We start from the raw sequence: 122,239 nt of genomic DNA, 5'->3' as shown, positions 1-122,239 counted from the left end.
ATAGATTCTCGTAGGTTTACGTCAGATTTCTATAGAGATGAATCATTTTTATTGAATTTATACCCAAATGTGCCGATGTAATCATTATGAGCGCTGGATACTCTGATGTACTGTGTTTTCAATTCATACTGGCAGCCTGAGGGCGCCGTGTGCACATGCAGTCCATTTATGGAACACATGAAGAAGAGCGATAATCATGTGACATCCCAGGAAGTCACTGACACAAACAAAGCTTCTAGAGATCGCTGTAACATGTAGATAAAGATGTTTTGGAGACAATAAACATAATTGCAACAGTATATGATTTATCTGTGTTCTTCGAGCCAGGTATTTTCATAATAATAAATTATATTATAATGTAATGCTAATCGATGTAGACTTTATCATTGTGCAGAATACTATAAAATAATATATTTTCTGTCTGATTTTTTTATCTGAAACCAAATCAGATCACAGAAGGTTATTTAAAACACTCGACTTGCGTTATAAAGTAAGTTTGGAGCAAAAAACATGGTTTTAATCTCATAAATTCTCATGTATTGATGGTGTGCTAAGCTAACATGCTAGCTAGCCCTCAGATGCACCTGCCACCTTGCTGTTATTTTACAGGCTGAATCCAGCTTCTTATTCGCAGCTTCTTATTGACGCTATCCGTTCCACCTTAAATGACGCGAACTTCCGCATGTGGTGGCTTCTTATTGACCCTCAATTTAGGGACCGTGCGTTTTTTCTCTTTTTCGCGTTTTTAAAGGAATTGTGTTACTTTTGTGTCTATATTCAGAATAAAAGAATTAAATGCATGAAAAAATGTTTAAATGCAAATAACACTGATATATCAGCGAAAATGGACTGTAAAAATATAAAGGCACATAAATATAATTAGGCTACATTATTCTTTAATTATTGTACATGTCATCAGCTCAATTTAGGGACCATGTGGTTTTTCACTTATTCACACTTATTAGAGACCCTGTTTGTATTGTTTATATTTTCAGAAAAGAATAATAAACTATTTTGAAAGGTAAATAACAAATAATAATAACACATAAATGACTGTAAAAATATATTTAGGCCTACATTATTCTTTAATTATTGCAAATAATATCATTTGAATGTATTCAATACATGTATTTTTTTTTAAATTATTATTACAAATTAGAATTTCACAAGGTAACCAGAGATAATGCTCCAGCTTGGATCCAGCCTCTTATGAATACTTCAGATGACCCAGCACCTTTGAATAGATGACACCTCCCCTGCAAGGACTCCACAACATCAAACGGATGATTATACAAAAATGATAATTTTATCATTGCTTTAAACTGCACACATAAGATAATTTTGCTTAAATACATGTATGATATTTGTAAATACTAATTTTTGCTATCTTATAACTGTACTTTCTGATATCTCATAAAATCCTATAGAAGTTTTGTATCATAGAAACCGTCCTGGTTGCGTATGCAACCCACCGTTCCCTGAAGGAGGGAACGGAGGACGTAGTCGACGGTCGACTGAATTGGGATATGGCTAGAGAGCCTGTCTTCTTCGAGTACTATTGAACGAGCCAATGTAATTGGCGTGCGTGATTCGCATCACACACTCCGCCCCCGCGGCGCGGGTATAAATACGGAAGTGGATGCACGCACTAGTTGCTTTTCGCTGAGGAGCCGAGAGTAACCCTGGGTCAGCGGTGGTCCAGCGGTAGTGGCAAGGGGACTACGTCCTCCGTTCCCTCCTTCAGGGAACGGTGGGTTGCATACGCAACCAGGACGTTCCCTTTCAGTCGAGAACGTCAGACGTAGTCGACGGTCGACTGAATTGGGATCACCCATTGAACACGCCACTAACGCTGCCACCTTCCAGTGCCTAAACCAAAGCCTCCTGATGCCCCCGCAAACTTAAGGCGGGGAAGGACAGGGCTTAGGCCAGGGAAGTCACTGCTGTTCCTACAGGACCACTGGGAAAGCGTTCCCCGTACGTTGAAGGAAGGGATGCTGCGGAAGCCACATCCAACCCAGAGGGAGGTAATGTGGAGAATACACATATGAACTGGGCGGAAACCGGGCAGTCTAACATATGGAATGTCACTGGGGTGGCTCCAGCCTAAGACGGGGGGAGACACACCGGACAGTGACGGCAGAGAGACTCTGCCGAGGGAAGACACGGGCTCACCGCAGGGAGCCGTATCGTGGAAGAATACACATATGGGGTCACCGAAGGGACCGCAACATATGGACCCAGCCTAACACAGGTTCCACACTGCTTACGAGTGGTAGGCCTAACACCAGACGTTCCGCACGTCCGACGTCGGAGGGGTGTGGAGGAACTCAACAGGGTTCAATTTTAAGGGAACTCAACTGGAGTAGAAAGGCGCACGTATCCAGTCCATAGGAGGGGAATGGCGCAGCAAGCCGACACTTGAACCGGGCTCACGGTGAAACTGGCTTCATGAGAAGGGAGCCCACGTGAGGCAGCGGTTCAACTAGGTGTCGTCCAGCCCCCAACTCTAAAATCTGTTTTAGCAAAGCATATCGTCAACGCCCAGGCGGAGCACTTTACACTCATCATAGAGGAGCTCAACACCTAAGTGGACATGTTGCATCTCGGATCTTTGCCGAAATGAAGGCAAGCACTAAGTGCAACTTTGCATGGAAACAGCCTTCCCTCTCTGCTGAATTCCAACAGATATTTGAAGAGCTGGTCTGAGGTCTATGACTTGCATTCTGTACACGTCCAAGCGAACGGACAGAGAAGCCAGGGCTGGATCTGCCTCCTCCAGGGCAGCGCTTGCAGGCTCACCACCTGCTCCTATTACGGGAGAGGTAGGAACCTTGGGCACAATCCGAGCCGGGGTCTCAGCTTGTGAGAGTTAGCCGGCCCAGACTCCAGGCACAATACGTTGACCGAAAGCGAGCAAGTCCCTACCCTCTAGTAGAGACCACGCGAGCAGGAGAACTGATATAACAGAATTTTTAACTCACTGCCTGCAGTGGCTCAGGGGCGGTCTCTGCAGTGCAGTCGCACCAGGGACAAGGCCCAAGAGGATAAAGAGGGACACAAGGATTTACAAGACCTTGCTCCTCAGGAATCTGACGATCAGAACGTGCTTCTGCATACTTCTGCAACACGATGAGCGTCGTTTAAACACCGAGGCAACATCATTTTGAGGGTGAAGGAAAACAGCCTACTGAAACCCATCTTGCAGGAAAGAGAGCACTGAAGTGATCGAAAGCTTTCAGGATCTCCTCTGGAGAGAAGACGCACTCAACGACTAGGTTCCACTTCTAAAGGCGTAAGCACGCTACCCAATTCTAGGGGGTGCTCGCAGAAGTGATGGTAACTATCACATGTTCTTGTGATAGCCACCTGAACCTCCGCGTTCAGATGTAAGACCGCCCGGAATTTCCGGGGGAAGAACGCGTGTGCCATCGTGCCCCGTCCCCGAAAGAGTTTTCAGGGGAAGTCAGGAAGGCTGTTGAAGGGAACCAGGTCTAGTTGGGCCAATAAGGGGCAACTATGAAGACCTGTTCCTCTCCTGACTTGGCACGTAGGTGCAAGCGACGGGCGCAAAAGACAGGAGCATTGCTCAACACAACATGTGAAGATCACTGGGCTTCAGGAGCATTTTCTGCTCAGCACTTGGGTGTGACAAGTTCACTGAGCTTCAGGAGCATTCCTGCTCAACACCTGAGTGTGTTAAACTCACCGAGCTTCAGGAGCATTTCTGCTCAACACTTGAGTGCGAAGATCTTCACTGAGCGACAGGAGCATTTCTGCTCAGCACTTGAGTGTGACAAGTTCACTGAGCTTCAGGAGCATTACTGCTCAACACCTGAGTGTGATAAACTCACTGAGCTGCAGGAGCATTTCTGCTCAACACTTGAGTGCGAAGAACTTCACTGAGCACCAGGAGCATTTCTGCTCAGCACTGCGTGTGACGAATTCACTTAGCTACCTGTGATGAACTCACAGAGCTACAGGAGCATTGCTGCTCAACACCTGAGTGCGATGAACCTCACTGAGTTTCAGGAGCAATTCTGCTCAACATGAAGAGTGATGATTTCACTGACTTGAGCAGGCGCAAGGCGACCATGAGTTGCAGTCACTTTTAGAAGGCTCACTGGGGTTAAACGCATTTCTGCGGGCCCCTGGGGCAGCTGAGACCCAGTGTTTGTCCAAGGGTAGTCCGCTCGGTTTACCCAAACACTGGCGGAAAAATAAAACCGGGGGGGCAACTGAGCGGCCCCGGAATGGTCATGACCCAGCCGGACCCAGGGGATGGAGTCTCCACTTGCCCTGGCTATAACTGTCGTGAGGCTCGATGGCGGCACGATTGAGTAAGCGGGAGGAGTGGAACAAGGCGCCCTCAGAAGCGTCTGACTCCCAGGAGGAGGTGACGGGTTAGTTTGTGACATGCAGGGGAAGCTTGCGCAACGGTCGCAATGTCTAACAACTCGAGGCACGAATGCCCGTGTAGTCGGGGGTCGCCCAGGCCCCCGTTAAAACACGCCCTTTGTACATGGCCCCTCTGTTGAAGAGGGTTTGGCAGCAGACCGGGATGAACTATAGTCACACAGGGTGAGCTGCTCTGCCACGGTCACCTCGGGACTCGATCGTGAAGCTAGCGCTGAAGCGGTCACATATGGAGGAAGCCAAAGGCTGCGACTACCATATACCCCAGGAGCCTCTGAAAGTTCTTTCAGTGGGACCCTTTCTCACTTCAACACCAGCTGAACACATTCTCATTGGAGAGACATGTTGGACCGAGTACCTCTCCAAAACTAAAAAAGAGATACTCAGCCCGTGGGCGAGATTACTCTCTTCCAGTTGACCTGAAGACCCAACGGGCTCTGGAGCACTCGAGGGGAAGGACACTGTACTGATACTCCACCCTTAGACGCAACACACAGGATGGCCTGCGGTGCGGGAGGTAGAGATCTGAAGCACATGTCTTTCAGGTCAAAGCTGCAGACCAATCTTGGGCCAAGATGGTCACGACCCACCACCTAGTAGCACGAAGAACGAGTTTACAACTGGCCTTCGTACCGGCTGGAGGAGCGGCTATATCAAATCCTTCGCCAGCAGGATAAGATAAGCACGCACAAGTCAGGAGCACTGCTCAACACTCGGTGTGATGAATATCACTGAATTTTCAGGAGCACGTTTGCTCAACACCTAATGTGATGACTATCACTGACTTGAGCGGGGTAGCCGAGCCTGAGGTGGGGCAGCCAAGTAGAGAGAGTGGTGTTAGTGTGCTGTGCAACACTTACCTGTCTCCACAAGCGGCAGGGGGCGCGTGAGAAGGCGGATGACCGGGTCCTCGAACGCACCAAGCTGCCTGCTGGCGACCAAGGGGGAGCTGAGGGGTGTAAGGCTATACAGGGTCACACCCGCCAGACTGGCCCTCTTGGGACCCAGGAACAGATGAAATTGCTCTCTCTTTGAAGTGTGGGTACCGCTTGCTCCGCTTTTTTTTTTTTTTTTTTTTAGGGAGCCAGCGGCGGAACAGACACACACACAAACAAAAGGCTCCACCCGGCCCTCACCCGGGGGGAGGGAGTGATCGTGCCACTCCAAGAGCATCTCCTCCATTCCTGGGCGGCCCGCTCCGGAATGCTTTCGCTGTCGCTTGCCACCTGGCTTGGCAGCGCCTGGAGCGGACTGGGCGTCTCTACTGCGGCCGGCTCCATGCTAAGGCCTGGGTCGAGGCTGCTGCGGCGGGCCAGCAGGAGCGGCAGCCGGGGAACGCCCACGGCGACGAGCAGGCGGAGGAGCTGCCACCGGCGGCGGGTGGAGGCAGCAGCTGGCCACCGGGGCAGGATGTGCCGGATGACCTCCGTCTGCGCTTGAGCGGCAGAGAACTGTTGGATGCAGTTCTCCACCGCGTTGCCGACCAGCCCAACCTGGGAAATTGGGGAGACCAGGAACCGAACCTTGTCCGCATCCGCCATACCAACCAGGCTGAGCCAACGAAGGCGCTACTGGACCACGAAGGTGGACATCGCCAGACCGATCACGCACGCTACGACACCCGCACCCCGGAGGGTGAGGTCGGATGCAGTGCGGTGCTCACTTATGAGCGCACGGTCTGGATTACCCTCGTGCATGCCATGGGTGCCCTAGCCTGCAGCAACGCCATGGCATGCAAGAGGAAGCGGCTTGTCCACAGGCTTTGTAAGCCCTGCCCGTCGGAACGGACAAAACCTCACAGGCCCTAGGGGGGAGACGAGGATCCCCCCAAAAGGCAGCGGCCGCCGGACACAGGTGCACCTGTGTCGACAGACCGCTCCAATGGAGGGACACCTCGCAACCCTTCACCGTTCCTCCATCAAGGGTACTGAGGGGGAAAAGCTATTCAGGCAGTTTCTGGCAGAGAAAGATGCTGTTCACCACCTGATAAGCTCTCCATGCATTTCGGGAAAGAAAGGCACTGGGGCGGCGAGCTGAGAACCAGCGCGGCCCGCCCCAAGATACCAAACTCCAGATTCCAACCGAGACTGAACGGGACACGGTGGAGGTTCCACTCGAGCCCGGCAGCCTCGGCGGCCCGTTTCAGCATAGCTGATAATTCTGGATCCGGCTCGGGCAACATTGAACTCCCGGAGGGAGACAATGCAGCCGAGTCATCATCTCTAGAAGTCAGCTCACCCTCCGATGCTGCAATCGGCGTCCTGTCCTCCAGGGGAGCCCCGAGTGAAATCGCTGGCCCACCCATTACAGATGGACCAGCAGACAACACAGGAGGCTCCTGTGGTTGCAGTGGAAGGGAGGAGTGAGGAGCCCACAGGGAATGGTTACCGGGCGGGACATCCAACACTATCCTCCGGTCACCCATCCCACACAGCACCCGAGGGTGGGGCATGGTAATGGGGACTCGCTCTCCGCGAACGAAGGCGAGTCTCGCCCTCAACACCGCGACAGTCATGTTCCCACAGTGAAAACATGAGCTGTCCACAAAAGCTGTCTCAGCGTGCTGTAAGCCCAAACACGTGACACAACAGTTGTGACCATCAGAGAGAGACAGGGAACGACCGCACCCAGAAACGCACGGGCGGAATGCCATCTTGAAAAAGACGCAAACGCACCCGTGTTGCTCTTTCAGAAAATAGGACCGTCACCAGTGCCGGAGCACACAGGGGAATGACCGCGGCAACACTGAACAGAGAACTGAAACAGTGAAGCACTCACTTTTCCGCCCTCTAACCAGCCATCAACACACACAAACATTTAGAAATTTGTTGCTGTCAAAACAGCAGTTGAGAGCTCAAAGCTCGCGATCACCGCTGCACTCGCGCTGTAGAACACCAGCACTGGGAGAGTCTTCCTGAAGAACACCGACACACTCACTCGTTGTAGACAACAGCACTCTCAGAGACATCAAACGATCGGCTCCGAAGCGAAAGGCAACTAGTGCGTGCATCCACTTCCGTATTTATACCCGCGCCGCGGGGGCGGAGTGTGTGATGCGAATCACGCACGCCAATTACATTGGCTCGTTCAATAGTACTCGAAGAAGACAGGCTCTCTAGCGATATCCCAATTCAGTCGACCGTCGACTACGTCTGATAGCGTCAATAAACAGCTGCGAATAAGAAGCTGGATTCAGCCTCGATGCTTAATGAAATGTTTCTTTTTTTCAATAAGGGCATTTGATACAGTTTCAAATGTGAAGTGAGAACTTTGAAAAAAGAAATGAGGGATTGAAACAGTGTGAATAGCCAGTCGTTAGTTATTATAATGAAGACAAAAGAAAAACATATTTAGAGCCGTAACCAGGCTGGAGAGGTGTGAATGTGTGCAGGGGAGACTGACACTGAATGGGTCTCGTTTGCACCACAAAATAATAGAGACAAAAGACTGAATAGATGCTAGAAGATGACAATAAACATCAGTTTGCATTTTAGAGTCTAATCAAAATAAAGTCATATTACATGATTTTTAAAAACATTAGACTTTTAGTTTTAGACTTATCATCTTCAGATTTTAAATATAACATGGTCAGACATGTGGCTTTAGCAGCAGTGCATTCATAGATTGATACAATGCCTACTTCAATATTATTTTTATGAAGATATTTCATAAAAATGAATGTCTATAGCTTTACAAAACTTTGAAGCTATTTATTTAAACAAAATTCATTATTTCAATAATTAATTCTAAATTTACAATAAACTGCCAAGTGCCAGCATTCAAATGAGACCATATTTGTGTTTTTAGTACAAAGGGTTCATGAACTGTATCTGTTTTAGTTTGGGTATGCCATTTCTGGGGATTTTTGAGAGGTGTTTTAAATCAGCCAGTGGGATAATTATAAATTAACCGATTGGCTACTTCCACTTCCACACGCCGGCCCGGTGAACCTCTCGCCATGGACATGCCAGCTAGCAGGGAATGTTCTCAGAACTTTGGCTGACATTATCGTCGATAGGTCAGACTTTAAATGAGTGCACCCTCCAAGATTACTGATATAAAGACATGTATTCATTTAAACAATGTAATCATTTAATTTAACAATTTACGCCAGACACCGGTCAAGGCGGTCCGCTGTCTTCATCTTCTGCAGTTCGCATGCGTACTGAAGGTCTGAGCGCGAGAAGTTGAGCGCTAGTTCTGACCGGGCCTGGAGATGCAGGAGACTGCTCAGAGAACGACTGTAGAAGTCAACGGACTCATCGACTGAGGAGAAATCAGCAAAGGAGAGATTCTGGAGCTCTATGGTCAAGGCTAATGTTTTCAGGCTCCCTGAAGCACATTTATCTTTGTGTGAGAACAGGGGAGTGACAGCTCCATTGAGATGGTGTTGTGGTCAGACACACACAGATCATACACCAGAAAGTTGCAAATGGAGTAAGAAATGACCAGGTCCGGAGTGTGTGGGAACATCTACATGTCGCTGGAGGTTTAGACAGTCCAATCGTTGCAGAAACTCAGTCTACACGAACATTAAAATCTCCAGTATTAAAGTGTTGGCAGAGGTAGTGCACGGTATTGTAAGAAGATTAGATTCATATCACACCACTGGTTCAGTTCATGATGTTCATAATATAGGATGGACCCTGAGCTATCACAAAGCTCTGTCTTATTTTCTGAGAAGAATATGTAAACGCAGTCATCCGGATTGTTCTTAGAATGGTCAGTAACCACTAAACCTAACCACTCGGGACCGGCCATTTGGTGTTTCCATATCAATTTATTTTCTTTGACCAGGTGTGCCTTTTTTTGTTGCACAGAACTGTTGTTAATGTCTGTCATGTTTTCTAATAAATTTTTTTTTACTTTGTTCAGATTTGTAATTTATACTGCACTGTAAAACTCAACAAGTTAAGCTAACTAATTTCTTTTGAGGACACCGATTACCTCAATTCAATTAAGTTTATAAAAAAGAATAGTTATGAGTGAACTTATTTTAATATCCAGTTACTGCTAGCTCACAATATCACACACAAAGTCAAATCCTATAAGTTATACTAACTCATTACATTTGAGGACACTGATTACCTTAATTTAATTTTAGAAACTGAAAGAAGATATACATTGCTGTCATGAAATTAAGTGCTTAATTAAGTGAATAATTAAGTGATGATTGAACATTAGTGATGAACACCTGCTGTTAACAAGCAGAATCAGTGTGTAACAATCGGCCTAATCGGAAGAGTTATAAGAGTAAAATTGTGGTCAGATTAAACTGAGTGAGGTTGAGAGTGCTTTAAAAAGATGACAAACAACAGAAATAGAATCCAATAAATTAAGTGTATTAACAATATTCACAAGGAACTTAAAACACAATAAGACTGGAAAACTTAGGCTGTTAAAAGCGTGGAGTCCGTTTGTACCCTACCATAGATATATACACTAGATCACATGTGTCAAACCGTATCCGGCCCGCCCTGTCATTTTATGTGGCCCGCGCAAGCTCAAAAGGCATATGATTTTCTTAAAATAAAGTATGCTTACAGCGTACATTGACCAAAAACTACATCTCCCACAATGCATGTCGATTTTGTAACCCGTGAAATGACGACATCGTGCTGCTAGATAGCAGTGTTTCCATATCGGCGCTTAACGGTGGAGTTGAGAAAGCTATAAATAACCAAAATTTTAAATTTATAAACTAAAATGGCCAAAAAGAGAAATATTGATGCAGAGGGGAGGCAATTTAAAGAATGATGGGAAAGTGAATATGTCACAGGCCTGGGGAGTATTGGTGCAAAGCCAGCCAACCAACTCCCCCGAACTACCACACCCCCTTGAAGAGCTACCGCACGGGACAGAAGAGGCCAGACAACAAGAGATACAATTGGAACTTTTAGTTATTAAAGGAATGTCTCTTTTAAAATCAAGCGGTCTCTTCTTGTGTCTCCAGCACACGTTGGCTCTGTATTTCTTATCCACAGGACTGAATTACACCAGAAGATTCCAATAGGAGATGAACTCAATTCCGCAGCTCTGATGTGCCTCAGCACAGACGAAGATGTCAACATTAACTCTGTATTGTGTACTCACAGGGCTGGATGACAGCAGGAGATATACTCAGTTCAGCAGCTCTGATGTGTTTCAGCACAGACGGGGAAACAGACGAAGATGTCAACATTAACTCTGTATTGTGTACTCACAGGGCTGGATGACAGCAGGAGATGTACTCAGTTCAGCAGCTCTGATGTGCTTCAGCACAGACGGAGGAACAGACGAAGATGTCAACATTAACTCTGTATTGTGTACTCACAGGGCTGGATGACAGCAGGAGATATACTCAGTTTTTGTATGTTTGTATGTTTTACATGTTTGTACTTCAAGGAGAAAAAACGGTATGTCTTCTGTGTGGCGAGGCAGTGTCGGTGAGGTGATGAAGGAATACAATTTACGTCGGCATTTTAACACCAAACATGAAGCGAAGTATGCTAACTCTCGTCTCCAAAAAAAAAATCTAATTGTTCAAGAATTGAAAGGCAGACTGCAATGGCAGCAAAATATGTTCACAAAAGCTACAGCAAAAAATGATGCAGCCATGAAAGCTAGCTTTATTGTGGCTGAAGAAATACCCCGCGCTTCCAAGTGTTTTTCAGAGGGAGCATTTTTGAAGAGGAGTATGCTAAAGGTATGTGAGCAGGTGTGCCCCGACCAGATACAGAATTTTAAAAATGTCAGTGTGTCGAGAAACTCCATCGCAGACCGAGTTAAGGAACTGGCAGGCAATCTGACAACACAGCTGGCCGAAGAGACACGCAGTTACCAGACTTTTTCATTAGCTGTTGATTAAAGTACAGACAATACGGATACAGCGCAACTATCCATTTTTATAAGAGGCGTGAAAGCAGACTTCACTATCAGTGAGGAGCTCTTGGATGTAGTTGCAATGCATGGGACGACGAAGGGGAAGGACATTTTTGATGCGGTGGAGAATTCCGTAAGTAAAACTAAATTACCTTGGGAAAAGTAGGTGGGGCTAACTACCGATGGTTCCAGCTGTTTTTAGAGGAGGTGGGCTCGGAGCATGGAGATGTGCCGTACCATACAGAAGTAAGGTGGCTGAGTAGTAGTGCGGTCCTCAAACGATTTTTTGAGCTGAGAGACGAAATTGCGCTTTTCATGCAAAGTAAAGGAAAACCCTTGCATGAACTGTCTGATCCAAACTGGCTGTGTGACTTTGTTATGTTGTGTGACCTAGCGGAGCATCTCGCCCAACTGAATCAGAGGCTGCAGGGACGCAAACAAGTCATCACGCAGATGTCCGACATGATCACAGCTTTCCAGCGTAAACTGCACATGTGGAAGTCCCAACTGGAACAGGATAATCTTGCCCACTTTCCTGTCTGTCAGAGCATCTCCGCCTCAGTCTCTGGTGCTTTTTCATGCGCTTGGTTGGCTACCAAAGTGAACCGGTTAATTAATTAATTTGATCGGCGCTTCTCTGACTTTAAAAACACAGCACCCAGACTTTGCCATCTTTGCCAATCCTTTCGCCGCTGACGTCGACAGTGCGCCCCATCTCCTTCAGATGGAGTTAATAGAACTTCAAAGCAATAGTGGCCTGAGAGCAAAGTTCCAGGATGCTGCAATCGAGGACTTTCACCACCTACTGCCCCCTGCTTTGATGCCACAGCTCCGGCTTCATGCTGCCCGCGTTCTGTCCATGTTTGGGAGCACCTACCTGAGCGAACAGATGTTTTCAATAATGAATCTAAACAAGACCAAGCACCTATCACGCATCAACAATAACAACCTCCACGCTGTTTTACGGATTGCTACAGCACAAGACCTAAAGCCAGACATTGACGGACTGACCAGAGGAAAACGGTGTAAAAAACATCCAGCCAGAAAACAAATAGGTAAGCATTTTTTATAAACCTGAATTGCAAATATAAAAAAGAATATTTCAACCGAATAAGTACAGTGTAATATGTGTGAAATGTAATGGTTGAGCTTGCATTTTGTTTTGTGTTTGTTATTTTCAGAACATGAAATGGATGAGGATGGTGTGGAATATGGTGTAGGTAAGCTACTAGGGTGAGAAAGGATCTTTGGTGTGTTGAGGTCAAGCAGAATCACCTCATCAACTTCACTCAGAACTTGACCAATACAGTTGTGAACTGAGACAACCCTTATTGCCATTTTGAGTTAATTACACATACTACTTTGTGTATGAAGCAATGTATTCAGTGTGTTTACAGGTGTATGCTCCATGCAGCAAAATGTTTACTGTAATCAAAACCATATCTCATTAGTTGGATTGGATATGCCCTCTGCAAGGCTGTCTGTAGCCTTTTGTTTTTGTAAAATGCCACATCTGTCACACACGTTCTTAGCCTCTCACACTTAGGCCACATCCACACAAAGCCAGAGCTTTCCCTATCCGATGTTTTTTTTTTCCTCGTTCTAAAAAAAAATTCCTTAAACACGGCGGCATCTCAAGAAATATCTGCGTATACGAAACCACTGAAACCGAGTCAAACCGATGTAGAATACATGCCAGACCAGTACGAGGCTCTGTAATTCTGACACTAAAAACAGAGAAGAAGACTTGCGCATAAACCTTGCGCGCTGTAGCGTATACAATAATATTAGGAACAGTAGCTTCTTTTTTTTCTTTCTTTTTAACCAAGAACTTTATTGAACAATATGAAAATCCATAAATGGCCTGGTACAAAATAGGAATGAGTCACGATATTCGATTAGTTAGCAGACGCATAAAGCTTGCCACAAAGAACCGGCAAATAGCCTAATCATTATGAATGTGTCAAATATAACAAGGAGATATTTTAATTGTTTATTAATAAACTAGTGTTTTCTGTGACGATGCTGACTCGCCACCTTCGCAGTAGGTGAAGGTGCTTATAGAGATAAATACGCACTTCATACGGATTATAAGAGAGTTGTCTGTTTCTTTTCGTTTTGAATTGTTTTGTTTAAAAGTAGACATTTCAAGCTTAGATATATTTCTGAGTTTCTGTTAATTTATGAGACAAGCTCCAGTTCACGTGCGATGCAAGTTATATCGCGTCGTCGCCTGATTATAGGCTATTGTCTGCTATATTTGCTTCTTATTTATTAAATCCAGGCAATTGGTTGATGAAACATTGATTAAAATTAAGATACAATTTATACAAAATGAAATTCACTTTAAAGAAAGGCTTTATACAAAACAAAACTTAATGAAGTGGTCAAAATGATGTGTCTCGATATTGCGCATCTTATGATTAGGCTACTCACGCTGTTCACTTTTCATATTATCAACATATATGAAATGGAAAAAATAACATATTATTTAATATTTAAACATAAATATGAAACTAACTTTTCTTTAATGGCTACAACATGTAGGCCTACAGTACAGAGAAATGTAATGTCGGAGCGAACGCCGTGTTACCGGTGAGCATGAGGAGGGGCAGAGGTGCGTTTTTTGAATAATAATCAAATAATTCCCAGCGATCGTCGAATATTATTTTTGCTTGAAATGCCCATCCCTACAAAATACGAAATGTCTTAATCAGACAAAATACAAGCATCATAGCATAAGAAAGAAATATAAATAAATAAAGAAGTAAAATAAAGAAATAAAATAAAAATACATTAATGTAGGCCTAAATAATAAATAAAGAAATAAAATAGGCTCAGTAGCGTCTGAAGCATGAGCTCAAGCAAGTAGTCGCAGTTGTTGTTGATGTTAGGCTACTGATTTAGCGTGTCTGATTAGTCGACATGTGGGGTGATGACATCATTGTTTCACAAAATATACGGATTGGCCGTACACATGAAGACGCAAGGGCGTCGTTTTCAGATTTATCCACCCTGGGACCCGGTTTCAAAAAATAGCGGTTTCAGTCTCCCAAAACGCCGGATCCGTCTGGACGAAACGCCGATCCGATAAAAAATGTGTACGTATACAGCTAAACGCGTCTCCTTGTGGACAGGGCCTTACTGTATGTGTTGGACCATAGTTCTGCCCCTCTCAACTGTGACAAAGTTTTGAACAAAGTTAATTTAAAAACTTGTGTTTAATGATATTTGTCTTTGTTATTCACTTGAAAAGTTTGATCTTTTCTTAACCTGATAAATTAAAGGGATTTATGTTATAATAACACAGAGTAATGTGCTTACATATATTTTACATTTATGTGATAAATTTGCTGTATTTGTACACTTGAATAAACAATTATAAAATCAAATAATTTTATAATAATAATTTGTTACATTTATATAGCGCTTTTCTAGGTACTCAAAGCGCTTTACATTGAAGGGGGAATCACCTCAACCACCACTAATGTGCAGCATCCAATTGGATGACAAATGCAGAGAGAGTTATTTAACAATATGTTAAGAAGTAGCTACATTTACACAGTTTTATAGTTACAACTGGCCCTTTGAGGCCAACCATAATGCTGATGTGGCCCAGGGTAAAAATGAGTTTGACACCCCTGCACTAGATGTTGCCTTGGCTACAGCAGTTCATTGGAACGAATGCATCAACAGAGCCGCCATCATGGAGCCCCTCCTCTTTAATGCATCAGCGTCAATGTAGGAAAAGGTCTAACGGAAATAAAATCAACATTAATCGTCATGAATGCGATTTTCTATTTTTTTGGTTCGTTCCAATGGTCAGACATGTATTTATTATTGAGTCCAGAGAAATTTTAAGGTTTTGATATTAAGATAATCTACTTCTTCTAGAAGTAATTAATCTTCTACTTCAAAATATAATGCATAGCCCAGTATGTGGAGTGTAACGTGGATCGTGACGTGTCCTGTGACGTTGAGCGCATTTGCGCGGACCCAGGCTGCGCTTGCGCAAGGGTCTTCTCCTGTGTTAGGTTGTGTAAATGCTGGTCGCCATTAAAGGCTTGATTAAACCAGTCTCTCGTGTCAGCGACTCTTTGTACCTTATATACACTGGCGTGGTGGCAGCTTTACCGTACTCTCTCCCCAAACACCCTGGTGAGTTCATGTGAGATCAGTTCACACTATCGACGCGCAAAAACGAGCCGCGTTGTCGATAATCTTTGCTGGTGTAACGCGAGACTTAAGCCATGGCGAATACACACAAAGCACCGAAACAATGGTGCCTCACAAAAGTTGAGACTGTAAATTCATTTGAAAACTGGCGTCAGAACCTCGTCTACACTTTATCTCTGGACACAGAGTTCGCCCCATTTCTAGTTGACGGCGCGCGCTGGGAAAGAAGACGAGGGTTTCACCATTCAGAGGTTTTACCGATGATGACGCAGATGTTCCCGCGGCGCAACGGCGCACGCAACAACAAAAGGTCAGCATGCTTGAGCATATGCTGGGTCAGATCGCTAACTATTGCCCAGTTATTTCCCGAAATACTGTTGTTAAGAGCTCTACATGCATTGATAACATATGGCAGACAATCAGGCTACATTATGGATTCCAGTCGACTGGCGCACATTTTATTGATTTTTCTGCTATTAAACTAGAGTCTAATGAAGGACCAGAGGATTTGTACCAGAGATTAATGGCTTTTGTTGAGGATAATCTACTACGCAGAGACTCTGGCATTACCCACGGAGGTGAACCCATCACGGAGGATGAGGAGCTCTCCCCCACGATAGAAAACTTTGTTGTTCTCACTTGGCTTCGTCTTATACACAGCGAGTTGCCAAAGCTTGTAAAGCAGAGGTATGGCACAGAGTTACGTTCACACACTCTGGAATCCATTAAACCAGAGATATCTCAAGTCCTGTGTTCATTACTAGACGAGCTGCAATCATCAGAGGATGCTAGAGCTATGCGCTTGGCTGTGTCTAACCCCCCAAGACAGAAGCTGGCTTCACTGGGTCGACTAAAGAAATCCTGCCTACTTTGTAAAGAGCTCGCAGACCAGACAATCACTTTCTCAGTAAGTGCCCCTTTCTGCCCCCTCCTGACAGAGCTTTCATTGCTAAGGCGCGGCAAGTTGCTGGCTCACTGAGTCACTCTGACGGCGAGTCTGAGGACGACAACGAGGACAGTGCGTCCAACCTCAAGGCAGTACAGCGCGTTCATATCATGCAGTCACCATGCATCGAAGCCTTCCGCGGCCACATCCCCTTTAGGCTGACCATTGACAGTGTTGCGACAGGAAACATGATAAGGGCAGCATGTGCCAACAGACTGGGCCTTAAAGTCTCCAGTAGTACACAGTCAACTCGTCAGGCTGATGACTCTTCACCATTGAAGGTAGTGGGAGAGACACGCACACACTTTCAGAGAGATGGTCACAAGCGCTTTTTCGACGGACTTGTGGTAGAAAACCTGGATTCTGATATTCTCGCTGGCATCCCCTTTATGGAATGTAATGACATCTCCATCCGCCCTGCTCGACATCAGGTCTGTGTGGGGTCCGACACATACGAGTCTGGTACCAGTCAAACTTACGGAGACAGACATGCCATTCGCCGAACTCACGTACTTCGCGCCACCTCATCACATACTGTATGGCTGGGGGATTTTGTTGAGCTTGAGCTTCTAGCAGAACTAACAAACATTAGCGACAAGCTTGCTGTTGAGCCGCATGAGGGCCGTGCGCACTGGTTTGCTCCATCGTTGGTCGTAGGGGTATCCGGTAAAATCAGGATTCCCAATTTGACTGACGTACCGCAGGGGATTAAGAAACATGACCATGTATGCCGTGTTCGCATGACCTACGTACCGGAGTCCCTAACCGAACAGGCCCCAATGGTAACTCCTCAGGCCCCTGTTCGCAAGTCCAGTTCGCCCAGTTTAGCACTATTCTCTGACCTTATCTCATTAGACCCAAATGGTATTATGACGGCAGACATCAGAGATAAATTTCAGGTGATTCATAGGGAATGTGATGAGGTCTTCAGTCCGCAGTTTGGGGGCTATAATGGTGCTGCTGGCCCGTTCCGGGCGAGGGTAAACATGGGACCTGTCCAACCACCGCAACGGAAGGGAAGAGTTACGCAGTACTCCAGGGGCCAGTTACAGGATGTCATGGTTCTGTCACTTCTGCTTTTGTTATTAGTTCTGTGCGGTGACAGAGCTATCACATTTCCTATCGGTCTTGTGTTTATGTTAGTCTAGTTTCATGTGAGCACATGGCTCTTGACTATTCCTGTGCCATGTGCTTTCTGTCTAATTGTTAGCTCCTCCCTTCTCGTTATCTGCTTAGTATTAACATTCCTCACCTGTTGTCTCGTTACCCTCCTGTGTGTGTTTCCTTTATAGCTTCCTTTGTGTTTTCAGTCCAGTGCTGGTTCGTTTGTCTAAGTTCCTGTTTCTTGTTCCTTGTGTTTTTGCCTTGTCAGATTGCTCAGTGGAGGTATATTATCGCCACTGACCTCACCAAGGCTTTCTACCAAATACCACTGTCCAAAGACTCTATGAAGTACTGCGGGGTCGTCACGCCATTTAAAGGAGTCCGGGTGTATGCCAGATGTGCCATGGGCATGCCTGGTTCAGAAACTGCGTTAGAAGAATTGACCTGTCGGGTACTTGGCGATCTGCTTCAACAGGGACAGGTGGCTAAGTTTGCTGATGACCTGTATTGTGGCGCTGACACTCTTGAAGGCCTTCTTGCAGTGTGGAAAGAGGTTACATGTGATCTAAACACGTGATCTACACACATAATCTACACACGTGATCTACACACATAATCTACACACGTGATCTACACACATAATCTACACACGTGATCTACACACATGATCTACACACATGATCTACACACATAATCTACACACATGATCTACCCACGAGATCTATACACGAGATCTACACACGTGATCTACACACATAATCTACACACATGATCTACACACATAATCAACACACGGGATCTACACACATAATCTACACATGTGCTCTACACACAATCTACACACGTGATCTACACACATAATCTACACACATGATCTACACACGTGATCTACACACATAATCTACACGTGATCTACACACATAATCTAAACACATGATCTACACACGTGATCTACACACATAATCTACACACGTGATCTACACGCATAATCTACACACATAATCTAGACACATGATCTACACACATGATCTACACATAATCTACACACATAATCTACACACGTGATCTACACGCATAATATACACACGTGATCTACACGCATAATCTACACACGTGATCTATACACATAATCTACACACATGATCTACACAAATGATCTACACATAATCTACACACATAATCTACACACGTGATCTACACGCATAATCTACACGCATAATCTACACACGTGATCTACACACATAATCTACACACATAATCTACACACGTGATCTACACACATAATCTACACACGTGATCTACACGCATAATCTACACACATGATCTACACACATAATCTATACACATAATCACCACACGTGATCTACACGCATAATCTACACACGTGATCTACACACATAATCTACACACATGATCTACACACTTGATCTACACATTATCTGCACGCATAATCTACACACATGATCTACACACATAATCTACACACTTGATCTACACATAATCTACACACGTGATCTACACACGTGATCTACACACATAATCTACACACATAGATTATGTGAAATAATCAGTAAAATCTCGCTATTAGTGAACAAAAACAATTTCTAAAGCTAGGTCTTCTAAACATTAGATCGCTCACACCTAAGGCGGTTATTGTAAATGAAATGGTCACAGATAATAATTTCGATGTTCTGTGCCTTACTGAAACCTGGTTTAAACCAAATGATTATTTCGGTCTAAATGAGTCTACTCCGCCAGGATACTGCTATAAGCATGAGCCCCGTCTGATCGGTCGTGGCGGCGGTGTTGCAACAAACTACAGAGATATCCTTAATGTTACCCAGAAAACTCGTCATAGGTTTAATTCGTTTGAAGTACTTGTGCTAAATGTTACGCTCTTAGATGTAAGAAAGAAATCCCTATTATCTCTAGCATTGGCTGCCGTATATAGACCTCCAGGGCCTTACGCCAATTTCCTAAAATAGTTTGCTGACTTTCTATCAGATCTTTTGGTCAACGTCGATAAAGCATTAATTGTTGGAGATTTTAACATACACGTAGATAATTTAAATGATGCGTTTGGGGCTGCGTTTACAGATTTATTAAAACCCTTCAGGGTCAAGCAAAACGTCACCGGACCAACTCATCGTCTTAATCATACACTCGATTTAATTATATCATATGGGACCGATCCAACCGATATAGATATCATTCCACAAAGTGATGATGTCACTGACCACTACATGGTAACTTGCATATTACGTACTGCTGTAATGTGTCATGCTGTGCCACGTTATCGACCAGGTAGAACAATTCGTCCATCCACCATAGATCATTTCTCAAATAGCTTATCTGATCTGACTCAGCTGCTGCCTGAACCCAAACAAACAGATGAACTAGACGAACTAACTAGCACTATGAGCTCCATTCTCTCTAGAACATTGGATATTGTTGCACCCATTAGATTAAAAAAGGTCAGAGAAAAAAGTATAGCATCATGGTACAATAATACAACGTATGTTTTAAAGAGAGAACCCAGTAATTTAGAGCGTAAATGGAAAAAAACTAATTTAGAGGTCTTTAGAATCTCGTGGAAAGACAGTATGTCACGTTATAAAAAGGCCCTTAAAACGGCCAGGGCTCAGCACCTCAGCAAATTAATAGAAAACAACCGAAATAATCCAAGGTTTTTATTTAATACCGTGGCTAGACTAACAAATAAACAGATGTCGTCTGAACAAAATACCTCGTTACAGTTTAGTAGTAATGATTTCATGAAGTTCTTCACCGAGAAAATTGAAAGCATCAGAATCAAAATCGTAAACGTTCAATCTTTGCTCGCGCCTAATTCAGCCGCAATTATCACCCCGCAAGAACAATTACAATGCTTTACAACCATAGAACTAAAAGATTTAAATAAACTTATCACTTCATCTAAAACAACAACATGTTTATTAGATCCTATACCAACTGAACTACTGAAAGAAGTGTTACCTATAGTGGAAGAGCCTATTCTCAATATTATTAACTCATCTTTATCTTTAGGTCATGTTCCAAGAACGTTCAAGCTGGCAGTTATAAAACCTCTTATTAAGAAACCACAATTAGATCCAAATAACCTAGCAAATTACAGACCCATTTCGAATCTTCCATTTATGTCAAAAATATTAGAAAAAGTTGTGTCCGCTCAACTCGGCTCTTTCTTGCAAGAAAACGACATCTATGAAAAGTTTTAGTCTGGATTTAGGCCACATCATAGCACTGAAACTGCGCTTGTAAGAATCACAAATTATTTACTTTTAGCTTCGGACCAAGGCTGTATCTCAGTACTAGTTTTACTTGATCTTAGTGCTGCGTTCGATACTATAGATCACACAATACTCTTAGATCGACTACAAAATTACACTGGTGTTCAAGGACAAGCATTAAGCTGGTTCAGGTCATACTTATCTGACCGCTAACATTTCGTCTACTTAAATGGAGAAAAATCGATCATAACTTCGGCAAACTATGGAGTGCCGCAGGGATCTGTGTTAGGCCCTTTATTATTCTCAATATATATGCTGCCACTTGGTAATATTCTAAGGAAACATGGAATTAGTTTCCATTGTTATGCTGATGACACTCAAATATATATTTCATCACGGCCAGATGAATACGCTAAATTATCCAAATTGACAGATTGTGTTAAAGATATAAAAGATTGGATGACGCGTAATTTTCTTTTATTAAATCCAGATAAGACAGAGGTAATACTTATCGGTTCTAAAAACCGTCCACAAAACCTTTCACAGCACGACTTTAACATATTAGGATGCCCTGTTACTTTATCCGCTACAGTAAAAGACCTGGGTGTTACATTAGACTGCAACCTGTCTTTTGAAAAGCATATTTCATATGTTACAAAAACAGCCTTTTTCCACCTTAGAAACATTGCTAAGCTACGTAATATGCTATCAGTCTCTGATGCAGAAAAGTTAGTTCATGCATTCATGACCTCGAGACTAGATTACTGTAATGCTTTATTAGCTGGTTGTCCTGCATCTTCAATAAACAAGCTACAGTTAGTGCAAAATGCAGCCGCTAGAGTTCTTACTAGATCAAGAAAATATGATCATATAACACCGATTTTATCATCACTTCATTGGTTACCTATAAAGTTCCGTATTAAATACAAGGTATTGCTTTTGACTTATAAAGCTCTAAATGGTTTAGCTCCAGTCTATTTAACGGATCTTCTATCGCCTTACAATCCATCGCGCTCTTTAAGATCACTAAATTCGAGGCTTCTGGTCATTCCTAGGATATCCAGATCCACCAAAGGAGGCAGAGCATTTTCACATTTAGCTCCGAAGCTCTGGAATAGCCTTCCTGATATTGTTCGTTGCTCAGACTCGCTCTCCCAGTTTAAAACTAGACTGAAGACGCATCTATTTAGCCAGGCATTCATATAAATGTTTTATCTTACAGTTACTGTAAATTCGGCCTCTAGTTCATAAACGCCAGAGGAGAACTGGCCCCCGACTGAGCCTGGGTTCTCCCAAGGTTTTTTTTCTCCATTGGGTCATCTGATGGAGTTTTAGGACACCATTAGGTCACTGGATGGAGTTTTTCGGTTCCTTGCCACTGTTGGCTTTGGCTTGCTCAGTTGGGGATATTCAAATTAATTAACCAATCATACCATTGATCAGCTCTACCAAACTTGGATGTCTTTTTTCCAGTAATAAACAAACATTGTTAAGTTGTTTTGATTGATACTGTGAAGCAGCTTTGATACAATCTGTATTGTGAAAAGCGCTATATAAATATATTTGACTTGACTTGACACATGATCTACACGCATAATCTACACACGTGATCCAGACACATAATCTACACACGTGATCTACACACGTAATCTACACACATAATCTACACACGTGATCTACACACATAATCTACACACGTGATCTACACACATAATCTACATATGTGATCTACACTCATAATCTACACATGTGATCTACACACATGATCTACACACGTGATCTACACACATAATCTACACACGTGATCTACACACATAATCTACACACGTGATCTACACACGTGATCTACACACATAATCTACACACATAATCTACACACGTGATCTACACACATAATCTACACACATAATCTACACACGTGATCTACACACATAATCTACACACGTGCTCTACACGCATAATCTACACACGTGATCTACACGCATAATCTACACACATAATCTATACACGTGATCTACACATAATCTACAAGCATAATCTACACACATATTCTACACACGTGATCTACACGCATAATCTACACACGTGATCTACATACATTATCTACACACATAATCTACACACGTGATCTACATACATAATCTACACACGTGATCTACACGCATAATCTACACACATAATCAACACGTGATCTACACACATAATCTACACACGTGATCTACACAAGTGATTTACACGTGATCTACACACATAATCTACACACATGATCTACACACGTGATCTACACGTGATCTACACACATGATCTACACACGTGATCTACACACATAATCTACACACATGATCTACACTCGTGATCTACACACGTGATCTACACATATCCACAGAAGTCTGGGTATAAAATGGGTGTATATTTTTGCTCCGTTTATGTAAAATGAACTATTATATATGTGAGCTGTATGTTGCATTATAAACTTATTTTAAACAGAGCAAATACATAATAATTTGTATAAAGCATTAAACAGCTTTATCTGTATGTAAAAAGAACACATTTGTTTAGAGCAGTTTCCTTCTGTCTTTAAACACTCTTACACCTCATTATTGATTTCATTATCGATGTCCAGTGGACTTGCCTTATTCATTTTCACTAGATTGTGTTTTCTAGCAAAATCTGCAGTGTAAAACGAAACACAACACTGCATTCATAAATTATGATTCAGAAGATGTTTTTTTTGCATCTTGAAGAGGTCTAACTGCTTACACTTTACATACAAGTTATTTACACCACTCACATCAAGGAAAGTCTTCAGCACTCAGGCTGAAACTCCTAAAGGCTCCTAAACTGGAACAGCTTTCCTGATAATGTTCAGTGCCCGGTTGCATAAAGCACCTTAAGTGTAATTTTCCCTTAAGTTCGCCCTTATGTTTCCCTTAAACCTAAGGGTACAGAAAAAAAACCTTAAGTGTTGCTTAAGGGTTTCTTTAAGTGAAACGTCATAAACACTTAGAATTTCCCTTAAATGCTGTCTTTTCACTTAAGTAATCCCTTAAAAAGTGTTAACTGTTGCATAAAACCCCTTAACGGTCATTTCCCTAAGTATAACTTAAGGTTTGGAAATCGTAACCTTAAGAGTAACTCGGTCAAAAATAAGACGACATGGCTGAATTTATGTAATTTTTCATCTGTCAGCAGAGTGGTTCACCGAGTTGTGGGGGCTCTTTCCCGTCATTTAAACGCAACGGTCAAGCTGTTGGTCAGTTTTGTAATCGTTAGGTCTTAACACTGTACAGCAATAAAGCGAACTCTTCACCACGGTGCGGTGCAAACAATCTTAAAAGCGTAGTCTGGCTTAAAGGGATACTCCCCTTTTTTTTGGAAATAGGCTCATTTTACAACTCCCCCAGAGTTAAACTGTTGAGTTTTACCGTTTTTGAATCCATTCAGCCGATCTCCGGTTCTGGCGGTACCACTTTTAGCATAGCTTAGCATACACCATTGAAGTGGACAAGACCATTAGCATTTCTCAAAAAAAAAAATGACCAAAGAGTTTCGATATTTTTCCTATTTAAAACTTGACTCTTCTGTAGTTACATCGTGCACTAAGACCGACGGAAAATGTAAAGTTGCGATTTTCTAGGCTGATATGGCTGGGAACTATACTCTCATTCCTGCGTAATAATCAAGAAACTTTACTGCCGTACCATGAGTGCAGCTGGCGTAATGATATGACGCAGCACCTGAAAAAAAGGCTACCTTCCGTCAACATAACCAACGTGACAACCGGGAGGGACCACAGGGAGCGTTCCTTGTAGCATGGAGACATTTGTGACAGATGATTCAGAGGACATATACTACAAGGAACGCTCCCTGCGCAAGCAGGTTGTCACGTTGGTTATGAAGAGTAGACCCAACACCTTTGAAGAGATGACCCAACACCTGTGAAGAGATGACCCAACACCTGTGAAAAGACAGACCTAACACCTGTGAAGAGATGACCCAACACCTGTGAAAAGACAGACCTAACACCTGTGAAGAGACAGACCCAACACCTGTGAAAAGATGACCCAACACCTGTGAAGAGATGACCCAACACCTGTGAAGAGATGACCCAACACCTGTGAAAAGACAGACTTAACACCTGTGAAGAGACGGCCTAACACCTGTGAAGAGACAGACCCAACATTGTGAAGAGATGACCAAACACCTGTGAAAAGACAGACCTAACACCTGTGAAGAGACAGACCCAACACCTGTGAAAAGATGACCCAACACCTGTGAAGAGATGACCCAACACCTGTGAAGAGATGACCCAACACCTGTGAAAAGACAGACTTAACACCTGTGAAGAGACAGACCCAACACCTGTGAAAAGATGACCCAACACCTGTGAAGAGACAACCCAACACATGTGAAGAGATGACCCAACACCTGTGAAAAGATGACCCAACACCTGTGAAGAGACAGACCCAACACCTGTGAAGAGATGACCCAACACCTGTGAAGACATGACCCAACACCTGTGAAAAGACAGACTTAACACCTGTGAAGAGACAGACCCAACACCTGTGAAAAGATGACCCAACACCTGTGAAGAGACAACCCAACACATGTGAAGAGATGACCCAACACCTGTGAAAAGATGACCCAACACCTGTGAAGAGACAACCCAACACATGTGAAGAGATGACCCAACACCTGTGAAAAGATGACCCAACACCTGTGAAGAGACAGACCCAACACCTGTGAAGAGATGACCCAACACCTGTGAAGAGATGACCCAACACCTGTGAAAAGACAGACTTAACACCTGTGAAGAGACAGACCCAACACCTGTGAAAAGATGACCCAACACCTGTGAAGAGACAACCCAACACATGTGAAGAGATGACCCAACACCTGTGAAAAGATGACCCAACACCTGTGAAGAGACAACCCAACACATGTGAAGAGATGACGCAACACCTGTGAAGAGATGACCCTACACCCAACACCTGTGAAGAGATGACTGCTCCTGCTACGACTAGATAAAGTAACACCAAGTAACTTTTCCTCTGCGGTCGCCCTACTGGTTGGAAGTGGAATTGTCCATTAGCGCTGTCGTAAATAATTTAGCCTACCGCAACCTAATGTCAGCACACGCACACGCACGCGCACGCTCGCTGTTGATCTCCAGCACCGGCTTTGGAATCAACAATGGCCACAGGCAAGGTAGAGTATGATCATAGACTGTAAAAAAATATGGACAAAGCGTCTGTGTAGTAAGTGTAGTAAGTTTAAACAAGTGTAGTATTGTTTAAAATGAATCTTGGAATTGACAAGTTTTAACAGAATAAAAAGAACCGACATTTCTGTGATAATTGTACCATTATCATGTGGTGTAAAATACACCTCAAACACAATAAAATATCATAAAAGTAGTAAATTCTTGTCCTGTAAGCTAAATCTTCAGGAGAATCTGTACCAATACTAAAACCTGTTAAGGCCCAGTGCCGGGCCAGTTACGGGTCATTACTCGGCTGAGACTCGGGCCAGTTATGGCCCATGTGTGGTCCTACTTTTAAAGGGGAACTATGCAGTTTTTTTTTAGCTTAACTGAACAGCTTCGGAGTTATTCGAATGGTTATATGACTTTTTTCAGGTTGAATGGTGGCCGTCTTTTTATTGCCCATTGTCACACGCCTGATTTGGGCCAGATAATCAATGGACGGATCTGGGCCACACGCCTCCCACCAATATTCGGGCCTCGTGTGTTTTGCCGTGATCGTGCTGTGCCATCATTGCCACACATGGCCCAGCTCTGGCTGACAGGAGCCCAGCCTGAGGACACATTCGGGCCAAGACTGCTTGCTATGTGGGATGTGGAGCGTTCTCACCAACGCCTCTGATCATCAAACAACTGAATCTTCTTTATGGGATTTTGTGTTTTTTCCAGGCATCTTTACAGTTGTAGACTAGATATACAGTATAAGTGCAGCTTCTCTGTTGTGTTTAAAATGTGATTTGAGATGTAGACTACAACTACTTCTGCTAAGTTATTATACGATTATTTATAAGAAGATTATGTTCTAATGTCCAGTTTAAAAAAAAAATGTAATCTTGGTGTTGTGAACGTTAGGGGAAAATTCCATTGTATCATTCTTCAAATATGGGAATGTTCCTTATGAATGTTCTCTGAACATTCCGAAACAAGTTGCAACATTTAAACTGTTAGACAAACATCCAAACTAAAACATTACAGTTTAAAATGCTCCATGAACAATATATAAATAATGTTTTTATGCTAATGTTTTGAGAACAATGTTAAAGACCAGATAACATTGAACAAACGTTTTATGAACGTTACTGGAAGAAGGTTTGTTCATGACTTTGAGAGTTTGCCAGATCGTTCTCCTTCAGCTGATGTCTGCATGCGTATTCCTGCAGGAATTATTAATGCTAGTCGAGTGTTTCAGTGTTTCAGTGTTTTCTGCTGGCCGCAGTGATTCAGACCTTGGAGATCATATTCGGACGGATAAGCACAAGAGGCGGGAAGTAGCTTCAGTTCTGCTGTTCCAGCGAAAACAGCGTAAACAAATGTTGCTTGCTCGCGCACTGACAGTGTTCACCTGAGGGGTCCTAAAGAAGTCAAGAAAAATGTGTTGTTGAAAAAACAATATATGGCCCCTCTTATGGTTCTACATAGCAGCAACATTTGATCATTTGACAAAGCTGTACAGCACTCAGTGTTTCCCAAATGCTAACAAGTCTGAACCACTTTTAGTGCTATATTAATACAGGTATTAGTACATGATTATGCATGATGTACCCTTAAAGTGTTACTGAAAATATATATTGATGGGACTAATAGAAAGGTTAGACGATGGACATATGGACGAAGAGACCCAAACAAGCAGGAAAAACTCATAGGCTATTTCTGGTGGGAGAAACTGCTGCTAGGAAAACCACCATCAACTACTTACTGGGAGTGAAGTTTTAGGATGAAGAGTTTTATCAAATCACAAACGGAGTAAACATAGATGAAACCAAATCCCAGACATTTAAAATTTATCTCATAACAGTGTTAAGCAGCAGTCTACTACTCACATCTACTGTTGTTCTGTGAATTTTAATGTAATTTCACTGAAATTTCAAAAATGTGACCACACCTTTACTCCACTGCAATATAAACATGCAATCAATATAAATAAAATATTCACAAGGGACAATTGAGGTGCTTAAGTCAGAAAAGCGAAAAAGTGTCATTATCATCTAAAAGAAGTTGTACAAAACAATAGTTGTACGAAATGTAGGGGTGTAACGATTCACTCGTTTTCTCGATGCATCGATTACAAATCCTGACGATGCATATGCATCGATCTTGAAACATGTATTTTGAATCGTGAATTTTTATTTCGGTCAATAATCGATTTAAAATGCTAAGAATCGAATAATTTGCGATTCTATAGCGATTCAGTGCTTAACAATATGTAAACATTAAATGACTACATGCGTGAATTAATGGAGGCGTTACTTGTGCGACGTCATTTGGCGTCCTCCCAGCTCTCCTTCACAGATACTTGCTGCACTCTTTACCATCTTTCACTGGATTTCGCTCGCGCTCGGTCCCATATAGCTCTCATCTACAGATGTTTGAGCAGTCCATGCTTGAGCTCTCCTCAGGACAGCCACTGATGTTCACATGAGCAGATGACAGCTCTCTATCGAGAAAGCAAGTCTTGAGTCAAACCGCTCAAGCCATTGATAAAGCTGCCATGTCATTGCGCAGGCACTGCTAAGAAACAACGTGTTTGTTGCGTGGAAACGTCGCCGTTATTTTCTTTAAGATAAGATACTGAAGTTTTACGGAAATGGGTCATACCCGTCCTCAGCAGCTGAAGTAAAACCCCACTTATTCAAGGTGCGCATTTATTACATGGAAAGAGCAGACGCAAATAGACCTGAAATATGATGGTGAATCATGAATGAAATTTAACTTTATGTCATTAAACTGAATGTATGAAGGAAACTGCTGAAATAACTACAATATTAATTACACTGAAATAAGAGCGCTTGGTTTATCCATCAATCAGATGCGCATTAAAGTTACATTCGTAATCGTTACTAGCCTATAGCAAAAGTAGACACCCGGCGCGTTTTCTCTCAGAATCATAGGAAAATGTTCAGTAGCCTATAAAGAGAACGTCTCAGGTTACTATTGTAACCATAGTTCCCTGAGAACAGGGAACGAGACGATGCGTCCATCGACGCCATGGGAACGCCCCCAGCGTGACTGCGTCTGAAGCATCTATGTCAACTAGTCCAATGGAAAGAATGAGCGTCACGGGCGGGTGACGTCATGACCAGGATATGATAAAAGCACATCCGGTGCAAACCGGCATTAGCTTCGAAAATTGCCGAAGCAAGCCGATCACAGGGATGCAGGAAGTATGGCAGGGTGACGCATCGTCTCGTTCCCTGTTCTCAGGGAACTATGGTTACAATAGTAACCTGAGACGTTCCCTTACGAAGGGAACTCAACGATGCGTCCATCGACGCCATGGGAACGAGAATACCCAAAGCGCCAGAATTCCAAGTACCTGAGTGTCAGTCTGTTGTAACTAAGCACTAAGCACCTGAGAACCTGGGGCAGCATCCAGGTCCAAGCTGTAAAACCTCATGAATGTGAGCGGTGAGGACCAGCCCGCCGCATCACAAACGTCTTGGAGAGAACTCCAGATAATACGCTTAGAAGCCATACTAACAGATATTGCATCCCCTGCCTGAGACAGAAGGTCTCTCTTGATCGGGACCTCCAAGGGAGGTCCGTCGAGGAGAAAAATTAGGTCCGCAAACCAAATTCAGCTCGGCCAGGGTGGTGCTACTAAATAGGCTTATTCCATCCTGGCGGATTCACTCCAGAACTCCTGGGAGCAGAGCAACGGAGGGAAATGCGTACAGACGTAGCCTCGGCCACGTCTGCACCATGGCATCCAGCCCCGAGGGGACTGGTTGAGTGAGGGATAACCAGAGTGGACAGTGCGTCGTATGCTGAGACGAGAACAAATCCACTTCTGCCTGGCCGTAAAACTCCCATATTTGCTCCACCGCCTCGGGGTGGAGTCCCCTGGCCTCAGCCCCTGCCTCGACAGGGTGTCTGCTCCAATATTCTGGCCCCCCCTGGAATATACACTGCCCTCAGACAGCGTAATTTCTTGAGGGACCAAAATAAGAGGCCACCAACGTGTTGTCTGTGGGTCAAGAACCAGAGTTTCCTCCATATAACCAAGGCGCGGGGATACTGCCGCGTGATCTTGATCGTAAGGAGTGGGTTTCCCCTCAGGGAGAACCCTCTGGTCCTGAGCCACCTCTGTAAAGGTCTCACGTACAGCAGGTCAAAGGGTATCACATTGGACGCTGCTGCCCTGAGGCCTAACAGTCACTGTTCCAGAACAACACATGATGGCCCCTCAGGTCTGGGAGGAGATGTCTCAACGCATTGAAGACGACCATCATCTCTAGGCAATTCATGTGCCAAGAGAGATGATGACTCCTCCACAAGCCCTGAGCTGAGCGGCCTTCCAATACCGCTCCCCAGCCGGTGAGGGAAGCATCTGTCGAGATCACAACTCGATGGCAAAGAGCTCCCAACACCGGACCCTGGGTTAAGAACCAGTGTTTCCTCCATATAACCAAGGTGCGGAGACACCGCCGCGTGATCTTGATCATACGAAGTGGGTTTCCCCTCGGGGAGAACCCTCTGGTCCTGAGCCACCACTGTAAAGGTCTCATGTACAGCAGGCCAAAAGTTATCCCGTTGGACGCTGCTGTCACAAGACCCAACAGTCTCTCTAACTGTTTTACAGTGCGTGACTGGCCTAGCCTCAGCTCTTTTGTGGCTGTTAGGATAGCAGCTACACGAACGGGCGACAGAGTGGCCCGCATCGTCACTGAATCCCATACCACACCAAGGAAAGTGGTTCTCTGTACTGGAGAAAGCACACTCTTCTTGGCATTGAGCCTCAACCCCAACATCTGCATAGGAGCGAGAACGACACCTCGGTGCCGAACCGCTAACTGTTCTGATTCCGCTAGAATCAGCCAGTCATCTATGCAATTCAGAATGCATATGCACTGCAGCCTGGCGGGGCCAGAGCTGCGTCTACACGCTTCGTGAATGTGCGGGGTGATAGAGCTAGACCGAAAGGACGTGCCTGATACTGGTGTTCTTTGCCCCAAAGAAACCCTCAGGAACCTCCTGTGCTGAGGGAGGATGGAGATATGGAAGTATGCGTCTTTTAGATCTATCGTGACAAACCAGTCCTCGGATCTGATTTGAGTCACGATCTGTTTGAGTGTCAGCATTTTGGACTTGAGTTCCAGCACCAAACACTCCAACAGACGAAGATCTAGTATGTGACGCAGCTCTCCATCCTTTTTTGGAACAATGAGATAACGACTGTAAAGACCCGACGCAATGTCGGGTGAGTACACCTGCTCTATAGCTTTCTTTGCTAACAGGGCCTTTACCTCTTGCTCCATTACCAGAGCCTGCTCGGAATGCACTAACGTGAGCAACACCCCGTTGTAGCCTGGAGGACGAGAACCAAATCTGCCTCTTACTACTAACTGCAGGACCCATAGAGATATATTTGGCAGTAGCTTCCGCGCTGCCAGAAAATCTACCAAGGGAACCAGCCCCTCGAGGCTGGCCTCTGGTGTAATAAAGACAGCCAGTTCGGGGACCTGAAGCATACTGGCAGGAACCACCCGAACTGACTGTTTTCGAACCCCCCTCAGAGGGCGCATTCCGACGCAATGTCGAGTTGACGCTGCGCCAGAAGCTCGCTGGAGACCGCTGCGCCCCGAAGCACCAAGGGTGGCGGGGTTGGCAGAACGGTCCCCTGAGGGCACCGAGATGGAAAGGGCACCGTATAATGAGGTGTACACCATTCCACCCCGGTTGGGGCTGCCCTCACCGGTCTGACGCCGGTCGCGCCAGACCTTTTCTTTTGAGCCGCAGCCTTCTCAGCGTGAAGAACGGTCCTCGGATCCGGCTTCTGCTTTGAAGGCTTTGGCTAATGTGTTGTGTATGAGAAACTAGACGGCTGGAGCTGCTCACGCCCAGCAGCCCCAGGGGGTTGGACATAGCGAGGGAGAGATTATGTTGTATCTTTCTCTATGATTCCCATCAAATTGAGCCAGAGGTGTCTCTCAGTGACCACAAGGGCTGCCATCCCTGAGAGATAAATCTGTGGCCCGACGGAGTTCTCAAACCCCATCGGGCCAAAACTCCCTCACTTCTGTCCAAATACCGCAGCAGGTCAGCCTGATATGCTTGTAGCACTGCTATGGTGTGCAAGCAGGCCCATGCTAGACCCACTGCCATATATGCTTTTCCCACTAGATTAAAAAATAGTTTTCTTTAATGGTTTAGTGAGAGAAGCCGACGCCTTCAGGTACGATACTGAACCGGGAGACAGATAGCTCGCAAGCGTCTGTTCTACCCGGGGTATTGCCCCATAGCCATACCCTCTTAACCCCCAAATATCTGAATATACATGAATGTGGGGGCTAAAAGACAAGAGGAGTAAGGCTTTTTCCATGATCTAGACAGCTCGCTGTGCAGATCGGGAAAAATGGAAGGCCCCGTGATGGAGGTGGAAAAATAGATGGAAGGAAACTCGTTTAATTTATTTTATTTTTAGGACGAGTGCCCCCTTATTTCTGCTGGCTATAAATATTTAATTTATCTACAGCCTTAGTAAACACTTCCACCAGCTTATTATTTTTTATATATATTTTTTATATATATTCACTTTATTTTATATATAATATATAAACTATCATATATATATATATAGGCTATATATATTTCTCATACGCTGGGGAAAGAGATGGCAAATTCACTTCCCCCATGATTGTGTCACTTTCAATGCCCAGCACATCTACCTCCTCGGAGGTAGAGCACTGAAGCATTGATTTCTCTCTCTCCCCGGGCGGAAGAGACCGCAGCGCGGGCTTCCGAGACCGGCGAGAGAGCACTGGATCCCTCGTGGAAAGGGAGGAGATAAGATCCGCGGACCCGTCTCCAACCCCGTAAAGAGATCCTATTCGCGATCCACAGGAATGCATTCTCCGCGCTGCCTCGGCAGACGCGGGACCTGTCACCCTGAGAATTGCGAGCCCGGCCACTTCTCGAAAAGTGACAGGCGGGAGCGGAGCATGCGAAGCGAAAGCTTCTCACAATGTTGGCAATCAGCCCCCTCGGAGGCTGATACCGCATGCTCTACTCCCAAACAATAAATATAACAGACAGTTTGACACAGATCGCTTGCTGAGGCAACAGAAGCTAATGCCGGTTTGCACCGGATGTGCTTTTATCATATCCTGGTCATGACGTCACCCGCCCGTGACGCTCATTCTTTCCATTGGACTAGTTGACATAGATGCTTCAGACGCAGTCACGCTGGGGGCGTTCCCATGGCGTCGATGGACGCATCGTTGAGTTCCCTTCGTAAGGGAACAAAGAGTATTCCATGAGGAATACTTACTATTCCATGAGGAAAGTTAGTTAAGGTTTAGTGGGAAAGTTCATGGTATTTTTAGTCTCACAATGGAAGGATGTACCAGGAACACTTTAAGGTTGTGTATCCATTAACATATCCTACAAAATAGTTAGGCTTTAAAAGTATTGTTAGTTCATCATGCTTTTTAAATCTTGGCTTACAATTCAGCAAATGCTAATTTATAGGCTTTGGAAATATTTTTTATAATAATAAATTAATTAAAAACTAGCATGAACTAACATTAACAATAGACAAAATATCGTTTTTTTTTTTGTCCCCACTCTCTGACCCCCGAAGACCACTGTGTAATCACACCCTGACTTAGACCCATTGGGGGAAGCATTTAAATAATCCTATGAATGCATAGAAAAAATGAAGAATCGAATCGAATCGCATCAAACTTTAATGTGAATCGCATCGAATCGAATCTTTCTGAACTTGCAAAAATCGTTCTTGAATCGAATTGAAAACCTATGAATCGTGAATCGAATCGATTCGCTGCCTACCCAAAGATTCACAGCCCTAACTAAATGACAATAAATAAATGAAACGCTAATAAAAGTCAATAAGTAAATTTGTAGAACAAAATTAATTAAATTCGTTACCATCGCGGCTAAATCATTCATAGGTCAAACTTGGCAATAAACGAGTGGTAAACAATGTGAAGGTATGTATAATAAACTAAGCTTATACATGTATATGTTTGAACGTATAGTTGGGCTTGTCACACACACAGAAGGAGACCTACAGGTTTAGGTGCATACAGTGTTTATTAAAAGCCGAGTGGTGGTGGAAGAACGGGAACCAGACGATGGTGAGACGATGGTGACTTGTAGAATGATGATGGTGAATTAGCTGGGGATGACTGAAGAGGATTCTCCGTGCAGGAGACGAGTGAACACGAATACAGGCAATCTGGATCAGGGTGACGGACGGAAGACGGACAAGAGACGGGATACAGGACGAGACGATCTCAGATGAGTAGATTGGTAAGAAGTGCACAAAACGCAGTGTATACTGCGACGAGACCAGACAATCAGTGGATGGTGAACTAGTTAGGGGTCCAGGTGATTGTGAACGAGTGGGGGGTCCTGGTGATTGTGAACGAGTGGGGGGTCCAGGTGATTGTGAACGAGTGGGCTGGTCCCGGTGATTGTGAACGAGTGGGGGGTCCTGGTGATTGTGAAGGAGTGGGGGGTCCAGGTGATTGTGAACGAGTGGGGGGTCCTGGTGATTGTGAACGAGTGGGGGGTCCTGGTGATTGTGAACGAGTGGGGGGTCCAGGTCATTGTGAATGAGTGGGGGGTCCAGGTGATTGTGAACGAGTGGGCTGGTCCTGGTGATTGTGAACGAGTGGGGGGTCCTGGTGATTGTGAAGGAGTGGGGGGTCCAGGTGATTGTGAACGAGTGGGGGGTCCTGGTGATTGTGAACGAGTGGGGGGTCCTGGTGATTGTGAACGAGTGGGGGGTCCTGGTGATTGTGAACGAGTGGGAGGTCCTGGTGATTGTGAACGAGTGGGGGGTCCTGGTGATGATTAACGAGTGGGGGGTCCTGGTGATTGTGAACAAGTGGGGGGTCCTGGTGATTGTGAACGAGTGGGGGGTCTTGGTGATTGTGAATGAGTGGGGGGTCCAGGTGATTGTGAACGAGTGGGCTGGTCCTGGTGATTGTGAACGAGTGGGGGGTCCAGGTGATTGTGAACGAGTGGGGGGTCCAGGTGATTGTGAACGAGTGGGGAGTCCAGGTGATTGTGAACGAGTGGGCTGGTCCTGGTGATTGTGAACGAGTGGGGGGTCCTGGTGATTGTGAACGAGTGGGGAGTCCAGGTGATTGTGAACGAGTGGGGAGTCCAGGTGATTGTGAACGAGTGGGGAGTCCAGGTGATTGTGAACGAGTGGGCTGGTCCTGGTGATTGTGAACGAGTGGGGGGTCCTGGTGATTGTGAACGAGTGGGGAGTCCAGGTGATTGTGAACGAGTGGGGAGTCCAGGTGATTGTGAACGAGTGTGGTGATGGCGCAGTGGATAAGACACATGCCCTTGGTGTGAGAGACCCGGGTTCGAGTCCACTGTGAGACACCAATGTGTCCCTGAGCAAGACACTTAACCCCTAGTTGCTCCAGAGGCGTGGAAGAAAATAACCATTGGGGTCTGGAGCCCCTGGATCATCACCAGACTCTTTCTGACCATTCATGTTTTCCCATGCAACCCTTCATTTACTTGATTTTTTCATCAATTTAGTTATTAATACATTCATTCATTCATTCACATAAACATCAGACTCCTTTTTATTTTCCATCATGTATATTAAAGGAAGTACATTTTACATGAATACTTTAAATTTAGTAAAATATAACAAACAAGATCTGGCAAACTATTTGTAAATGGTGCTCATTGTGTTGTGATTATGCAAGAACAATTAACTCTTTCACCTCCATTGACGGAAATTTCCGGCTTTCTGTGTTTTCACTGTTATACGGTTACACTATTACACATCATCTGAAAGAGTACAGAATCTCCTGATTAAAGAGTTAATAATACAGTCAAGTAATACAGTACAGTACAGTATGTTTTGTGGAGTACTTCAGATTCAAGTTTGGCTTTTATTCCTTTAGCCATGAATCAAAAAATTAAGTAATTAAATCACACCAAAAATGTTCTAACAGTAATCCATACAATCTATCCATACACAAACCTGCAACTCTGCATTATTTGTGTATAAAATTTGAGTACAAAGGTTTTCACAAACAAAATATGAAATATCAATAACCTTTATACTAAAATATGTTGTTGTTTTTTGTTGTTGTTGTTGTTTTTCACAAACTGAAGCCATGAGTATGTGCTAAAAACATCGAGATCTTTAAACAGCATTTTATGTTTGTGATGCAGGGAGGAGATCCAGTCAGATGATTCAGTTACATTTTATTTCTTAACAGCAGACAATCAAATAATAAATGAAGAGTAAAATTAATTCATCCATAATCAGGATTAAAAGTTTAATAAAGAAACATATAATGAACAGGTAAAATCACTTCTAATATTTATAAGTAAAATATAATGAACACACCCTGAGTATAACACTCTTGCCTAAAGAAAAGTAGTTTGAGAGATTTCTCTCTGAAAACACAGAACGGAAGATATTCTTTCTCTTACGCAGATTTACAGATTTACACTTATCAGAACACAAGTTCCTCTTTCCTCTCACTTTCATACAGACATCTCGCACCCCAAACGTGTCAGAAAGTTGTTAATCTTAATACAACACACAATGAACTACTGCACAATGTGTCTCTTCTGCAAGATGTTCAGCTAAGATAACATCCGTTTATCACTTTATTCTGAGACATTCGAGCATTTGTGCTCTGTCTATTGGAAACTTGTAGACTTTTGATCTCATCTAAACAGCAAATACAAAAGTTCACTCCGTCAATCAGCTTTGAGGCATAAAGATGTATTAAAGAAAAGCATTAAACATACATTTCAAATGATAATAATGGTTAACACATCAACCTGATAATATAATCAAATATGATCGATTACATCTGGTTATATATGTAAGATTTCAATGATTAAATGATTAAATGATAAAACTTAAGCAAATAATAAATCATAAGTAAATAATAAAACATAAGCAAATAATAAAACATAAGTAAATGATAAAACATTTATCATAAGTAAATGATAAAACATAAATAAATGATAAAACATAAGCAAATGATAAAACATGATAAAACATAAGCAAATGATAAAACATAAGCAAATGATAAAACTTGATAAAACATAAGAAAATGATAAAACATAAGCAAATGATAAAACAAGCAAATAATAAAACATAAGTAAATGATCAAATGAGTAAATGATAAAACAGAAGTAAGATATATATTTTCTCCTGCTTCCTCGGTTTGCTGAGAGTGATGAAAGGCTGTTATGGAAGTCTTTATATGGAGGTTGTTTTAACGTGTTTTATTCAAATTACTACACTAAACTGAGTTTAGTTTATACTAAACTCAGAAATACTCATTTACTGTTGTAAAATAGTTGCCATTTTTTGTGAGCATTTCTTTCATATTTTCTTATGTCTTTTATTTCTTATTCTCAAATAGTGGTAAAAAAAAAACACTAGCGATGGGAAGTTCAGATCATTTTACTGACTCGTATCTTTGAATCATTAAAATTAACAAATCTTTTTCCAAGTCATTTTGTTCATTTCAGCAGAATATAATTAAAATGCTACATGTTAATTGCCAAATTCCTCAACACATCTACTACCTTGATCACATTTCGAATTAGAAAAAACTATAATTCAACCACGGACAAATCATGAGAAACAGAAAACGACTGATTTATTGCTAAGGCCTGGGACACACTAGACGATTTTCACATCTTGACAGATTTTAAAACTGTTGGAGAGCACAGACACAGAAAGAAAAGCTGATAATGTTCAGGGCTCAGACTCTCTCCCAGTTTAAATCTAGATTAAAGACACATCTCATATAATGCATCTCTGAAACAAGCACTGAATCAACATTCACCTATGCTCCAGTTTTCTATATATCCTAAACATTTGTTAATATTTATTCATTGCCTCAATAAGCTCATTGTTTCTGCCTTAATTAATACATTGTTTAAATTAACAGGGTAACTGATATTTACAATATAGAATTATTGCAAAAGTCTGACCTCATACAACTCACCTCTTCTATTGTTAGACTTGGTACAACATAAGACATTTATGTAATTTTCTCCAAAACCTTTTTTTCTTTCAATCAAGCTTATAGGTAAATCAGTAGAATGTTGCATGAGTCTCTGACTTGTATCATATTTACATGTTTAAACTCTCCACAAATCTCTGCCCTAATCACTATCAACCCTGGCCATTTCTCTATACTGTCTTAGTTCCTTTCTTGTTTCTGTAATTTCCATTAAGACGTTGCCAAGATCTGTATGTGTTTTCCTCATCTGAGCAATGGACTTGAGTAAACTTGATTTGACCTTTTCTGGATCATTTACTGTTCCCTGATTCATCTGGTGAATGTCTGCAGAATCCACCACGATGAAGGCGACGTCAAGGATGACTAAGAGTCCACTCAACACACCTGTGACTGCAGCCACTGCTTGCGCTGCGGCTCGTCCTACTCTGGCAGTCTGAGCTGCAATTCGACCAACATTTGCTAGCAGACCTAGATTCATGAGTTCTGTCCCACAGACTACTCTTCTTCTGCCTACATTGCATAACATTTTTACATTGTCAGTAGAGTCACTGACAAAATCCCTGAACTTTAGGATTACTTTCAGTGTCCTTCTCAGTGCATTCAGTGAATCGAGAATTGGTGTGCTCACATTTGTAAATTGCTGCTGAATGTTTCTAAGGTTCTCATGGAGTTTTTTTTGTTGTACTGTATTGGCTATGCTGGATGCTGCACCTGTTACACCACCTGCAACTCCCACACCAACACCCACAGCTGTAACAATCAGAGATGCTCCAAATGTGAATGGTGCCAATATTGCACCAACCACTGCAGTGATTCCGCCAGCAGTCCCGATCACTGCACCTGACAGACTGCCTATAGTGCATTTGCGGTGTATCTCCTCTAGTGAAGTTGTTGTTTCCCCCCACTCTTTAACTAAGGTCTCAAATTTTTCATAGTGCTTATTGCAGGCCATCTCAAAGGCATTGATGGATTTGATGTACCTTTGTTCAAGTGCTTCTGGAAATCTCTTATTTCTCTCTACTGCATCTGTCAGGAAGGGTTTTGCTAGAATCTGGCCAGCTGAAGGTCTGTCTTCAGGGTCAGAGCTGAGCATTTCTTTGATTAATTCCTGTAGTTCCTGTGAATACATCTCTGAGACGTGAAGGGGGAGTCCTACAGCGAGGGAAGATTGTTGAAAGCGACGTTGTTTAATATCTGACTGTGCAGGAAAATAAAGGGGGGAAAAAAGGAACATTTGGTTAAACTCTGGATCCTAGATCGAGAATCACTTTAAAGGTGCTAATAAAAATTTCCATTGTTTTGACAACTCATACAAACTAATTTTTACAACAAATTTGATATGTGTAATGACATCCTTAGCAGAGGGCCAAACGGTTTTCAGCAGGCTGGCAGGCCAGGGCGTTTGTTAAGGTAGGGACACACCAAACCGACCCCAAAGAGCTAGCGCTGATGAAAGCAGACTGTTTTGTCACCGCACGTTGCCTGCATTGGGGCAGAAAAGCTGCACTTGAACACACCAAGAGAACTACAGCCGACTGTCAGCTAGCATGCGTGTTCTGCGCCTGCGTGTGAATGAAACAACTCTCCATTTCTGCAGATATATTCATCTACAGTATATTCATCATTCAAAAACGGAAACCGACGCTGCAGATACACAAACCGCAAACAAAGCTGTAATTTATAGTCTAGTTTTCAATAATAAAACAGTCTGGTTTTAAATATAATTATTTTGAAGTGTTGGTGCTTAATGTAACACTATCTAGTGTAAATGATAAATCACATTTGGGATTTGTGCTTGCTACTGTATACAGGCCACCAGGGCACCATACAGACATTATCAAAGAATTTGCTGACTTTCTATCAGAGTTAGTACTGGCTGCAGATAAAGTCCTAATTATTGGTGATTTTAAAATACATGTAGATAGCGAAAAAGATGCATTGGGATTGGCATTTAAAGACATTCTGAACTCTATTGGAGTTAGACAACACGTGTCAGGACCTACTCATTGTCGTAATCATACTCTAGATCTAATATTATCACATGAAATCAATGTTGAAATTCTACAGCAGAGCGATGACATCTCAGATCATTATCTAGTCTCATGTATACTTCATTTAGCCAAGGCTGCAAAGCCGACTCCGTGTTACAAATATGTTAGACCTAGGGCTGTAGTCAAGACCACCTTTGTCGAGTCCAAGGAAAGTCCAAGACCAGGACTAGTCGAGTCCAAGTCAAGACCAAGTCCAAAGAGGTTCGAGTCCAAGACAAGACCGAGTCCAAAAAGGTTTGAGTTCGAGTCAAGACCAAGTCCAGGACAGGAAAAAAAAGTCTTATGCATAACATTATCAAGACAATCATTTTGAGTTATTATATGTTGATCTAAAAGCAAAAACAGTGTCACAACACCCAGGATTTTAAGTATAGACATATCTAAATCGACTGCTGGCGGTAGATCCTTTTCCTATTCAGCACCAAAACTTTGGATCAATCTTCCTAACATTGTCTCGGAAGCAGACACAGTCTGTCCGTTTAAATCTAGACTAAAAACACATCTCTTCAACCTGGCATACACATAGAACATTATACATTCCTATTAATCAAATCAGTTAAAAGATTATTAGGCTGCATAAATTAGGTCAGCCGGAACTGGGAACACTTCCTATAACACCTAACGTACTCGCTACATCATAAAAAGAATGGCATCTAATTTTAGTCTTTCTGTTTATTCCGAGGTTAACTGTAATCAGCCGGACCCGGGCCGTATCCAGATTAGATGGTGGATCTGCACCTGGACATGACCACAACGCATCCCTGAAGTGTCAGCAGATCTTGTGTCCACTAGACTCTCATCGATAATTATTCATAGAAACTATCTCCTAAATTTGATATTACTTACTGATTAGTTAAAGGGACATTGTGTAGGAATTTCTCACATCTAATGCGTGTTGCATCAACGATAGCTGTTATGTACCAAAAACCAATCGCGACATTGACTCTTGTTTTTTGAAAACTTACCTTTTAAACTTGCCGGGGCCGTGAAGCGCCTCTCACTGCTCTGCTCCTCCGTTTCTGCTGCTTTCAGTCACGTGACGCTGGCTCTGAACGAAAACGCGTTGTGGAAATGCGTTGGCCTAGTACTTTTTGACTCTCTCTGCTATTTTAGTTTTTCAAGATGGCGGAACTACATGGAAGCCTCCGTGGACCTACCCGTCACATGTATATAAAGATAATAAATTCTTCGTTTACGAGGATAAGTCAGATCATTGGCAAAGGTATTTGTACACCATTGAGGACATATTTATGAATAAAAATATTGATTTTAGATAATAAAATTTCAAAAAAACTACACATTGTCCCTTTAAGCTTGTTTCTATATTAGTTAATAGTAGTAGCTGAAATGTTAATGTAGTACTACTCATTAGTTCTTCCTGTACTTCCTGCATAATTACTTATTAATGACTGACCATTATTCTAAATATTCTCTATTCTATTCTATTCTAATCTTACCAATGAAACAAGTTAATATCACTCAGATATTAAAGTTCCTTGCACTGAGTTGAAAAAAATGTATGTAAACTCAATAAAATGAGAGTAAATGCTGAAATGTTATTTTACGTGGGAGGAGGGGGGGGGGGGGGTCAACTACTCACACATTTTTCAAAACTTTGTCTCAAAACAAATCCAAGAATTACACACATAAAATGCAAAATCCCTCACATCTCTTGCAAAATGAAGCACTGCATTCAAAATATCACAAACACATCTCAAAAGCAGACATTTGTCTTACGTTGCAAACACCTTTGTCATAGTATATTTTTGGATATATCATAAACACACAGTTATTCAAGAAGTTCTTCTTTCATGAGCTCCTATGTATATTTCTGTACAAGATAGAAAGTAATTGGCAGAGAGATGTTGAAAAATTCATGATAAATACGAAAGCAAGATTGAAACAAAACAATTTTTTTTACTGTAAGCAGTTGTAGTTGTGAATACAGTATTACACAGTCCGAAAGAAAATAAATACAACCACCATGTTTAGTTGGACAGAAACTAAACGTAATTTATAAGCCTATTCTAAAGCCATGATTGGTTGGTGTTCAGCAAAGCAATGAGTGTTTGGCCATGTGATCAGTTTGTGTAAGACACATTTGAATTACAGTGGTGTTTTGATAGGTTGTGTTTGAAAAAGGAAATCAAGAGAAGACCAAGAAACATTGAGAATGTTCTGGCATTATTAAAATATCAAGTTTATTTTGATGTACTGTGCATCCCTACACTGGATTTGTAAGAAGCAAAAACAAACAGCTGTCGAGAAGGGTTTTGCTATAGCAGCAATCTTTAACTAAATCTCTCAAACACTTTTGCCCAGCATTAAGTTTTGAAAAATGTAATTCTTGGTTTGTAAATTATAAAGCTAATTGAAATGAATCCATCAGTAATATTTTTGTAATTTGTCTGATTTATTAGAATGTGTTTGAGAAGGAAAAACAAAATATACTCACCCACACATCCAGCATGCAGAGATCATAGAGCAACCATCCCAATGACCATATGTCACTACAAAAGTAAATGCATAACTATGAAGAAAAATAGAGGTACTTGAAGGAAAAACTAAACTAAAATAGTCAACATTTCATCTCATGGCTTTGCAAGAAATTGCAATATTGGTTATCACTTAAAAGTCAGTATTTTATGTATATTTAAACTTTTGAAAAGCATACCTTTTGGAACTATATTTATGCTCATCAGCTTCTGGACTGCGATAGAGGTCTGCAGCATTACATGAGCTTGCATATGCATTGGCTCTGAAAAAATAATTAATCTGATAAAACTTCAAAAAGATGTTTTTAGGGATGTAGCAGAAACTCTAGGCCAAAAATTTGAACGCTAATCATTTAGATATATCTAATATAATTAAATTCATAATTTATAATACGTATGTAAAAACATATCTAAAAGTTAGAATTTGTTTAGTCATTCCAGTAAAAATTAAATGAGATTTGGTTCATCAATATCACATTATTTTTTTATTTTGTTTACCTTCTTTGCACTGTTGAGCATCCGAAATCTCCTAGATTGACATAACCATCTTCAGTCAGAAAAATATTCTACAATGACAACAGAAAACTCATAAATTATACACATTTAATTTGGTGACAAATGTTTTATTGAGTTTATGAGTGTTTACCTGAGGTTTTATATCTCTGTGAAGAACATTCTTCCTCTCGTCATGCAGATACTGCAGGGCCAGACAAATCTGAACAAACCAGTCAAGAATCTACAAACAGATTATACACAAGGAGAAAAATCAAGCGTAGCGTCAGATCTGGCAGGTCACGTTAGTCCAGCTCGCAACAGTGACTCTCAGCTGATCCACGTCTATCTATAGGAATATGACACTATCACTGTATACATATATAAGCTCCTTCAGTATTATCAGCAGCTGACTCGTTTCTCAGGAGCGCATTACCCTCCTCCCTCCCCAGCTCCTCCTGTCTCAGTCAGGATTTGGCCTTCTGAGTGCCCTTTGAATCAGAATAATTTCTCTAATTTTTGTACATTAAAATCTTGAATTAATGATATCTGCAATACATTCATGTTGGTTCTGTTCTGTTTACCCTAAGGAGGGTTATCGCTGCTCTCCTGCTCTTATCAATGCTAGGCTGCCCAGAACAGACCCAGAACGCCAATCCAAACTGTATGCTAATTGTCAATTGTATTTACAATAGTGGCCCTGACAGAAAAGAAAATATCACTTTATACTCGTAAAAAGTTGCATCTTTAGTCTTACAGTGTTGTTTCTAGTCTTTCATCAGTACTAGAGCACAAGCCAGCATTATAAAGTGTACCGATATTCTCCTTGGTGATCTGGGGTCCTTCAGTACTTTCCATTTACTTTAGTACTATAGTGCAGCATTAATGTACTTGTGGGCTTTAGGTTATTTTACTATCTTCATTTTTTATCAGCATATTTATCTTCCTACTTACTCTAAAAATGCTGGGTTTTAACCCAAAATTTTAACCCAGCGATTGGGTTTGTCTATATTTGAACCCAATTTTGGGTTTAAACAACCCAGCATTTTTTAGAGTGCTGTATATAACTAACTAACATAATTTTTACAAGCTAACATTCACCTTATCAATGAGGTCACACTGAATCCCTGCTCCACAAGGTCACATATTTTATACATATTCAGTATGTACTAAAGTCCTTTTGGCTTCGGCTTTACAAATATTTAGGAAATGTTAGATTTTGGACATACGCTCATGTCATTTACGAAACAAGGCAAATTGACGAGAGCTCTATAATCCCATAAAAGAGCAGACGGGAATGGAAAGTTATGTTCATTCTGTTCATTAAAATGAATGAATGTACATTTTCCCTGTGTGTGTATGTCTATAAGACACTCACCTGTTTTTCTTCAAAACCATTCTTCTGTGATTTCATCTTCTTGAAAAGATCACCTCCTTTACAATACTCCATCACAATATAACAGAGTCCACGTGCTTTATCTAAATAAAGAAATGTTGAGCCAAAGAATACTTTCACAAATAAGAAATGTATTTATCAGTGTAATAGTTTTATTTCACAGTCAAAAACTACACAGATATTTTTGCTTTATTGATTTTTTAAAATCTTTTTTCAATCTTTAAAAAGTATGTGCTCATTGTTAGTTGTTGTATTTGATTTTGGGAGAAAATAAACATTTTAATTTTGGAATAAAGGAACATTACTATCCTCTGTTCTAATATTTTTTAAAACGCACCGTAAAATGAATCCACATAAGAAACAATGTATCCACAGTTCATTTTCTTCAAGATCTTGACTTCCTTTTGGACTGTCTCCAGCTCCTTCCTCTGGAGGAACACATGTAGTTTTGTTTGTTTTTTAGCAATTTCAATTTAAAAGTGACTCTCTTATAGCAAGTGAAAATGGCATCTTTAATAGATTTTTAATAGCAAACAGAAGATGCAATTAATATACTTAGTACTTGATTTAGCAAAAGCTTGATTGCACTTACATCTCTGGAATTCAGTTGTTCGATCACATAAGGGTCTTCATCTTTGTCGGTCACCAGAAACACTGTTCCAAACTCCCCTCGCCCGAGTTCCTTCTGTACGCTGTATTGATGTTCTTTTAGCACTTCTGAAATCAAGATTTAGAGAAATTCCCTCAAAATACATTGTACATTAGAAAAAAAACACAAAAATGTGAAGTAAATGTGAATACCTGACTTTAGGTTCCTGACAGATAGTTGCTGTACTTCCACGATACTATTTACATGAATTACAGTTCCCTTTCAGTCGATAACGTCGGACGTAGTCGACGCCGACTGAAATGGGATCTCGCTAAAGAGCCTGTCTTCTTCGAGTACTATTGAACGAGCCAATGTAATTGGCGTGCGTGATTCGCATCACACACTCCGCCCCCGCGGCGCGGGTATAAATACGGAAGTGGATGCACGCACTACTTGCCTTTCGCTTCGGAGCCGATCGTTTGATGTCTCTGAGAGTGCTGTTGTCTACAACGAGCGAGTGTGTCGGTGTTCTTCAGGAAGACTCTCCCAGTGCTGGTGTTCTACAGCGCGAGTGCAGCGGTGATCGCGAGCTTTGAGCTCTCAACTGCTGTTTTAACAGCAACAAATTTCTAAATGTTTGTGTGTGTTGATGGCTGGTTAGAGGGCGGAAAAGTGAGTGCTTCACTGTTTCAGTTCTCTGTTCAGTGTTGCCGCGGTCATTCCCCTGTGTGCTCCGGCACTGGTGACGGTCCTATTTTCTGAAAGAGCAACACGGGTGCGTTTGCGTCTTTTTCAAGATGTCATTCCGCCCGTGCGTTTCTGGGTGCGGTCGTTCCCTGTCTCTCTCTGATGGTCACAACTGTTGTGTCACGTGTTTGGCTTACAGCACGCTGAGACAGCTTTTGTGGACAGCTCATGTTTTCTCTGTGGGAACATGACTGTCGCAGTGTTGAGGGCGAGACTCGCCTTCGTTCGCGGAGAGCGAGTCCCCATTACCATGCCCCACCCTCGGGTGCTGTGTGGGATGGGTGACCGGAGGATAGTGTTGGATGTCCCGCCCGGTAACCATTCCCTGTGGGCTCCTCACTCCTCCCTTCCACTGCAACCACTGGGGCCTCCTGTGTTGTCTGCTGGTCCATCTGTAATGGGTGGGCCAGCGGTTTCACTCGGGGCTCCCCTGGAGGACAGGACGCCGATTGCAGCATCGGAGGGTGAGCTGACTTCTAGAGATGATGACTCGGCTGCATTGTCTCCCTCCGGGAGTTCAATGTTGCCCGAGCCGGATCCAGAATTATCAGCTATGCTGAAACGGGCCGCCGAGGCTGCCGGGCTCGAGTGGAACCTCCACCGTGTCCCGTTCAGTCTCGGTTGGAATCTGGAGTTTGGTATCTTGGGGCGGGCCGCGCTGGTTCTCAGCTCGCCGCCCCAGTGCCTTTCTTTCCCGAAATGCATGGAGAGCTTATCAGGTGGTGAACAGCATCTTTCTCTGCCAGAAACTGCCTGAATAGCTTTTCCCCCTCATTACCCTTGATGGAGGAACGGTGAAGGGTTGCGAGGTGTCCCTCCATTGGAGCGGTCTGTCGACACAGGTGCACCTGTGTCCGGCGGCCGCTGCCTTTTGGGGGGATCCTCGTCTCCCCCCTAAGGCCTGTGAGTTTCGTCTGTTCCGACGGGCAGAGCTTACAAAGCCTGTGGGCAAGCCCCTTCCTCTTGCGTGCCATGGCGTTGCTGCAGGCTAGGGCACCCATGGCCGCAGTAGAGACGCCCAGCCCGCTCCAGGCGCTGCCAAGCCAGGTGGCAAGCGACAGCGAAAGCATTCCGGAGCGGGCCGCCCAGGAATGGATGAGATGCTCTTGGAGTGGCACAAAGCCTTTGTTTGTGTGTGTGTCTGTTCCGCCGCTGGCTCCCTAAAAAAAAAAAAAAAAAGCGGAGCAAGCGGTACCCACACTTCAAAGAGAGAGCAATTTCATCTGTTCCTGGGTCCCAAGAGGGCCAGTCTGGCGGGTGTGACCCTGTATAGCCTTACACCCCTCAGCTCCCCTTTGGTCGCCAGCAGGCAGCTTGGTGCGTTCGAGGACCCGGTCATCCGCCTTCTCACGCGCCCCCTGCCGCTTGTGGAGACAGGTAAGTGTTGCACAGCACACTAACACCACTCTCTCTACTTTGCTGCCCCACCTCAGGCTCGGCTACCCCGCTCAAGTCAGTGATAGTCATCACATTAGGTGTTGAGCAGACGTGCTCCTGAAAATTCAGTGATATTCATCACACCGAGTGTTGAGCAGTGCTCCTGACTTGTGCGTGCTTATCTTATCCTGCTGGCGAAGGATTTGATATAGCCGCTCCTCCAGCCGGTACGAAGGCCAGTTGTAAACTCGTTCTTCGTGCTACTAGGGGGTGGGTCGTGACCATCTTGGCCCAAGATTGGTCTGCAGCTTTGACCTGAAAGACATGTGCTTCAGATCTCTACCTCCCGCACCGCAGGCCATCCTGTGTGTTGCGTCTAAGGGTGGAGTATCAGTACAGTGTCCTTCCCCTCGAGTGCTCCAGAGCCCGTTGGGTCGTCAGGTCAACTGGAAGAGAGTAGTCTCGCCCACGGGCTGAGCATCTCTTTCTTAGTTTTGGAGAGGTACTCGGTCCAACATGTCTCTCCAATGAGAATGTGTTCAGCTGGTGTTGAAGTGAGAAAGGGTCCCACTGAAAGAACTTTCAGAGGCTCCTGGGGTATATGGTAGTCGCAGCCTTTGGCTTCCTCCATATGTGACCGCTTCAGCGCTAGCTTCACGATCGAGTCCCGAGGTGACCGTGGCAGAGCAGCTCACCCTGTGTGACTATAGTTCATCCCGGTCTGCTGCCAAACCCTCTTCAACAGAGGGGCCATGTACAAAGGGCGTGTTTTAACGGGGGCCTGGGCGACCCCCGACTACACGGGCATTCGTGCCTCGAGTTGTTAGACATTGCGACCGTTGCGCAAGCTTCCCCTGCATGTCACAAACTCACCCGTCACCTCCTCCTTGGAGTCAGACGCTTCTGAGGGCGCCTTGTTCCACTCCTCCCGCTTACTCAATCGTGCCGCCATCGAGCCTCACGACAGTTATAGCCAGGGCAAGTGGAGACTCCATCCCCTGGGTCCGGCTGGGTCATGACCATTCCGGGGCCGCTCAGTTGCCCCCCCGGTTTTATTTTTCCGCCAGTGTTTGGGTAAACCGAGCGGACTACCCTTGGACAAACACTGGGTCTCAGCTGCCCCAGGGGCCCGCAGAAATGCGTTTAACCCCAGTGAGCCTTCTAAAAGTGACTGCGACTCATGGTCGCCTTGCGCCTGCTCAAGTCAGTGAAATCATCACTCTTCATGTTGAGCAGAATTGCTCCTGAAACTCAGTGAAGTTCATCGCACTCAGGTGTTGAGCAGCAATGCTCCTGTAGCTCTGTGAGTTCATCACAGGTAGCTCAGTGAATTCGTCACACGCAGTGCTGAGCAGAAATGCTCCTGGTGCTCAGTGAAGTTCTTCGCACTCAAGGGTTGAGCAGAAATGCTCCTGCAGCTCAGTGAGTTTATCACACTCAGGTGTTGAGCAGTAATGCTCCTGAAGCTCAGTGAACTTGTCACACTCAAGTGCTGAGCAGAAATGCTCCTGTCGTTCAGTGAAGTTCTTCGCACTCAGTGTTGAGCAGAAATGCTCCTGAAGCTCGGTGAGTTTATCACACTCAGGTGTTGAGCAGGAATGCTCCTGAAGCTCAGTGAACTTGTCACACCCAAGTGCTGAGCAGAAAATGCTCCTGAAGCCCAGTGATCTTCACATGTTGTGTTGAGCAATGCTCCTGTCTTTTGCGCCCGTCGCTTGCACCTACGTGCCAAGTCAGGAGAGGAACAGGTCTTCATAGTTGCCCCTTATTGGCCCAACTAGACCTGGTTCCCTTCAACAGCCTTCCTGACTTCCCCTGAAAACTCTTTCGGGGACGGGGCACGATGGCACACGCGTTCTTCCCCCGGAGATTCCGGGCGGTCTTACATCTGAACGCGGAGGTTCAGGTGGCTATCACAAGAATATGTGATAGTTACCATCACTTCTGCGAGCACCCCCTAGAATTGGGTAGCGTGCTTACGCCTTTAGAAGTGGAACCTAGTCGTTGAGTGCGTCTTCTCTCCAGAGGAGATCCTGAAAGCTTTCGATCACTTCAGTGCTCTCTTTCCTGCAAAATGGGTTGCAGTAGGCTGTTTTCCTTCACCCTCAAAATGATGTTGCCTCGGTGTTTAAACGACGCTCATCGTGTTGCAGAAGTATGCAGAAGCACGTTCTGATCGTCAGGTTCCTGAGGAGCAAGGTCTTGTAATCCTTGTGTCCCTCTTTATCCTCTTGGGCCTTGTCCCTGGTGCGACTGCACTGCAGAGACCGCCCCTGAGCCACTGCAGGCAGTGAGTTAAAAATTCTGTTATATCAGTTCTCCTGCTCGCGTGGTCTCTACTAGAGGGTAGGGACTTGCTTGCTTTTGGTCAACGTATTATGCCTGGAGTCTGGGCCGGCTAACTCTCACAAGCTGAGACCCCGGCTCGGATTGTGCCCAAGGTTCCTACCTCTCCCGTAATAGGAGCAGGTGGTGAGCCTGCAAGCGCTGCCCTGGAGGAGGCAGATCCAGCCCTGGCTTCTCTGTCCGTTCGCTTGGACGTGTACAGAATGCAAGTCATAGACCTCAGACCAGCTCTTCAAATATCTGTTGGAATTCAGCAGAGAGGGAAGGCTGTTTTCATGCAAAGTTGCACTTAGTGGTTGCCTTCATTTCGGCAAAGGTCCGAGATGCAACATGTCCACTTAGGTGTTGAGCTCCTCTATGATGAGTGTAAAGTGCTCCGCCTGGGCGTTGACGATATGCTTTGCTAAAACAGATTCTAGAGTTGGGGGCTGGACGACACCTAGTTGAACCGCTGCCTCACGTGGGCTCCCTTCTCATGAAGCCAGTTTCACCGTGAGCCCGGTTCAAGTGTCGGCTTGCTGCGCCATTCCCCTCCTATGGACTGGATACGTGCGCCTTTCTACTCCAGTTGAGTTCCCTTAAAATTGAACCCTGTTGAGTTCCTCCACACCCCTCCGACGTCGGACGTGCGGAACGTCTGGTGTTAGGCCTACCACTCGTAAGCAGTGTGGAACCTGTGTTAGGCTGGGTCCATATGTTGCGGTCCCTTCGGTGACCCCATATGTGTATTCTTCCACGATACGGCTCCCGGCGGTGAGCCCGTGTCTTCCCTCGGCAGAGTCTCTCTGCCGTCACTGTCCGGTGTGTCTCCCCCCGTCTTAGGCTGGAGCCACCCCAGTGACATTCCATATGTTAGACTGCCCGGTTTCCGCCCAGTTCGTATGTGTATTCTCCACATTACCTCCCTCTGGGTTGGATGTGGCTTCCGCAGCGTCCCTTCCTTCCAACGTACGGGGAACGCTTTCCCAGTGGTCCTGTAGGAACAGCAGTGACTTCCCTGGCCTAATCCCTGTCCTTCCCCGCCTTAAGTTTGCGGGGGCATCAGGAGGCTTTGGTTTAGGCACTGGAAGGTGGCAGCGTTAGTGGCGTGTTCAATGGTTGATCCCATTTCGGGATCGGAGGACGTAGTCCCCTTGCCACTACCGCTGGACCACCGCTGACCCCGGGTTACTCTCGGCTCCTCAGCGAAAAGCAACTAGTGCGTGCATCCACTTCCGTATTTATACCCGCGCCGCGGGGGCGGAGTGTGTGATGCGAATCACGCACGCCAATTACATTGGCTCGTTCAATAGTACTCGAAGAAGACAGGCTCTCTAGCGAGATCCCATTTCAGTCGGCGTCGACTACGTCCTCCGTTCCCTCCTTCAGGGAACGGTGGGTTGCATACGCAACCAGGACGTTTTTCTCGATTGCTAACACACTAGGGGCCCTATTTTAAAGGGGTCATGACATGGTTTTTGTTTTTTGTTTTATTATGTTCCCTTAGGTGCAATTATAATATTACTATAGTTTTTTGGACAAAAACCTTTTACAATTTAGTGATTTATGAATTTTTCCCACCCTGTTTCTCATACTCTGATTCAAACAGTCTGTTTTGGGGGTGTTTCACATTAAGAGTTCAGTGTTAACGCCCACTGTTATGATTGGCTAATGTCAGTGCTTATACATAAATTATTAATGCCCCCTAGACAGAACATGTGAGGATTCTGCAGAACTGTTTGCAGAATCAGAAGAAAATGAACCATCCCCACGAGTACTGAGAATGGATCAGCCCGTGTCCACATGGAAAGTGTGAAACTATTTTGAATTAATATCTCATTTGTAACCCGAGACACTTGAAAAAAGGTTATTGTTGTGTAATCATCCTATAATTTGCTAACAGTTGAACATTATTTGTCTGATTGTTTGTCTGATTGTCTGATCTTTTAATACGGGGCCTGCCCTGAACATGACGGACTCTGGAAACAATATGCAAGTAAACTAAGTAAAAACACTGTGATTATTCATAATGAATGAAACTGCAATTAACGTTTTAAAAAGTAGTTTTAAGATGAAATACATTACTTACAGTTTGCGGTGTCGTTATTGGGCCTAGAATAGTCGCAATAGTGACGTCACTTCGTTCCATGGTTCCCCAACTAGCTGTATTTAGAGCTTGATTAAATAAATTGTTCGTTTATAATGGGGAGGACGTCTTAAGCTTTGAAACTTGCAGGAAGTTTTAATGGTACAAAGACCTCTTATATACCAAAAGATCAAGGCAAAATTGGTTTCTCATGTCATGACCCCTTTAATGATCTGAAACGCAAGTATCAAACGCGAAACGCAAGTAACTTTGTGGGCGGATCTCTATTATACTGGCGGGACTCTTGCATCCGCAAATCTAAAAAGGGTTGTTCTGAAGTAGCTACATTATTTATGGGTGTGGTTTGGGCGTAACGTGCAATAAACCAATCAGAGCGTCATCTCACATTCCTTGAGCAGGCGCGCTTATTCCATGGCAGATTGCTATTATAATGGCGGATTTGCCAGGAGCAGTTCATAGCCGAAGAGACCGTTGTTCTCGTCAGGGCCGTAAAAACAGAGAAGTGACATTGAATGACGATGTGAGAAGCCCCCCCATTTGTGGGGGCGTATAGTAATTTGGGTAAATGTGTAAGCTAGATTTATGCCTATTTTTTCACATCTTCTTGGACACCACAATGATTTCCCTTGTGTGGTAATATTTTTCCTTGTAATTATGTATGGTTTGCAAAAACGAGAATGAGAGAAGCAAAGTGTATGTGCGTTGTGCACACGCTACATTATGGCCAAGCATGCGCCCTTGAAATAGCATCTGAATAACGCGCCACTGTCTTTAGACAAGGTTTTTCCTGGTCTCTGGTGGAACTGTTTTCTGAAAATGTAAAATAGCAGCAGGGAACATTTGCGCCAGAACACGCCTCCTCTTTTCCTGAACCACCCCGGGAGCGCAAGTTCATTCCCTCATTTACCGACGTGCGTCTGTGGAGGGAAAAGTCCGCTGTGCGTCGGGTGCAAAATAGGAATGACACATGTGTCGTGTACCAAGTCAATTGCGCTGGGTGCAAGATAGGGCCCTACAACTGGTTCAGTTAGCCCAATTTCCCACACCATTCATTCAGTTCCAGAAACAAAGACACTTTTCTCAAATGTTTAACACATTTCACTACAACACAGCTGTCATTGTAAACACACAACGACTCAAAACTGTTCACACTTATTTCTAATGATGTGACCAAACCAACTGTCCATGATATTCAGTTCAGAGACAAAATTGACTCAAAGAGTATGAGGAAGAGGAGGAAGAGTATGTGTGTTAGAGGAGGAAGAGGATGAGTAAGAGGAGGAAGAGTATGTGTAAGAGGAGGAAGAGTATGTGTAAGAGGAGGAAGAGGATGAGGAAGAGTATGTGTGTTAGAGGAGGAAGAGTATGTGTAAGAGGAGGAAGAGTATGTGTGTTAGAGGAGGAAGAGTATGTGTGTTAGAGGAGGAAGAGTATGTGTGTAAGAGGTGGAAGAGTATGTGTGTTAGAGGAGGAAGAGGATGAGTATGAGGAAGAGGAGGAAGAGTATGTATAAGAGGAGGAAGAGAGGCCTTAAAAACTGCTAGATCTGCTTATTTTTCAACCCTATTAGAACAAAACCCTAGGTATTTATTTGAAACAGTGGCTAAGTTAACGAAAAATAAAGTTTCAAGCCCAGAAGTTTACAAGCAGCACAACAGATGAACTTTTTTACTTACAAGATTGATAATATCAGGGAGAAAACTGTAACTATGCAACCGTCTACTACAGTATCGCATCAGACAGTGCAGTGTAGTCTCACTGATGAAAAATACGATTCATTCATTGCTATAGGAGAGGGTGAAATTTATAAACTTGTTAAATCATCTAAATCAACAACATGTATGTGAGACCCTATACCGACTAAACTATTGAAAGAGATGCTTCCAGAGGTCATAGATCCTCTTCTTAAAGGGATAGTTCACCCAAAGATGTAAATTCTGTCAGTAAGTACTCTCCCTCATGTTGTTCAAGCCCGTAAGACCTTCGTTCATCTTCGGAACATGAATTAAGATATTTTTGATTAAATCTGAGAGCTGGATCACTCCTCAATACGGATTGAAACTTGCCAGCCCCCGAAAAGTTATTAAAGATATCGTTAAAATAGTCCAAGTGACAACAGTGACTCAATCTTAAGTTTATCAAGCGACGAGAATACTTTTTGTGCGCAAAAAAAAAACAAAAATAACGACTTTATTTAAACTATTCATTTCCTTCTCTGTGGGCCTCGAGTGAGTTCACTAGTGTAACAGCGCAGCGCTTCTGTGTTGTACGTCACACGCATCACACACATGACCAGCGTCGGCCAATAGTGAGCCTACGTGTGACGTAGCACTACGCAATCACACTACGCTATCACACTACGCTATCACACTACGCTATCACACTACGCTATCACACTACGCTATCACACTACGCTATCACACTACGCAATCACACTACGCTATCACACTACACTATCACACTACCATAACTGACTCGAGGCCCACAGAGAAAGAAATTAATAGTTGAAATAAAGTCGCTATTTTTGTTTTTTTTGCGCACAAAAAGTATTCTCGTCGCTTGATAAACTTAAGATTGAGCCACTGTAGTCACTTGGACTATTTTAACGATGTCTTTAATAACTTTTCGGGGAACAAGTTTCAATCCCTTAGAAGCCTATGGAGGAGTGATCCAGCTCTCAGATTTCATCACAAATATCTTAATTCGTGTTCTGAAGATGAACGAAGGTCTTACGGGGTTGAACAGCATGAGGGAGAGTAATTACTGACAGAATTTACATTTTTGGGGGAACTATCCCTTTAATATCATAAATTCATCTTCGTCTCTAGGATACGTACCAAAAACTTTTAAGCTGGCTATGATTAAACCGCTTGTTAAAAAAACGCAACTTGATCCTACAGAATTAGTCACTTACAGGCCGATCTCGAATCTACCTTTTCTGTCAAAGATATTAGAAAAAACAGTATCCTCACAACTGTGTTCTTTTTTAGAAAGAAATGGTATCTGCGAGGATTTCCAGTCAGGATTTAGACCGTATCATAGCACTGAGACAGCTCTCATTAGAGTCACAAATGATTTGCTCTTATCATCCGATCGTGGTTGTATCTCTCTATTAGTGCTACTCGATCTTAGTGCTGCGTTTGACACTATCGACCACAACATTCTTTAAATAGACTCGAAAATTATGTTGGCATTAGTGGAATTGCATTAGAATGGTTTAAATCATATTTATCTGACCGTTATCAGTTTGCAGTAAATGTAGAGATGTCTTATCGGTCAAAAGTTCAGTATGGTGTATCACAAGGCTCAGTACTAGGACCGTTGCTGTTCACTCTGTACATGCTACCCTCACACACACACACACACACACACACACACACACACACACACACACACACACACACACACACACACACACACACACACACACACACACACACATGTAGTGTTTCCATATTTTATGGGGACTTTCCATAGACATAATGATTTTTATACTGTACAAACTGTATATTCTATTCCCTTACACTAACCCTACCCCTAAACCTACCCATCACAGAAAACTTTCTGCATTTTTACATTTTCAAAAAACATCACTTAGTATGATTTATAAGCTGTTTTCCTCATGGGGACCAAAAAATGTCCCCACACGAACAGAGATTTCAGATATTGCCATCCTTATGGGGACATTTTGTCCCCATAATGTAGGGTTTACCAGGCCACACACACACACACACACACACACACACACACACACACACACACACACACACACACACACACACACACACACACACTATGCTATCTTTAGGAGATATCATTAGGAAGCATGGCATTAGTTTTCACTGTTATGCTGATAATAATCAGCTCTATATTTTTTAAAGCCCTGACAAAACTTACCAATCCACCAAATTAACGGAATGCATTGCTGATATAAAAAACTGGATGACTAGTAATTTCCTACTACTTAATTCTGAAAAAACAGAGATTCTAATTATTGGACAAAAAAACTTCCTCATGTAATAACCTAAAATACTGTCTAACACTCGATGGCTGCTCTGTCAAGTCCTCGCCGTCGGTTAGGAACCTGTGAGTGTGTGTGTGTGTGTGTGTGTGTGTGTGTGTGTGTGTGTGTGTGTGTGTGTGTGTGTGTGTGTGTGTGTGTGTGTGTGTGTGTGTGTGTGTGTGTGTGTGTGTGTGTGTGTGTGTGTGTGTGTTGACGATCCAACGGTAGCTGCTCGTATCTCAGCCTGACAGACATTTCTGGCTGGATGAAGGACCACCACCTTCAACTAAACCTTCCGAAGACAGAGCTACTTGTGGTCCCAGCCAACCCAACACTTCATCACAACTTCTCCATTCAGCTAGGCTCATCATCCATAACTCCATCAAGGTCAGCTAGGAACCTTGGGGTTGTAATTGATGATCAGTTGAAATTCACAGACCACATTGCTAGAACTGCCCGGTCCTGCAGATTTGCCTTGCACAACATTAGGAGGATCAGGACCTTCCTTACCGAGCATGCTACGCAACTCCTTGTCCAAGCGCTTGTTCAATCCAGACTGGACTATTGTAATGCTTTCCTGGCTGGTCTTCCAGCTTGCTCTTTCAAACCACTACAATTGATCCAGAATGCTGCAGCCAGAGTGGTCTTTAATGAGCCAAAGAGAGCACACGTCCCTCCTCTCCTCACAAAATTGCACTGGTTGCCAGTTACTACTCGCATTAAATTCAAGGCACTGACGTTTGCCTACAGAACAACCACTGGCACTGCTGCCTCTTACCTAAACTCATTACTTCAGACTCAGACGCTCTGCTAGCGAATGTCATCTTGTGGTACCATCTCAAAGAGGCACAAAATCTCTTTCTCGGACCTTTACCATGACTGTTCCCTGTTGGTGGAATGATCTGCCTAACTCAACCTAAGCTTCTGAGTCAGTAGCCACTTTCAAGAAACTGCTGAAGACACATCTTTTTCGGCAGCACTTGATTCAGTAATACTAACCCTTTCTCTTCTCTTCTATTCTACTATTTAAAAAAAATATATATCTAAAAAAACTGCGCTGAATTAAACTGAGAGGGGTCATAGCACTTGTGTATTGTTGTCCTACTGTTAGTTTAACTGCTTCTATTGTTCTCATTTGTAAGTCGCTTTGGATAAAAGCGTCTGCTAAATGAATAAATGTAAATGTGTGTGTGTGTGTGTGTGTGTGTGTTTGTGTGTGTGTGTGTGTGTGTGTGTGTGTGTGTGTGTGTGTGTGTGTGTGTGTGTGTGTGTGTGTGTGTGTGTGTGTGTGTGCTCTTTGATACCAGTCTTTCATTTGAAAGTCACGTGTCTAGTATCTGTAAAACTGCATTTTTTCATCTTAAAATATGTCTAAATTACGTCATATGCTCTCATTGACAAATGCGGAACAACTAGTTCATGCGTTCATGACATCAAGGTTAGATTATTGTAATGCTCTACTGGGTGGTTGCCCTGCACGCTTAATAAACAAACTACAGCTAGTTCAAAACGCAGCCGCTAGAGTTCTTACCAGAACCAGGAAGTACGACCATATTAGCCCGGTTCTGTCAACACTGCATTGGCTCCCTATTAAACATCGTATACATTTTAAAATATTACTGATTACTTACAAAGCACTAAATGGTTTAGCTCCCCAGTACTTGAGCGAGCTCTTAACGCATTATAGTCCTTCACGTCTTTTGCGATCTCAAAACTCTGGCCAGTTGATAATACCTAGAATACCTAAATCGACTGCTGGCGGTAGATCCTTTTCCTATTTAACACCAAAACTCTGGAACAATCTTCCTAACATTGTCCGGGAAGCAGACACAGTCTGTCCGTTTAAATCCAGATTAAAAACACATCTCTTTAACCTGCATACACATAACACATTATACATTCCTATTATTCAAATCTGTTAAATGATTATTAGGCTGCATAAATTAGGTCAGCAGGAACCAGGAACACTTCCTATAACACCCGATGTACTTGCTACTGTGCTACATCATAAGAAGAATGGCATCTACGCTAATTTTAGTCTTTCTGTTTATTCCGAGGTTTACTGTAGTCAGCCAGATCCAGCCCATATCCAGATCAGATGGTGGACCTGCGCCTAGACACGACCACAACGCATCCCTGAAGTGTCAGCAGAGCTTGTGTCCACTAGGCTCATATACATAACATCCATCGGCACTGATCCTCAACAAACTCTCCATACGCGCAATGACAAAATCTTCAACCAGAAGAACTGGATAATATAATGTTCCGATCCAATCTGACTTCTGACCTATAATGCTGCCTAAATCATGATCATACACTGTTCGTTCGCTGGTCAGAGGAGAACTGCCCCCCGACTGAGCCTGGGTTCTCCCAAGGTTTTTTTCTCCATTCTGTCACTGATGGAGTTTTGGTTCCTTCACTGTCGCCTTTTTTCACCTTTGTCGCCATTGGCTTTTGGCTTGCTTAGTTGGGGACATTTAATTTTATATTTAACAATATTATTACAACATTATTTTCCTGTTATCTCTGTAAAGCAGCTTTGAAACAATCTGTTTTGTAAAAAGCGCTATATAAATAAGGGTGACTTGACTTTATTAAACATATTTTACATGCAAAAAAGTGTAAAAATCTCACTATCAAAAACACAGTTTGGAGTTACATGTCTTTAAAAAATATACAACTACTACAAATAACCTGAATAATATTGGATTTCAATTATTACTGTATTACTTGTGACATCAGATTGTGATTTCTAATGTTGCTTTGCTGCTTAATGCTGCTTACACTACTGATGTTGCTCAAATGAATCAAGAAATGTACTCACCTTTCAATAAAGCATTATCTGATGAACTGCTGTCATCATCGGCATTAGAGAGTTGGTGATAGTCGTTTTTCTGTAGATAGATAAGAGATCAGCTTAACCAATTAGAAATGACCTACAGGGGTGAAACTCTATTATTGTAACGATATGCAGAGAGAACAGATGTAAGTAAACAACAAGTTTATTTAAACAGCAGTGAGCAATGTAGGCGGGGACACTCTAAAACATTGTCCTGTAAATTAATGGTAATTTACTGTTAATTAGTTATTTACTGTAATTTAAAAAAATGCATGCACTAAATTAGAACTCAAATTAACTAATTTCAGTTGCAGAAACCGACTCCCTTAAATTGGCCAAATGACCGTTCGCAAAGACCCGCCCCCTTTAGTTACTGTTGCTATGTCCGACAAGCCACGCCGCTCTCATGCCACACCATGTTCTCATGCAGTGAAAAATACATCACGGAGCAGAGGACACTGACAACACGCTGACAGACAGGACAGACCAGGTTACTTTTGATATGAAACAAAGTCTCAACTTTCAAATTTGGTCATTTATTTAGAGAAATTTAAACAATAAATACCGTTTTGTGGCTCTTTAAAGGAGTAGTTCACTTTTTAAAAAACTTTTGCTGATAATTTACTCACCCCCATGTCATCCAAGATGTCCATGTCTTTCTTTCTTCAGTCGAAAAAGAAATTAAGGTTTTTGATGAAAACATTCTAGGATTTTTCTCCATATGATGGACTTCATGGGGTACCAAACGGTCCAAGGTCCAAATGACAGTTTCAGTGCAGCTTCAAATGGCTTTAAACGACACCAGACGATACATAAGGGTCTTATCTTGCGAAACGATTAAATGAATTAATCTTTTTTCGAGTCATTTCGTTCGTTGAATGAACGGAATGACTCGAAAAAAGATTTGTTCATTTTGATGAACAAGTTCGAACAGGAGATTTACGAACGTGCATCACAGAACAGAGCAAGGTGAGTATTTGTGCTAATAAAACTTAAACTTTTTTATTTATTTTTGAAATGACCGATCGTTTCGCAAGATAAGACCCTTATTCATCGCCTGGTGTCGTTTAAAGCCATTTGAAGCTGCACTGAAACGGTCATTTGGACCTTGGACCGTTTGGTACCCAATGAAGTCCATTATATGGAGAAAAATCCTAGAATGTTTTCATCAAAAACCTTAATTTCTTTTCGACTGAAGAAAGAAAGATATGGACATCTTGGATGACATGGGGGTGAGTAAATTATCAGCAAAAGTTTTTTTAAAAAGTGAACTACTCCTTTAATGCGTCTGACAGATCGCTGTAGAGAGCCTCAGTTAAAGCTGCTCGTGAACCGATCATCTCTTCCTCCTAGTTAATTTATAGCATCAAATAAACATGAATGAACATAAGAAGGAATGTTGTTTTAACCGTGGAAAGACGTCAGTACACTTCGTTTTTCAAGTTCAAATCCTCCAACGTTAATCTACTAACTCTCCTGAGTGCTTTGTCGGACAAAAATGGCGGATGGCGGATTATGATTGGTCAGATCGCCTGTCAATCAAACTCCCTGCTAAGGGTCAATTGCCATTTAATTTTTTAACTAATATTTATAATTCACTAATAATATGAGCATATTATTTCTGTGAAATTATTTGTTCCGAGTCCACAAAAAAATTGTTTAAATACAGAGATTTTCACTGGATCATATTCTCAATGTCTCTTGGTCTTCTCCTGGACTGAAGCACAGGCTTTTCAGCACAATGGTGACCCACACAACAAAATTTTACGGTAAACTACTACCAACAGTGTTACCAGTATATAATTGTCTTTCTAATTTACAGTTTAAATTACTGTTAAAGTAAATTTCGGCGGTGTGTCTTTTTATCTTACACCTTTAACCCTTTCAACCCCAAATGAAAATCCTGTAGTGGATAAAGTGAATATGTGGTAACACTTTAGAATAAGGTTCCTTCGCTAATGAATAACTACACAGGAACAAATGAATAACACAATATTAACAATCTAGTAACTACTATTAACTAACAAGAAACTCTGATTAACGAATTAGTAAGTAATAGCACACAGATGAAAGTGGTAGTTTTATTATTAACGTACTATTAACGTATCAATAACTACTATTTTTTTATGCTTCCCAGAGAACTACTAAAAAGTTTCATAATTCATGCAAAACTAATCAATAACTAATGCAGGACAAACGACTAGCACTACATTAACATGTTAACTGCAAGCTACTGTAAACTAATACACAAAGTTGTTTACATTATCAATATGTAATAGCATAGCAGACTTATGCTGTCTTAAATAGCCTATGCTGTCTCCTAGAGAATTATTTATCAACTGAATAATTTTTCTAACTGTAGAAAATGTTTCTTGTAAAATTCTTCCTAAATTTCTTCCTTGACACATGACGATTGCTCACGATTGCTCGATTGCTTTTGTCCGCCTCGCTGCCTGCTGTGAGCTGTGAGTTTGTTTGCGTCGTGGCTGTCTAAGCCTCGCATTAGCTTCGTATTTCCTTCTGTTTTCCCGTATTTCTCTCTTTATTCTGTTCTGAACCATCATATAACTCATATTTACAACTCGGACTGTTGGCCATTATACGGTTGGAACCGCAAATACGGTTTGAACATTGGTTGTTGGTCGTAGAGCGAGACACTGCTTCACTGCTGCTCGCTCTGCGATCGACTGCTTTTGTCAGCCTCGTTGCCTGCTGTGAGTTTGTTTGTTTTCCCGTCTATCGTGCGTCTACATTACACCCATACCACTAAAAAGACGGTTTTTACCCAAGACTTGAGTCATAAATTAGTATAAATATTAATAGCATCACTGGTTGCATCATTGCTAACTTATTGTCCATCTGTTAAAATGGCGAACATATCAGGTGTATGTTATTTACCTTTTGGTGCAGATGAGAACAAATCTGAATTGCTCGCGGTGCAGTCTGAATTAGAAGCTGTAGAAAAGCAGATCCGTGACCTTCTAGAGAGACAAGCTGAGCTGAGAGACCGGCGTTTAGCTCTTGAAACATCACGCACTGATGCACACGGGTCAGTGATTAACGTTAGTAACCCGCTGACGCTGACCTCGACTACTCCGTGCGTTTCTCAGCATTGGTCCCGAGCGTCCAGGTCACGATCAACCTTTCATTCACTCCGGCTCCAACACACCACCACGAAGCCTGGGTGGTTCCGCGGAAGCCGCGAGCCAGGACAAGAATCTTTTCGCCCCTCCCGGTTTTCGAGATCTCCACTCAGAACCGATTCTCCCCTCTTCGTGAAACGGAACGCGATGCTGTGATCATCGGCGATTCCACCGTCCGACACGTCCACGCTACGTTAGGTAAAAGTAAGGTGCACAGTCACTGCTTTCCTGGTGCTCGTGTTCTCGATATCACTGCGCGGGTAACTGAGATCTTGAACGGTGACGAGCGCGTCGGAGCTGTTGTGCTGCACGTGGGAGCTAACGACATTAGGCTGCGACAGACGGAGGTTCTGAAGAAAGACTTCAGGAGCCTTATCGATACGGTACGCAGCACATCGCCTGGAACATCGATTATTGTGTCTGGACCGCTTCCTACGTACCGACGAGGGCATGAAAAGTTCAGTAGATTATTCGCGCTAAATGAATGGTTATTGTCATGGTGCAATGAGCAGAAACTGATTTTTGTAAATAATTGGAATCTGTTTTGGGAGCGACCAAGGCTCTTCCGCGCTGATGGCTTACACCCAAGTAGAATCGGGGCAGATCTTCTGTCGGATAACATCTCCAAGATGTTAAATACCGTTTGACTAGTAACTAAAAATCCAAATCACAGTCTCTACTGCACCAATTTAATTGATATTAATACTAGTGTAGAACATTGCATAGAAACTGTGTCTATTCCTCGTTTACTAAGATCAAATAATAAATCTACTGCGGGATCTAGAAAAAATCTAATTGTTATTAAAACAAAAAATCTCGCTAGTAGTGAACAAAAACAATTTCTAAAGCTAGGTCTCCTAAACATTAGATCGCTCACACCTAAGGCGGTTATTGTAAATGAAATTCACAGATAATAGCTTCGATGTTCTGTGCCTTACTGAAACCTGGCTTAAACCAAATGATTATTTCGGTCTAAATGAGTCTACTCCGCCAGGATACTGTTATAAGCATGAGCCCCGTCTGATCGGTCGTGGCGGCGGTGTTGCAACAATCTACAGAGATATCCTTAATGTTACCCAGAAAACTCGTCATAGGTTTAATTTGTTTGAAGTACTTGTGCTAAATGTTACGCTCTTAGATGTAAGAAAAAAAAAACACATTATCTCTAGCATTGGCTACCGTATATAGACCTCCAGGGCCTTACGCCAATTTCAAGATTTTAACATACACGTAGATAATTTAAATGATGCGTTAGGGGCTGCGTTAACAGATTTATTAAACTACTTCGGGGTCAAGCAAAACGTCACCGGACCAACTCATCGTCTTAATCATACACTCGATTTAATTATATCATATGGAACCGATCCAACCGATATAGATATTGTACCGCAAAGTGATGATGTCACTGACCACTACTTGGTAACTTGCATATTACGCACTGCTATAATATGTCATGCTGCGCCACGTTATCGACCAGGTAGAACAATTCGTCCATCCACCATAGATCATTTCTCAAATAGCTTATCTGATCTATCTCAGCTGCTGCCTGAACCCAAACAAACAGATGAACTAGACGAACTAACTAGCACTATGAGCACCATTCTCGCTAGAACATTGGATATTGTTGCACCCATTAGATTAAAAAAGGTCAGAGAAAAAAGTATAGCACCATGGTACAATAATACTACGTATGTTTTAAAGAGAGAAACCCGTAATTTAGAGCGAAAATGGAAAAAAACTAATTTAGAGGTCTTTAGAATCTCGTGGAAAGACAGTATGTCACGTTATAAAAAGGCCCTTAAAACGGCCAGGGCTCAGCACCTCAGCAAATTAATAGAAAACAACCGAAATAATCCAAGGTTTTTATTTAATACCGTGGCTAGACTAACAAATAAACAGACGTCGTCTGAACAAAATACCTCGTTACAGTTTAGTAGTAATGATTTCATGAACTTCTTCACCGAGAAAATTGAAAGCATCAGAATCAAAATCGTAAACGTTCGATCTTTGCTCGCGCCTTATAATTCAGCCGCAATTATCACCCCGCAAGAACAATTACAATGCTTTACAACCATAGAACAAAAAGAGTTAAATAAACTGATCACTTCATCTAAAACAACAACATGTTTATTAGATCCTATACCAACTGAACTACTGAAAGAAGTGTTACCTATAGTGGAAGAGCCTATTCTCAATATTATTAACTCATCTTTATCTTTAGGTCATGTTCCAAGAACGTTCAAGCTGGCAGTAATAAAACCTCTTATTAAGAAACCACAATTAGATCCAAATAACCTAGCAAATTACAGACCCATTTCGAATCTTCCATTTATGTAAAAAATATTAGAAAAAGTTGTGTCTGCTCAACTCGGCTCTTTCTTGCAAGAAAACGACATCTATGAAAAGTTTCAGTCTGGATTCAGGCCACATCATAGCACTGAAACTGCGCTTGTTAGAATCACAAATGATTTACTTTTAGCTTCGGACCAAGGCTGTATCTCAGTACTAGTTTTACTTGATCTTAGTGCTGCGTTCGATACTATAGATCACACAATACTCTTAGATCGACTACAAAATTACACTGGTGTTCAAGGACAAGCATTAAGCTTGTTCAGGTCATACTTATCTGACCGCTACCATTTCGTCTACTTAAATGGAGAAAAATCGATTATAACTTCGGCAAACTATGGAGTGCCGCAGGGATCTGTGTTAGGCCCTTTATTATTCTCAATATATATGCTGCCACTTGGTAATATTCTAAGGAAACATGGAATTAGTTTCCATTGTTATGCTGATGACACTCAAATATATATTTCATCACGGCCAGATGAATACGCTAAATTATCCAAATTGACAGATTGTGTTAATGATATAAAAGATTGGATGACGCGTAATTTTCTTTTATTAAATCCAGACAAGACAGAGGTAATACTTATCGGTTCTAAAAACCGTCCACAAAACCCTTCACAGCACGACTTTAACATATTAGGATGCCCTGTTACTTTATCCGCTACAGTAAAAGACCTGGGTGTTATACTAGACCGCAACCTGTCTTTTGAAAAGCATATTTAATATGTTACAAAAACAGCCTTTTTCTACCTTAGAAACATTGCTAAGCTACGTAATATGCTATCAGTCTCTGATGCAGAAAAGTTAGTTCATGCATTCATGACCTCGAGACTAGATTATTGTAATGCTTTATTAGCTGGTTGTCCTGCATCTTCAATAAACAAGCTACAGTTAGAGCAAAATGCAGCCGCTAGAGTTCTTACTAGATCAAGAAAATATGATCATATAACACCGATTTTATCATCACTTCATTGGTTACCTATAAAGTTCCGTATTAAATACAAGGTATTGCTTTTGACTTATAAAGCTCTAAATGGTTTAGCTCCAGTCTATTTAACGGATCTTCTATCGCCTTACAATCCATCGCGCTCTTTAAGATCACTAAATTCGAGGCTTCTGGTCATTCCTAGGATATCCAGATCCACCAAAGGAGGCAGAGCATTTTCACATTTAGCTCCGAAGCTCTGGAATAGCCTTCCTGATATTGTTCGTAGCTCAGACTCGCTCTCCCAGTTTAAAACTAGACTGAAGACGCATCTATTTAGCCAGGCATTCATATAAATTTTTATCTTGCAGTTACTGTAAATTCGGCCTCTAGTTCATAAACGCCAGAGGAGAACTGGCCCCCGACTGAGCCTGGGTTCTCCCAAGGTTTTTTTTCTCCATTGGGTCATTTGATGGGGTGTTAGGACACCATTAGGTCACTGGATGGAGTTTTTCGGTTCCTTGCCACTGTTGCCTTTGGCTTGCTCAGTTGGGGATATTCAAATTAATTAACCAATCATACCATTGATTAGCTTTACCAAACTTGGATGTCTTTTTTCCAGTAATAAACAAACATTGTTAAGTTGTTTTGATTGATACTGTGAAGCAGCTTTGATACAATCTGTATTGTGCAAAGCGCTATATAAATATATTTGACTTGACTTGACTTGACTAATTTTAAAGAAATGGATTTTTAAATGCAGTTGTCGGGACCTTGTCCTGTGGCCAATTTTCCAGCATTCCTCTGGACTGGCATTGAATCACTAGAGTCACGGTGAGTACTGGAACACATTGAGTCATCAGCCCCCCAAATACCATATACAGTTATTTAATTATTTAACCTACCTCTCAAAATAATCTTTTTATGTATGTCTCCTCATAAACACATATGTGTGTGTGTGTGTGTGTGTGTGTGTGTGTGTGTGTGTGTGTGTGTGTGTGTGTGTGTGTGTGTGTGTGTGTGTGTGTGTGTGTGTGTGTGTGAATATCTTCTGAATGATTAGAAGATTCTATATTTTAGGATTGGCTTTTCATTAGTATGAATCATGGTAACTAACTAGTAATGACTGAAGTGTTACTACATACTTCTATGGGAATTACTATCTAAAACTTCATCAAAAACCTCAAAATCTTAAAATGACTTCAGTGTTTGGTACACATGATATTTATCAGTCTGGTCTCATTGTTAATACGTATTAATACGTAATTTTCAAAGATAGAAAACATACTTTTTTGTATGTTTTGATAGATGCTGAAACGTATAACATGGACGTATCTGCAACATTTAAATGTAACATTATTATGATTTTACAGCTACAAAACGTGAACTATTTGTGAATATTTAATATCATTAAGGATATCTGTATAATTTGTCTTTTACCATTTTATAGATAAATGTAAGATCCCTTAACCCTACTCCTAAACCAAAACATACCCATTTTATACAGAATATAAAAAGGATAAAACTTAATGGACAGAGATGTGTAGGGAAATGTCAGTTTTATTAACAATATAGCATTAAAATATATTTGAGCCACTAATCCTACTCCTACTCCTACCCATAACTATTTCTTAAAACTATGTAGGCTAAGGCTACAATTATGAAGAAAAACATAACAGACACTGTAATCACCATAATTTATTTAAATAATTATTAATCCATGAAAATGTTAATCCGGCTTCGCTCTGTGAAGGCGCCATAGACAGTAAAAGAAATGGACACAGCGACCCCCTTGATTTCAACGGAGAAGACTGAAGCCTTGACTTTATGCCTTTATGTCCCCCGATTGCCTCATAGACAGTAAAAGATTGCCTGCGAGCTTCTCCTCCTGTCTATACGGTAATTTCTCTAAAGTGCGACAGATAGTCGCGTGGTTATGACGCAATCGTTAGCCTGTTTTTACAAAAACGGCTTCTACGGGGCCATAGCGTAAGATACAAAGTAATGGAGCCTTTTATACATTGTCGTGTTTAGAAATAAATAATGGACAAATGAAGTCTTTGGACGCCTCAGATACAAAGTTATTCGCTGTCAAAGTGACGCCAAAATAAATGGGAGTCAATGGAATGCTAACAGCAGGTGAAGTTCTGCTACAATGGCGGCTCCCGCGAGGCTTCAGTTTCCGGCTGTTGGATTACCCCCTTGGAAGGCGCGCGCTTCTCCATTTCAAATGTACACCGTCACAGATTGCAACATGCCGTATTTCAGTTGAAGCAGGCGAGAGCCAATGAGCGTTTGATATCACTGCCATAAAACATGTCATAACCATAGACAGTAAAAGAGGTCGTAAGGCTCATAGACATAATAAATACATAGACGCCCTATTGGCCGCTGGAGCGTACATCAATGGCGCCGCCATATTGCGTAGGGCAACTTTCCCATACCTCTCATTACAGGAATTGAGAAAAATGGCTGCTTCGTGTGCTCTTGGGGCTGTACAAATCGCCACACAATTGAAAACAGGTCTCGGGGAATTACCTTTCACAAACAAGACTGAACATTTTTTTCTGGTTGTATTTGGTCACTATATAATTAGTAATAGTAACGTACACCACGTACAAACCACTGAAATCGGTTGATAAATGTAAACGTTATTCTTATTTTTATCCAGGAAAACCGCAGCTCAGCCGTTTACTTGTCATTTGTCTTGCCCTCAGCAAAATGGCGTTTCAAATCGGCCAATAGGGCGTCTATGTATTTATTATGTCTATGGTAAGGCTACTTACCATAAATTAATTCCTTAAATTAATTGCGAGCGCGGGATTTAACGTTTACGATCGCTGCTGAGAATGGAGATGAAGATCGCTGGATAAACGGCTGAATTTGGATCTGTTTCTTGCAAACAGAGTATGGATTCTAAAGATTTGGATTACATCAGGCTAATAAAATGTATGTCTTTTGTGAATTTGTGTTGTGTTTTATTGTATTATGGTTGTATAGGATAAAACGAATTTTGTGTCTCACGGTAAATAAACTAAATATTACAAAATGGTTAAACGATTAAAGAAGGTATTTTTAAGGTTTTAAAGTGTATTCATGTTTAACACCATGTAGGCTAATCCTCCGAAACGAGATTGCAGCAAAAGGCACGAACAGAGCGAAATTTTATTATTTATGAGTATTATATGAGAATATGAAACAAGAAACAGTTAAAGTGACTGTGTGTATAGTCACTGGGTTAGTATGCAGTAACACTTGAGTCATTACTAGTTAGTTACCATGATTCTTACAGTAGTTACTTATAAAAAAAGCCAACCCTAAAGTGTAGAATATTCTAATCATTCACAAGATATTCACACACACACACACACACACACACACACACACACACACACACACACACACACACACACACACACACACACACACACACACACATGTGTTTATGAGGAGACATACATAAAAAGATTATTTTGAGAGGTAGGTTAAATAATTAAATAACTGTATATGGTATTTGGGGGGCTGATGACTCAATGTGTTCCAGTCGTCACCGTGACTCTAGTGATTCAATGCCAGTCCAGAGGAATGCTGGAAAATTGGCCACAGGACAAGGTCCCAACAACTGCATTTAAAAATCCATTTGTTTAAAATTATTCAGTTGATAAATAATTCTCTAGGAGACAGCATAGGCTATTTAAGACAGCATAAGTCTGCTATGCTATTACATATTGATAATGTAAACAACCTTGTGTATTAGTTTACAGTAGCTAGCAGTTAACATGTTAATGTAGTGCTAGTCGTTTGTCCTGCATTAGTTATTGATTAGTTTTGCATGAATTATAAAACTTTTCAGTAGTTCTCTGGGAAGCATAAAAAAATAGTAGTTATTGGTACGTTAATAGTACGTTAATAATAAAACTACAACTTTCATCTGTGTGCTATTACTTACTAATTCGTTAATCAGAGTTTCTTGTTAGTTAATAGTAGTTACTAGATTGTTAATATTGTGTTACTCATTTGTTCCTGTGTAGTTATTCATTAGCGAAGGAACCTTATTCTAAAGTGTTACCGAATATGTAAGTGATTGTTGAGCATTAGTGATGAACACCTGCTGGTAACAAGCAGAATCAGTGAAGGAAAGAGGAACAACAAGAACAGAAAGAGAGACCAGCAGAAACATAAGAACTACAACTGACTTCAAGCCATAACACATTATTGCACTTATTAACCAGTTTGACTTTATTTCTGTCATACATCTACAAAAGCTCTTAGTGAGAATTAACAGATGTTTAGATATTGACGTTTCATTAAAAATTAGTATTTGCTTTGAGTTTTTTAACATCAGTTTTTTCTGTGGTTGCTTTAACTGTGTTTTTACATTTGTTATGGCGTAGCATATATACATATACTTATATCATAAGTGATTACTGACTGTTATGTATTGATGATGGCATAATCATCACTCTTGATTAAAGGAGACATTTTTTTGTAAATTTGGAGTGCTGTCAGTACAGAGAACAACGACAAAAATCGGTGTTGCCTACACAGAGTACGCGAGCGCGATCATTGGTAACTAAGCAACAGTGGAGACTCAGACTGTCAGCTGTCAGCCGATGACGGTGCTGTGTGGTGTTCTGAGAATATCAGCTCAAATGGATAGTTCATCCGAATCAGATGTTGAACACGCGCGCACTCGACAATCGACTACTGTGGACTTCGACCGAAAACAGGAAGTAAATACAGGTATGTGAGCTGGCTGAATTAACATCACTTTTATTCATATCTTTCTGCAGTCAGATTCAACATGTTCACTCTGAATAAAATCACTCACATGGTTGTGCACTTGTAATGACACATCAAGGATGTTAAGAGGCTAAAAGCAGGTTTAAAACTTGCCCCATTTAAGTCAACAGGGTACAAATTGTAAAAAGAGGATAACACGGTGTAGGCAACACCGATTTTTGTTGTTGTTCTCTGTACTGACATCACTCCAATTTTACAAAAAAATGTTCTCCTTTAACTGATCTCATCCAGTGTTTAATTCTTTGTCAAGAGTTCCAACAGCAATCAATTTTAATGATTTTTTTAAACACATATGCACAAAAGACCTGAACAGACCTGAAGCATCAATTAGACACATGATGTTTTATTAACAAAGTAAGGGAGGAGCAAGTTCAGATAATTAACATAATTAACACGAGTGGAGAGCATTCAGTTAATCAACGATAAAAGCTATTTATACAGCAGACTTACCTCTGTTCGTTGACAGTTTATCAGCATCCCTCCACCACACCTCCACACTTTTAGTTCTAACTATTCCTACCATGGGGGAGTGTCTGGTGTGTTGGGGACCAAGGTTATTTTCGTAAACGAAAACTGAAACTAAGACTAAAACTATTGGTCAAAAAACATTTTCGTAAACTGAAATAAAATTAAAAATTCATAATAAATGAAAGACTAAAACTAAACGAAACTAACAACAGTTACTGAAAAACGAACTGAAATAAAATAATAATTAGCAAAAATAAATAATCGTTTTCGTAATTAATTAGCTCTTTACTTTGGCGGAAAATCTGACCTGTGGCTGTTTAAGGAAATGCCTGATATGGCGCTTCACACGCGTGGAGTTCCTGAGGCGATTAACCACTGTCCTGCTGTGACGCGCTCAATGAAGGACCATCACGTAGAATAGCCTACTGCTAAGCGGGCCGCGGCTGTTCATAAAGGAAGCATCTGTTGCATTGGAATGTGAAATAACGCAAGGTAATGAGAGGCAAGTCGGACTTCTTTTAACTTGAGCGCAGCATTTTTAGAATGCCGTTTCATTCGACGCGGGTGCAACAGCAAAACAAGTTCGTCAAGCACAAAAGAACTTTAATGTTCTAGGCTACTTCTGTATGTTTGAGATGTCATGTTTTCATGAATGCTGACAGGGTGAAAGGTGCATTTAATATTATTATCCACGTGGAGACATTTCCCCGCAATGTATGGAATACCAGGACACACACAAACACACACACACACACACGTCTGGTTCGCTATCTTTGTGGGGACTCTCCATAGGCATAATGGTTTTTATACTGTACAAACTGTATATTCTTTCCCCTTATACTAATCCTACCCCTAAACCTACCCATCACGGAAAACTTTATGCATTTTTACTTTTTTTTTTTAATTCAAAGTTTAGAACCATTAATTAAACCATTTCCCTCGTGGGGACTGCTGGCTGGTCCACACACTGTAGGTGATGATGATCTCAGGTTTTACTATCCTTGTGGGGACATTTTGTCCCCACAATGTAATATAAACCAGGACAAGCACCCGCATACAAAAACAGACAGACAGAACTTCTCAGGTTACGTATGTAACCCTGGTTCCCTGAGAGGGAACGAGACGCTGCGTTGAGACGCGGTGGGAACGCTCTGCGTGATTGCGTCGTGAAGCACGTGTATAATCAGTCCAATGGAAGAGCGAGACGTCATAGGCGGTGACGTCATAGACCAGGAAGCTATAAAGCACACCAGAAAACAGACCGCGACAGCTTCTGAAAAAGCCTGAAGCAAGTCGATCAGGGCATGCAGGAAGTATGGCGGGAGAACGCAGCGTCTCGTTCCCTCTCAGGGAACCAGGGTTACATACGTAACCTAAAACGTTCCCTTTCAAGGGAACTCGAGCTGCGTTGAGACGCGGTGGGAACCCCATACCCACTACGCCATAAGACAAATGCCCGTTCTGTGTGAAGTCCTTGCGCACACTAGAAGCAAGCAACCTAGCCCCGGGAGTGGAGAGGTGTAGGTCATAAAATCTGACAAATGTATGAGGTGAGGACCAGCCTGCCGCATTACAAATATCCTGAAGGGAAACACCCGAAATTAAAGCCTAGAGGCAGCCATACTCCTAGTAGAATGGGCCTGAACCGCCACAGGTGAACGCTGTCCGGCCGCTTCATAAGCAAGTGAGATAGCCTCAACTACCCACTTGCTCATTATCTGTTTAGATGCAGGGCAACCTATCTTAGGTTACCCGAAGCAGACAAATAATTGTTCTGATAAACGCCACTGAGCAGCTCTGTGGACCTAAGCATCCAAAGCCCGGACAGGGCATAACAGATTTAAGATTTTCCTGATCTGGGGTATTAAAGGTGGAGGACAGAAGGCCTGGAGCACAAATGACCCGCACATTTAGTAGGGACCTAGAAATACAACCCGATCTGGGGTGAAGAAATACTACCACCAACCAGGTGCAAATCCAAGTACGTGCAGGCCTCAGCCTCAGTTACCACGGAGAAGACGAAATTAAGGATCTCTCCTCAGAGATAGCCCAGCAAAGAAACATTCATTACAGAAATCAAGTACTGTACCAAAAGGGCAGAAACGAGATTCAGAAGGCGTTCTCTGCACCAGGCAGAGAACAGCATATTAGTCTTCTCGTGGAGGGAGCTCTAGACTGGAGTATGGTCTCCACGACCTCGGTCGAGAAACCTGAATCTATGAGCTGGGCCCCCTCAGAGGCCGAGCCCACAGTATCCACAACTCCAGAGCTCCCAGGAGCAAAGATATCGGGAAAAGCGTATAGGTGTAGTGGCAACCACACCTATTACATTACATCCAGTCCAAGCGGAGCTGGATGCGTGAGGGAGAAACACAAGGGCAATGCATTGTACAAGCGATGCGAAAGGTCGACTTGTAGTTTGACCGAAGTTCTCCCTAAGAAGCTCCACCACCTCGGGGTGAAGTCTCCATTCCCCGGGCCACAGCCCCTGCCTCAACAGGATATCTGCTCTGATATACGAGACCATCAGTGTGTTGTCCGGACCCTTCGCCGACCAACCACTCATGATTTCCCCCGACTTGTGAGGGAAACATCCGTCGATAGCATTATGCGTCGACAAGAAGCCCCCAACACTGGGCCTGGGCGAGGAATCAAGGTTCTTCCACATGACCGAGGCACGAAGGCATAGCCGCGTGACCTTGATCATGCGAAAACGGATTTCCCCTCGGAGAAAACCCCTTGGTCCCGAGCCACCACTGCAGGGGTCTCATGTACAGAAGGCCAAAAGTAACTACGTTGGACGCAACTGCCATGAGCCCCAGCCAAAGACCGTTCACCGAGCGGCCACTCATGACCGCCCCCCATCCTGTGAGGGAAGCATCCGTCGATAGCGTGACGCGTCGACAAGAAGCACCCAGCACTGGGCCCTGGGCGAGAAACCAAGGCTTCTTCCACATGACCGAGGCACGAAGGCATAGCCGCTTGACCTTGATCATGCGAAAACGGATTTCCCCTCGGAGAAAACCCCTTGGTCCCGAGCCACCACTGCAGGGGTCTCATGTACAGAAGGCCAAAAGTAACTACGTTAGACGCAACTACCATGAGCCCCAACAGTCTCAGAGACTGTTTGCAGTGAGTGACTGACCTAGTTTTACATTCTTTACGGCTGTGAGAATCGCAGAAATACGTGCAGGAGACAGACGTGCTTGCATTGTTGTCGAATCCCATAATACACCTAGAAAGTGGTCCTCTGAGCTGGGAGGAGTACACTCTTTTTGGTGTTGAGCCGCAACCCCAACCTCCTTATGTGGGACAGAACGACATCTCGATGTTGAACTGCCAAAAGCTCGGACTGAGCTAAAAATCAACCAATCGTCGATATAATTTAATACGCGAATGCCCTGGAATCTCAGAGGAGCCAGAGCTGCATCCACGCATATTGTAAAAGGTGTGGGGTGATAACCTAGGCCGAATGGAAGAACCCGATACTGGTATGCTTCGCCCCTGAAAGCAAACCTCAGGAACCTCCTGTGATGAGGATGGATAGATAAGTAAGCGTCCTTTAAGTCTATTGTGACAAACCAGTCCTCGGACTGAATCTGTGACACAATCATATTTAGCGTAAGCATAATATGCTGTTTAATTGACGCAGGTCTAGAGTAGGACGCAACCCCTCATCCTCTTTCGGAACAATGAAGTAATGGCAGTAAAACCCTGACTGTCTGCAGGGAGGAGGAACCCCTTCTACAGCTCCTTTTGCAGAAGTGTCAGTACTTCCTGCTCCATAACCAAAGCCTGCTCGGGGTCCACCACAGTGGGGAGGACCCCTAGAAATCTGGGCGGACAAGAACCGAATTCTGAACCCTTTTCTATAGTGTGCAGGACCCACCGAGAAATATGTGGCAGTAGTTTCCACGCTGCCAGAAATTCTACTAGGGGAACCAGTCTCTCAAGACTGGCCTCTGGATTTGGTTGAACAGTCAGTACGGTGCCCTGAAGCGGCGAACCGGCAGGGAACAACCGAACTGACCGTTCTACGACCCTCCTCGGAGGATCGTATGGGGATGCTGACACCTCGGTGCCCTGAACGGCGAACCGGCAGGGAACAACCGAACTGGCAGCGCTGCAACCCTCATCAGAGAGTCGCACCCCAGAGGGCACCGAGGAGAAACGATTTCTCAAAACCGTCCCTGCCCCGGAGGAGCCCTCAGAAGCTTTATTAGAGATGACAGTCCTCAGATCTTGCCTCCCTTTAAATAAGTTAGTTCCAATGACCCTCCTCGGAGGATCATTGGAAAAAGCAGGCACCTCGGCACCCTGAAACGGCGAACCGGCAGGGAAACCGAACTGACTGCTCTACGACCCCCCTCGGAGGATCGTTTGGGGACACTGACACCTTGGTGTCCTGAACGGCAAACCGGCAGGAAAACCGAACTGGCAGCGCTGCGACCTTCCTCAGAGAGTCGCACCCCAGAGGGCGCCGAGGAGAAACGATTTTCTCAAAAACCATCCCTACCCCGGAGGGGACCACCCTTCAGAAGCCTGATAGCCTCGGCATCAGGGCTTCCTATTGTCCAAGCTTTTTTAGAGATAAAATAGTCCTCAGATCTTGCATATCTCTAACTGGCTAGACTGCTACCGCCACCCAAGTCCCCTTTGATTGTGGAGGAGCCCAAATGGCGATGCTCGCTGTGCTGCGAGGAGCTTAGTAGACTGAGACTGCTCCGCCCAGCAGTCTCAGGAACATAGATTGGTGAGGAAGAAACCTCTGGAACGCCGCTGAACGGTTTATTCTTAGTTTTTTGAAAGCGGAGCATCCAGAAGAACAGATATAATTTTATCTTATTTTTCTTTACTTTTAAATCAGAAAAACGTATATATATATATATATATATATATTGTGACGAGCACCCAGAGGGTTCGTCAGCGTCGCCCTGGAAACAGACGAGGAACACCTGCATGCCCTCGTCACAGGCTGATCGGCCCCAGCTGTGCCCCATCAAGCAAACAGCTATATAAGCCACATGGACTTTGTCAAAGGGGGAGAGATCTCTGCACGAGACAGAACGTTAATGCCTGTACTCTATCTTTCTCCAGAAAGCAGCAGTTGACCGCTCAGCCTCCAAGAAGCACAGCTCAGACTCCAAGAAGCACAGCTCAGACTCGCTTCACTACGAGGAAGAGGCAACACACTTCACCGGGTTTTTCTTTGTTTTTTTCTTCATGTTGTAAATAAATCCACTCTTGGGCACTTTGCATGAGCTCCCCTTGTCTTGTGATTCTTCACCCCGTGACAATATATATATATATATATATATCAGTCCGTGGCCACCAGCAGGAAAACAACCGAACTGGCCGTGTGCGACCCTCCTCAGAGAGTCGCCACCCAGAGGACGCAGAGGAGAAACGATTTCTCGAAACCGTCCCTCCCCAGTATAGTTTATCTGTTTTTGCACGACGCAATTCTCGAATAGCGTCAGTGCTGACAACCTCACATTCATCCATGTCTTTATAATTTACCCACCAGCGTTGCCTAATAAAAAAATTTATTTAGATGGCTGGTGGGTAACGTCGGGGTTAAAAATTATGACGCCGACTCGGGAGAGAGAAAGCTAGCAAGCGTCTCTTTAACCCGAGGCACTGTCATACCATGATACTTAATACCCATAGCATTACTATAGTTAGACGTAGGGCATTAAACACATAAAATAGAAACCGACTTATTCCACGATCTTGACACCTCAGTGTGGTGTGGAGATAGGGAAAAACGGCAGTCCCCGACGAGGAGGCTGAGATACAGAGTTTTTTCTGTTTTTAGATTTATTTAATCTAATAAACTCCTTATTTTCACTCTCATAAAGTTCAGCTGGCCAGAAAATATTTAACTAGCACTAGATAAACCTCCTTTTAAAGCTCCTCTTTATTCAACAGAGTTATGAGCTGACTTATTTATTCATTTATTGAAAACTCAAACATCTGCCTTTTCTTAATATCTTTATTTGTTTTGTTCTCTTTTTCTAAACAAAACACTAACGATACCAATTCCCCGGAACTGGAAATCGGCAGCACTGGATCTGGCAGGTGAAAGCTGAGATAGGGCGGAGCCCGTCCCAACCCCCGCTGTCAGATCCGTTTGCGAACCCCAAAATGCGAGTCGCCGCCGTGCATCGGCAACAGCGGGACCCGCGCGGGGAGCGCGAACCGAACCGTCCTCCTCGAAGAACGCCCGGCGGGAGCGGAGCGTCCTCACGGACAGTTTCTCGCAATGCTCACAGTCAGCCCCCTCGAGAACTGACTGTGGCATGCTCCACTCCCAAATAGTAACAAAAAGCTGATGTGTGTGTCCCCACCCGTGATATAACGTGGGCAGGGAACAACACAAAAGCTGCTTGCTCTCTTTTGCCATAATATATATATATATATTACAACTTGACAGACAACAATAAATATGACAAGGACAGAATACACAGATCGCTTGCTGAAGGCAACAGAAGCTGTCGCGGTCTGTTTTCTGGTGTGCTTTATAGCTTCCTGGTCTATGACGTCACCGCCTATGACGTCTCGCTCTTCCATTGGACTGATTATACACGTGCTTCACGACGCAATCACGCAGAGCGCTCCCACCGCGTCTCAACGCAGCTCGAGTTCCCTTGAAAGGGAAACTCTGATCCACTATCTTTGTGAGGACTCTCCATTGACGTAATGGTTTTTATACTGTACAAACTGTATATTCTGTCTCCTTACAGTACACTAACCTGACCCCTAAACCTACCCATCACACATTTCTGCATTTTTACATAAAAAAAAAAAAAACGAATTTTGTATGATTTATAAGCTTGTGTACCTCAATTGAGGTCCTCACAGTGACACGAGTCCCCTTGAGTCTGTGTGCATTCAGGTTTAAGTCTCCACCAGGATAGAAAAACATGTACACTCTCACACACTGCATAGATACTTCATTATTTAATCACACTGGCTTCACAGCAGGTTGTGTTGGCTGTAGTCAGATGAACTGAGCTGTTTTTAGGTGTTCAAGCACTTTAGTGCTGAAAACCTATTGTATTTGCTATTTGAAAAAAAAAATTGCCCTAAAACGCATCGTGCAGCCCAAACCGTAAGGCCTAGAGACTTGAAACTCGGCCAGATGGTAGGCCATACTTTTGGGGAGAAACTATCAGAGTATGACCTCGATTGGCCCATAGGTGGCGCTACAGCAACCAAAAGTACTAAATTGCTAATAACCTAGACCGTTGGCCCTGGCCTAATGCTTTTTACACCACTGTGATCCTTGGCTCAAGACGAACAAGATGTATGTCTCAGATTTCAATTTGGGCCTAAAGAAAATTGTTTACGTCCAATTTTGTCCAAAACCTACTTTTGCGAACTAGTCCCTGGTTTTTCGCCCGATCGGAACCAGACCAGTCTAGGACAATTCTCTGGACTCTCTAGATCAATAATTATCGAAAAAAAGTTGAAATTTTGCAATTGGGTGGCTGTAACAGGGTCATTTAGAAAAAGGGGTGGGGCTAAATACACTCAAAAGCCTATAAATCATAAATAAAAACTCAGAACTTCACAAAAATTGATGAGCATATGTGTCATAACATGGTGAAGAAGCATGCAAAGTTTCATGGAGATCGGACCATAGGTGGCGCTATAACTGTCAAAAAGGTCTCATTCTTATTAGGTGTTCAAGCACTTTAGCGCTGAAAACGTCTCAGGTTACGACTGTAACCTATGTTCCCTGAGAACAGGGACCGAGACAATACGTCAACGACGTTATGGGGAACGCCTCAGGCGTGACAGGTGTCTGAAATCACTATCAAATCACGTCAATCATATTGACCGGCGACAGCCCGTGAATCATTAGCGTGAATGATTAACGTGCGACCTGGAAGTATAAAAGGGCGCCTTGCAAACATGACAAATCACCTTATCGTCTGAAGGGACTGTACGGTAGGCAAGCCCCGAGGCATGGCAGGGAGACGTATTGTCTCGTTCCCTGTTCTCAGGGAACATAGGTTACAGTCGTAACCTGAGACGTTCCCTTTCGAAGGGAACTCAACAATACATCAACGACGCTATGGGGAACGATATACCAACGCCGCCATGCTAAGGGGAGTGCATGCCAAGTGGCAGTGACAACTGTCAGGACCAGCAACTTCAAATGAAACGCTAGAACCACTCACCCTCAGGTCACACTGGGCTGTCAGTGACAGCATTCCCTACGGTCATAGCCCAAGCTACAGCCTCACAGAAAAACCTTCATAAACATGGTTAAATGAAAGGTCTACCTGGGCCGGCTCCGGGCCTGGAACCTCAGCTTCCAATTAGAAGGGGTCCCTTCTAGGGAATGTGGCTAGGGAACCCAAGGGAACCCCAGCCAGTCACTATTCAGGGGAACGTACTCACCCCGAAATGCCACCAGGACGGCCTGACCTGGCGCCAGTACATAGACACTTAGTCTGGCCAAATCCTGTCTGTCTGAAGACAGGGCCTCTGGACAAATGCCTTAAGTAAGGCATCCAACCCGAGGGACTGCAAGCTGGCAGAGAACCACTCGGCCCGGATCTCAGAGACGGGATATCCCGGAGAGTATGACTCAGCATAGTGCTTTTCAACCCTTGCTAGCGAGGGGAGTTCTCTACTCGATCCATGGATCAACCCAGTGTCTGTGTTTCAAAACACTGAGGAGGCCTGTGAAGGCCTAAGGGCTGATCTAACTGGGAGGCCTCACGAGAGGCCTACGACCGTCTGACCAGACTCAGGAAGCCGCATGCTCATAGAGACCCTCGGTGAGGGGAGCACAAGGTCTGCCTGGTAGGCAAACCAGGCTGTAGGCAGAAAAGGTTCCGGGAGGGAACCAATAGCAGAGAATGAACACTTTAGCGAGCCAGGGCGCAAGCTCGCCTTCAGCAGCTGCCTATTAAGGCTAGCTGAAACTGATAGCAAGTGACCACTAGCTTCATAAACCCAGCACCACTAGGGAACGTTACAGGGAGGCCCGGAGAGGCCTACTACCTGATAGCCAACGTAAGTGGGAATTCACCTTCAGGGAGGCCCGTGAGGCCTACTACCTGATAACCACAGTATGTGGGGTGCTCACCTTTAGGGAGGCCCAGAGAGGCCTACTACCTGATAACCACAGTATGTGAGATGCTCACCTTCAGAGAGGCCAAGAGAGGCCTACTACCTGATAACCACAGTACGTGGGAACTCACCTTCAGGGAGGCCCGGTGAGGCCTGCTACCTTACAACCACAGTATGTGAGGAGCTCACCTTCAGGGAGGCCTGGTGAGGCCTACTACCTGGTAACCACTATCTGTGGGAACTCACCTTCAGGGAGGCCTGGTGAGGCCTACTACCTGACCGTTCTCATTCAAGGAGGCCTGGAGGAGCCTACTACCTGATAATCACAGCATGTGGGAACTCACCTTCAGGGAGGCCTGGTGAGGCCTACTACCTGATAGCCAACGTAAGTGGGAATTCGCCTTCAGGGTGGCCGGGTGAGGCCTACTAACTGATAACCATCTTAAGTGGGAATTCACCTTCAGGGAGGCCTGAGTGGCCTACTACCTGATAACCACTGGTAGCTTTGAGCCCTGAGTCAGGGTGATAGTATAAGGTGGCCTGCTAAGGCCAGTCAGCTGGGGACTCGCCTATCAGGGAGGCCTGGTCGGGCCTACTAGCTAATAGCAAGTCATATTCTGCCATAAAGTACACTGTTGGAAACCATACTACACAGCATAATTTACTAATGGGCTTCCAGTAGCGCTATAAGGTAAGTCCCACAATGTTGGGACTCACCTCCGAGGAGGCCTGTTTAAGGCCTACTACCCATCAGTGAGTCAACTGCCCGAACCACCAAGGCCAACCACGTAAAGTGAGCTGGCCTACAGTGCCCTCTGGGGGGCTGTCCAATCAAGGAGGCCTGCTGAGGCCTACTACCTAATGGCGCAACCTTCGTTGGCAGAAAAACTGTTTACACAGCGCCTACAGCATCCTGGTGCCTAATCACATTGCCCATGGCAGTGTACTCCGCAAGAAAGCTAGCACCCTTAAAACAAGGGGAGTACAACATACGCCACTCTGCCTCAACGGAGGCCCCAGTTAGTCAGGGGCCTACCATCTATGCATGGGCGTCAGCTCAGGGCAGTGCTCTGGCTTCAGGGGAGCGTACTTCGATCAAAGAAGAAGTGAACCCGAGCCATAGTGGTGCGAGGTAGGATAAAACAGAACTGGGAGTGAAGTGCTCAGACCTACCCTGTATCACAGGGGAATACTCACACCTCACCCTGAGGTTACCAGGGTGCGGGCCTGCCAGCGGCTCTAGGGGTGACAGAAATGTATCTGTGCCCAACCTAGGGGAGTGGGGCTTGAATGAAAGCCAACCACCTACAACCTAGCGCTCGAGCAGTAGCTCAGCGAGGTGAGTGAAGCCTAAACTGGCGGCCTAAATCCGTAGGCCAGTTCTGCATGGCAGGGTCGGGCAGGAAACCCAGTCTTCCTCGTGAAGCGAAAGACGGCCTAACCCTGCTCAATAAAGACATATATACCACGGAGGCCTGTTTGAGGCCTACCATGTCCTTACAAACCATCCTCTGCACCACGCTGCATTACTCTAGTCACCCCAGAATGCAGAGAAGGGGGCGGGCCTTGGCCTAACGACTCCCACGGGAGGAGGCTGTTTATACAGGGATGCTAGAAACCAACATTCACAAAGTGAAGGGTCAGAGGAAGAAATGCTAAATTTTTTAGCAGAGCGCCTCTATTATCCCTGGCACAGCCTAGGCCAGCTACAGAGGTGGCCCTGGTGAGGGCCAGCCTGCAAGCATAGATCAATCTGAGGGCTCGGAGGAGCCACAGCCTTACTAAAGAATATAGTCTGTATTATTCCATACAAAGGGCTGCAGAATCGCTCAGCCTAATGAAACCCAAACAGAGCTCAAGGGGCGAAATACTCAGGAAGAAGTCAACGGACCCGTGGGCCGGACATAAGATCTATCTGAAGCTCTAGCGTCAGTCAACACTCTAAGTAAAAAATTCTAAGAGAGAGACCAACTACTCTACCCTGAGGTGGCTAACAGCCCGAAGGCTAACATAGTTATCGTTCTGGCCACCTAACGGGGAACTTCAGGGCCCTAATGATCCAGGAAACTTCTCTTACCTTATTACCTTGACATGACCCCATAGCTCTATACAGGGAACGAGGTCTGTAGAGAGATACATCTCGGAATTTTAATTCACAAAAAATGACTCTTAAAAGACCAGTCAGCTCACCTGCGGCGTGCGGAGTGAAGACTCGCCAGATAGTTCTTTATGACCCTGGGGTCCACCACTTTACATGCCTGAAAGAGGCGTTTCTACTAGCCAAGCCTAGGCGGGCCATTGGAACATCGTTCTTATCATAGGCTCAGCCCCAGGCCTGATGTAATGAACGTCTGGGGAGTCAGAAGAGAGGAGAGGGCTGGATTTCTTTTTAATGAAGCCCTCCGGGGAGATTATCCATCAGCGACACTGTGTGCGCTTGTGCTGGATAACCTCCCTCAGATCCCTCTTCTTGCGGGAGTCACGCCTCTTCTGCGCCCTGTTCCTCCACGGAGGGGGCGCACGAGAGGCGACACTGGCTCTCTGGCCCTGTCTACGGTCCTCGGACCGTGAAGGGCCAGGCCCTCCCGCCTGCCTGGGTGTGGAACCGGATCTCAGCGGTATGCAGGATCCTGCAGCAGGTCGGCCTGGTATGCCTGCAGCACCGCCATAGTGTGCAGGGAAGCACCAGCCTGAACCGCTGTCGTGTATGCTCTGCCATTCAAACGTGCTGTTGACTTTAGCGGTTTGGATGGCAGGGTTGGAGCTCTCAGTGTCGACGCCTGCCCAGACACGAGATAGTTCACAAACGACTCGTCAAATGGGCGGCATCGACACATACCCATGCTCTGCGATCCCCTCAACATCAGCGAAATTAACCCGCTGATGTCGGCTCTTCCATGCCCTCTCGATCTCCGTGTGAAGATCAGGAAGGAATGGAAGGCTCACCTGAGCTGGTGGTGTATGGCAGGGGAGAAACCGATCGCCAAGCCTACCGCGAGCGGTCTCTCCTCTAGCGCGTCGCCATGGCAGCTACAGCCTGTTGGCGGCGCGCTCCACAACATCCACCAGGTCTGCATACACGGGGCAGGGTGGCTGAGAGGGTTCAGGATCTACCTGATTATAAACCTCCTCAGCCATCTCCTGCTCGTCCTGAAGAGCAGCAACTGCAGGAAACCATTGGTGCCTGCAGTTCGCCCTCGTCAGCCGTCGAATCATTTGAGAGGTTTACAGGACTCTCAAGATGATCGATGAGCTCTATCTGGAAACCCATGATGCAAGTCGCCGCTCTGCCTCGGCACGAGCGGGACCACGCGGACCAGACGTTGAACCCCCTTCACTCGAGAAGAGGGCCAGACGAGAGCGGAGCGTTTTAAGAGAAAAACGCTCACAGTTCACACAGAGGATTCCCTCGAGAACCTCTCGTGCGCGCTCTTCTCCCAGGCAGGAAAAAACACACTCGTGTGCTGTACATTTCGTTTTCTTACCGTTTCATTGAGTAGCGTTTTCAAACAGACAGTCCCTGAAGACGATGAGATGATTTGTCATGTTTGCAAGGCGCCCTTTTATACTTCCAGGTCGCACGTTAATCATTCACGCTAATGATTCACGGGCTGTCGCCGGTCAATATGATTGACGTGATTTGATAGTGATTTCAGACACCTGTCACGCCTGAGGTGTTCCCCATAACGTCGTTGACGTATTGTTGAGTTCCCTTCGAAAGGGAACCTATTGTATTTGCTATTTGAAAAAAAAAATTGCCCTAAAACGCATCGTGCAGCCCAAACCGTAAGGCCTATAACTATAACTGTTAAAAATCTTTAAAACCATATATTTCCTATGGTAAATTGACTGTATTGGCTGTAAATGGTCTTTTCCATCTATTATGTCAGTGGTTAAATTAATGCTAAATAAAACTTAATGTCTTTTGATGCTTTTGTGCTTAACGGCCTTAAAGGCCTTAACTGCTCGAACACCGCTAAATGCCTGCTTGCAGCTTTAATTTTGTTTTGTTTTTGTTTTATGTACCAGTGGTCACTCTGCTACATTTACAGCTGAAAAAAAGTAAACTAGGCATGTTTAACAAGATTTCATCTTTAATATGAATTAGTTTGTCTGAATTTTTCATCGCTTTTTCTTGTATACGTTTAAGTTCCATTTATTTGGTTAACTGTAATCTGGGTAAACATTAAACTTTGCTGAAATTAATCGTCTCGCTTTAGTCTACACTGGAAGTGTTCTGTTTGCTCTGCTAAACTATAATTACTAAAACTAAAACTGAAACTAAATAAAATAAAAACTAAATAGAAATGTGTTTGCAAAATAAAAACTACACTAAAACTAACAAAACAATTAATGAAACTAACTAAAACTAAACTAAAATTTAAAGCAAATTTGAAACCTATATTAAAATAAAAACTAATTTAAAAAGCAAAACTATAATAACCTTGTCGGGGACAGCTTTGAAGTGGTTTCGGTCCTACTTTGCTGACCTTTCCCAGTTCATCTCAATGGGTGACCATAGGTTTGAGATTAGCTCTGTTCTCACTGGTGTTCCCCAGGGGTCAGTTCTGGGCCCTTTACTTTTTAACATCTATCTATCACCACTTGGCTATCTCTTGAGATCGCTCGGCCTCCATTATCATTTCTATACCGACGATACGCAAATTTATATACACTCAAAACCAGATGAGCGCTTCGAAGTTGATTTTCTTTCTGGCTGTATTACTGAAATAAAAACCTGGATGAGTAATAATTTCCTGTGTTTGAACAGTGATAAAACTGAAGTTATGCTCATTGGTTCTCGTCATCAAACTTCCAAAGTTGGTTCTCTGTCTTTTAATCTTGATGGCTCTGTTTTGAGTATCCAGAGTAAAATGAGGAACCTTGGAGTTATTTTTGATGCTAATCTTTCATTTGATTCTTTCATTCAGAGTACTGTTAAAACATATTTTTTCCATCTTATAAACATCGCTAGATTGCGGCCAATGTTAACTTTTCCCGTAGCTGAAAAGCTGATAAATTCCTTCGTCATCTCTCGGATTGACTATTGTAACGCTCTTTTAGCCGGAGTTTCTAAATCTACACTACACAAGCTTCAACGTGTACAAAATTCTGCTGCTAGGATCTTAACTGGGTGCAGAATATGCAACCATATCACTCCGGTTTTTGAATCCTTGTGTAAGAATTGATAAATTAGGAAATTCCAGACAGTCTGTTTCGGGGGTGACCAGACACTGAGAGGACAAAAGGACTTACACTTGCATTGGCTCCCAGTTAGGTTCCGAGTCGATTTTAAGATTATGATGCTTACATATAAGTCTTTGCATGGTCTGGTTCCAAATTATCTAGCTGAACTGTTACACCCCTACACTCTGAATCGCAGATTGCGCTCCTCACAATCGAGAATGCGGGTGGTTCCTAAAACTCACTTAAAGTCTATGGGTGACAGGGCTTTTTCCTTCTATGCACCTGTCCTTTGGAATTCTCTGCCTCTTGGACTTAGGGAAGCCCAGACTTATGCCATTTTTAAAGGTCAACTTAAGACATACTTTTTTAAACTCGCATTAACCTGTTGATGTGTTTGCTTTTAACAATTGTGTATTGTGTGTACAGTGCTTTGAGAAGCTGCTTTTAAAGGCGCTTTATAAAATAAAGGTTATTATTATTATTATTATTACTCTTGGTTCGGGCCATATTACGAGCTCGGAGCATATTATTTTATTATTATTTTCAGTCGTTAAACTAGCAAACGTAAATTTTGACATGCCCTAAGTGCACTTGAAAGTACACTTAAGTACACAAAAGAGAGCCCCTTGTGTTTCTGCTCGTCTCTTCTACTTTTTTGGTTCTTGTTGTTCCTCTTTCCTTCATTGATTCTGCTTGTTAACAGCAGGTGTGCATCAATAATGTTTGAGAATCACTTACATATTCACTTAATTATCTCATTGCAACTCTTACATTATGTTCTTGCTCCGGCCATGCAATAAACGCACATTCTTAAATGAGCGAGGTTTTTTAAGTGAATTTCAACTGCTCATGGTATGATCCATTTTAGTGGTGGCCAAATTACACTTGAAAATCAATAAGAACTATAGAAATGTATATTAACAAGTATATTAGTGTTGTCAAAAGTACTTGGTACTTCGGTAACAAGTCGGTATTGAAAATGTAAAAAATTGATTTTTCATAAACATCATAAACACCTCTGATTGGCCATTGTGTTCACGCGCTCATCAGATATGTTTGTGATTGGCTACAATGATCAACGCACAGGACCGTTTGAGAGCACACAGAGGTGTTTGAAAGCACAAGCAGGCGTATATCAGCCCCAGTGGACCAGTCCTGCTTTCAAATGCTCCCGTGTGTGTATCTGTGTAAGTGCTTTCTGAAGAGCGTCATTGATGTATATTTATAACATGTTTTTGAAGCGCTGATCATTGTAGCCAATCACGGACATATTTGATGAGCGCGTGAGTACAATGGCCAATCAGAGGTGTTTATCACCTGAATCAGCCCTTCATCAAACTTATCAAGCCCGCCTCAGATTATTTTTAATCAATGCACAAATAATAATAATTATTGGGTGGGCAAGGCAGATGTTTGGATGGGCTCAGCCCACCCCTTTCCATGCCTAGATCCGGCCTCGGTTAGCGCTGTGCTTTTATCCCAGCCAACCCATTGGGGACTATTTCTGCCCTATATAGATCACAGTATGGGTACTAGAACAGTGTTTTCAGACACTGCTTATGATTTATGGGGATTAAAAAAGAGTGGTTGGATTTTTATCATTATAGAGTGGTTGGTTACACACAGTGCAGATTTATGTTCTAACAACATGTAAAAATGAATTTTGGTAGAAAATAGGTCCCCTTTCATGTGAGATCATTATTTCATAATGTAATTAACAAAACATTTTTCAAAACATTCAGTTGCATTTGTTCTCATTCATTTAATACTAATTCAAGTAAATGATCAAAATTAATAATATTAATACAAAATATATAAACAATTATTTTTATTACACTGAAATTAATGCAGGTAAATAATTTTACTCTTCCATAAAAAGCTCATGAAGTTGAACTCAAAACTCCAAATTGTAACTCACCGGCATGTCACCCATGTTTCCACCTCAGAATTGCTCAATAATCTGCTAAACACAAAATTATTTATTACATTTATTTAGAATACTTTCTCTTCAGTTGGTCACTCTCGGCGTACGTTGTGACTGACGAATAGGAAGCTCACTAGAGAGCCCAATCTACTTCGAGTGAAACTAAACAAGCCATTGCACATTGGCGTGCAATCATTTGCATCAGCTGCGCAGCCTCGCAGCGCGGGTATATAACGAGCAGCAGGTGCGATTACACTTCAGTTTTTTGCTGAGGAGCCAAGCGTTTCAATGCTGTTTAATCTACTGAGTAATAAAACAACGAGCAAGCTCTTCAGGAGAATCTCTCGTGTCTGCTGTGGGAGATACAGCGCGGCAGTGGGGTCGACTTTCTTTTTCTCTCTTTTGTTTTTGTGTTACTGAGCAAAGCAAAAAGAATGTTTTCACAGCTGGTAACAGTGCGCCAAGGGCACTTAAAAGCCATTCGTAAGACCGCCGTGAAGAGAGCGCATGACAGGTTGCACATCTCCTGTCTGTGTCCGCTGCGACCGCTCCACTGTGTGCTTCAGTACCAAGGAGAGCATTTCCCTGATAGAGCTTACATGGGTGTGAGTTGCGTCTTTCTAAAGATGACATTCCACCTGTGTGTTTCTGGATGCGGTCGTTTTCTGTCCTCACTGACGGGCCGTGATCATGGTATCGCATGCCTGGGAAACATGTGAGACTGTGTTTGTGGGTGGTTCATGTTTTCGCATGGGAACATGACCACGGCGGCATGCCGGTCAACTCTTCTTTCTCCGGAAAGCTTGAATCCCGTCTGTTGTTGTCCAGCCGCTGCTTGTGTGGGAATGCTGGTCCTTCAAAAAAAAAAAAAGGGGGTAACCCAGCGTTTCATTCAGGTCTCCAGCTGAGGGCAGATGTCGATTGCTGCATCGGAGAGAGGGGCTATTTCGTTCTGGAAATGAGGATGATGCTGAGTTCCCTGCATAATATAATGTTCCGATCCAATCTGAACATTGACCTGTAATGCTGCCTGAATCATAATCCTACACTGTTCGTTCATTGGCCAGAGGAGAACAGGCCCCCCGACTGAGCCTGGACTGAGCCTCCCAAGGTTTTTTTCTCCATTCTGTCACTGATGGAGTTTTGGTTCCTTGCCACTGTCGCCTTTTTCACCTATCTTCGCCTTTGTCGCCATTGGCTTTTGGCTTGCTTAGTTGGGGACATTTAATTTAATATTTAACAATATTATTACAACATTATTTTTCTGTTATCTCTGTAAAGCTGCTTTAAAACAAAGCGCTATATAAATAAAGGTGACTTGACTTGACTTCCCACTGTAATACTGTGTGTGCTTATCCAGAAGCACCCCTGGCTGGCCTTGCAGAGGTGCAAGAGGTCATCAAAGTACGCTTTTTCGATGCTCCCATCTCACAAGGTGGCCTTTTCGGCAACACTGTTGAGAACTGGCCCAGCAGTTCTCCGCAGTGGAACCTGTTCGCCGAATGATGTTCTTCTCGCCGACAAGACCCCTGAAGATGTTTGATAGGGTCCATGCTTTCCTTCTTGCAGCAAGGGTTGGAGGGAAGGCTGTCTCACTCAACCCTCAAAGTACATGCTGCCGCAATTTCAGCATATCACGTCCACATAGATGGCAAAACAGTTAAAAAGCACGACCTGGTCTTTAGGTTTCTTAGGGGGCGAGACGATAAATCCTCCTCAACCCCCCTCCATACCCTCTTGGGACCTTTCCCTGGTGCTTTGAGCACTCCAGGATGCTCCCTTTGAGCATTTGCAATCAGTAGACTTAAAGCTTCTCTCCATGAAGACTTTGCTGCTGGTTGCATTGGACTCTGTCAAGAGGGTAGGGGACCTGCACGCATTTTCGGTCTACGAATCGTGCCTAGAGTTTGGGCCAGGTGACAGCCACGTTGTACTAAGACCCCAGCCTGGCTATGTGCCCAAGGTTCCTACCACTCCTTTCAGGGACCAGGTGGTGAACCTGCAAGCACTGCCCTTGGAGAAGGCAGACCCAGCCCTGACTTTGCTCTGTCCCATTGATGCTCTGCATATGTACGTGGACAGAACTCAAAGCGTCAAGACCTCAGACCAGCTCTTTGTCTTTTACGGAGGCCAGCAGAAGGGAAAATCGCCTTGGCTAACCAAGCACAAGGCATGCCCTGCCCGCTCAGGCTACATGCTCACTCCACGAGAGGCGTTGCATCCTCCTGGGCGCTGGCTCGTGGCTCCTCGCTAACACACATATGTAGAGCTGGGGGCTGGGCGACACCTAACACGTTCGCTAGATATTATAGCCTACGTTTAGAGCCGGTCTAATCCCGTGTTCTCACCTTAAACAGGTAGAAGCACCGAGAGGCCCGGCTCTGTCGGCTTGCTACACCCTACTGTGCACCCGTATTACTCCAGAGTGAAAAACCTGTTGAGTCATCCAACACCCTCGGCCCGGACATGGCGGAGCGTCCGGCGCCAGGCCTTTATCCGCTGAATCATTGAGAGCCGGGTCTAGGCTGTGTCCCATATGTGTGATCCTACGGGGATCCCATATGTGTATATTTTCTCCACGGCTGCTCCTAACGGAAGTCCGTGTCTTTCACTTGGACTAAGTCACCCAGTATTCATATGTAGTACAACCTTTGGGCTAGTCCATATGTATTTCCCACATAACTCCTTGAAGAAAGTGGCTTCCGCAGCATTCTCCTTCCTAACAGAAAGGGCACGCTTTCCCAGTGTTGTCCATTGTCTCACTGTATGGGTTATAACGGAACAACAGTGACAGATTGACAGTGACAGCCCTCTCCTATCGTCCTTCCAGGCAAGAAGGGGTAGAAGCTTGCACAGGGCACTGGATGGGGTCAGTAGCTGTGGCGCTTTGGTAGGAATTCCTATTCGTCGGTCACAACGTACGTAGAGGGTGACCGTCTGAAGAGGAACGTCTCGGTTACATATGGTAACCCTCGTTCACTGAAGGAGGGAACGGAGACGTAGGTCCCGTCGCCACATCTGCTGTCTCCCGCCAGGGCGGCCAGCTTATCAGGCTTGGCTCCTCAGCAAAAAACTGAAGTGTAATCGCACCTGCTGCTCGTTATATACCCGCGCTGCGAGGCTGCGCAGCTGATGCAAATGATTGCACGCCAATGTGCAATGGCTTGATTAGTTTCACTCGAAGTAGATTGGGCTCTCTAGCGAGATTCCTATTCGTCAGTCTCGACGGATGTTGTTAGTTACCATATGTAACCGAGACGTTTTTTTCCCACAAAATGGGAATATGAGCAAGTTCCCATACCAATCAGTATTTACATGTAACATGTTGTTAGTGTCATAGATATATACATATCCACTTTCCATTCTTTTTAACTTTAACACAGAATCTTGGACACAGGTTGGAGATTCAAGTCCCTTTTCTGAATTTGTTCCAAATGACCAATTTGGTCTCTCTCTGTCAAAATGCTGGAGGGCGTGATTTAGTGTCTGTTTTAAAACAGACTTTCCTTGCTCGTTGTCAAATGGTTTTTGTAAAGGTGTGTAGTACTAAATTTCTAAGCCTCACTGAGTCATTTAACTTGGTACAAAGATCCTATTAAAAGATCCTACTCATATACATGGTCACATTTTGGACATACATTGTAAAATCTAATTAGTTAGACAAACTTTAAAAATAAAAAAAATAAAAAACAGTATGTATTGGTTACAACATTAAAAGCTACACTGCGTAGCTTGCTACGTATGTTCTTGCTAAATTGCTCCCAAATGTAAAATTGTTGTATCATAATAGTAGAATAAGTAACCCTTAGTTCTATAATACTTACAGTATAAATATTTTTTTATTCTCCTGGTTGTTACCCCTTTATTCCCCAAATTTACATATTGTTCCCTTATACTTACATGTAAGTACTTTATAGGTACACTGTAATTACCGAAAGTTACACTGTAAAATCGTTTTAACCTTTAATGTCCGCACCAAGAAAAAAGTGATGGAAAAATGTTTTGTTTGCATTTCTTATCTCCTTATGTCGCTAGTAACCACACTCAATGTATTTTTTTTTCCAACACATCCCATAATTTTTAAAATATCGGCCTCTACCAAATGGTTGAGATGTCACTTAATGGTAAAAAATGGTACCGGAATTCATACACATACTTTGCCATACTTTTTCATTGCCCATCATAATTTATGATCAAAACCTTTTCTAATCTTGACAAAACACATTGTCAGAAAGGTCTGAGTCTCAAGGTTCCATATTTTGTGACAGAAGTGATATTTGGACAGAAATGTATTTATTTGTTACAGCAGAATGCATACAATTAAATTCAATGGAATTTATGTCATTTTTGGTATTACGCCTAAACAAAATCTCATGGGAACTTCAATTTTTGTGATATCAACTTCAAGTTTGGAACACAACTTGGTTAGATATATGGCTTTGATTTTATAGTAAAAAATATTTTGTAAAATATATATTTTATATAAAAGAAAAAATATTAAGTACAGTATATTTGATTTAATGTAAATTTAAAACTTCCATAACTTTTTCATACTTTAATTTGCTTTTCATGCTTTGACTTCAGCAATAATCTGCTGAGTGTTTTCTTTAAAACAAGACCAAACTTAGGTCTATATTCCAAAGCATTCTTGAATTACAACCAAGTTTTAACCCTCTGATGGTCTATGGGGTCCACTGGACCCCAAATGACTTTCGCTTGAATTAAAAAAAAAAATTCTCTTTTTTTCAAATGATATGAAACTTCCTACGGCTCTCAACACTTCCTAGATCTACAAAAAAAATATTTAAATGGAATGTTATCTGTTTTTATGTAGGCGTGACAAAAATAGTCACACTCGTGGTCTTCGGGGTCCATTGGACCCCAAAAAATTAAATTAAATTTTGTAACAGAACAATATATTTTTTTTTTTACAAATATAATTTTACTCTGTTTATTAATGTTTTTACTCAACATTTGTGCAGTTTTTGGAGGATTTATGATATCTGATATCTTTTAAATATCTATAAATAAATAAATACATATTTATTTATCATTGGACTCAAAATAGACAAAATTCATCATCAAAATCAGAAATAACGCAGAACATAACGAAAATTCTTTTTTTTTTACAATTTTTTTTTTACTGCTTTATTTGCTAATTTGTTATTTTTGTTCAGTTGAAATAAATGATAAAATCTTAAGACTCCAACATTTCTCTTTGTAACATTTTGTTCAGGTTTGATTATAATCATACTGTAACATTATTGAAAAACTGTTGTTTTTTCAGTACAAAAAAAAAAGCTAAACTTTGACAAAAAGTATTTTATTTTTGTTATAATTGTGATTTTATAATATTTAGACATGAATCCAACTGAATCCAACTTTAGAAACTTTAGAATCTTTCAGTAATTCAAATAGCATATAGGCCTTATGGAGCTCTATAGCCATCTAGTGGTTAAAGTGATTTATTACAAATTTTAACCTGTATTTTCAAAAAAATGGGCAAAAATCTTACATTAAACCTTGTAAAATTATCCATGGTATCCCCAGGAATGAAAGTTAGAAATCTGGGTCTTTTATAAAGTTTATTTAACATAAAATGCTGTTTTTTTGTAAAGATCCTATTTAAATAAATATTTATTTATTTATAGAAATTAAAAAGAAATCATAAATCCTCCAAAAACTGCACAAATGTTGAGTAAAAACATTAATAAACAGAGTAAAATTATATTTGTTAAAAAAATAAATATTGTTCTGTTACAAAATTAAATGTTATTGTCTGGGGTCCAATAGACCCCGAAGACCACGAGTGTGACTTTTTTTTAAGACCATGTGCATTGTAATGTCCATTCTCAAAAAGGGGGGTGACAGTTAACCGTTATGTGCCAAATCAACTGTTTGGTTGAGCATGTTTTTGAAAATTATTAAAAACATACTTAAGTTTTTTCATGGCACCAAGTAACTTAATTTTGTAAAGTTAGGGTTCTTATAGTGTAATATGTAAAAAAAAAAATGCTTAGCTTGCAAAATTTCACCAAAAACAGTTCACATGGCTGGGGTGATTTATTTGTTTCTGACATCCATGTTAGAAGGAGTGTTGTGAGATTGACAGTGCTGTTGATTGACACTGAGACATCTAGTGGATTTTTTTGGCATAACATACCTCAACCAGATGGTAGAGATGGCTCAATCAGTTTGAGTTAAGTTAGGTACTCCTCTCAATAAAATATAGTGACTCAAAATTACGGAGTACTTTCCAGGCTGTAATCTAAAGCGTTACCGATTGTTTTGTTGTTGTTGTTGTTGTTGTTTTGCTTGATGGCACTCAAACCAATCAATTCATCTTAACACGCTTGTCTAATAGCAAGTGAGTATCAAAGGTTCTGAGTATCAGAGAGACCGTTTAGTTACCTAAAAAGTGTTAGTTAGAATCACTCTTGTAATATATAGTGTACTGCTTACCCACGGTTTTCTATTTCTGAGCTTTAAATATCTAATAAAATGCTCTCGGACCATCAGTCAATTTATTTTCTGTCTCTACTTTTTCATTTGTTGAAGTTCAAACACAGTCTCTGTATTATTCATCTCAATCTCGAATGATTTTTAATCCACTTTTTAATGATTTGAGTTAGCAATTGGCTCTGGATTCATCGCTTCTTGGCCTGGATTTCGACAAGCAAATCAAGCTTGTAAATGCTGGTTGGTTGAATGTTTTAAATGTAACTGCTCCTCTCAAAGTCTTTAAACAAAAGCCCAGTACTGAACGGTCTCTCTGATACTCACTTGCTATTATACAAGTGAGTAGAAAAGTGAAAATAGAAAAAGGACAGATTACCAGAATGCTGCAAAGTCTGTGAAAGCTGAATATTTTTCAAATTAAATTTCAAACAATTAGGTTTAAGACACTGTGGCACTACAGGCTATAAAAGGGTTCTGTCGGTGTTGTTATCCTCAGAGCCCAGTGTGTTCTTAATGCGGGCCTGCCCGCGATTATAGAATATATAGCAAAATCTCGAGCCATTTTATTAAAATATATAGAAATGTATGTAAAATGAAAATAAAAAAAAATCTGTAGTTAAACAGCAACAAAACAGTTAAATGATAAAATGGTCAAATGACAGGAAGCCAAAAAAAAAACTGTAAAATTGAAGTAAAATATCCTTATTTAAATAAACGGAAATACACAGTTATAGGTATTTCCTGAATTATTATGGATGAAATGTGACCAGGACATCGGGGTTACAACCCTACTCTTTATGAGAAGTGCCATGGGATTTTTAATGACACAGAGAGTCAGGACCTCGGTTTAACGTCTTATCCGAAGGACGGATATTCAGTAAACGTTTTACAGAAAAACACAAAAAACTAAAACTAAACTAAAACTAAAAACACTGTTATTTTACAGGTACAGTATTTCCTGAATTATTAGTGTTTAATGATCTGTTGGGATTTATAGTGTTTCTGTTGTCTGAGTTTTGTCACTTAATTTAAATTAGGATATTTTACTTTAATTTTATGGTTTATGTTTGTCAATAACAGTTTTTTTTTACGATTTATTTTCTTACAGTGTAAAGTACACTTTTTGACAAATCCACTTTTTATAACATTGTGTCCCTATTTATTATATTGTTTGAATATTTAATTATCATTTACTTAATTTGGTTTAGCTTCATTTGGATTAACCCTGCAGGGATATTTCATACCATCACTGAAATACAAAAATACCCTAATACTTTCATATTATGAAACCATTTGTATTATTTTACCATGTAGCCATAAAATAAATATTTCAGAATATTGTTCTCACCTTGAAGAGTTTCTTCGAAGAGTTTTTAGTGAGACGATATTTAACTATGACACCCACTCATGTTTATTATATACCCTGCTGGCACTGTGAGGGGAGGAGTCCAACAAAGAACATGCATAGACACATATTTCAGTCTCACTTTTGATTTTGAAATGTAATGTCTTACACAAAAACAATCCAAAACTTCTCAAACCTATAATGCCATGACAATATTTCATACTGGTCCAAAAAATGGCACATTAGATTCATGTTAACTAGAAACACAATCACTGTGGAATTGTGATTTTCTGAGAAGATTAAGAATTTTGGATGTTTGCCTCCCTGGAATAAAACCACACTTGTGAAACCAGTGCGAGAATGACTAATGTTCAAACTCAGCTAAATATGCATTAGGAAGTAAAACACACACGCAAAAGAAATCTCAAAATTAGATAAAACATTTTTTTTTTGCAAACAATCTTTTTTTCCATATTTACCAAAATAAAATGTTTGTGGCTCTGTACACTCATCTGTACAGTGACTCTGTACAGTCATATTGAAATGTTATGTGTTTATGAGTGGCACACTCGTGATGATGAAATTAGTCAGGAAGCTGTAAAAGTGATGCCACCTCATGCAGAAATATTACCAAGGGAAAATTTGCACTGTACTGCACATATCTCTGATGATCCAGATTCTGACTATGAAGTCAAATGGTGCGCACAATTGAGTGACATGATTGAAGTCACTTTTGAATGCTGTGGTGTGTGCTGCTAGTGAAATTGACAACTTACCTACTAAATCATTATACAATTAAAAAAATGTGGTTCCTCATGTCTCCCTGGCCAGGACGACAGAGAGGAACTGGAAAGCGACAGGTCAGTTTGCCAAAGAATGCCTAGCGGAAATGGACTGGACAAAGGGGCGATGTTGAGTTCAGTTCAAATCTCCAAGCATATCGGCAACCAATAATCGTGTAATAGAAGGTATAAGAGGTCAACAGGTGTTATAAGTGTATATAAGGATCACAATTCTGGTTTGCTTTCAACTTTCTTTTTACGAGGTTGTGTCAGGGCTACTGTGAAAGTCCTAAAATTTTCAATGAAGCTTTAAGCAGGAGCTTAGAGCCTTTAACATCTCATACACAGGATGTGGCAGTATGTTGATGATCTCTTATTACGTGCCCCAACGAAAGAGGATTGTAAAAAAAGCAACCCTCCATCTGTTGATTAATTTGGCACAAGAAGGACACTGTCACAGTTCTTGTCTGCACCTGTCTGTCTTTGTCTGCACTACACTACCCAGCATCTTGTCTCCACACCTGAACTCACTCCCTCAATCACCCTCCTGTTCATCGTCCTCATCATTCAGAAAGTTATTGGAAGTAAAAGGAAATCATTTGTATTGGAGCTTTTGGACTTTGAGTCTCCTTCAACCCACACAACACCGTGACAGAAGAACCGACCAAATCATGAGCTGGGAGCTCGCGGGACAGATCACGGCTTTGGCTCTGGATAGCCGTGATCTGTTCCACTTCACCTGGGGGTTTATTCCTCTCGCTGCCTCCTGCTCGTTGGACGACGAGACGATTAAGGTGTGTTACCGGCTGGGGGCCGAAACTGTCAGTTGTCTGGAGAGCTTCCTCCCGTGGCACACCATGTCACCAGCCTCCGTCACCATCCGCCCTGAGTCTCATCCTGGCAAGACCTCTTATCCAGTGCCTCCTGTTTATGTCTCCATCCAAAGTCCTGAAGAGGTAGATTTGATTGACCTTTTTTCAGAGCCTTCACCGCTGGTCCCGTCCAGCACAGAGCCTTCGTCGCTGGTCCTGTCCAGCACAGAGCCTTCGCCGCTGGTCCCGTCCAGCACAGAGCATTCGCCGCTGGTCCCGTCCAGTCCCGAACCTTCGCCGCCTGGTCCCGTCCAGCACAGAGCATTCGCCGCTGGTCCCGTCCAGCACAGAGCATTCGCCGCTGGTCCCGTCCAGTCCCGAACCTTCGCCGCCTGGTCCCGTCCAGCACAGAGCCTTCGCCGTGAGCACCGTCCAGCCCAGAGCCCTCGCCGCTGGCGTCGTCCAGTCCCGAGCCCTCGCCGCTGGCGCCGTCCAGTCCAGAGCCCTCGCCGCTGGCGCCGTCCAGTCCAGAGCCCTCGCCGCTGGCGCCGTCCAGTCCAGAGCCCTCGCCATAGGGGGGCATAGGCCTTGGGTGGCTACGGCGACCAGAAAAGTCCTCTCCGCCATGGCCACCCGAAGGGGCTTCCCCGCCATGGCCGCCCGGAGAGTCTTCACCGCCATGGCCACCTGAAGGGTCTTCACCGCCATGGCCACCCGAAGGGTCTTCACCGCCACGGTCGTCCGAGGGGTCTTAACCGCCCGAAGAGCCTGCTCCGCACTGGCCGCCTGCACGTCCTGCTCTGCCCTGGAGGCTTCCCGCTCCTTTGGGGCCAGGCCCTGATCAGCCTTCAGGGCTTCAGTAATGTCACAGTCCTTGTCTGCACCTGTCTGTCTTCGTCTGCACTACACTACCCAGTATCTTGTCTCCACACCTGAACTCACTCCCTCAATCACCCACCTGTTCATCATCCTCATCATCTGTGTCGCCTGTCCTGACCTCGTTATTGTTCATCTGTATCTGTATTTAGTCTCCTTCTGTTCAGTTAGTCTTGGTCGGTTCTCGTCTATGTCATGTAGCGTTTATGTAAAGTGTGTGTTGTGTTATCCTGCCTGTACCCGTTCAGAAAGTTATTGGAAGTAAAAGGAAATCGTTTGTATTGGAGCTTTTGGACTTTGAGTCTTCTTCAACCCACACAACACCGTGACAGACACAAGGTTTACATTTACATTTAGCAAACACCTTTGTCCAAATCGACTTACAAATGAGGACTAAAGCAAGCGAGTTATCGTGAAGAGGCAAAAACAACGCAATTTCTCAAAATACAAAGTTCAGGCATTGCCTAGAGTAGCATAACCCAGACAAGGGAGGAATAAAGGAAATAATTTTTATTTATTTTTTTTATTTATGAGGTTAAGTGCTAACGGAAGAGATGAATTCCCTTTCAGTCGCTCATGCTTGACGTAGTCGACGTGTCGACTGATTGGTATCACGCTAGGGAGCCTGTCATCTTCGAGTACTGTTAAAATGAACTCTCCCAGTGCTGGTGGTTTCTACAGCGTGAGTGCAGCGGTGATCACAAGCTTTGAGCTCTGAACTGCTGTTTTAACAGCAACAAATCTGTGTGTGTGTTGACGGCTGGTTAGAGGGCAAAGAAGTGAGTGCTTCACTGTTTCAGTTCACTGTTCAGTGTTGCCGCGGTCATTCCCCTGTGTGCTCCGGCAGTGGTGATGAGTCCTATTTCCTGAAAGAGCAACACAGATGAGTTTGCGGCCTTTTCAAGATGTCATTCCATCTGTGCGTTTCTGGATGCGGTCATTCCCTGTTCTCCTCTGACGGTCACAATGGTTGCATCACGTGTTGAAAAAAAAAAAGTATTTCTATATATATATATTCAGCACGCTGAAGCAGCTTTTGTGGACGGCTCATGTTCCCATTGCGAGAACATGACTATCGCGGTGTTGAGATCGAGACTCGCCTTCATGCATGAAGTTGGAGGACCCATTACCACGCCCCGCTACGGCACCGTATGGGATGGGTGATCAGAGCATGATAGTGAGGCTTACCCGCCCGGTATCCAATCCCTGTGGGCCCCTCACTCCTCTATCACACCGCAGCCGGTAGAGCCCCCGTTGAGCACGCTGGTCCCTCTGTGATGGATCGACCAGCTGGTTCATTCGGGGGCCCCTCCAGAGGACAGGACGCCGATTACAGCATCGGACAGCCAGCTCACGGCCTCTGGAGATGACGACTCGGCTGTGTTATCTCCCTCTGGGAGTGTAACATTGCCCGAGCCAGATCCAGAAATGTCAGCTATGCTGAAACGGCCGCTGCCTTTGGACGGAGGATCCTCGTCCCCCCCTTAGACCTGTGAGTTCTCATCCGTTCCGACGGGCAAAACTTACAAAGCCTGTGGGTAAGCCGCCGCCTCTTTGCGTGCCATTGCGTTGCTATAGGTCTATCAGGCCAGGGCACTCATGGACATGAACGAGGGTAGCCCACAGAAACGTATCCAATCAATTAAAGAAATTTCTAGGCCAGTGACAAAGAAACAGTTAATGTCATTCTTGGGTATGACATCCTACTGCGGAAAAATTATTCCTGGGTATCTTGAGATGGATGCCCCTTTGATGACATTAATAAATGGGAAAGGGTTGCAGGCAAACCAGAAACTGCAATAGACTGAAGAAGCAGAAAAAGCTTTTGTTTCTCTAAAACAGGCTTTGTTAACAACGTTGGGCCTGCCCGACCCAGAAAAACCCTTTGTACAATCTGTTGATGAAAGAAATGGTTTGATGATATATGTGTTGTTACAGTCGCATAGTGATAAGCTGAGACCTGTGGCTTATATTTCAAGCAAGCTAGATCCAGTTGCACAGGGTTTACCTCTTTGTCTACGTGCGATTGCTGCCGCTGAGAAAGCTGTCCTCGCTTCTAGAGAATATGTGGGTTACTCACCCATGACACTCTCACACCAGCCAATCACACTCCCTCACCTTAAGTTCTGATCACACACACCTGCACCTCATCATCAGCCTCATCACTGCCACTATTTTTACACGCACTTCACCACAGTTCATTGTCCGTTCTCGTTCACACGAAGAGGACTACTTACATTGCCTTATACTTTCTAATACTCCAATGATCCTTCTCCAGTCTCCACTACAGCGTCATCTCCAGCGTCTCGTCTCCATTCTCTCCAGTGTTGATTCTCCAGCGTCTCGTCTCCATTCTCTCCAGTGTTGATTCTCCAGCGTCTCGTCATTCTTCTGTGTCTCTAGTGGTGGGCAGATCGAGGCTTTGAGGAGCACTGAAACAGTTGAGGCAAATGTGCCGTATTGAGTCAGGGCTTCGAAACACTCCGAACCCCGTCTCCACGCTGACCCCTAGTGGCCAGAACAGTGTAAATGCAACAAAAACCCGGGCCAGACATGCATAAAAATACCTTTTACAAACCAATTGCAAATTATTTATTGAAACATGCATTTATTGTAATTGTTTTGTTTGTTCTATGAATGTCTCAGCTAAACAGACTAATATACATTGTTCATTTTAATTATACTAATGTCTAATTAAAACATCTACAAATGTATAAAACTGATCAGAGATCAGGTAAAAGCCACAGACACTTGTTATTATCGCCCTCGGCCGTGACCATTGAAATTTCGTAACATTTATGACGTAATGAAGCCTCGTTTACTGAAATCACGTGACTCTGGCAGTTTGATACACTCTTCAAACCATTGATTCGGAACAAAAGATTTGTAAAGGTTTCGAAGCTTCATGAAGTTTTGAAATTGCCATCACTTGTCTCCAGTGTTATCTGTGTTCAATGTTCCTGTCATCCATCTCACCTGTAACAAGACCCATCCTATTCATCGCCAGTACCCCGCTCAACAAATTATCATTGCACTTACCACTTACCTGCATTCAGTTCCTCCGCTCTGTGTTGTCAAATAAACTTCCTGTTTAACTTCCATCTCCTTCTCCTGAGTCTGCTTCTGTAACATATGGTACCACACGCAGTTTCCATGATCTTACTGAAATCTCACAAATCTCAGAAGATCTCACTTATCAGCGTTGAGGTGGCTGTGGTGTGTGGCCTAGCCTAGCCACCCTCTTGCCTGTAGAGGGGAATGGGGAGCATCACTGTTGTGTTACAGTACTAGAACAGGTCTGTACACCAGGACCTGATTTAAAGGGATAGTTCACCCAAAAATGAAACTTCTGTCAGTATTTACTCACCCTCATGTTGTTCCAACCCCGTAAGACTTTCGTTCATCTTCGGAACACAAATTAAGATATTTTTGATGAAATCTGAGAGCTGGATCACTCCTCCATAGGGTGCTTGGTAATTTCATTCTGCCAGCCCAGAAAAGTTAGTAAAGACATTGTTAAAATAGTCCAAGTGACTACAGTTGAAATTCATCAAGCGATGAGAATACATTTGTGCACAAAAACCCCCCAAAATAACGACTTTATTCAAATATTAATTTTCTTCCGTGTGGGCCACGAGTGAGGTCACGAGCGCCAGAACTGAGAAGATGCCGCTCACGATCATTTGATGGGAAAGTGTGAAAGGTAAGCCATTAATTTTGCAGCATTGGTAAGGCATTTTTACGTTTTCTTTTTGGTTTCTCACGATTCGGACATCCAGGAAATGAACATTTTAGAACCATTTTAAACACTACATGGAGACCCATCTGTGTCATCTTCTCAGTTCTCGCGCATGTGTCTCGTGAGGCCCACACCAGAAAATGATTAGTTGAATAAATTCGTTATTTTTGGGGGGGGTTGTGCTCAAAAAGTATTGTAGCAGTCGCAGATATTGTATTTTTTTGCTAAAATATTCATCACCTTTTGAAAGTTTATTTATTTATTTTATTTTTTTGTTTTGTAATACTTGGATACTTTTTTGGGAATTGTATTTGATTTGCATGATAGTTTGGCAATAGTGACACCTACTGGAGAAAATGAGTAACATAAGACGTACTCATCTTGTGATTTGATTATTTTTGTGAACACAAAAAAAACAGAGAAACATGAGGTGTTGCACACGAATTGAGAGTTGTAAAATTGAGAAGAGTGTTTGATCATAAAATGTCTCCTAATGTCTCCTGAATCCTGACTGGAAGGCACACGGTATGTTTGCATATATCTTTGTTATCGTTTATTTATAATTTAAGGTACTGTGAGTATTGATTTCAATCTAATAAGCTTTATATCGAACGACGTCATGGCAAAATCACTTCATCATGAATTTGATTGTAATTTTGGTTTATTTTCAGTTTTTTCACGGTGTCCATTTGATGTTTGTGATGTTGATTGTCCTGATTCTTGAGAGGAAGACATTAAATATAGAAGACATCGAAGGCATCAGTTGAAGCGTGAATTTTTCTGGTCAGGAGAAAACATTCAGGAGCCATTATAATTATTCTTGTCGCTTGATAAACTTAAGGTTGAGCCACTTAGACTATTTTAAAGATGTCTTTACTAACTTTTTTTTCATCTTCAAAAGACCAGAAGGGCAAAAACAATGACGTATATGTTATGGTTACCTTTAATGAAACATTAAAGTCCGGACGCCTTCCAGCTCACTTTTCTGCACAAGGCGCTGAACTGGTGGCACTCCCCTTACGGAACGAAAATATATACCCATATATGAATGATCAATATATTAAATGGTTTAACAATATATTTGAAAATATACAGAATAATATATTGTGTTAATATATTACAATATATAGAATAATAGCCTACATAAGGAATTTCCGCTTTTGATATATTAAAAAATATGTGACAATATATTTACTAATATATCATGATGTATGTCATTTTATATTCAGTATTACACTTCATATTATATAGATATATATGTGATCAGATATGGTACTGCATGTGTAATATAGGTAACACTTTATTTCGATAGTCCACTTTAGACATTCTACTAACTATAAATAACTTTGCAGCTACATGTCAACTAACTGTCATTAGAGTATTAGTAGACTGTCTGCTTAATATCTGCTAACACTTTATTTTGTTGGTAGCCACATAGACATTCTACTGACTTTAAGTAACTTGGCAACTACAAGTCAACTTGTTCTCCTAACCCTAACCCTAACACTTAACCATAACCCAACAGTCTACTGACAGTCTATTACAGTCTACTAATACTCTAATGACAGTTAGTTGACATGTAGCTGCAAAGTTACTTATAGTTAGTAGAATGACTAAAGTGACTATCGAAATAAAGTGTAACCGTAATATATTGCAGCTATATTTACTCATGCAACATAAACGTAAACCCGTGTCGTCTGATCACATTTTGGAATATTAAGAACTTGGATGTGCCTACTCTTGCTGGTGAACTTGCCATCTTCTCCAGTAAATCTGATTTCCCTACTGTTGATGAACTGGTTACATATTACAATGATGGACTGAACATGATTTTAGATGATTTCACACCTGTGAAAACTGTTTAATTTGTACATTCAGCTTTTACACCTGAACCATTTTACACCTGAACTGCTTGAACTTAAAACTAAAGGCCGTAGGTTAGAGCGGTTGTACGTCAGGTCTGGCCTTACTGTTCATAAAGAAATGTATGCTGAACATATTCAAAATTACAAAAATGCACTGTCCAAACCTAAATCTGATTACTACTCCAACATAATTAATTGGAGTTAGCAATGGGAACTCCAGGTCACTGTTCTTGGTGGTAAACAATATTCTGAAACCACCTGATTCTTTGCCATATATGTATTCCACTAACTTATGTGATCGCTTTTTGACTTTTTTTTGTGTCTAAGGTTGAAAATGTACATCAGCAATTACTCACTGGTACTCTTCACAATGACTCCTGTCAGTCTGTCACTCTTGCACCTCCCCACTCTGGTTTCTCTACCTTTACACTACCAACTACTTCAGAGATAGTGGATCTGATAGATAAATCTAAATCTTTGACTTTTCAGTTAGACTCTACCAACTCCTTTAGTGAAAGCTTGTTTACCAGCCCTGTTGCCATTGATCACTAAAATTGTTCACGCTTCACTAGTTTCTGGTTCTGGATCTCCATCTCTTAAATCTGCTATTATTGCTTGAAAAAAACAGGGGGTGATCCATTTAATTGTTATCATTTTTGTCCAATTTCGTCCCCACCATTGTACTGAGACTGCTCTTGTCAGAATAATCAGTGATCTACTGTTGGCAGCTGACTCTGGGCTTTTAACTATACTAGTCCTTCTTGACTTGAGCGCTGCCTTTGATACGGTTTCACATAGGATACTTCTTGACAGGTTAGTTTCTATTGGTATTACTGGTGTTACGTGTGGGTTTTGCTGTGTCTTGTATTTCACGTGATTCCTTGTTTGTCATGTGACCCTGCCATGTGTCTTGTCTTTTGTTGTTGTTGCTCAGTGTCCACAGGTGTTCCTCGTCCATGTTTATTAGTCTCCCCAGGTGTTTCTTATTAACCACGCCCCCTTGTTATCTTGTTTAGCTTTTTTGTCTGTGTATTTAAACCCCTGTGTTTCAGTTGTTGGCTGTCGGTTGTTGTTTTATGTTACTCCTGTCCTGCTCTGAGTTCCCTGGATTCCCTGGTTTTGTATTTGTTTAATTAAATGTGCTTGCGATTGGATTCACTCTCCGTTTCATTCCTGACTGGTTGTAACAGAACAACCGACCAACATGAATCCAGCAGCACAGATTATGTGTCTCCATCAGTGAGATCGGCCCATAGAGGAGTACGTGAGAAATTTTATTGAACTGGCAAACTTAACGTCTATGGATTCTCAGTGCCTCATGATATTTTTTAGAGGCGGACTATCTGAGCCACTCAGTTATTTCATGCCCTTGCATGATCCTCATGGATCTTTAGAGGAGTATCTTGACCTGGCCCTTGTGTTGAGCGGCTCAACTTTTACTGTGGGTTTGGTGGAGGAGGAGCTCCGCAACCCCACAGTACCCCAGCCAGAGACCGTCCAGCCAGAGACCGTCCAGCCAGAGACCGTCCAGCCAGAGACCGTCCAGCCAGAGACCGTCCAGCCAGAGACCGTCCAGCCAGAGACCGTCCAGCCAGAGACCGTCCAGCCAGAGACCGTCCAGCCAGAGACCGTCCAGCCAGAGACCGTCCAGCCAGAGACCGTCCAGCCAGAGACCGTCCAGCCAGAGACCGTCCAGCCAGAGACCGTCCAGCCAGAGCTTCACGTCAGCCACGTCCAGCCAGAGCTTCACGTCAGCCACGTCCAGCCAGAGCTTCACGTCAGCCACGTCCAGCCAGAGCTTCACGTCAGCCACGTCCAGCCAGAGCTTCACGTCAGCCACGTCCAGCCAGAGCTTCACGTCAGCCACGTCCAGCCAGAGCTTCACGTCAGCCACGTCCAGCCAGAGCTTCACGTCAGCCACGTCCAGCCAGAGCTTCACGTCAGCCACGTCCAGCCAGAGCCTCACGTCAGCCACGTCCAGCCAGAGCCTCACGTCAGCCACGTCCAGCCAGAGCCTCACGTCTGCCGATCCAGAGGCTGTTCAAGTCACGTCTGCCGATCCAGAGGCTGATCAAGTCACGTCTGCCGATCCAGAGGCTGTTCAAGTCACGTCTGCCGATCCAGAGGTTGTTCAAGTCACGTCTGCCGATCCAGAGGTTGTTCAAGTCACGTCTGCCGATCCAGAGGCTGTTCAAGCCACGTCTGCCGATCCAGAGGCTGTTCCAGCCACGTCTGCCGATCCAGAGACTGTTCAAGCCACGTCTGCCGATCCAGAGACTGTTCAAGCCACGTCTGCCGATCCAGAGACTGTTCAAGCCACGTCTGCCGATCCAGAGACTGTTCAAACCACGTCTGCCGATCCAGAGACTGTTCAAGCCACGTCTGCCGATCCAGACACTGTTCAAGCCAAGTCTGCCGATCCAGACACTGTTCAAGTCACGTCTGCCGATCCAGACACTGTTCAAGCCACGTCTGCCGATCCAGAGACTGTTCAAGCCACGTCTGCCGATCCAGAGACTGTTCAAACCACGTCTGCCGATCCAGAGACTGTTCAAGCCACGTCTGCCGATCCAGACACTGTTCAAGCCAAGTCTGCCGATCCAGACACTGTTCAAGTCACGTCTGCCGATCCAGACACTGTTCAAGTCACGTCTGCCGATCCAGACACTGTTCAAGTCACGTCTGCCGATCCAGACACTGTTCAAGTCACGTCTGCCGATCCAGACACTGTTCAAGTCACGTCTGCCGATCCAGACACTGTTCAAGTCACGTCTGCCGATCCAGACACTGTTCAAGTCACGTCTACCGATCCAGAGACTTTTCATGTCACTTCCTCCGAGCCAGTGTCTACGGACAAGATGGCCGCCTCCGAGTCAGAGTCTGTTCCTGTTCCCGAGCCAGAGTCTGTGTTGTCTGTTCCCGAGCCAGTGAGTGTGCTGTCTGTTCCCGAGCCAGTGTGTGTGTTGTCTGTTCCCGAGCCAGTGTGTGTGTTGTCTGTTCCCGAACCAGTGTGTTTGTTGTCTGTTCCCGAGCCAGTGTGTTTGTTGTCTGTTCCCGAGCCAGTGTGTGTGTTGTCTATTCCTGAGCCCGAGCCAGTTTGTGTGTTGTCTGTTCCCGAGCCAGTGAGTGTGTTATCTGTTCCCGAGCCAGTGTGTGTGTTGTCTCTTCCCGAGCCAGTGTGTGTGTTGTCTCTTCCTGAGCCAGTGTGTGTGTTGTCTGTTCCCGAGCCAGTGTGTGTGTTGTCTGTTCCCGAGCCAGTGTGTGTGTTGTCTGTTCCCGAGCCAGTGTGTGTGTGTTGTCTGTTCCCGAGCCAGTGAGTGTGTTGTCTGTTCCCGAGCCAGTGTATGGGTTGTCTATTCCTGAGCACGAACCAGTGTGTTTGTTGTCTGTTCCCGAGCCAGTGAGTGTGTTGTCTGTTCCCGAGCCAGTGAGTGTGTTGTCTGTTCCCGAGCCAGTGAGTGTGTTGTCTGTTCCCGAGCCAGTGAGTGTGTTTTCTGTTCCCGAGCCAGAGTCTGTGTTGTCTGTTCCTGAGCCAGAGTCAGTGTGTGTGTGGTCTGCTGTTCCTGAGCCGGTGTCTGCTGTTCCTGAGCCGGTGTCTGCGCCGCCCTGGCGGCCCGAGGGGTCTGCGCCGCCCTGGCGGCCCAAGGGGTCTTCGCCGCGCTGGCGGCCCGAGGGGTCTTCGCCGCCCTGGCGGCCCGAAGGGTCTTCGCCACCCTGGCCGCCCGAAGGGTCTTCGCCGCCCTGGCCGCCCGAAGGACTGTCTTCTCCGCCCTGGCCGCCCGAAGGACTGTCTTCTCCGCCCTGGCCGCCCGATGGACTGTCTTCTCCACCGTGGCCGCCCGATGGACTGTCTTCTCCGCCCTGGTCGCCGATGGACTGTCTTCTTCGCCCTGACCGCCCGATGGACTGTCTTCTCCGCCGTGGCCATCCGAGGGCTCATCTCTGCCCTGGTCCCCTGCGCAACCTTCTCTGCCCTGGTCCCGTTCCCCTGCTAGGACTTGGCCCTCCTACCCTCCCCCAAGACCACCTCCGCTTCACCACCCTCCTGAACTTTAGTGTTTTTGTTTCAAGGGGCGTCAGGAGCCGCCCATAGGGGGGGGGCTATGTTACGTGTGGGTTTTGCTGTGTCTTGTATTTCACGTGATTCCTTGTTTGGAGGAACAAACAAGGTTTGTTATCTTGTTATCTTGTTTAGCTTGTTTGTCTGTGTATTTAAACCCCTGTGTTTCAGTTGTTGGCTGTCGGTTGTTGTTTTATGTTACTCCTGTCCTGCTCTGAGTTCCCTGGATTCCCTGGTTTTGTATTTGTTTAATTAAATGTGCTTGCGATTGGATTCACTCTCCGTTTCATTCCTGACTGGTTGTAACAACTGGCACTGCTTTGTCTTGGTTTAGGTCATATCTATCTGGACGCAGTCAGCTTATTCAATTAAAAGGCTTTAGATCAAGAATATCTACAGTCACCACTGGTGTTCCCCAGGGTTCTGTTTTGGGCCCGCTTCTTTTCATTATTTATATGCTCCCTCTTGGTTATATTTTGAGGAAATATGGTATTCTTTTTCACTGTTATGCCGATGACACCCAACTTTACCTGTCTGCCAAACCCACCGGTTCTTTTCCTTCACCATCTTTGTCCAGCTGTTTAGCTGAAATTAAAGATTGGCCCTGAAGCTAAATGGCAACAAAACTGAGGCTTTACTTGTTGGCACTAGATCTGTTGTATCTAAATCTAATTGTTTTTATTTGAACATTGACAATATTGCAATTTGTCCTTCCTCACAGGTTAAAAGTGTGGGTGTCATCATGGATAGCACACTATCCTTTGAAACTTAAATTAATAATAGAACTATAATAGAACATTAGACACTAACAGATCGCCCCCCCTATATTAATATTAAGCAAAACCCATTAAATAACACTTAATAACTAGAAATCTGCTGTAACACATTCTGTGAATGTGTGTGTATATATACGTGTGAACATACATTGACATTTACATGGGAACATGCATGTTAAAATATATGTACACAATAAAGGATACAAATTCGTGAGTATTAAATGTAATGCTATTTTTGTCTTAATTTATAAATATTTTATATTCATTAATATATAGCCAAACATGGTCAATGTATATATTGCATATTTAAGTACTAGTTTTTCATATATGGAAATGTACTATGTAATATATCGCATTGTTTTGCAGTATATTCCCTTATTTATTTATTTTCGTAGGGGTTTCGTAGGCATGTAAGTTAGCAGAAGGGAAGTCTGTTAATATTTACACCACTTCTCGATATGCTTCTGGGGTCGTTCTTTGTGGAAACACAGAAAATTTCTGAAAGCTGATGGTAAGCTAATATTGAAGCATGCTCAGGTGGGAGAGTTGTTAGATGCTATTATGTTGCCTTCAAATGTGGCATTCTGCCAATGTGCAGCCCATACTAGGGGGAAGGATGAGGTTTCTAGAGGAAATGTGCTGGCGCTGCTGCAAAGGCTTTTCATACACAGGAAGCGAAAAACAAACCAAGCCATTTTGGAAAACATGCAAATGTCACGGGTGACAAGAACGCTTAGCGAGCGGAACCCCTTAATGAGTCACGAGTTTCCAGAGGGAACGATTTGTGTGCGACACATCCCACTCCGGTTCCGGCTGTGGTAGAATCATTGCCCGGCCTGATTAACGCTAAGGCACTACAGGTGCGAAAGAGAGAGAGGGCTGCGTTTACACGGGCTGTTTGCTTCATAAGCCATAGATAAAAGGGCTATTGGGAGAGCGTCTGGGTCGTTGTTCGTGGGTCGTTGGTCCGTTGTTGGCCCCGTGCTGGTCTCGTGCTGTTCTTTGTTCTTTGTTAACAACGTTGGGCCTGCCCGACCCAGAAAAACCCTTTGTACAATCTGTTGATGAAAGAAATGGTTTGATGATATATGTGTTGTTACAGTCGCATAGTGATAAGCTGAGACCTGTGGCTTATATTTCAAGCAAGCTAGATCCAGTTGCACAGGGTTTACCTCTTTGTCTACGTGCGATTGCTGCCGCTGAGAAAGCTGTCCTCGCTTCTAGAGAATATGTGGGTTACTCACCCATGACACTCACACACCAGCCAATCACACTCCCTCACCTTAAGTTCTGATCACACACACCTGCACCTCATCATCAGCCTCATCACTGCCACTATTTATACACGCACTTCACCACAGTTCATTGTCCGTTCTCGTTCACACGAAGAGGACTACTAACCTTGCCTTATACTTTCTAATACTCCAATGATCCTTCTCCAGTCTCCACTACAGCGTCATCTCCAGCGTCTCGTCTCCATTCTCTCCAGTGTTGATTCTCCAGCGTCTCGTCTCCATTCTCTCCAGTGTTGATTCTCCAGCGTCTCGTCTCCATTCTCTCCAGTGTTGATTCTCCAGCGTCTCGTCATTCTTCTGTGTCTCTAGTGGTGGGCAGATCGAGGCTTTGAGGAGCACTGAAACAGTTGAGGCAAATGTGCCGTATTGAGTCGAGGCTTCGAAACACTCCGACCCCGTCTCCACGCTGACCCCTAGTGGCCAGAACAGTGTAAATGCAACAAAAACCCGGGCCAGACATGCATAAAAACACCTTTTACAAACCTATTGCAAATTATTTATTGAAACATGCATTTATTGAAATTGTTTTGTTTGTTCTATGAATGTCTCAGCTAAACAGACTAATATACATTATTCATTTTAATTATACTAATGTCTAATTAAAACGTCTACAAATGTATAAAACTGATCAGAGATCAGGTAAAAGCCACAGACACTTGTTATTATCGCCCTCGGCCGTGACCATTGAAATTTCGTAACAGTTATGACGTAATGAAGCCTCGTTTACTGAAATCATGTGACTCTGGCAGTTTGATACACTCTTCAAACCATTGATTCGGAACAAAAGATTTGTAAAGGTTTCGAAGCTTCATGAAGTTTTGAAATTGCCATCACTTGTCTCCAGTGTTATCTGTGTTCAACGTTCCTGTCATCCATCTCACCTGTAACAAGACCCATCCTATTCATCACCAGTACCCCGCTCAACAAATTATCATTGCACTTACCACTTACCTGCATTCAGTTCCTCCGCTCTGTGTTGTCAAATAAACTTCCTGTTTAACTTCCATCTCCTTCTCCTGAGTCTGCTTCTGTAACATATGGTACCACACGCAGTTTCCATGATCTTACTGAAATCTCACAAATCTCAGAAGATCTCACTTATCAGCGTTGAGGTGGCTGTGGTGTGTGGCCTAGCCTAGCCACCCTCTTGCCTGTAGAGGGGAATGGGGAGCATCACTGTTGTGTTACAGTACTAGAACAGGTCTGTACACCAGGACCCGATTTAAAGGGATAGTTCACTCAAAAATGAAACTTCTGTCAGTATTTACTCACCCTCATGTTGTTCCAACCCCGTAAGACTTTCGTTCATCTTCGGAACACAAATTAAGATATTTTTGATGAAATCTGAGAGCTGGATCACTCCTCCATAGGGTGCTTGGTAATTTCATTCTGCCAGCCCAGAAAAGTTAGTAAAGACATTGTTAAAATAGTCCAAGTGACTACAGTTGAAATTCATCAAGCGATGAGAATACATTTGTGCACAAAAACCCCCCAAAATAACGACTTTATTCAAATATTAATTTTCTTCCGTGTGGGCCACGAGTGAGGTCACGAGCGCCAGAACTGAGAAGATGCCGCTCACGATCATTTGATGGGAAAGTGTGAAAGGTAAGCCATTAATTTTGCAGCATTGGTAAGGCATTTTTACGTTTTCTTTTTGGTTTCTCACGATTCGGACATCCAGGAAATGAACATTTTAGAACCATTTTAAACACTACATGGAGACCCATCTGTGTCATCTTCTCAGTTCCCTTTCAGTCGAGAACGTCAGACGCAGTCGACGGTCGACTGAATTGGGATCACGCTAGGGAGCCTATCATCTTCGATTACTATTGAGCGAGCCAATGGAATTTGGCGTGCGTGATTTGCATCACACACTCCCCCCCCCGCGGCGCGGGTATAAATACGGAAGTGGATGCAGGCACTAGTTGCCTTTCGCTTCGGAGCCGTTCGTCTTTGATGTCTCTGAAGAGTGCTGTTGTGTTCAACGAGCGAGTGTGTCGGTGTTCTTACGGGAAGACCTCTCCAGTGTTGGTGTTCTACAGCGTGGTGCAGCGGTGATCGCGAGCTTCTCAGCTCTCAACTGCTGTTTTAACAGCATCAAATTTCTATTGTTTGTTTGTGTGTTGACGGTTGGTTAGAGGGCGAGAAGTGAGTGCTTCACTGTTAGTTGAAAGACTATTCAGTGTTTGCCGCGGTCATTCCCTGTGTGCTCAGGCACTGGTGACGGTCCCATTTCCTAAAAGAGCAACACGGGTGTGAGTGCGTCTTTTTCAAGATGCCATTCCATCCGTGCGTTTCTGGGTGCGGTCTGGCACTATCCCCCTCTGACGGTCATGAAAGTTGTGTCGCATGTTTGGGCTTACAGCATGCCGAGGCAGCTTTCGTGGATGAGTCATGTTCTCACTGCGGGAACATGACCATCTCGGTGTTGAGATCTAGACTCGCCTTCGTCAAAAGCGTTGGTGCAGTCCCCACCTCTGGGCCCCGCCCTTGTTCTTCCTCTGGGTTACCTTCCCAGAGGAGGAGTGGGGTGCCGTCCAAGCTGGGTGATCTGAGGATCACAGTGAGGGGTAATCCGCCCGGCCAGGCCCCGTGGGTCCCTCACTCCTCTTTCACACCGCAACCGGTGGAGCTCCCCATTGATCCCGCTGGTCCCTCTGTAATGGACGGGCCAGCCGTGTCATTTGGGGCCCCTCCAGGGGATACGATGTCAATCGCAGCATCGGAGGGGGAGCTGAACTCTGGAGATGATGACTCGGCTGCACTGCCTCCCTCTGGGAGACCAGTGTTGCTCGAGCCAGATCCAGAGATGTCAGCTATGCTGAAAAAGGCCGCCGAGGCGGTAGGGCTCGTGTGGAACCCTCCACCGTGTACCGAGCCGTGTACTGGTTCTCAGTCCGCCGCCCCGGTTCCTTTCTTTCCTGAAGTGCACGAGGAGCTTACGAGGGCATGGATGGCACCTTTCTCTGCCAGAAACCACCTGAGATACCCTTGATGGGGGAGCGGTGAAGGGTTACGAGGCTATCCCTCCGGTGGAGCAGGCCGTTGCGATGCAGTTATGCCCAACGGCGGCCGCTTCCTGGAGAGGTGATCCTCGTCACCCCTCTAAAGCCTGTAAGTTCTCGTCCGCTCTTACGGGCAAGGCTTACAAAGCTTGTGGGCAAGCCGCTTCCTCCTTGCATGCCATGGCGTTGCTCCAGGTCCACCAGGCCCAGGCACTCATGAACATGCACGAGGGTAGTTCGGACCCTGAGCTCATGGGTGAGCTCCGCACTGCAACTGAACTCGCCCTCCGGGCAGCGAAGGTTGCAGCTCGCGCGGTCGGTTCGGCGATGTCCACACTGGTGGTCCAGGAGCGCCATCTATGGCTCAACCTGGCCGATATGAGAGAAGCGGACAAGGTTCGGTTCCTGGACTCTCCCATTTCCCAGGTTGGGTTATTCGGCGACGCTGTGGAGAACTTTGCCCAACAGTTCTCTACAGCTCAGAAACAGACGGAGGCCATCCGGCACATCCTGCCTCGGAGGGACGCTGCTACCTTCACCCGCCCGCCGAGGTCAGATCCTCCGCCTGCTCGTCGCCGAGGGCGTCCGCCCGCAGCCGCCTCAGCTCCCGCCGGACCATCGCAGCAGCCTTCACCCAGGTTCCGGCGTGGAGCCGGCCGCGGAAGGGGCGCCCAGCCTGCTCCAGGCGCTGCCAAGCCAGGTGGTAAGCATCAGCGCAAAAGAAAACGCTGAACCTGGACGGGCTCTCAGGGATGGAGGAGTTGCTCGTGGAGTGGTCGCCGATCCACTCCCTCTGGCTGGTTGGAGGGCTGGCTGGAGTTTTTTGTTATGTGTGTGTCTGTTCCGCCGCTGGCCCCTATAAAAACGGGGTCAGCGGTACCCACATATTCAGAAAAAGAGCAAATTTTCTATTCCTGAGTCCCAAGTGGGCCAGTCTGGCGGGTGTGACCCTGTATTATCCTTACATCCCCCAGCTTCCCTTGGTCGCCAACAGGCAGCTTGGGGCGTTCGAGGACCCGGTCATCCGCCTTTCTCACGTCCCCTGCCGCTAGTAGAGACAGGTAAGTGTTGCACTGCACACTAACACCACTATCTCTACTTTGCTGCCCCACCTCAGGCTCGGCTACCCCGCTCAACTCAGTGATAATCAGCACATTAGGTGTTGAGCAGACGTGCTCCTGAAAATTCAGTGATATTCATCACACCGAGTGTGGAGCAAAAGTGCTCCTGACTTGTGCGTGTTTATCTTATCCTGCTGGCGAAGGATTTGATATAGCCGCCCTCCAGCCGGTACGAAGGCCAGTCGCAAACTCGCTCTTCGTGCTACTAGGTGGTGAGTCGTGACCATCTTGGCCCAAGATTGGTCTGCAGCTTTGACCTGAAAGACATGTGCTTCAGATCTCTACCTCCCGCACCGCAGGCCATCCTGCATGTTGCGTCTAATGGTGGAGTATCAGTACAGTGTCCTTCCCCTCGAGTGCTCCAGAGCCCGTTGGGTCTTCAGGTCAACTGGAAGAGAGTAATCTCGCCCACGGGCTGAGTATCTCTTTTTCAGTTTTGGAGAGGTACTCGGTCTAACACGTCTCTCCAATGAGAATGTGTTCAGCTGGTGTTGAAGTGAGAAAGGGTCCCACTGAAAGAACTTTCAGAGGCTCCTGGGGTATATGGTAGTCGCAGCCTTTGACTTCCTCCATATGTGACCGTTTCAGCGCTAGCTTCACGATCGAGTCCCGAGGTGACCGTGGCAGAGCAGCTCACCCTGTGTGACTATAGTTCATCCCGGTCTGCTGCCAAACCCTCTTCAACAGAGGGGCCATGTACAAAGGGCGTGTTTTAACGGGGGCCTGGGCGACCCCCGACTACACGGGCATTCGTGCCTCGAGTTGTTAGACATTGCGACCGTTGCGCAAGCTTCCCCTGCATGTCACAAACTCACCCGTCACCTCCTCCTTGGAGTCAGACGCTTCTGAGGGCGCCTTGTTCCACTCCTCCCGCTTACTCAATCGTGCCGCCATCGAGCCTCACGACAGTTATAGCCAGGGCAAGTGGAGACTCCATCCCCTGGGTCCGGCTGGGTCATGACCATTCCGGGGCCGCTCAGTTAACCCCCCCCCCCCCCCCCCCCCCCCCCCGGTTTTATTTTTCCGCCAGTGTTTGGGTAAACCGAGCGGACTACCCTTGGACAAACACTGGGTCTCAGCTGCCCCAGGGGCCCGCAGAAATGCGTTTAACCCCAGTGAGCCTTCCAAAAGTGACTGCGACTCATGGTCGCCTTGCGCCTGCTCAAGTCAGTGAAATCATCACTCTTCATGTTGAGCAGAATTGCTCCTGAAACTCAGTGAAGTTCATCGCATTCAGGTGTTGAGCAGCAATGCTCCTGTAGCTCAGTGAATTCATCACAGGTAGCTCAGTGAATTCGTCACACGCAGTGCTGAGCAGAAATGCTCCTGGTGCTCAGTGAAGTTCTTCGCACTCAAGTGTTGAGCGGAAATGCTCCTGAAGCTCAGTGAGTTTATCACACTCAGGTGTTGAGCAGTAATGCTCCTGAAGCTCAGTGAACTTGTCACACTCAAGTGCTGAGCAGAAATGCTCCTGTCGCTCAGTGAAGTTCTTCGCACTCAAGTGTTGAGCAGAAATGCTCCTGAAGCTCGGTGAGTTTATCACACTCAGGTGTTGAGCAGGAATGCTCCTGAAGCTCAGTGAACTTGTCACACCCAAGTGTTGAGCAGAAAATGCTCCTGAAGCCCAGTGATCTTCACATGTTGTGTTGAGCAATGCTCCTGTCTTTTGCGCCCGTCGCTTGCAACTACGTGCCAAGTCAGGAGAGGAACAGGTCTTCATAGTTGACCCTTATTGGCCCAACTAGACCTGGTTCCTATCAACAGCCTTCCTGACTTCCCCTGAAAACTCTTCGGGGACGGGGCACGATGGCACACGCGTTCTTCCCCCGGAGATTCCGGGCGGTCTTACATCTGAACGCGGAGGTTCAGGTGGCTATCACAAGAACATGTGATAGTGACCATCACTTCTGCGAGCACCCCCTAGAATTGGGTAGCGTGCTTACGCCTTTAGAAGTGGAACCTAGTCGTTGAGTGCGTCTTCTCTCCAGAGGAGATCCTGAAAGCTTTCGATCACTTCAGTGCTCTCTTTCCTGCAGAATGGGTTGCAGTAGGCTGTTTTCCTCCACCCTCAAAATGATGTTGCCTCGGTGTTTAAACGACGCTCATCCTGTTGCAGAAGTATACAGAAGCACGTTCTGATCGTCAGGTTCCTGAGGAGCAAGGTCTTGTAAATCCTTGTGTCCCTCTTTATCCTCTTGGGCCTTGTCCCTGGTGCGACTGCACTGCAGGGACCACCCCTGAGCCACTGCAGGCAGTGAGTTAAAAAATCTGTTATATTAGTTCTCCTGCTCGCGTGGTCTCTACTAGAGGGTAGGGACTTGCTCGCTTTCGGTCAGCGTATTGTGCCTGGAGTCTGGGCCGGCTAACTCTCACAAGCTGAGACCCCGGCTCGGATTATGCCCGAGGTTCCTACCTCTGCCGTAATAGGAGCAGGTGGTGAGCCTGCAAGCGCTGCCCTGGAGGAGGCAGATCCAGCCCTGGCTTCTCTGTCCGTTCGCTTGGACGTGTACAGAATGCAAGTCATAGACCTCAGACCAGCTCTACAAATATCTGTTGGAATTCAGCAGAGAGGGAAGGCTGTTTCCATGCAAAGTTGCACTTAGTGCTTGCCTTCATTTCGGTAAAGATCCGAGATGCAACATGTCCACTTAAGTGTTGAGCTCCTCTATGATGAGTGTAAAGTGCTCCGCCTGGGCGTTGACGATATGCTTTGCTAAAACAGATTCTAGAGTTGGGGGCTGGACGACACCTAGTTGAACCGCTGCTTCCCGTGGGCTCCCTTCTCATGAAGCCAGTTTCACCGTGAGCCCGGTTCAAGTGTCAGCTTGCTGCGCCATTCCCCTCCTATGGACTGGATACGTGCGCCTTTCTACTCCAGTTGAGTTCCCTTAAAATTGAACCCTGTTGAATTCCTCCACACCCCTCCGACGTCGGACGTGCGGAACGTCTGGTGTTAGGCCTACCACTCGTAAGCAGTGTGGAACCTGTGTTAGGCTGGGTCCATATGTTGCGGTCCCTTTGGCGACCCCATATGTGTATTCTTCCACGATACGGCTCCCTGCGGTGAGCACGTGTCTTCCCTCGGCAGAGTCTCTCTACCGTCACTGTCCGGTGTGTCTCCCCCCGTCTTAGGCTGGAGCTACCCCAGTGACATTCCATATGTTAGACTGCGGTTTCCGCCCAGTTCATATGTGTATTCTCCACGTTACCTCCCTCTGGGTTGGATGTGGCTTCCGCAGCGTCCCTTCCTTCCAATGTACGGGGAACGCTTTCCCAGTGGTCCTGTAGGAACAGCAGTGACTTCCCTGGCCTAAGCCCTGTCCTTCCCCGCCTTAAGTTTGCGGGGGCATCAGGAGGCTTTGGTTTAGGCACTGGAAGGTGGCAGCGATAGTGGCGTGTTCAAAGGGTGATCCCAATTCAGTCGACCGTCGACTACGTCTGACGTTCTCGACTGAAAGGGAACGTCCTGGTTGCGTATGCAACCCACCGTTCCCTGAAGGAGGAAACGGAGGACGTAGTCCCCTTGCCACTACCGCTGGACCACCGCTGACCCCGGGTTACTCTCGGCTCCTCAGCGAAAAGCAACTAGTGCGTGCATCCACGTCCGTATTTATACCCGCGCCGCGGGGGCGGAGTGTGTGATGCAAATCACGCACGCCAAATTCCATTGGCTCGTTCAATAGTAATCGAAGATGATAGGCTCCCTAGCGTGATCCCAATTCAGTCGACCGTCGACTACGTCCTCTGTTCCCTCCTTCAGGGAACGGTGGGTTGCATACGCAACCAGGACGTTCTCGCGCATGTGTCTCGTGAGGCCCACACCAGAAAATGATTAGTTGAATAAAGTCGTTATTTTTGGGGTGGGGTTGTGCTCAAAAAGTATTGTAGCAGTCGCAGATAGTGTATTTTTTTGCTAAAATATTCATCACCTTTTGAAAGTTTATTTATTTATTTTATTTTTTTGTTTTGTAATACTTGGATACTTATTTGGGAATTGTATTTGATTTGCATGATAGTTTGGCAATAGTGACACCTACTGGAGAAAATGAGTAACATAAGACGTACTCATCTTGTGATTTGATTATTTTTGTGAACACAAAAAAAACAGAGAAACATGAGGTGTTGCACACGAATTGAGAGTTGTAAAATTGAGAAGAGTGTTTGATCAGAAAATGTCTCCTAATGTCTCCTGAATCCTGACTGGAAGGCACACGGTATGTTTGCATATATCTTTGTTATCGTTTATTTATAATTTAAGGTACTGTGTGTATTGATTTCAATCTAATAAGCTTTATATCGAACGACGTCATGGCAAAATCACTTCATCATGAATTTGATTGTAATTTTGGTTTATTTTCAGTTTTTTCACGGTGTCCATTTGATGTTTGTGATGTTGATTGTCCTGATTCTTGAGAGGAAGACATTAAATATAGAAGACATCGAAGGCATCAGTTGAAGCGTGATTTTTTCTGGTCAGGAGAAAACATTCAGGAGCCATTATAATTATTCTTGTCGCTTGATAAACTTAAGGTTGAGCCACTTAGACTATTTTAAAGATGTCTTTACTAACTTTTTTTTCATCTTCAAAAGACCAGAAGGGCAAAAACAATGACGTATATGTTATGGTTACCTTTAATGAAACATTAAAGTCCGGACGCCTTCCAGCTCAGTTTTCTGCACAAGGCGCTGAACTGGTGGCACTCCCCTTACGGAACGAAAATATATACCCATATATGAATGATCAATATATTAAATGGTTTAACAATATATTTGAAAATATACAGAATAATATATTGTGTTAATATATTACAATATATAGAATAATAGCCTACATTTACAGGAATTTCCACTTTTGATATATTAAAAAATATGTGACAATATATTTACTAATATATCATAATGTTTGTCATTTTATATTCAGTAATACACTTCATATTATATAGATATATATGTGATCAGATATGGTACTGCATGTGTAATATAGGTAACACTTTATTTCGATAGTCCACTTTAGACATTCTACTAACTACAAATAACTTTGCAGCTACATGTCAACTAACTGTCATTAGAGTATTAGTAGACTGTCTGCTTAATATCTGCTAACACTTTATTTTGTTGGTAGCCACATAGACATTCTACTGACTTTAAGTAACTTGGCAACTACAAGTCAACTTGTTCTCCTAACCCTAACACTTAACCATAACCCAACAGTCTACTGACAGTCTATTACAGTCTACTAATACTCTAATGACAGTTAGTTGACATGTAGCTGCAAAGTTACTTATAGTTAGTAGAAGGACTAAAGTGACTATCGAAATAAAGTGTAACCGTAATATATTGCAGCTATATTTACTCATGCAACATAAACGTAAACCCGTGTCGTCTGATCACATTTTGGAATATTAAGAACTTGGATGTGCCTACTCTTGCTGGTGAACTTGCCATCTTCTCCAGTAAATCTGATTTCCCTACTGTTGATGAACTGGTTACATATTACAATGATGGACTGAACATGATTTTAGATGATTTCACACCTGTGAAAACTGTTTAATTTGTACATTCAGCTTTTACACCTGAACCATTTTACACCTGAACTGCGTGAACTTAAAACTAAAGGCTGTAGGTTAGAGCGGTTGTACGTCAGGTCTGGCCTTACTGTTCATAAAGAAATGTATGCTGAACATATTCAAAATTACAAAAATGCACTGTCCAAACCTAAATCTGATTACTACTCCAACATAATTAATTGGAGTTAGCAATGGGAACTCCAGGTCTCTGTTCTTGGTGGTAAACAATATTCTGAAACCACCTGATTCTTTGCCATATATGTATTCCACTAACTTATGTGATCGCTTTTTGACTTTTTTTTGTGTCTAAGGTTGAAAATGTACATCAGCAATTACTCACTGGTACTCTTCACAATGACTCCTGTCAGTCTGTCACTCTTGCACCTCCCCACTCTGGTTTCTCTACCTTTACACTACCAACTACTTCAGAGATAGTGGATCTGATAGATAAATCTAAATCTTTGACTTTTCAGTTAGACTCTACCAACTCCTTTAGTGAAAGCTTGTTTACCAGCCCTGTTGCCATTGATCACTAAAATTGGTCACGCTTCACTAGTTTCTGGTTCTGGATCTCCATCTCTTAAATCTGCTACTATTGCTTGAAAAAAACAGGGGGTGATCCATTTAATTGTTATCATTTTCGTCCAATTTCGTCCCCACCATTGTACTGAGACTGCTCTTGTCAGAATAATCAGTGATCTACTGTTGGCAGCTGACTCTGGGCTTTTAACCATACTAGTCCTTCTTGACTTGAGCGCTGCCTTTGATACGGTTTCACATAGGATACTTCTTGACAGGTTAGTTTCTATTGGTATTACTGGCACTGCTTTGTCTTGGTTTAGGTCATATCTATCTGGACGCAGTCAGCTTATTCAATTAGAAGGCTTTAGATCAAGAATATCTACAGTCACCACTGGTGTTCCCCAGGGTTCTGTTTTGGGCCCGCTTCTTTTCATTATTTATATGCTCCCTCTTGGTAATATTTTGAGGAAATATGGTATTCTTTTTCACTGTTATGCGGATGACACCCAACTTTACCTGTCTGCCAAACCCACCGGTTCTTTTCCTTCACCATCTTTGTCCAGCTGTTTAGCTGAAATTAAAGATAGGCCCTGAAGCTAAATGGCAACAAAACTGAGGCTTTACTTGTTGGCACTAGATCTGTTGTATCTAAATCTAATTGTTTTTATTTGAACATTGACAATATTGCAATTTGTCCTTCCTCACAGGTTAAAAGTGTGGGTGTCATCATGGATAGCACACTATCCTTTGAAACTTAAATTAATAATAGAACTATAATAGAACATTAGACACTAACAGATCGCCCCCCTATATTAATATTAAGCAAAACCCATTAAATAACACTTAATAACTAGAAATCTGCTGTAACACATTCTGTGAATGTGTGTGTATATATACGTGTGAACATACATTGACATTTACATGGGAACATGCATGTTAAAATATATGTACACAATAAAGGATACAAATTCGTGAGTATTACATGTAATGCTATTTTTGTCTTAATTTATAAATATTTTATATTCATTAATATATAGCCATACATGGTCAATGTATATATTGCATATTTATTCTTTATTCTTTATTTCAAGGATAGCCCCTTGAGATGTACCATCTCATTTTCGAGGGGGTCCTTACAATAATGACAAACAAGACAAGATGATAAAGAGTAAATATTAGAGATAATTCCAAACACATAAGTACAAAGACACACACACACACTCACACACACTCCAACAATGTTCCCTGAAACTAGCCCCCCACCCCCTCACCAGCCAAAAATGCACAGACTATGCACAGACAAGGTATGAAAAAAAGGAGAAAAAAAGAAATATATATATACACACACACACACATATATATATATATATATATATATATATATATATATATATATACACACATACATAAAAAATATAGAATATAAAAAATAATAAGAATAATAATAATAATAAAAAAAATAATAGATAAATAAATAAATCGATTTACAAAAAAGACATTTGTACACATTAGCATACTATACATCCCCTTAGAAATACATCTGCTTGCATGCACGAGTAAAGTATACAATCCATATTTGTAAACAAATACACACATATATACATTACACTGGACAGTGAGTAGGATGAGACCTAAAACAGTTCAGAAACACGAGCAAAGTGTTTGAAATTGAGTAATTAAAGATGATTTAAAGATATAAAGAGAAGTGATCGACCTTAGTGAGGAAGGAAGGTTATTCCAATCAGATGGAGCTTTGAATTTGAATGCACGACGACCAATTTCTTTACTGATTCTAGGTGTAACTAGAAACAGTTGGTCCATGTGCCTTAAGTTGTATTGAGAGCTGAAGGGAATTAAAAGGTCTTTCAAATATGACGGGAAATTAAAATGAATACATTTAAAAATAAGTGTTAACCAGTGGAGTTGTCTTCTGGTCTTCGGCGTAGGCCAGTTCAATGACTCGTACATTAGACAGTGATGGGTTCTATAAGGACACCTGAGCACAAATCTACAAAGACTATTATATAAAACATTAAGAGCACGGAGATTTGTTCCAGAGGCGTTACCATAGACCACATCAGCATAGTCCACTATCGGGAATATTAATTGTGTTATAATTCTCTTACGTACTTCTAGTGAGAAGCAGTCAGCAGAACGATAAAGTGATTTCAGACAACCAAATATTTTCTTAGTAATCCAATTAATATGAGATTTAAAGGATAGCTGAGAATCAAGCCAGAGGCCTAGATATTTGAGTTCTTCAATTTTTTCTAATGTTGTTCCATCAGAAAAGCTAATCGACCAGTTACTTAACATCGAGGGATCAGATCGAGTGCAAAACAACATGCTATATGATTTTCTCTTATTCAAAAGAAGCTTGTTCGAGGAAAGCCATCCTTGAACCAAATTGAAATCAGATTGGAGAGAGTACTGAATTTGAGAAATATCAGAACTAGAAAAGTATAATACAGTATCATCTGCATATAAATGAAATTGACAGTCAGAACAGATTTGAGATAGATCATTAATAAAGATTGAGAACAAAAGAGGTCCTAAGGATGATCCTTGTGGAACACCTTTCTCACTTATCTTAAAATCTGATTGACTTCCCAGAAAGGCGACACATTGACTTCTATTGTGAAGGAATGAATTGAAAAATAATAAAGAATTCAGAGAGAGACCAATAGCATACAATTTATCTAAAAGAAGATAATGATCAACCATATAAAATGCTTTTGAGAGATCAATAAATATAGCACCCGTACGCATATTGCTGTCAGCAGCTGACCGTATATCATTTGTAAATTTTAGAAGAGCTGTGGTGGTTGAATGGCTAGGTCGAAAACCTGATTGGTATGAAGATAGTATATTATGGTCATTAAGATGTGTAGTTAATTGATTAAATATTAATTTTTCAAATATTTTTGCTATACTATTGATAATAGAGATTGGTCTATAATTATTAGTGTCTGATGTGTCACCTCCTTTATGAAGAGGAATTATCCTAGCACTTTTCCATGCTGTGGGTATTTCACAAGTTGCAAAAGATAAATTAAATAAATCTGCCAGTGGAAATGACAAAACATGAGAAGCAAGTTTAAAGAACTTAATTTCCAGACCATCTGGACCAGCATTGCATCCAGAGCTCAGACTATCAATAACCCGCTGAACATCAATTGGAAAAATTGTTTTGATACAAAAGGAGCTGCCACACCTAAACTGAGTCGATGCAAGACCAGCATAAGTGTAACCAGACCGAGAGCTGCCAATTGTAGAAAAGTGCTGGCTGAATGCCTCTGCAATTAATAAAGTTTCACTCACAGTTTGATTATTTAATCTAATATGCGTAGTAGAGCTTTTTGTGGATTTATTGGTTATATCATTAATTCTCTTCCAAAATTTCTTCGGGTTCTTAAAATCAGTTGATAGGCAGTCTTTATAGTAGTTTGCTTTAGCATTTCTTGTGTTGGTTTTACATTTATTCCTTAACTCCTTATACACATTCAAATCGGTAGAGTCCAATGTATTACGATATTTTTTCCAGGCCTTGTCTCTTTGTTTAAATAAATATATGAGATCTCCCTTGATCCAGGGTAAATGTCGACCCTTAACCTTAATTGATATCAAAGGAGCATGCTTATTGATAATCTCGAAAAACTCGGTATAAAAAAATTCCATGCATCTTCCACTGTTGG

General features: G+C 43.4%; 1 protein-coding gene across 2 annotated transcripts; it reads right to left on the bottom strand.

The window, feature by feature from the left end:
* Positions 1-36,200: 36,200 nt before the first annotated feature.
* LOC143745474 (serine/threonine-protein kinase Nek3-like) lies at positions 36,201-94,166 on the bottom strand. 2 transcript variants are annotated; one of them, XM_077237594.1, is made up of 11 exons: positions 94,125-94,166; positions 86,312-86,353; positions 58,414-58,483; positions 45,034-45,158; positions 44,779-44,869; positions 44,424-44,524; positions 43,200-43,289; positions 43,052-43,119; positions 42,733-42,816; positions 42,514-42,568; positions 36,201-39,205 (listed from the first exon to the last, which is right to left on the bottom strand). In XM_077237594.1, exons 2-11 carry the CDS (start codon positions 86,324-86,326, stop codon positions 38,150-38,152), a joined length of 1,755 nt encoding a protein of 584 aa, XP_077093709.1. In that variant the 5' UTR covers positions 86,327-86,353; positions 94,125-94,166; the 3' UTR covers positions 36,201-38,149. The 2 variants fall into 2 exon arrangements, with proteins under 2 accessions (XP_077093709.1, XP_077093710.1); XM_077237595.1 differs by lacking the exon at positions 94,125-94,166 and having other exon boundaries at positions 86,312-86,459.
* Between the last annotated feature and the right edge of the window lie 28,073 nt (positions 94,167-122,239).

The sequence above is a fragment of the Siphateles boraxobius genome, unplaced genomic scaffold, assembly GCF_051911475.1.
Source record: "Siphateles boraxobius isolate OS27281-9 unplaced genomic scaffold, OSU_SipBor_1 204, whole genome shotgun sequence".
Taxonomy (NCBI): domain Eukaryota; kingdom Metazoa; phylum Chordata; class Actinopteri; order Cypriniformes; family Leuciscidae; genus Siphateles; species Siphateles boraxobius.
This window is presented reverse-complemented; position numbering and strand designations above follow the sequence as displayed.

What these genes read in the sequence shown, in the direction of transcription:
- LOC143745474 (XM_077237594.1), bottom strand. An exon ending in AACAACTGAATTCCAGAGAT is followed by an intron (nt 44,870 to 45,033) that starts GTAAGTGCAATC and finishes GTGTTCCTCCAG; the next exon opens with AGGAAGGAGCTGGAGACAGT. An exon ending in CATAAATATAGTTCCAAAAG is followed by an intron (nt 42,569 to 42,732) that starts GTATGCTTTTCA and finishes TTACTTTTGTAG; the next exon opens with TGACATATGGTCATTGGGAT.